Below are 144,179 nucleotides of genomic sequence, written 5' to 3'. Positions count from 1 at the left end.
CATACTATAAACATTGAGCTACGACAAACAGGGGCCGAGATATTAAGCAAAATGTTCGTCAACTTTGGTATCGTCTCACTTATTTTATTATGTTACTTATGATTTTTGCACTAATTTTTGGAGGCTCATAACTCTTGTTCTACAAGAGATACTGGGATCTCCTTTGGATATGTTATAGTACTCTTTGCTCCCCATACAAGGATACTTTAAACTTGAGGCTACCTCAATATCGTCGTCAACTTATTTTTTGTCTCACTTATTGTTAGAAGGTTACTTTTGATTTTTGATAAAAAACTTTGCAGGCTCGTAACTCTGTTTCTACTGGAGATAAGGGGATGTCCTTTGAGTATGTTATAGACCAATTTGTCCCCCATCTAGCCATACTAAGAATTAGGGCTACGACAAACAGTAGTCGAGTAATTAAGCTAATCGTAAACAAACAAACCCCTCCATAGGAAATACATTAGACTAAATTCTGGAGGCTCGTAACTCTGGTTCTACCAGAGATACGGGGATGTAAATAATGTGACCTTGACGCAAATGTTCGGATAATTATAAAGGTCTTTGCATGTTCCAAGCAAAAAAAAAAAAAACTTCGCGGTTTTGAACCTGTGGCCTTCCGGGAGTGAGGCGGATGCGATAACCGCTACACTAAAGATTTGTTGTTATTTTTAATCGAAGCAACAGGGTCAAGTAATTAAGCAATACGTGAACAAACAAACCCCTCCATAGAAAATGCATTAGACTATACTTTGCAGGCTCGTAACTCTGTTTCTACTGGAGATACGGGGATGTCCTTCGAGTATGTTATAGACCAATTTGTCCCCCATCTAGCCATATTAAGAATTAGGGCTACGACAAACAGTAGTCGAGTAATGAAGCTAATCGTAAACAAACAAACCCCTCCATAGAAATACATTAGACTAAATTCTGGAGGCTCGTAACTCTGGTTCAACCAGAGATACGGGGATGTAAATAATGTGACCTTGACACAAATGTTCGGATAATTATAAAGGTCTTTGCATGTTCCAAGCAAAAAAAAAAAAACTTCGCGGTTTCGAACCTGTGGCCTTCCGGGAGTGAGGCGGATGCGATAACCGCTACACCAAAGACATGTTATTATTTTTAATCGAAGGAACAGGGTCAAGTAATTAAGCAATACGTGAACAAACAAACCCCTCCATAGAAAATGCATTAGACTATACTTTGCAGGCTAGTAACTCTGTTTCTACTGGAGATACGGGGATGTCCTTTGAGTATGTTATAGACCAATTTGTCCAACATCTAGCCATACTAAGAATTAGGGCTACGACAAACAGTAGTCGAGTAATTAAGCTAATCGTAAACAAACAAACCCCTCCATAGGAAATACATTAGACTAAATTCTGGAGGCTCGTAACTCTGGTTCTACCAGAGATACGGGGATGTAAATAATTTGACCTTGACACAAATGTTCGGATAATTATAAAGGTCTTTGCATGTTCCAAGCAAAAAAAAAAACTTCGCGGTTTCGAACCTGTGGCCTTCCGGGAGTGAGGCGGATGCGATAACCGCTACACTAAAGATATGTTATTATATTTAATCGAAAGAACAGGGTCAAGTAATTAAGCAATACGTGAACAAACAAACCCCTCCATAGAAAATGCATTAGACTATAATTTGCAGGCTCGTAACTCTGTTTCCACTGGAGATACGGGGACGTCCTTTGAGTATGTTATAGTCCAATTTGTCCCCCATCTAACCATACTAAAAACATTGAGCTACGACAAACAGGTGCCGAGTAATTAAGCTAAACGTAAACAAACAACCCGTCCATAGGAAATGCATAAGACTATATTTTGCAGGCCCATAACTCTGTGTCTACTAGAGATACGGGGATGTCCTTAGGATATGGTATTGTCCAATTTGTCCCCCATCTAACCATACTAAAATATTTGGGTTACGACAAACAGGGGCCGAGTACTTAAGCAAAACGTAAAGAAACAAACCCCCTCCATAGGAAATGAGTTAGACTATACTTTGCAGGCTCGTAACTCTGTTTCTACTGGAGATACGAGGATGTCCTTAGGATATGTTATAGTCCAAATTGTCCCCCATCTAACCATAGTAAAAACGTTGGGCTACGACAAACAGGGGCCGAGTAATTAAGTTAAACGTAAAAAAACAACCCCTCCATAGGAAATGCATTAGACTATACTTTGCAGGCTCGTAACTCTGTTTCTACTGGAGATACGGGGATGTCCTTTGAGTATGTTTTAGTCCAATTTGTCTGTCATCTAACCATACTAAAAACATTGAGCTACGACAAACAGGGGCCGAGATATTAAGCAAAATGTTCGTCAACTTTGGTATCGTCTCACTTATTTTTATTATGTTACTTATGATTTTTGCACTAAACTTTGGAGGCTCATAACTCTTGTTCTACAAGAGATACTGGGATCTCCTTTGGATATGTTATAGTACTCTTTGCTCCCCATACAAGGATACTTTAAACTTGAGGCTACCTCAATATCGTCGTCAACTTATTTTTTGTCTCACTTATTGTTAGAAGGTTACTTTTGATTTTTGAAAATAAACTTTGCAGGCTCGTAACTCTGTTTCTACTGGAGATACGGGGATGTCCTTTGAGTATGTTATAGTCCAATTTGTCCCCCATCTAACCATACTAAAAACATTGAGCTACGACAAACAGGGGCCGAGTAATTAAGCTAAACGTAAACAAACAACCCGTCCATAGGAAATGCATTAGACTATACTTTGCAGGCCCATAACTCTGTGTCTACAAGAGATACGGGGATGTCCTTAGGATATGATATAGTCCAAATTGTCCCCCATCTAACCATACTAAAAACATTGAGCTATGACAAACAGGAGCCGAGAGTAGTAGGGACTATACAGATATGCAGACATCCAAGATGGCCGCCACCCCAAGATGGCCGCCCTCTCCTCACCCACCAAACTCAAACCAAAACTTTTCAGACAAGTCTGGACTAGCCCGAGCTGTTACTTTCATCCCCCATGACATCATCTTCTTAACTTAAACTAAAACTAAAACTATAGTCAACCTTGACGTCATCCCTGGCTTGCTAACATTGGGTGTTACCCTTTTTTCTCTGTAAGCCTAAAGTTAATAAAAGCACAGATTTTAAGACATCAAATATTTACTTTTTATAAGATGTACAGATATGGGTGATAAATAAATACAGAATATATATTACAAAATAATCAGCAACCAACAAGGATAAACAAACATGTTTTAAAGAGTTCATTTTTCACGTTGACCCTGTATCGTTATTTGGCTCGGAAGTGCAATCGGCGGAGGGACGTTTGGGTTTATTTTCTAATTGTTTTCTGCTTCGCCGTTCAATTTCGTAAAGAGTTAACAAAACGTTGACTATTAACCCGTAAACAAAAAAGAAAATGAGGCACAACATATTGCGAGGGCTATGATAACAAATGATATTTAAATTGCTAGTACGTGCTATATGTAACATACTAGAGAGTTAAGCGGCAGTTTTAATTGGATCCTATTTGTCACATTAGGCGGAGCGTAAGTAAAGAGATAATATCATTGGATAGGCTAATTAAGGTGGAGTTAGAAAATAAGCCTATAATTATAAGTCTGACAAGAATAACAAATATAGAAATAAAAATTTTTAATAACAAACAATATAATATATACAATAACAAATATTTATATGAAAAAAACCCACCATCATTTAAAAAGATTAAACACCGGTCGACCCAAACCCCCCACTGCCGCGTGCCGTCGGGGTCAAAGTCTAGAAACAACATAAAAACATGTTACAAGTTGAATTCTAAATTAAAAAACTTGAAAATATTTACCGCCGTTTCCACCGGTCTTAGCAATATAACCGGGGTCACTATCAATTGGGCGAAACGATCACCCCGCTTGACAACGTAGGGGGTTTCCCCGACATTTGCGACGACGACTTTTAGGGGTCCCCGATAGTCGGCGTCTATTATTGTTAAGAATTATTATACTTCTACACACTATAAAATAACTAATAAACATACCTATCGTCCCCTCGGCGACAAACAGCCCTTGGGCTGTTAAGCTGCTACGGCCAACAAGGCGGCCGTAGCTGTTCTCGGGCAGCATCACGCCTAACCCAGTCGACACGATTTTGATACCGTGAGGGTCGATTACGGTATCCACTGGACAATATAAGTCCAGCCCGGCCGACTGGGGGGTGGCACGACGGGGAGTAAGCGCTGCCGGATGGATTTTGATCACGGGCAGGCAGGGCAAACGAGGAGCGGTCGAAAAAGACATCTTAAAGTTTTTGGGATAGTGTTTCAGAAACAGAAGTTAAACAACTGATAACTTTCATTTTGAAACACGGGGCTTATATACAAAATTAGCGAGGTCAAATCTAATAGTGTCTAGCCAATACTTTCAAGATTTTTAAAATTCAATAAATAGCCAAAAAGTTAATTAGATATATAGGTATAAAATTACAAAATCTCTCCGAGGTCTAAGTTTTTTTTCGTATGCAAAAAAGTTGTCTAGGTGTGTTTTAAATAATTCAAACGAGATCGTGTTATATAAAAAACCCTTTAGCGAAGGTTAAAAAGAAGTTACTTTGATAAATGCCTAAGGGGACAAATATTATTCGTATGCAAAAGCTTGTTTAGGCGTGTTTCGAATAATTTGAATAATTCTCACGAGATCGCTTTATATAAGAAAAACAATTTATTAGTGAAGGTTAAAACTAATTACTTTGGGAGGGACGGAAATTGTTTTTTTGACATGATTTAAATCTAAATAAATGTATATTAATATTAAACTATAGAGGTATTTTTTATATAGATAGATATCCTAATGTCTTCTATAATCTTTAGTACCAACTCCACAATAAAAAATGTTTTTTAGGTCAAATTAAAAATAGCGTATCAGACATAATTATATTTTTTAAACTCTTAATAAAAAAAACCATGTCTAAGCCTGTATTCTAAAAAAAAATGGCCCTGAGATTTTGGGTATAAAAGCTTGAGCATTGGTATTGGATTCTCACAGTCGATCCAGCCATGAACAAGTACCAAGAGTCTCAATCTATGTTTGAATCTCCACCGTCTTCTCCTAATAATCGACAAGGATCCAGCAACGGTCAACGAACGCTGAGTCAATTTGTAAAACCCGACCCCGTTGAGATCCTCCTCGATTCTGACGACGAGGAGTTTGTCCAGGACGTGTTGCAGAAACACGTTGTCGGCGTCAACGGGGTTGAGGGGTCCTATCGCTTGAGAAGCGACGGGCAATATTTTGAAACTAAAATCCCCCCGCGAAAGGGGGATTTCTACATAGACATCAGTATCTATAAATTTAAAGATATAAAAGACGCCCAGGCGGACAAACTGTGGGAGTGTAGACATAAGCGGCTAAAAAGAGTCGTTGACGCTAAAAACAAAGACGCCATCAAACTCCTTAACGCTTTCCATCGCTTGGTGGACGACGTGAAGAACGACGCAGAAGCCGCTCAGCAGCCGCCTAGCAAAGTACGTATCTATTTAACAATAAATTTACAAACCAAAATGTTTTCTATATTGTTTTTATTTGTGATAGAAATTCAAAAAATGAGCAGTGAGAGCAGCGGCAGCGGTAGCGACTCGGAGGGTAGTGGAGGAGAGGAACACGCACAGGTAAACCGGTACTACACAATTGAGCGGCAGATTGACAAAACGAGTCGCAAGTGGCATTGTAAACAAATCGATTTGCGTATAGCTTTCAAAAATCTGGAAGACATTCCAACGCGAGATTTTTTTCGAATTTTTCGAAAAATTCTCGACGAAGTTATACGTAAATTAGTAACCGAGAATCCCGGGTATAATCGGGTTCGATTTGTTTTAAGCTCCCCCGGATTGACGACCCCTGTTAATATTAAATTTATAAAAATTGACAAATTCACCAGTAAGCGAATTATGCGCACCATCTATAGAGTAACGCAATCTAGTCGGGACTTTGTCTTTAATGGGGAAGATTTTCAGTTTGACATTATTTTTCTAAACCTCGATGCTAATATAGGGACTTATTATAAATCCATAAAAAATAGAACTTTGGTTAATTTGGATTATTTCGTTAAGCAAAATAACCAATTTATTTTTATGGAGAATAATGATAATCTCTGTTTTGCTCGGAGTTTAGTTCTGGGTAAAGAGATGGCCGATCGCAATTTTTATCAACAAAATAAGCAAGGTCCGCCCTTTAACCAGGACAATTTTAACAAACTGAGACGCAATAGCACTCTTCAAGGTAATATTGCAAAAATCTTGCACAGGAAAGCCGGAGTCCCCGAAGGTTTTGTTACTCTAGAAGATATTCAAAAATTTCAAAATTATTTAGTTCCCCATTATCGAATCGTAATCGTTGATGCTGCGAATAATTTTACCATATTTTTCAAAGGCCCCCAAGCTCCTAAATTTATCTATCTATTAAAAATTGGCGACCATATCCACCCCGCAAAAACTTGGCACGGCATGATGGGCGGTTGTGTCTCTTGCGATTTATGCTTAAAATCCTTTTACAAATACGAATTGTTAAAAGAGCATAAATGCCCCGAGGATACAAAACCTTATATATGTTTTCGGTGTCAAGGAGAAGCTTTTCATTTAACTAACGAGGATGCTTTAAAACTTTGCGACGAATGCCACCGCTATTTTTTCCCGGGCCCCTGCTACGAAACTCATTTACTTAATGGCACCTGCGCGAGCCAAAAACGATGTTTAGAATGTGGGCGACTGATGGGTGACGACCACGACTGCAATCCCGAATGCTCTCAGTGTAAAATAGTCCATCCGCCAGGTGAACATTTTGTTATGCCTTTGGAAACCAAAATGAAAGCCTCGCGGTTTATTTATTACGACATTGAGACTATTCTTAGAAATAATATCCACGTCCCCATTTTACTAGTTTGCGACGTAGAGACTGAAGCTGGCTTTGAAACCAAAATTTTTTACGGCGCCAATTGCGTCGAGCAATTTTTAAATTATTTATTTAGCGTAGAGCAGGTAGTTTTGACTGGACAGAAACGTAAAACGTACCAACCGCGCTTTACTAACACTCAAGTCGTAGCTCATTACGCGAAAGCTTTTGATAACTTCTTAATTCTTAACGCTTTAGTCCATAGACACGTCACCCCTGCCGTTATTTTTGACGGCAGTAAAATTCTCATGATTCATCTCGAGGGACCGCAAATTAGATTCCTCGATAGCTTTAATTACATTAGTCAACCTCTGCGTAATTTCACCAGCATGTTTAGCCTCGGCGATGTGGCGAAAGGATTCTTTCCATTTGATTTTCATACCGAAGAAAATCTTAATTACATTGGCGTCATCCCTGAAGCTTCGTACTTTAACGTAGCTCAAATGAAAGCCAATGATTATCGAGATTTTCAAACTTGGTACGCGTCAATGGAAGGATCTATTTACAACATCAAAGAGGAGCTTATTAAATATTGCATTCAAGACGTCAAAGTCCTGAGACAAGGCGTCGAAGCTTTTAGAAAAATTTACGTAGATCTAACCAAATTAGACCCTTTCTGCTTAAAAAATATTACTTTGGCGGGTGCTCTAACCACTATTTATCTTAACAATTACTATAAACCTTACAGCATGGGTATTGTTCCTTCTAACGGCTATAACGCAAAATTTAATCACAGTCAAATTAGCTTAAAATATCTCGCTTGGGTGGAGAAAACTGAAAATATAAAATTGCGCACTGCTTTAAGCTACGGGGGCGAGTACCGCGTGGGTCGCTATTTAGTCGACGGCTATAGCGAAACTCCTCCCAAAATCTACGATTTCCACGGTTGCTACTTTCACGGTTGTCCATGCCAAAAACTTAATGCCTACAATACCCAACTCAAAGCCAGCAACAGATTTCTGTACGAGCGGACCCTAGATAGAGAGCTGTTTATTAAAGAGAAGATGGTCGGGTATGAATATACCTCGATCTTTGAGTGTCAATTTGCTAAGCTTTTAAAAGAAAACGCCGAAGCAAAGGCTTTCTGCAAAAGTTTAACTTTTCGACCTCAAATATCAGCCCGTAGCGCTCTCTATGGGGGACGAACGGAAAATTTTGTTCTTAACTGCCACGTGCAAGGTGAGGAGAAAATTTTCTACAAGGATATTATTTCTTTGTACCCGAAAGTTTGTCGCGATTGTCCGTACCCTAGCGGCCACCCCATAATCTATAGCAGAGATTTTGACAAATCGCCAGGCTGGTATTTTGGCGTTATGAGTTGTCGTCTGCTTCCCCCTCAAGATCTCCACATCCCCTTAATTCCCTTCCGCAGCGGTGGTAAATTAGCCTACGCCCTCTGTCGCACGTGTCTAGAATTGCGAGCGGAAATCTGCGATCACACTGTCAACGAAAGGGCTTTCGAATCAGTCTGGCCAACGGTTGAAGTCTATGCCGCTATGGAGCATGGATATAAACTCCTCGATATATTCGAGGTGTACCATTATCCAAAAACGGAATATTTCTTCGCCCAGTACATGACTGATTTTATCGCCCTAAAAGTGAAGAATTCCGGATTTCCCGCTCACGCGCAAACGCCTCTGCAAAAAGAGGCGTATATCGCTGATATAAACAAGAATGAAAAGCTTTCTCTGACCGTGGCGGATATTCAATCAAATCCTTCACTGCGTAATATCGCTAAAATTAATTTAAATTCTCTTTGGGGTCGCATGGCTCTGAATACGGGAAAGATTCGCAGCATCTTTATCAACAATTATTACGAATTGATACGATACGCGAGCGATTACACTCTGGAATTAGTCGACTTACGGCCAGTTACGGAGTCGATCGCTCTTTTATCGTACAAAGCCAAAAGCGATTACGTTTCGGACTACAAACTGGGGTCGGCCATTGTGGGGAGCTTTGTTTCTTGCTACGGGCGACTCGAATTGAACAAGATGCTGCTTCAATTAGACCGCGCAGCCTTGTATTGTGACACCGACTCGATAATCTACCGCCATCTACCGGGAAAGTTTGACATTCCAACTGGCAATCATATTGGTTGCTGGGCGGATGAACTCGGCGGTGATTATATAACTTCCTTTTGTAGTACCGGTGCCAAAAGTTACTCGTTTCGCACTAGCAAAGGAAAAGAAGTCAAGAAAATTAAAGGGTTGACGTTAAATCGAGAAAATCTTGAAAAACTTGACTTTGAAACCTTTGAAAGTGTAGCGATGAATCCGGAAAAGGAAGTTACAGTCAATGTCCCTTTTAATTTTAAACGGGATAAATACAAGCTGCAGCTAGAGGCCGTTAAAATCACCAAAAGATTTCGCCAAACCTCGAATAAGAGATTGTTGAACGCCGATTTGACAACCAGTCGACCCTACGGTTTCAAAGAGGCAACACCCGCTTCAACATCTCTCTCGCATGAATTACGAGGCTAGGCGAAGACATACTTTTGAGGGCTTGTGGGAATCTTGCGTTCCTATCGAAGCCCTGGCCAAAGACGGTTTCTATCTTGCAGATGTAGAAACACAGACGACGCGCTGCGCCTTTTGCGGCATCGCCTTGTACCAGTGGCGTTGCACGGACCATCCATCGAGGGAACATCGGAAACACAGTCCATCGTGTCCGATGGTTTCCAAAAAACCGTGCAACAACAAACCACTGCGTCAGGGGTTTTCCGAATTCCCGACCAGCGAGGGCGAGGATGTTTGCGAGCCTCTAATCCAAACATGCCCAGCCATCAACAAAGAGCGGTCGGGAAACGAAAAAGTGCGCGTGCGCATAAATCCGTCGTGTTTTCTTCTGTAGTGCGTGTGTACCAACTACCCTCCGAGTCTCGCGTCAACTTTAACCTCCTCAACGTTCAACGCTTCCGCCAGCGTTGTCTGGAATTAGAAGAGAAACTTTTTAAAAAAACAATTACTTCATAGGGGAATTTTTTTTGGGTAAAAGGGTTTCGTTTATATTGTTTAAATATTTTTTAATTTGTGTTTATTAAGGGTCTTTGGGTTTTGGGTTAATTGTATTTTTGATTATATATATATATAAACTGTTAATTAAAATAAAAATGTTTATTAATCAAGATGAATCCAACCGAGTCAGTCTCGCATTCTTTAAAGTTCCAAACACCCGCCCAGTTTCTAATCGTGGGGCCAACGCAAGCGGGGAAAAGTTTTCTTTTAAGTAACTTATTGCAAAATCATCAGCTTATGTTTGACCCACCACATAAAAAGGTTATTTATTGCTACGCCGCCTGGCAGCCAAACTATGAAAAATTGAAACAATTGATTCCGGGAATTCAATTTATTCAAGGCTTGCCAACGGCGGATCCGGACTTTTGGGAAATGAATCGCGACTCCTACTTGATACTAGACGACTTAGCTAGCCAATTATTTAAACAAGCTCATATTGCCGATTTAGTGTGCGTGTCGTCGCATCATTTAGGGTATACGGTTATTATTATTACTCAACAACTGTTTCCCAAGGGTAGCCAATCGCGGATAATTTCTCAAAACTCTTCCTATTTTATAATAATGAAAAATCCTCGAGATGTCGCCTCTATTAGATATTTGGCGCAACAAATAAGTCCAGATAACCCGAAGCGTATTACGGAGGCGTACAGACTAGCCACTAGAGAACCCTATAGCTATTTGTTAATTGATTTAAAACAAGAAACTCCGGAAAATTTACGATTAAGGTCGCGAGTTCTACCTCACGAATCACCTATGTATGTCTATGTCGATTAAATTTAATTGTCATTTGAATAATGGCCCCACGCGTTAAACGTCGATCAGCAAAACGCTCCCGGCTCGTCGTAGCGCGTCCCTCGACCAAGTTTGCCAAATTTGTCCCTTATTTACAGAGTTTGCGTCAAACTAGCTGTAAACAACGGCGAACCCTCTTAAACAATAGTAGCGCGCCTCAATTAAAGAGCATTCAGACAATTTGTAAGAATTTAAAGGGCGGGGGTATTTATTTGAGTAAAGACCGCAAGAAAAAGCTAGCAAAGTACAAGAAAATTATTAGACAACTCGGATCAAGTACCTTGTCGCAGAAAAGCAAAAAAAAGCTGTTGTTGCAGCAATCAGGTGGTTTTCTTACGACGTTGCTTGCCGCAATCTTGCCTTCGATTGTCCAAGCCATAGCTGCTAAACTATGAAACAAATGGTTCTTGTACCGGCGTCTGCAGTAACTTCAACAGCTGCCCAAGAGCACTCTGCTTTGGACCGAGAGATTGAGGATATTTTAAAATCGCCATTGAATGCCTACGATAAATTATATAAATATTTAGACGCTTTTAAGAAATATTTAAGTATTGAGAAACAAATTCCTTTACCTAAATTTGAGGTCGTAACACAGGCAATGTCTAATGTCCCCACGCCACCATTACCGGTCACCCCTAAAATGCCCCCGCGAAAAAAACAATTGTCATGGCCGAGCTATGCCACGTCATCACCGACAACAAGCGCTTCGGGCAGTTCTTTTACTACGCCTAAACGAGCCGAGCCTCGGCAAAAGGTTTTCAAAAGCGAAACGGCTGCGGGGACACCAACACCAGAAGATTTTTACCAACAATTTGGGCCGACCTATGTTGGAGATATGGTGAAACGGCAAGCCGAAGTTCTTGCGAATCATTTGCAAAACACATTTTTCACGCCAAAAAGAGAGCTAGAAGAAGGAGCTGTCGGTTATGCAAATCGTGACGACGATTTACAAGAGGAAATTGTCGATGAACAAGAGAATTTAGCGGAGGAAAACGGGGACAATTTAACGGACTTGGAAAACCTGTTTGAGACGGCCTCCGCTAAACAGAAAAACAAGAAAAAAAAGAAAAAACCTCGGAAAAAGAAAGACGAACTCCAAAACTTAGGACCGCTGGTTCCATCTAACGAGAGGAGAAAGAGGCATAATAAATGGCGCGATATTGATTAATAAAAAAAAAAATGTAATATTTAGACAAATAAAAAATTGTTTTATTGCGAACAATATCTGTGTACATGTTTTTTTAAATGTAAAGATAAATATAATAAAGCGACATAGTCGTTAAGTTTAAGATTCTGGTCATAGATGGCGTCTAATATCGTCTTTCTAGCTACGCCCTTACAGCGGAGTGCTAGGTACAGACTACAATGCAGACCGCACAGTTGAAAGAATGGATGTTGAATTTGTTGTTTATTGTAAACAACTCGTTTCCCGTATCGTTTTAAATTAACTTTATAGTATCGCGGCGAATTTCCGTAAGTGCAAAACATTTCCACCGTGTCATTGTTAGAAAAGCACGCTATCCAATGTTCTCCAGCCTCTCCAGCTGCTTCATTATTGAATATAAAGCAAAATTTGGACCTTTTTGGCCGTTCTGGGAGTCTGTTTACTGGGAAGCATCCTAAATAGTAGGGTCGCGTTCTTTTGTCGCAAGTTAAGAGAGCGTTTATTTGCGAAGTGTTCATAATTTAGTCTCGGGTAACGAGACTTTTTGTAGTTCGGCGCCGTAAAAAACACCCAAAATTTGCTCCCCCTTTAAATCCGCTACGCGATAGACGGGCGGTGACCTGGGTATGACGTCAACAACTCGAAATATTTCGTCAGTAAAGGTGCCTCCCGAGCTGGTTTTTCTAAATACTCTACTAGCTATAGAAAGACGCACGTGATCGCCAACTTTAAGCCTCGGTGCGTATCGATTAATTCCGTTTGATTTCCCGTACAGTTTATTCCAAATGATTGATTCGTTATCTATATTAACATGAACCGGTGCAATTCCAGTAGTTGAATGAACCCGTTCATTATAGGCTTGAGTAATTAAAGGTAAATATTTAACGTAATTTTTATTCCCCGTGGCCGTAATAACCCGGGCAATTTGTTCCTTAATTGTTCTAATAAAGCGTTCCGCTAAACTAGCCTTATGCTGACTCCTGGCAAAATGTATTTGCACATTGTTTCGTTTCAAGAAGGAGGCAAAGTTGCGCGAACTAAATTCCCCACCGTAGTCCGTGTATATTTTTAAAGGGATCCTCTCTCGAAATATTTTTTTAAAAGCTTCGATAACCTCGCCAGATGTTTTGTTTCTAAGAGGTACTGTCCATCCGTAGCGGCTTAAGACGTCAATGACGCACAAAACATAGCGAACATTTTTATTAAAACGTTTTAATTTCGGTAGATCCAACAAATCAGCTTGAAAAACGTCATCGATAGTCGAGGCGTACACTTGGTTGGTTTTGAATCGGAATTTTCGAAATCGATGTTTCGTGTAGGCAGGTTGTTTCTCGAGAAAGGCGATTAATTTTGCTTTTGGCACGTCCGGTAAGGCCTTTTGTAATCTGGCTAGCGACCCATAAGCGGCCGGATTTGCCACGTCGTAATAAATTTTTCTAATTTTAGCATCCATGTCTTGACAAGTATAAATAACGACTAAATGGTTTCCCAATAAACAACTTTATTTAATACACGCAAAGGTATTTTATAAAAACAATATCAGTTAAACAAATACGATATATCAATACATTTATCTTAATAGCCATAAATCAAGGCATTCTTTAAATCGGCAAAACTGTTGACAAAATAAGCGTAAATATCCTCTTGATCCTCGATCCATCCGTGGTCGGTCTCAAATTGATGCAAAATTTTCTCACGATCCAGTTGAGGCAGCGCTTCGTGCAAATTACGCTCGACTCGATCGCTGAAATTTGTGTCAAATTCCGAGCAGCTTTGAGAGTGGCATATTTGTTTTCGACACTCGACGTTGGCGCAAGTGGAAGTGACGTCAAACAAGGTGGTAGTGAGCTCGTTTAAAATTAATTCGCGCATGCGACAGACAGCTATCCCTTTAGCCTTGAGATCCTCGTCAATCAACGGCTTTAAGTCGATCAACGTCTGCCATCCTGTTTTGTTCAGGCTAAATCCTTCGCTGGTGCTAAAGTTGAGGAAATAACGACTGCCGCTACCTCGTTCATAGTATCGAAGATCGATTAGACGTTCATCTTTCGAGTTGACGAAGCATTCCAGCTTGATGCGCTCTTTGACGGGCAACCAAATATGATAGCGAGGTATTTTTCCGTCAAAAAAGGACGTGAGTTCATTTTGAAACCGAAACAAAGCGTACCAGGCGTTAGGTTTTAATATAGTTTTTGTACGCGTATCCGATCTTTGAATTAATATTTTAGGTTCAATAGATTCAATGACGCAAATATCGAGCTTTGGCGTGACGGTGTGTACTTGGTGCATCTTGGCTCGCGACTGATATTGTATTTATAAAGTTTTAGTCTTTTATACGTTGGGGTGATTATAAATAATTTCTCTGTTTTTAGATATTATTAATTGGTTGTTTGGAAATTCGGCCATGACAATGCACGTGACGTTTTCGGTTAGCGGAGAGCTAAATCTTAACGATAATCGCAAGTTACCAGTCTGGGGCATGGAATTTAGACCTAACGAAGCGAGATGCTCTCTACTCAAATCAAAAACAACGACAAAAAAGCCCTTCTTATATAAATCGTAAGAAATAATATTTCCTCGGTCAAGACCTAATATCTCGAGACCCTCGAATAAAGAATTGTAACATCTAACGTACTGGTCGTCGTCAAAATTGGGCGTAAAGGGGATATCGGGATAATTTTGCGAATTTAAAGAGAATTGCATGAAATCGAGTTTGAAGTGTTGGAGATCCAGGGGGTTGGAAGTTGCTTCCCCTACAAATTTTTTATTAGTAACGAAAGCCACGACAGTTCGCGAGGGTAATTGCCCCGTAAACAAGCTGTCCCTAATAAAATCTTGCGTTCCGGTGGTTATTAAGAAATTTTTCATAACAATAGAGTTTACTTCGTAGCGAGCGTTTATTCCCGAGTTTAACATCTGGGCGTGAGCTAGTTGCAGTTCGGGATTAACCTCAATTTCGCGCGTAAACAAAGTGCATTCCGTTAAATCAATCTTATACTTTTTGCCCTGCTCATTGTGAATAATAGCGAAATCCGTGGAGCTTCGATGAAGTCTAATTCGCACCTCGATATTATCTAGTAAGAATTTGGGCGTTTTGAACATATCCAAAAATAATTCGCCAATTACATCGCACGTCTTTGATTGGGCCACGCGTTTAGCGCGACGACCAATACCATTATCTTCTTTGTTAATATTGGCGTTATCTAAAGCCGTCGCCGGTTCGATAATGGTATCCAAATAATATAACATAGAAGTTAACCAAGAATTGGCCGCCGTTTGTCCATAATTTAAAAGTATTTTAAAATAGGCCATATATGGGTACATATTATTAGGTTGCTGGACAGCGATGCCATTGAGAAATAATTCTACTTGACAAAATAGCGAGGCAATTATTAAATTTGTCACCGAGACTTTCTTTTCCGCATCTGGAACGGCCGTGCCGTCCTCGTGCAAAACGCGAAATTTTACTCTCAAAAGAGTTTTAGTCAAATCATGATAATTGTTAGAGGGGGGAATGATAAATTCTACATATTTAGCATTAGTTAGTGGGGCAATGGGATAATGAGCAGTCGTTTTAGTCCCAACAATATTATTATTCACCACTGGCTTTTCAAATACTTCAAAGTCGGAAAGAACACTTTCGTAGGTCGACATGTTTAGTCTAGAAAATCGCGTTTAGTGCGTCGCTTAACACGTTTGCTCCGGCTTGTTTTAGCAGTCCTCTTTCGTTTTCGGCCCGTCCCGCTTTGAGTGTTGACGAACCGGTCCACGCCTTTATGTAGTAGGGAATTTATAGATTGTTTGACATTTCTTTTAATCGATTCTCGAGGTGATATTCCGGGGTTTTGGGCATCGCTAATTACTCTACTCGTTAACCCAACAGCTTCGGACGCTAAAGTACTAATGGCCGGCCTAATAAAGGGTGTAATTTTGCGCAATAAAGAATTAAAGATACCGCCAACACTAAAACGACCTCCGGATTGGAAAACGTTTGCGTGTAAAGCCGGAAGGGAGGATCCTCTTTGGAAATACAGAGTGTATCTATTAGGTACCATTGCTTCTGGGCTATTGACGTCGACGCCTAAAAAACAGTTTAATATATACTTTGCCCAAATTAAACGGAATATTTTCCCCGTAATCGGATTTCAATTCAATTTCAATTTCTTGTATATCGCTGGTTGAAATTGGATAAAAGTCGATATTATTAAATATTTCCTGGTTCTCCTCGTCTAGCAGCGAAAAAGCCGGCATTTTTATGAAACGTAGCAGAGGAGCTTGACCACCACCCACTACTTGTTGACGGATAATATTGGTATAAACAAACATGGCATCGACGCCTCTCATGATATCAGCGGGATACTCCGAAGTCTCGTTATTGATATACCGATCCAACTGATTACTACTAAAACCTAGCAATCGTCCCAGTCCTCGGCCGGGTGTTGTTTTGGGAAACAAAATGGAAACCGTATCGTTCAGTTTTGAAACCGTCACGGTTCCGTCTACATTCTGCGTAAATTTTAGACTTTTCCTATGCGCCGGGGACATGGCTTCGCCCATGGCACTTAAAACATCGCTAATATGATAATAAACCCCGGGAGGAATTTCACATGCAAAATTGTCAACTCGTTTGCCTTGAGGGTTATCCTGTTGATATCCGGGTAGGGACGGCTGGTCAGCCATATTTGGGTCTTCTGGAAATCTATCCACATCGTATTCGCTAGTCCAAAAATTATTATCCGCTGTCAGGGTCATTATTCTTAATCGAGGATTTACCAGAGCCACTCCCGAATGACTGTGTTGAAAAAATTCTCCCTCTTCGGGAATGTTAAATAACTTGGCCATTGGTCCAGCTACCGAGACGCGAACACCTGGCTCTATTTCGATACGAACATAAAATCTATCTTCCAGAGCATTTTTGAGAATGTACATTTTAAAATACTGGCGAGGCATATATTCTTGAACCCCCAATAACTGGTTTATGATTTTTAAATGTAAAGAGAAGGGAATTACGGCCCCGCTTGCCGTAAAATCGCAAATATAATCGCCCGCGGGTATTTTGATTTTTGCGACACTAGTCTTAGTAAATAGATGCATTAGTGAGTCATGAACGCGATAATTTACAAATGTGTCATTAGTTGTTTTGAAATGCGTAAAATTACGCTCTAAAGGTTTAGTGGATAGAAACGTCCCACCAACGTATTCAGCTTCTAAATTTAATATATCACGCAATTCCTTTGGGAAGAGCATTTCAATTTTTGCCGGACAATGGATTCTAAAATAATGCTCCGCTCCTTGCTTAATAACGCTAAATTCGGCCTGATGTAATCTTAAAGGGTCAAAATTGCGCGCAGTTATTTGGAGGTTTTCGGCAATTTCTTCATAAATCTTATAATCATCTGTCGATCTAAACTCGCCTGACACTTTAAAAAAGAAATAAAGCCAGGGTTCTTCCCAGGGGGTATAGCGCTTTATGGTTCTATTGACTCGATATTCTATGTATGCATTGTCTTTGTCTATAGTATATTCTTCTAACGTCATGCTCAAGGGTCCTAGTTGGTGTTTTCCGGAGTAATATCTATCGGGGTCAGCGCCAAGCAATTTAGCTACTTGGGGAGAAAATTTAATTTCCACCCATTCTGGTGTTTTGAAATTATACACGATAGCATACCCCCAATTATCTACTGTGTGGTATGTTACTTGAATTTTTTTAAATACTAATTTTTCTAAAGTGTTGGCTACGGCTCGATAAAGCCCTTCGGCGTTTTTCTCTGGCGTTTTACTGGCTTTAAAAGTTTGAGGTAAGAACAATACTGTGTAATTGTCATAATCTTCAGGGTTAATAGGCTTAGGCTCTTCGGGAATAATTGGTTCAGGCTTTTTTTTCGGCGGATCAACCGGCTGCGGAAACAAGGGTTTTTCATCAACCGGTGGTGGGGAGGGAGTCGGTAATACGGGTAGCTCTGGAGATGAGGGGGGTGTGGGCGAAGGTGTGGGTGTTAATGGTTCAAAGGGGGCGAGGGGTCTTGAGCGTGGGGGCGGTGGTGGAGTGGAGGGTTTTGGGGGTGGTGGCGGAGAAGAGGCTTTCGGGGGCGGTGGTAGGGTTTGTTTCGGGGCTGGTGGTGCTGGTGCCGGTGGAGGAGAGGGAGGTTTTGGGGGTGGTGGCGGCGAAGAGGTTTTCGGGGGCGGTGGTAGGGTTTGTTTCGGGGCTGGTGGTGCTGGTGCCGGTGGAGGAGAGGGAGGTTTTGGGGGTGGTGGCGGAGAAAAGGTTTTCGGGGGCGGTGGTAGGGTTTGTTTCGGGGCTGGTGGTGCTGGTGCCGGTGGAGGAGAGGGAGGTTTTGGGGGTGGTGGCGGAGAAGAGGTTTTCGGGGGCGGTGGTAGGGTTTGTTTCGGGGCTGGTGGTGCTGGTGCCGGTGGAGGAGAGGGAGGTTTTGGGGGTGGTGGCGGCGAAGAGGTTTTCGGGGGCGGTGGTAGGGTTTGTTTCGGGGCTGGTGGTGCTGGTGCCGGTGGAGGAGAGGGAGGTTTCGGGGGTGGTGGAGGAGAGGAGCGTCTCGGGGGTGGTGGAGGAGGGGTTATTTTGGGTGGTGGTGAAGGTTTTCGTTTTGGAGGAGGGGTTATTTTGGGTGGTGGTGAAGGTTTTCGTTTTGGAGGAGGGGTTATTTTGGGTGGTGGTGAAGGTTTTCGTTTTGGAGGAGGGGTTATTTTGGGTGGTGGTGAAGGTTTTCGTTTTGGAAGAGGGGTTATTTTGGGTGGCTGTGGTTGTACAGGTACTACGGGCTTAGCTGCAGTAATAGGAATTGGAAGAAAGGGAGTAGTTCGCGGTAAAATAGGCATAGATGGGGCTACAGGCTTATATTCCGGTTGAGGTTTTTTTCTTATCGACGGAACTTCGTGGCTTGTTTTACGTTTAATGGCGGCTTTGGGAATGTACTTGTAATCAAATTTTTTTTTTAAACTATCTCCAACATTATCAATTTCGATTTCCACGTAATTATTAGTGTAATTTAAACTTATATTTTTAGCATGCTTTGATACAGGATATTTTGATATATATGGAACATCCTCGTAATTATTCTCTTTAAATTCAAATAGCGTGGTCAAGGGGGAATCAGCTGGTATTTTGAACCGTATGTTTTCCTCTCCTAAAACTTGCAGGTAAACGGGAAAGTTTGTATCTAACTGTTTTCCCAGGGCCCCGTCTTTATATTTATTCACTAATTTAAAAGATAATTTGCCTTTTAAATACGGATGACTGTTTACATCATCATTTAACAGCTCGACAAAATTTTGGGGCAGTTCGTACTCTTTGGTCTTGGTATAACGATTGACAGGTATCTCTATTTTTTGATATTCAACAGGCTCTCGAACAGCTGCATAGTTGCCATGGTTTGGGTCACTTACAACCTGAATTTCAAACTTGTTAAACTCTTCGCTTATATTCACCCAATGATTTGGAAATATGATTTCTGCCAGCCCAACTTCATAATCGCTACTCAAGTTAAGAGGTTGATGCAAATAATTTTTAAAACTTGATTGGGTATTGTTTGGGTATATATCTAAACACGTATTAGACGCTAAAGTTAAAAAAAAGTCGTCATTCATGACTAACGCCTGTTTATCAACTAACCCCAACTTCTTAAACAAACCTTATTTTATACATAAAAAGATCGGGCATAGCTCGGTAGACTGGCCGGGATTTGAACTCGCCACCTTTTTAGGTATTACACTAGTAGACCCTGCCTTTAACCACTGAGCTATGGACGATCTTAAAATACACGCCGTTTATCTTCATCAAAAAAAACTTTAAAAAATTCTTAAACTTTTAAAGTCGTTACCCTTGAAAAATCTACGTAGCTAGGTAATTGACCTTACCCGATTCCGATAAAAAAGACAACGCCCTGACTAGTTCGAGCCGGTTTTCAACTTGTTTGATGCAGTTATTATATAAGACGTTGGGCTTTAATAGTACGTTTCAGGGTGTGGTCGACAGGGTGTGGTCCTTAAAAAATAAATTTTTTTATCTAGAGAACTTGTTTAATATTAAATCTGCTCTCGGTCATTTAGTATATAAGCTCTGTGTTTCGCGGAGAAAGTTATCAGTTGCTCAGTTATGCTCTTAAAAGTCCAACTAAAGATGTCTTGCTTTAACTCGTGCCGCTTTTGTTGGGTGAGTAAAGACCAAACTCAATTTTCCAACGGAAAAGGGACCAATTTCGATTATGCCAACTGTCTCTTCTCGGGCATTGCCTGAAAAGGGACCAATTTCGATTCATGGGATAGATTTACGTAGCTTTTCCGTACAATCTCGGCTTTGCTACATGTGGCTGCACAAAAAGTTGCGTAAATTTGTCAGAAGTCGCAATTTCTATCGCGACTTCTCCTGACAGAGTGACCAAGCCATCAGTAAGCTATTTTCGTGCATCCTGATGGCTAATGTCGAGGAGGTTCATGAATCGACCTTCATTGCAGTGTGATATGCGTCCATACAACGGACTATTGCAATGAAGGAAAATCGAGTTTAAGTTAAGTCCTGCTACTTCTTCCGCGGCAAGACTTAATTTGACGTGTTTTCCATTGGTCTCTTGAAAGTTGCGTAAAATTTGTGTGAAGTCGGCTCAGCCATAAGAATGCACGAGCAAAGCCTTTTGGTTGTGGTTCGATTTCATTCGCAAGGTCGGGCTGACGCTGCAATGAAGGAGAAGTTCTGGCTCAAACAACCAGACCAGAACAAGAAGACCAAGCCTCGCAGTGGCTCGGATGTAACTTCCTTCGGGAGGTAAAGGGTCAACGCAGAATTTTATCGGCCCGTACAACCCGACAAGCCGTGCCAGCGCATAAGGTTCTGCGTACCCTGCACCAAATGGAACACGTTCTCTTCAGTGAGGCCTTGACTTCGATGTCCTTCTCAAACTTAACAGCTGTTCGCTCGATCAACGTGGATAAGATTCGGAGCCGAAATGCCCAAGATCTTCCTGAATCAATAGAGGCATGTACCACCAGAGTGCCTGAACAAAGCTAGTGGCCGACGCCCCGCTAGAGTGAATGCCACGTTGATGTCGTGAAATTGTTAATAAAACGCGGCGCTAATTACGATTTAAAGAGCGGCTTTCAGTTAAGATTTCGACTAAAATATCAAGTTTTGAAAATCAAAATGTCACTTTGAGCAAGATGCTTTTTACGCCAAAGATAAAAACAACTACCTTCAAAATTTCGATTTAAAGACATTAGCGGTAAAAGTAGCGGTAAATATTTCTGGTTTTAATTTAATTTTTGTTTATATTTATATTCTTGTTATTCTCTATTTATATTCTTGTTATTCTCTATTTTATTGTATATATTATTTGGTATTTGTTATTAAAAAATCTTTATTTATATGTTTATCTTTGTTTCTCAGACATACTTTAAAGGTTTTATGGCGGGAAATTCAAACAAGAATCTTACAAAATAACTAGACTGGTTTATTAAAAGAACTACAGCTTGTTTTGGGGGAAAAATGGGTAAAACCCCTCTAAAGAGTCATAGCATGCTGGAAGGTAGGGTTGGTCAGGTAGGAGTTTAGCTTAATCTTTGTTTGCAAGTTTGGTGGATGAGGAGAGGGCGGCCATCTTGGGGTGGCGGCCATCTTGGATCTCTGCGCAACTAGGTAGTCCCTACTACTGCCGAGATATTAAGCAAAATGTTCGTCAACTTTGGTATCGTCTCACTTATTTTTATTATGTTACTTATGATTTTTGCACTAAACTTTGGAGGCTCATAATTAACTCTTGTTCTACAAGAGATACTGGGATCTCCTTTGGATATGTTATAGTACTCTTTGCTCCCCATACAAGGATACTTTAAACTTGAGGCTACCTCAATATCGTCGTCAACTTACTTTTTGTCTCACTTATTGTTAGAAGGTTACTTTTGATTTTTGAAAATATACTTTGCAGGCTCGTAACTCTGTTTCTACTGGAGATACGGGGATGTCCTTTGAGTATGTTATAGACCAATTTGTCCTTCATCTAGCCATACTAAGAATTAGGGCTACGACAAACAGTAGTCGAGTAATTAAGCTAATCGTATACAAACAAACCCCTCCATAGGAAATACATTAGACTAAATTCTGGAGGCTCGTAACTCTGGTTCTACCAGAGATACGGGGATGTAAATAATGTGACCTTGACGCAAATGTTCGGATAATTATAAAGGTCTTTGCATGTTCCAAGCAAAAAAAAAAAACTTCGCGGTTTTGAACCTGTGGCCTTCCGGGAGTGAGGCGGATGCGATAACCGCTACACTAAAGATTTGTTGTTATTTTTAATCGAAGCAACAGGGTCAAGTAATTAAGCAATACGTGAACAAACAAACCCCTCCATAGAAAATGCATTAGACTATACTTTGCAGGCTCGTAACTCTGTTTCTACTGGAGATACGGGGATGTCCTTCGAGTATGTTATAGACCAATTTGTCCCCCATCTAGCCATATTAAGAATTAGGGCTACGACAAACAGTAGTCGAGTAATGAAGCTAATCGTAAACAAACAAACCCCTCCATAGAAATACATTAGACTAAATTCTGGAGGCTCGTAACTCTGGTTCAACCAGAGATACGGGGATGTAAATAATGTGACCTTGACACAAATGTTCGGATAATTATAAAGGTCTTTGCATGTTCCAAGTAAAAAAAAAAAAACTTCGCGGTTTCGAACCTGTGGCCTTCCGGGAGTGAGGCGGATGCGATAACCGCTACACCAAAGACATGTTATTATTTTTAATCGAAGGAACAGGGTCAAGTAATTAAGCAATACGTGAACAAACAAACCCCTCCATAGAAAATGCATTAGACTATACTTTGCAGGCTCGTAACTCTGTTTCTACTGGAGATACGGGGATGTCCTTTGAGTACGTTATAGACCAATTTGTCCAACATCTAGCCATACTAAGAATTAGGGCTACGACAAACAGTAGTCGAGTAATTAAGCTAATCGTAAACAAACAAACCCCTCCATAGGAAATACATTAGACTAAATTCTGGAGGCTCGTAACTCTGGTTCTACCAGAGATACGGGGATGTAAATAATGTGACCTTGACACAAATGTTCGGATAATTATAAAGGTCTTTGCATGTTCCAAGCAAAAAAAAAAACTTCGCGGTTTCGAACCTGTGGCCTTCCGGGAGTGAGGCGGATGCGATAACCGCTACACTAAAGATATGTTATTATATTTAATCGAAAGAACAGGGTCAAGTAATTAAGCAATACGTGAACAAACAAACCCCTCCATAGAAAATGCATTAGACTATAATTTGCAGGCTCGTAACTCTGTTTCCACTGGAGATACGGGGACGTCCTTTGAGTATGTTATAGTCCAATTTGTCCCCCATCTAACCATACTAAAAACATTGAGCTACGACAAACAGGTGCCGAGTAATTAAGCTAAACGTAAACAAACAACCCGTCCATAGGAAATGCATAAGACTATACTTTGCAGGCCCATAACTCTGTGTCTACTAGAGATACGGGGATGTCCTTAGGATATGGTATTGTCCAATTTGTCCCCCATCTAACCATACTAAAATATTTGGGTTACGACAAACAGGGGCCGAGTACTTAAGCAAAACGTAAAGAAACAAACCCCCTCCATAGGAAATGAGTTAGACTATACTTTGCAGGCTCGTAACTCTGTTTCTACTGGAGATACGAGGATGTCCTTAGGATATGTTATAGTCCAAATTGTCCCCCATCTAACCATAGTAAAAACGTTGGGCTACGACAAACAGGGGCCGAGTAATTAAGTTAAACGTAAAAAAACAACCCCTCCATAGGAAATGCATTAGACTATACTTTGCAGGCTCGTAACTCTGTTTCTACTGGAGATACGGGGATGTCCTTTGAGTATGTTTTAGTCCAATTTGTCTGTCATCTAACCATACTAAAAACATTGAGCTACGACAAACAGGGGCCGAGATATTAAGCAAAATGTTCGTCAACTTTGGTATCGTCTCACTTATTTTTATTATGTTACTTATGATTTTTGCACTAAACTTTGGAGGCTCATAACTCTTGTTCTACAAGAGTTACTGGGATCTCCTTTGGATATGTTATAGTACTCTTTGCTCCCCATACAAGGATACTTTAAACTTGAGGCTACCTCAATATCGTCGTCAACTTATTTTTTGTCTCACTTATTGTTAGAAGGTTACTTTTGATTTTTGAAAATAAACTTTGCAGGCTCGTAACTCTGTTTCTACTGGAGATACGGGGATGTCCTTTGAGTATGTTATAGTCCAATTTGTCCCCCATCTAACCATACTAAAAACATTGAGCTACGACAAACAGGGGCCGAGTAATTAAGCTAAACGTAAACAAACAACCCGTCCATAGGAAATGCATTAGACTATACTTTGCAGGCCCATAACTCTGTGTCTACAAGAGATACGGGGATGTCCTTAGGATATGATATAGTCCAAATTGTCCCCCATCTAACCATACTAAAAACATTGAGCTATGACAAACAGGAGCCGAGATATTAAGCAAAATGTTCGTCAACTTTGGTATCGTCTCACTTATTTTTATTATGTTACTTATGATTTTTGCACTAAACTTTGGAGGCTCATAATTAACTCTTGTTCTACAAGAGATACTGGGATCTCCTTTGGATATGTTATAGTACTCTTTGCTCCCCATACAAGGATACTTTAAACTTGAGGCTACCTCAATATCGTCGTCAACTTACTTTTTGTCTCACTTATTGTTAGAAGGTTACTTTTGATTTTTGAAAATATACTTTGCAGGCTCGTAACTCTGTTTCTACTGGAGATACGGGGATGTCCTTTGAGTATGTTATAGACCAATTTGTCCTTCATCTAGCCATACTAAGAATTAGGGCTACGACAAACAGTAGTCGAGTAATTAAGCTAATCGTATACAAACAAACCCCTCCATAGGAAATACATTAGACTAAATTCTGGAGGCTCGTAACTCTGGTTCTACCAGAGATACGGGGATGTAAATAATGTGACCTTGACACAAATGTTCGGATAATTATAAAGGTCTTTGCATGTTCCAAGAAAAAAAAACTTCGTGGTTTCGAACCTGTGGCCTTCCGAGAGTGAGGCGGATGCGATAACCGCTACACTAAAGATATGTTATTATATTTAATCGAAAGAACAGGGTCAAGTAATTAAGCAATACGTGAACAAACAAACCCCTCCATAGAAAATGCATTAGACTATACTTTGCAGGCTCGTAACTCTGTTTCTACTGGAGATACGGGGATGTCCTTTGAGTATGTTATAGTCCAATTTGTCCCCCATCTAACCATACTAAAAACATTGAGCTACGACAAACAGTAGTCGAGTAATTAAGCTAATCGTAAACAAACAAACCCCTCCATAGGAAATGCATTAGACTATATTTTGCAGGCCCATAACTCTGTGTCTACTAGAGATACGGAGATGTCCTTAGGATATGTTATAGTCCAATTTGTCCTTCATCTAACCATACTAAAAACATTGAGCTACGACAAACAGGGGCCGAGATATTAAGCAAAATGTTCGTCAACTTTGGTATCATCTCACTTATTTTTATTATGTTACTTATGATTTTTGCACTAAACTTTGGAGGCTCATAACTCTTGTTCTACAAGAGGTACTGGGATCTCCTTTGGATATGTTATAGTACTCTTTGCTCCCCATACTAGGATACTTTAAACTTGAGGCTACCTCAATATCGTCGTCAACTTACTTTTTGTCTCACTTATTGTTAGAAGGTTACTTTTGATTTTTGAAAATATACTTTGCAGGCTCGTAACTCTGTTTCTACTGGAGATACGGGGATGTCCTTTGAGTATGTTATAGACCAATTTGTCCCCCATCTAGCCATACTAAGAATTAGGGCTTCGACAAACAGTAGTCGAGTAATTAAGCTAATCGTAAACAAACAAACCCCTCCATAGGAAATACATTAGACTAAATTCTGGAGGCTGGTAACTCTGGTTCTACCAGAGATACGGGGATGTAAATAATGTGACCTTGACACAAATGTTCGGATAATTATAAAAAAAACTTCGCGGTTTCGAACCTGTGGCCTTCCGGGAGTGAGGCGGATGCGATAACTGCTACACTAAAGATATGTTATTATTTTTAATCGAAAGAACAGGGTCAAGTAATTAAGCAATACGTGAACAAACAAACCCCTCCATAGAAAATGCATTAGACTATACTTTGCAGGCTCGTAACTCTGTTTCTACTGTAGATACGGGGATGTCATTTGAGTATGTTACAGTCCAATTTGTCCCCCATCTAACCATACTAAAAACTTTGGGCTACGACAAACAGGGGCCGAGTAATTAAGCTAAACGTAAACAAACAACCCCTCCATAGGAAATGCATTAGACTATACTTTGCAGGCTCGTAACTCTGTTTCTACTGGAGATACGGGGATGTCCTTTGAATATGTTTTAGTCCAATTTGTCCCCCATCTAACCATACTAAAAACATTGAGCTACGACAAGAGTTATGAGCCGCCAAAGTTTAGTGCAAAAATCATAAGTAACATAATAACAATAAGTGAGACGATACCAAAGTTGACGAACATTTTGCTTAATATCTCGGCCAATGTTTGTCGTAGCTCAATGTTTTGGTATGGTTAGATGGGGGACAAATTGGACTAAAACATACTCAAAGGACATACCCGTATCTCCAGTAGAAACAGAGTTACGAGCCTGCAAAGTATAGTCTAATGCATTTCCTATGGAGGGGTTGTTTGTTTGCGTTTAGCTTAATTACTCGGCCCCTGTTTGTCGTAGCCCAAAGTTTTTAGTATGGTTAGATGGGGGACAATTTGGACTATATCATATCCTAAGGACATCCCCGTATCTCTAGTAGACACAGAGTTATGGGCCTGCAAAGTATAGTCTAATGCATTTCCTAAGGACGGGTTGTTTGTTTACGTTTGGCTTAATTACTCGGCCCCTGTTTGTCGTAGCTCAATGTTTTTAGTATGGTTAGATGGGGGACAAATTGGACTATAACATACTCAAAGGACATCCCCGTATCTCCAGTGGAAACAGAGTTACGAGCCTGCAAAATATAGTCTAACTCATTTCCTATGGAGGGGGTTTGTTTCTTTACGTTTTGCTTAAGTACTCGGCCCCTGTTTGTCGTAGCCCAAAGTTTTTAGTATGGTTAGATGAAGGACAAATTGGACCATAACATATCCTAAGGACATCCCCGTATCTCCAGTAGAAACAGAGTTACGAGCCTGCAAAGTATAGTCTAATGCATTTTCTATGGAGGGGTTTGTTTGTTCACGTATTGCTTAATTACTTGACCCTGTTCTTTCGATTAAAAATAATAACATATCTTTAGTGTAGCGGTTATCGCATCCGCCTCACTCCCGGAAGGCCACAGGTTCGAAACCGCGAAGTTTTTTTTATAATTATCCGAACATTTGTGTCAAGGTCACATTATTTACATCCCCGTATCTCTGGTAGAACCAGAGTTACCAGCCTCCAGAATTTAGTCTAATGTATTTCCTATGGAGGGGTTTGTATGTTTACGATTAGCTTAATTACTCGACTACTGTTTGTCGAAGCCCTAATTCTTAGTATGGCTAGATGGGGGACAAATTGGTCTATAACATACTCAAAGGACATCCCCGTATCTCCAGTAGAAACAGAGTTACGAGCCTGCAAAATTTATTTTCATAAATCAAAAGTAACCTTCTAACAATAAGTGAGACAAAAAATAAGTTGACGACGATATTGAGGTAGCCTCAAGTTTAAAGTATCCTTGTATGGGGAGCAAAGAGTACTATAACATATCCAAAGGAGATCCCAGTATCTCTTGTAGAACAAGAGTTATGAGCCTCCAAAGTTTAGTGCAAAAATCATAAGTAACATAATAAAAATAAGTGAGACGATACCAAAGTTGACGAACATTTTGCTTAATATCTCGGACCCTGTTTGTTCTAGCTCAATGTTTTTAGTATGGTTAGATGGGGGACAATTTGGACTATAACATATCCTAAGGACATCGCCGTATCTCTAGTAGACACAGAGTTATGGGCCTGCAAAGTATAGTCTAATGCATTTCCTATGGACGGGTTGTTTGTTTACGTTTAGCTTAATTACTCGGCCCCTGTTTGTCGTAGTTCAATGTTTTTAGTATGGTTAGATGGGGGACAAATTGGACTATAACATACTCAAAGGACATCCCCGTATCTCCAGTAGAAACAGAGTTACGAGCCTGCAAAGTATAGTCTAATGCATTTTCTATGGAGGGGTTTGTTTGTTCACATATTGCTTAATTACTTGACCCTGTTCTTTCGATTAAAACTAATAACATATATTTAGTGTAGCGCTTATCGCATCCGCCTCACTCCCGGAAGGCCACAGGTTCGAAACCGCGAAGTTTTTTTTTTGCTTGGAACATGCAAAGACCTTTATAATTATCCGAACATTTGTGTCAAGGTCACATTATTTACATCCCCGTATCTCTGGTAGAACCAGAGTTACGATCCTCCAGAATTTAGTCTAATGTATTTCCTATGGAGGGGGTTTGTTTGTTTACGATTAGCTTAATTACTCGACTACTGTTTGTCGTAGCCCTAATTCTTAGTATGGTTAGATGGGGGACAATTTGGACTATAACATATCCTAAGGACATCCCCGTATCTCTAGTAGACACAGAGTTATGGGCCTGCAAAGTATAGTCTAATGCATTTCCTATGGAGGGGTTTGTTTGTTTACGATTAGCTTAATTACTCGACTACTGTTTGTCGTAGCTCAATGTTTTTAGTATGGTTAGATGGGGGACAAATTGGACTATAACATACTCAAAGGACATCCCCGTATCTCCAGTAGAAACAGAGTTACAAGCCTGCAAAGTATAGTCTAATGCATTTTCTATGGAGGGGTTTGTTTGTTCACGTATTGCTTAATTACTTGACCCTGTTCTTTCGATTAAAAATAATAACATATCTTTAGTGTAGCGGTTATCGCATCCGCCTCACTCTCGGAAGGCCACAGGTTCGAAACCGCGAAGTTTTTTTTTTGCTTGGAACATGCAAAGACCTTTATAATTATCCGAACATTTGTGTCAAGGTCACATTATTTACATCCCCGTATCTCTGGTAGAACCAGAGTTACGAGCCTCCAGAATTTAGTCTAATGTATTTCCTATGGAGGGGGTTTGTTTGTTTACGATTAGCTTAATTACTCGACTACTGTTTGTCGTAGCCCTAATTCTTAGTATGGTTAGATGGGGGACAATTTGGACTATAACATATCCTAAGGACATCCCCGTATCTCTAGTAGACACAGAGTTATGGGCCTGCAAAGTATAGTCTAATGCATTTCCTATGGAGGGGTTTGTTTGTTTACGATTAGCTTAATTACTCGACTACTGTTTGTCGTAGCTCAATGTTTTTAGTATGGTTAGATGGGGGACAAATTGGACTATAACATACTCAAAGGACATCCCCGTATCTCCAGTAGAAACAGAGTTAGGAGCCTGCAAAGTATAGTCTAATGCATTTTCTATGGAGGGGTTTGTTTTTTCACGTATTGCTTAATTACTTGACCCTGTTCTTTCGATTAAAAATAATAACATATCTTTAGTGTAGCGGTTATCGCATCCGCCTCACTCCCGGAAGGCCACAGGTTCGAAACCGCGAAGTTTTTTTTTATAATTATCCGAACATTTGTGTCAAGGTCACATTATTTAAATCCCCGTATCTCTGGTAGAACCAGAGTTACCAGCCTCCAGAATTTAGTCTAATGTATTTCCTATGGAGGGGTTTGTTTGTTTACGATTAGCTTAATTACTCGACTACTGTTTGTCGAAGCCCTAATTCTTAGTATGGCTAGATGGGGGACAAATTGGTCTATAACATACTCAAAGGACATCCCCGTATCTCTGGTAGAACCAGAGTTACGAGCCTGCAAAGTTTATTTTCAAAAATCAAAAGTAACCTTCTAACAATAAGTGAGACAAAAAATAAGTTGACGACGATATTGAGGTAGCCTCAAGTTTAAAGTATCCTTGTATGGGGAGCAAAGAGTACTATAACATATCCAAAGGAGATCCCAGTATCTCTTGTAGAACAAGAGTTATGAGCCTCCAAAGTTTAGTGCAAAAATCATAAGTAACATAATAAAAATAAGTGAGACGATACCAAAGTTGACGAACATTTTGCTTAATATCTCGGCCCCTGTTAATCGTAGCTCAATGTTTTTAGTATGGTTAGATGGGGGACAATTTGGACTATAACTTATCCTAAGGACATCCCCGTATCTCTAGTAGACACAGAGTTATGGGCCTGCAAAATATAGTCTAATGCATTTCCTATGGACGGGTTGTTTGTTTACGTTTAGCTTAATTACTCGGTCCTTGTTTGTCGTAGCTCATTATTTGTAGTATGGTTAGATGGGGGACAAATTGGACTATAACATACTCAAAGGACATCCCCGTATCTCCAGTAGAAACAGATTTACGAGCCTGCAAAGTATAGTCTAATGCATTTCCTATGGAGGGGGTTTGTTTCGTTACGTTTTGCTTAAGTACTCGGCCCCTGTTTGTCGTAGCCCAAAGTTTTTAGTATGGATAGATGGACAACAATTTGGACTATAACATATCCTAAGGACATCCCGGATCTCTAGTAGACACAGAGTTATGGGCCTGCAAAGTATAGTCTAATGCATTTCCTATGGAGGGGTTTGTTTGTTTACGATTAGCTTAATTACTCGACTGCTGTTTGTCGTAGCTCAATGTTTTTAGTATGGTTAGATGGGGGACAAATTGGACTATAACATACTCAAAGGACATCCCCGTATCTCCAGTAGAAACAGAGTTACGAGCCTGCAAAGTATAGTCTAATGCATTTTCTATGGAGGGGTTTGTTTGTTCACGTATTGCTTAATTACTTGACCCTGTTCTTTCGATTAAAAATAATAAAATATCTTTAGTGTAGCGGTTATCGCATCCGCCTCACTCTCGTAAGGCCACAGGTTCGAAACCGCGAAGTTTTTTTTTTTTGCTTGGAACATGCAAAGACCTTTATAATTATCCGAACATTTGTGTCAAGGTCACATTATTTACATCCCAGTATCTCTGGTAGAACCAGAGTTACGAGCCTGCAAAGTTTATTTTCAAAAATCAAAAGTAACCTTCTAACAATAAGTGAGACAAAAAATAAGTTGACGACGATATTGAGGTAGCCTCAAGTTTAAAGTATCCTTGTATGGGGAGCAAAGAGTACTATAACATATCCAAAGGAGATCCCAGTATCTCTTGTAGAACAAGAGTTATGAGCCTCCAAAGTTTAGTGCAAAAATCATAAGTAACATAATAAAAATAAGTGAGACGATACCAAAGTTGACGAACATTTTGCTTAATATCTCGGCCAATGTTTGTCGCAGCTCAATTTTTTTAGTATGGTTAGATGGGGGACATATTGGACTATAACATACTCAAAGGACATCCCCGTATCTCCAGTAGAAACAGAGTTAGGAGCCTGCAAAGTATAGTCTAATGCATTTTCTATGGAGGGGTTTGTTTTTTCACGTATTGCTTAATTACTTGACCCTGTTCTTTCGATTAAAAATAATAACATATCTTTAGTGTAGCGGTTATCGCATCCGCCTCACTCCCGGAAGGCCACAGGTTCGAAACCGCGAAGTTTTTTTTTATAATTATCCGAACATTTGTGTCAAGGTCACATTATTTACATCCCCGTATCTCTGGTAGAACCAGAGTTACGAGCCTCCAGAATTTAGTCTAATGTATTTCCTATGGAGGGGGTTTGTTTGTTTACGATTAGCTTAATTACTCGACTACTGTTTGTCGTAGCCCTAATTCTTGGTATGGCTAGATGAAGGACAAATTGGTCTATAACATACTCAAAGGACATCCCCGTATCTCCAGTAGAAACAGAGTTACGAGCCTGCAAAATTTATTTTCAAAAATCAAAAGTAACCTTCTAACAATAAGTGAGACAAAAAATAAGTTGACGACGATATTGCGGTAGCCTCAAGTTTAAAGTATCCTTGTATGGGGAGCAAAGAGTACTATAACATATCCAAAGGAGATCCCAGTATCTCTTGTAGAACAAGAGTTATAATTATAAAGGTCTTTGCATGTTCCAAGCAAAAAAAAAAAAACTTCGTGGTTTCGAATCTGTGGCCTTCCGAGAGTGAGGCGGATGCAATAACCGCTACACTAAAGATATGTTATTATTTTTAATCGAAAGAACAGGGTCAAGTAATTAAGCAATACGTGAACAAACAAACCCCTCCATAGAAAATGCATTAGACTATACTTTGCAGGCTCGTAACTCTGTTTCTACTGGAGATACGGGGATGTCCCTAGGATATGTTATAGTCCAAATTGTCCCCCATCTAACCATAGTAAAAACGTTGGGCTACGACAAACAGGGGCCGAGTAATTAAGTTAAACGTAAAAAAACAACCCCTCCATAGGAAATGCATTAGACTATACTTTGCAGGCTCGTAACTCTGTTTCTACTGGAGATACGGGGATGTCCTTTGAGTATGTTTTAGTCCAATTTGTCTGTCATCTAACCATACTAAAAACATTGAGCTACGACAAACAGGGGCCGAGATATTAAGCAAAATGTTCGTCAACTTTGGTATCGTCTCACTTATTTTTATTATGTTACTTATGATTTTTGCACTAAACTTTGGAGGCTCATAACTCTTGTTCTACAAGAGATACTGGGATCTCCTTTGGATATGTTATAGTACTCTTTGCTCCCCATACAAGGATACTTTAAACTTGAGGCTACCTCAATATCGTCGTCAACTTATTTTTGGTCTCACTTATTGTTAGAAGGTTACTTTTGATTTTTGAAAATAAACTTTGCTGGCTCGTAACTCTGTTTCTACTGGAGATACGGGGATGTCCTTTGAGTATGTTATAGACCAATTTGTCCCCCATCTAGCCATTTTAAGAATTAGGGCTACGACAAACAGTAGTCGAGTAATTAAGCTAATCGTAAACAAACAAACCCCTTCATAGGAAATACATTAGACTAAATTTTGGAGGCTCGTAACTCTGGTTCTACTAGAGATACGGGGATGTAAATAATGTGACCTTGACACAAATGTTCGGATAATTATAAAGAAATTTGCATGTTCCAATAAAAAAAAACTTCGCGGTTTCGAACCTGTGGCCTTCCGGGAGTGAGGCGGATGCGATAACCGCTACACCAAAGATATGTTATTATTTTTAATCGAAAGAACAGGGTCAAGTAATTAAGCAATACGTGAACAAACAAACCCCTCCATAGAAAATGCATTAGACTATACTTTGCAGGCTCGTAACTCTGTTTCTACTGGAGATACGGGGATGTCCCTAGGATATGTTATAGTCCAAATTGTCCCCCATCTAACCATAGTAAAAACGTTGGGCTACGACAAACAGGGGCCGAGTAATTAAGTTAAACGTAAAAAAACAACCCCTCCATAGGAAATGCATTAGACTATACTTTGCAGGCTCGTAACTCTGTTTCTACTGGAGATACGGGGATGTCCTTTGAGTATGTTTTAGTCCAATTTGTCTGTCATCTAACCATACTAAAAACATTGAGCTACGACAAACAGGGGCCGAGATATTAAGCAAAATGTTCGTCAACTTTGGTATCGTCTCACTTATTTTTATTATGTTACTTATGATTTTTGCACTAAACTTTGGAGGCTCATAACTCTTGTTCTACAAGAGATACTGGGATCTCCTTTGGATATGTTATAGTACTCTTTGCTCCCCATACAAGGATACTTTAAACTTGAGGCTACCTCAATATCGTCGTCAACTTATTTTTGGTCTCACTTATTGTTAGAAGGTTACTTTTGATTTTTGAAAATAAACTTTGCTGGCTCGTAACTCTGTTTCTACTGGAGATACGGGGATGTCCTTTGAGTATGTTATAGACCAATTTGTCCCCCATCTAGCCATTTTAAGAATTAGGGCTACGACAAACAGTAGTCGAGTAATTAAGCTAATCGTAAACAAACAAACCCCTTCATAGGAAATACATTAGACTAAATTTTGGAGGCTCGTAACTCTGGTTCTACTAGAGATACGGGGATGTAAATAATGTGACCTTGACACAAATGTTCGGATAATTATAAAGAAATTTGCATGTTCCAATAAAAAAAAAAACTTCGCGGTTTCGAACCTGTGGCCTTCCGGGAGTGAGGCGGATGCGATAACCGCTACACCAAAGATATGTTATTATTTTTAATCGAAAGAACAGGGTCAAGTAATTAAGCAATACGTGAACAAACAAACCCCTCCATAGGAAATGCATTAGACTATGCTTTGCAGGCCCATAACTCTGTGTCTACTAAAGATACCAAGATGTCGTTAGGATATGTTATAGTCCAATTTGTCCTTCATCTAACCATACTAAAAACATTGAGCTACGACAAACAGGGGCCGAGATATTAAGCAAAATGTTCGTCAACTTTAGTATCGTCTCACTTATTTTTATTATGTTACTTATGATTTTTGCACTAAACTTTGGCGGCTCATAACTCTTGTTCTACAAGAGATACTGGGATCTCCTTTGCATATGTTATAGTACTCTTTGCTCCCCATACAAGGATACTTTAAACTTGAGGCTACCTCAATATCGTCGTCAACTTACTTTTTGTCTCACTTATTGTTAGAAGGTTACTTTTGATTTTTGAAAATAAACTTTGCAGGCTCGTAACTCTGTTTCTACTGGAGATACGGGGATGTCCTTTGAGTATGTTATAGACCAATTTGTCCCCCATCTAGCCATACTAAAAACATTGAGCTACGACAAACAGTAGTCGAGTAATTAAGCTAATCGTAAACAAACAAACCCCTCCATAGGAAATCCATTAGACTAAATTCTGGAGGCTCGTAACTCTGGTTCTACCAGAGATACGGGGATGTAAATAATGTGACCTTGACACAAATGTTCGGATAATTATAAAAAAAAATTTCGCGGTTTCGAACCTGTGGCCTTCCGGGAGTGAGGCGGATGCGATAACCGCTACGCTAAATATATGTTATTATTTTTAATCGAAAGAACAGGGTCAAGTAATTAAGCAATACATGAACAAACAAACCCTTCCATAGAAAATGCATTAGACTATACTTTGCAGGCTCGTAACTCTGTTTCTACTGTAGATACGGCGATGTCCTTTGAGTATATTATATTCCAATTTGTCCCCCATCTAACCATACTAAAAACATTGAGCTACGACAAACAGTAGTCGAGTAATTAAGCTAATCGTAAACAAACAAACCCCTCCATAGGAAATCCATTAGACTAAATTCTGGAGGCTCGTAACTCTGGTTCTACCAGAGATACGGGGATGTAAATAATGTGACCTTGACACAAATGTTCGGATAATTATAAAAAAAAATTTCGCGGTTTCGAACCTGTGGCCTTCCGGGAGTGAGGCGGATGCGATAACCGCTACGCTAAATATATGTTATTATTTTTAATCGAAAGAACAGGGGCCGAGTACTTAAGCAAAACGTAACGAAACAAACCACCTCCATAGGAAATGCATTAGACTATACTTTGCAGGCTCGTAACTCTGTTTCTACTGGAGATACGGGGATGTCCTTTGAATATGTTTTAGTCCAATTTGTCCCCCATCTAACCATACGAAAAACATTGAGCTACGACAAGAGTTTTGAGCCGCCAAAGTTTAGTGCAAAAATCATAAGTAACATAATAAAAATAAGTGAGACGATACCAAAGTTGACGAACATTTTGCTTAATATCTCGGCCCCTGTTTGTCGTAGCTCAATGTTTTTGTATGGTTAGATGGGGGACAAATTGGACTAAAACATACTCAAAGGACATACCCGTATCTCCAGTAGAAACAGAGTTACGAGCCTGCAAAGTATAGTCTAATGCATTTCCTATGGAGGGGTTGTTTGTTTACGTTTAGCTTAATTACTCGGCCCCTGTTTGTCGTAGCCCAAAGTTTTTAGTATGGTTAGATGGGGGTCAATTTGGACTATATCATAACCTAAGGACATCCCCGTATCTCTAGTAGACACAGAGTTATGGGCCTGCAAAGTATAGTCTAATGCATTTCCTATGGAGGGGGTTTGTTTCTTTACGTTTTGCTTAAGTACTCGGCCCCTGTTTGTCGTAGCCCAAAGTTTTTAGTATGGTTAGATGAAGGACAAATTGGACCATAACATATCCTAAGGACATCCCGGTATCTCTAGTAGACACAGAGTTATGGGCCTTGCAATGTATAGTCTAATGCATTTCCTATGGAGGCGTTTGTTTGTTCACGTATTGCTTAATTACTTGACCCTGTTCTTTCGATTAAAAATAATAACATATCTTTAGTGTAGCGGTTATCGCATCCGCCTCACTCCCGGAAGGCCACAGGTTCGAAACCGCGAAGTTTTTTTTTGCTTGGAACATGCAAAGACCTTTATAATTATCCGAACATTTGTGTCAAGGTCACATTATTTACATCCCCGTATCTCTGGTAGAACCAGAGTTACGAGCCTGCAAAGTTTATTTTCAAAAATCAAAAGTAACCTTCTAACAATAAGTGAGACAAAAAATAAGTTGACGACGATATTGAGGTAGCCTCAAGTTTAAAGTATCCTTGTATGGGGAGCAAAGAGTACTATAACATATCCAAAGGAGATCCCAGTATCTCTTGTAGAACAAGAGTTATGAGCCTCCAAAGTTTAGTGCAAAAATCATAAGTAACATAATAAAAATAAGTGAGACGATACCAAAGTTGACGAACATTTTGCTTAATATCTCGGCCAATGTTTGTCGTAGCTCAATGTTTTTAGTATGGTTATATGGGGGACAATTTGGACTATAACATATCCTAAGGACATCCCCGTATCTCTAGTAGACACAGAGTTATGGGCCTGCAAAATATAGTCTACTGCATTTCCTATGGACGGGTTGTTTGTTTACGTTTAGCTTAATTACTCGGCCCCTGTTGGTCGTAGCTCAATATTTTTAGTATGGTTAGAAGGGGGACAAATTGGACTATAACATACTCAAAGGACATCCCCGTATGTCCAGTAGAAACAGAGTTAGGAGCCTGCAAAGTATAGTCTAATGCATTTTCTATGGAGGGGTTTGTTTTTTCACGTATTGCTTAATTACTTGACCCTGTTCTTTCGATTAAAAATAATAACATATCTTTAGTGTAGCGGTTATCGCATCCGCCTCACTCCCGGAAGGCCACAGGTTCGAAACCGCGAAGTTTTTTTTTATAATTATCCGAACATTTGTGTCAAGGTCACATTATTTACATCCCCGTATCTCTGGTAGAACCAGAGTTACGAGCCTCCAGAATTTAGTCTAATGTATTTCCTATGGAGGGGGTTTGTTTGTTTACGATTAGCTTAATTACTCGACTACTGTTTGTCGTAGCCCTAATTCTTGGTATGGCTAGATGAAGGACAAATTGGTCTATAACATACTCAAAGGACATCCCCGTATCTCCAGTAGAAACAGAGTTACGAGCCTGCAAAATTTATTTTCAAAAATCAAAAGTAACCTTCTAACAATAAGTGAGACAAAAAATAAGTTGACGACGATATTGCGGTAGCCTCAAGTTTAAAGTATCCTTGTATGGGGAGCAAAGAGTACTATAACATATCCAAAGGAGATCCCAGTATCTCTTGTAGAACAAGAGTTATGAGCCTCCAAAGTTTAGTGCAAAAATCATAAGTAACATAATAAAAATAAGTGAGACGATACAAAAGTTGACGAACATTTTGCTTAATATCTCGGACCATGTTTGTCCTAGCTCAATGTTTTTAGTATGGTTAGATGGGGGACAATTTGGACTATAACATATCCTAAGGACATCCCCGTATCTCTAGTAGACACAGAGTTATGGGCCTGCAAAGTATAGTCTAATGCATTTGCTATGGACGGGTTGTTTGTTTATTTTTAGCTTAATTACTCGGCCCCTGTTTGTCGTAGCTCAATGTTTTTAGTATGGTTAGATGGGGGACAAATTGGACTATAACATACTCAAAGGACATCCCCGTATCTCCAATAGAAACAGAGTTACGAGCCTGCAAACTATAGTCTAATGCATTTCCTATGGAGGGGGTTTGTTTCGTTACGTTTTGCTTAAGTACTCGGCCCCTGTTTGTCGTAGCCCAAAGTTTTTAGTATGGTTAGATGGGGGACAATTTGGACTATAACATATCCTAAGGACATCCCCGTATCTCTAGTAGACACAGAGTTATGGGCCTGCAAAATATAGTCTAATGCATTTCCTATGGACGGGTTGTTTGTTTACGTTTAGCTTAATTACTCGGCCCTTGTTTGTCGTAGCTCATTATTTGTAGTATGGTTAGATGGGGGACAAATTGGACTATAACATACTTAAAGGACATCCCCGTATCTCCAGTAGAAACAGATTTACGAGCCTGCAAAGTATAGTCTAATGCATTTCCTATGGAGGGGGTTTGTTTCGTTATGTTTTGCTTAAGTACTCGGCCCCTGTTTGTCGTAGCCCAAAGTTTTTAGTATGGTTAGATGGGGGACAATTTGGACTATAACAAATCCTAAGGACATCCCCGTATCTCTAGTAGACACAGAGTTATGGGCCTGCAAAATATAGTCTACGGCATTTCCTATGGACGGGTTGTTTGTTTACGTTTAGCTTAATTACTCGGCCCCTGTTGGTCGAAGCTCAATATTTTTAGTATGGTTAGATGGGGGACAAATTGGACTATAACATACCAAAAGGACATCCCCGTATCTTCAGTGGAAACAGAGTTAGGAGCCTGCAAAGTATAGTCTAATGCATTTTCTATGGAGGGGTTTGTTTTTTCACGTATTGCTTAATTACTTGACCCTGTTCTTTCGATTAAAAATAATAACATATCTTTAGTGTAGCGGTTATCGCATCCGCCTCACTCCCGGAAGGCCACAGGTTCGAAACCGCGAAGTTTTTTTTATAATTATCCGAACATTTGTGTCAAGGTCACATTATTTACATCCCCGTATCTCTGGTTGAACCACAGTTACGAGCCTCCAGAATTTAGTCTAATGTATTTCCTATGGAGGGGGTTTGTTTGTTTAGGATTAGCTTAATTACTCGACTACTGTTTGTCGTAGCCCTAATTCTTGGTATGGCTAGATGAAGGACAAATTGGTCTATAACATACTCAAAGGACATCCCCGTATCTCCAGTAGAAACAGAGTTACGAGCCTGCAAAATTTATTTTCAAAAATCAAAAGTAACCTTCTAACAATAAGTGAGACAAAAAATAAGTTGACGACGATATTGCGGTAGCCTCAAGTTTAAAGTATCCTTGTATGGGGAGCAAAGAGTACTATAACATATCCAAAGGAGATCCCAGTATCTCTTGTAGAACAAGAGTTATGAGCCTCCAAAGATTAGTGCAAAAATCATAAGTAACATAATAAAAATAAGTGAGACGATACAAAAGTTGACGAACATTTTGCTTAATATCTCGGACCCTGTTTGTCCTAGCTAAATGTTTTTAGTATGGTTAGATGGGGGACAATTTGGACTATAACATATCCTAAGGACATCCCCGTATCTCTAGTAGACACAGAGTTATGGGCCTGCAAAGTATAGTCTAATGCATTTCCTATGGAGGGGGTTTGTTTCGTTACGTTTTGCTTAAGTACTCGGCCCCTGTTTGTCGTAGCCCAAAGTTTTTAGTATGGTTAGATGGGGGACAATTTGGACTATAACATATCCTAAGGACATCCCCGTATCTCTAGTAGACACAGAGTTATGGGCCTGCAAAATATAGTCTACTGCATTTCCTATGGACGGGTTGTTTGTTTACGTTTAGCTTAATTACTCGGCCCCTGTTGGTCGTAGCTCAATATTTTTAGTATGGTTAGATGGGGGACAAATTGGACTATAACATACTCAAAGGACATCCCCGTATCTCCAGTAGAAACAGAGTTACGAGCCTGCAAAGTATAGTCTAATGCATTTTCTATGGAGGGGTTTGTTTGTTCACGTATTGCTTAATTACTTGACCCTGTTCTTTCGATTATAAATGATAACATATCTTTAGTGTAGCGGTTATCGCATCCGCCGCACTCTCGGAAGGCCACAGGTTCGAAACCACGAAGTTTTTTTTTTGTTTGGAACAAAGACCTTTATAATTATCCGAACATTTGTGTCAAGGTCACATTATTTACATCCCCGTATCTCTGGTAGAACCAGAGTTACGAGCCTCCAGAATTTAGTCTAATGTATTTCCTATGGAGGGGTTTGTTTGTATACGATTAGCTTAATTACTCGACTACTGTTTGTCGTAGCCCTAATTCTTAGTATGGCTAGATGGGGGACAAATTGGTCTATAACATACTCAAAGAACATCCCCGTATCTCCAGTAGAAACAGAGTTACGAGCCTGCAAAGTATATTTTCAAAAATCAAAAGTAACCTTCTAACAATAAGTGAGACAAAAAGTAAGTTGACGACGATATTGAGGTAGCCTCAAGTTTAAAGTATCCTTGTATGGGGAGCAAAGAGTACTATAACATATCCAAAGGAGATCCCAGTATCTCTTGTAGAACAAGAGTTATGAGCCTCCAAAGTTTAGTGCAAAAATCATAAGTAACATAATAAAAATAAGTGAGACGATACCAAAGTTGACGAACATTTTGCTTAATATCTCGGCTCTACGACAAACAGGGGCCGAACCACCAACCTATTGGTTAACAGCCGAACGCGCTAACCATTGCGCCACGGAAGCCCAAAAATTAAATGCTCGTCAGGTATTGTGTAAAAACCTTGACTTTTTACGTCACATCTGAGACCTCACAACACCGTTCCCGGATGGGCTCGAACCACTAACCTATTGGTTAACAGCCGAACGCGCTAACCATTGAGCCACGGAAGCTCAGAAATTAAATGGTTGTCACGTATTGTGGAAAAGTTATGACCTTTTACGCTACATCTGAGACCCCACAACACCTCTCCCGGGTGGGCTCGTACCACCAACCTTTCGATTAACAGCTGATCGCGCTAACCATTGCGCCACGGAAGCCCAAAAATTCAATGTTCGACAGGTATTGTGGAAAAACTCTGACATTTTATGTTACATTTGAGACGTCACAACACCGCTCCCGGGAGGGCTCAAACCACCAGTCTTTTGAATAGCAGCTGAACGCGCTAACCATTGCGCCACGGAAGCCCAAAAATTAAATGTTCGTCAGGTATTGTGGAAAAACTCTGACATTTTACGTTACATCTGAGACCTCACAACACCGCTCCCGGATGGGCTCGAACCACCAACCTATTGGTTAACAGCCGAACGCGCTAACCATTGAGCCACGGAAGCCCAAAGTTAAATGCTCGTCAGGTATTGTGTAAAAACCTTGACTTTTTACGTCACATCTGAGACCTCACAACACCGCTCCCGGATGGGCTCGAACCACCAACCTATTGGTTAACAGCCGAACGCGCTAACCATTGAGCCACGGAAGCTCAGAAATTAAATGGTTGTCACGTATTGTGGAAAAGTTTTGACTTTTTACGCTACATCTGAGACCCCACAACACCTCTCCCGGGTGGGCTCGAACCTTCAACCTTTCGATTAACAGCTGAACGCGCTAATCATTGCGCCACGGAAGCCCAAAAATTAAATGCTCGTCAGGTATTGTGTAAAAACCTTGACTTTTTACGTCACATCTGAGACCTCACAACACCGTTCCCGGATGGGCTCGAACCACTAACCTATTGGTTAACAGCCGAACGCGCTAACCATTGAGCCACGGAAGCTCAGAAATTAAATGGTTGTCACGTATTGTGGAAAAGTTATGACCTTTTACGCTACATCTGAGACCCCACAACACCTCTCCCGGGTGGGCTCGTACCACCAACCTTTCGATTAACAGCTGATCGCGCTAACCATTGCGCCACGGAAGCCCAAAAATTCAATGTTCGACAGGTATTGTGGAAAAACTCTGACATTTTATGTTACATTTGAGACGTCACAACACCGCTCCCGGGAGGGCTCAAACCACCAGTCTTTTGAATAGCAGCTGAACGCGCTAACCATTGCGCCACGGAAGCCCAAAAATTAAATGTTCGTCAGGTATTGTGGAAAAACTCTGACATTTTACGTTACATCTGAGACCTCACAACACCGCTCCCGGGTGGGCTCGAACCACCAACCTATTGGTTAACAGCCGAACGCGCTAACCATTGAGCCACGGAAGCCCAAAGTTAAATGCTCGTCAGGTATTGTGTAAAAACCTTGACTTTTTACGTCACATCTGAGACCTCACAACACCGCTCCCGGATGGGCTCGAACCACCAACCTATTGGTTAACAGCCGAACGCGCTAACCATTGAGCCACGGAAGCTCAGAAATTAAATGGTTGTCACGTATTGTGGAAAAGTTTTGACTTTTTACGCTACATCTGAGACCCCACAACACCTCTCCCGGGTGGGCTCGAACCTTCAACCTTTCGATTAACAGCTGAACGCGCTAATCATTGCGCCACGGAAGCCCAAAAATAAAATGTTCGTCAGGTATTGTGGAAAAACTCTGACATTTTACGTTACATCTGAGACCTCACAACACCGCTCCCGGATGGGCTCGAACCACCAACCTTTCGGTTAACAGCCGAACGCGCTAACCATTCGCCACGGACGCCCAAAAATTAAATGGTCGTCAGGTATTGTGGAAAAACTTTGGCTATTTACGTTACATTTGAGATCCAAAAACACCGCTCCCGGGTGGGCATGAACCACCAACCTATTGGTTAACAGCCGAACGCGCTAACCATTGAGCCAAGGAAGATCAGAAATTAAATGGTTGTCACGTATTGTGGAAAAGTTTTGACTTTTAACGCAACATCTGAGACCCCACAACACCTCTTCCGGGTGGGCTCGAACCACCAACCTTTCGATTAAGAGCTGGACGCGCTAATTACTGCGCCACGGAAGCCCAAAAATTAAATGTTCGTCAGGTATTGTGGAAAAGTTACGACTTTTCTCGCTACATCTGAGACCCCACAAATCCTCTCTCGTTTGGGCTCGAACCACCAACCTTTCGGTTAACAGCTGATTGCACTAACCATTGCGCCACGGAAGCCCAAAAATTAAATGCTCGTCAGGTATTGTGGAAAAACTCTGACATTTTACGTTACATCTGAGACGACACAACACCGCTCCCGGGAGGGCTCGAACCACCAACCTTTCGGTTAACAGCTGAACGCGCTGACCATTGCGCCACTGAAGCCCAAAAATTAAATTTTCGTCAGGTATTGAGGTAAAACTTTGACTTTTTACTTCACATCCGAGACCTCACAACAGCGCTCCCGGATGGGCTCGAACCACCAACCTTTCAAATAACAGCCGAACGCGCTAACCATTGAGCCACGGAAGCTCAGAAATTAAATGGTTGTCACGTATTCTGGAAAAGTTTTGACTTTTTACGCTACATCTGAGACCCCACAACACCTCTTCCGGGTGGGCTCGAACCACCAACCTTTCGATTAAAAGCTGAACGCGCTAACCATTGCGCCACGGAAGCCCAAAAATTAAATGCTCGTCAGGTATTTTGGAAAAACTCTGACATTTTACGTTACATCTGAGACGTCACAACACCGCTCCCGGGAGGGCTCGAACCACCAACCTTTCGGTTAACAGCTGAACGCGCTGACCATTGCGCCACTGAAGCCCAAAAATTAAATTTTCGTCAGGTATTGAGGTAAAACTTTGACTTTTTACTTCACATCTGAGGCCTCACAACACCGCTCCCGGATGGGCTCGAACCACCAACCTTTCGGTTAACAGCCGAACGCGCTAACCATTGCGCCACGGAAGCCCAAATATTAAATGCTCGTCAGGTATTGTGGAAAAACTCTGACATTTTACGTTACATCTGAGACGTCACAACACCGCTCCCGGGAGGGCTCGAACCACCAACCTTTCGGTTAACAGCCGAACGCGCTAACCATTCGCCACGGACGCCCAAAACTTAAATGTTCGTCAGGTATTGTGGAAAAACTCTGACATTTTACGTTATATCTGAGACGACACAACACCGCTCCCGGGAGGGCTCGAACCACCAACCTTTCGGTTAACAGCTGAACGCGCTGACCATTGGGCCACTGAAGCCCAAAAATTAAATTTTCGTCAGGTATTGTGTAAAAACCTTGACTTTTTACGTCACATCTGAGACCTCACAACACCGCTCCCGGATGGGCTCGAACCACCAACCTAATGGTTAACAGCCGAACGCGCTAACCATTGAGCCACGGAAGCTCAGAAATTAAATGGTTGTCACGTATTGTGGAAAAGTTTTGAATTTTTACGCTACATCTGAGACCCCACAACACCTCTCCCGGGTGGGCTCGAACCTTCAACTTTTCGATTAACAGCTGAACGCGCTAATCATTGCGCCACAGAAGCCCAAAAATTAAATGGTCGTCAGGTGTTGTGGAAAAAACCTTGACTTTTTACGTCACATCTGAGACCTCACAACACCGCTCCCGGATGGGGTCGAACCACCAACCTATTGGTTAACAGCCGAACGCGCTAACCATTGAGCCACGGAAGCTCAGAAATTAAATTGTTGTCAGGTATTGTGGAAAAACTTTGGCTTTCTACGTTACATTTGAGACCCCACAACACCTCTCCCGGGTGGGCTCGAACCACCAACCTTTCGATTAACAGCTGAACGCGCTAACCATTGTGCCACGGAAGCCCAAAAGTTAAATGCTCGTTAGGTATTGTGTAAAAACCTTGACTTTTTACGTCACATCTGAGACCTCACAACACCGCTCCCGGATGGGCTCGAACCACCAACCTATTGGTTAACAGCCGAACGCGCTAACCATTGCGACACGGAAGCCCAAAAGTTAAATGCTCGTCAGGTATTATGTAAAAACCTTGACTTTTTACGTCACATCTGAGACCTCACAACACCGCTCCCGGATGGGGTCGAACCACCAACCTATTGGTTAACAGCCGAACGCGCTAACCATTGAGCCACAGAAGCTCAGAAATTAAATTGTTGTCAGGTATTGTGGAAAAACTTTGGCTTTCTACGTTACATTTGAGACCCCACAACACCTCTCCCGGGTGGGCTCGAACCACCAACCTTTCGATTAACAGCTGAACGCGCTAACCATTGTGCCACGGAAGCCCAAAAATTAAATGCTCGTCAGGTATTGTGTAAAAACCTTGACTTTTTACGTCACATCTGAGACCTCACAACACCGCTCCCGGATGGGATCGAACCACCAACCTATTGGTTAACAGCCGAACGCGCTAACCATTGCGCCACGGAAGCCCAAAAATTAAATGGTCGTCATTTATTGTGCAAAAACTTTGGCTTTCTACGTAACATTTCAGATCCCACAACACCGCTCCCGAGTGGGCTCGAACCACCAACCTATTGGTTAACAGCCGAACGCGCTAACCATTGAGCCACGGAAACTCAGAAATTAAATGGTTGTCAGGTATTGTGGAAAACCTTGACTTTTTACGTCACATCTGAGACCTCACAACACCGCTCCCGGATGGGCTCGAACCACCAACCTATTGGTTAACAGCCGAACGCGCTAACCATTGCGCCACGGAAGCCCAAAAGTTAAATGCTCGTCAGGTATTGTGTAAAAACCTTGACTTTTTACGTCACATCTGAGACCTCACGACACCACTCGCGGATGGGCTCGAACCACCAACCTATTGGTTAACAGCCGAACGCGCTAACCATTGAGCCACGGAAGCTCAGAAATTAAATTGTTGTCAGGTATTGTGGAAAAACTTTGGCTTTCTACGTTACATTTGAGACCCCACAACACCTCTCCCGGGTGGGCTCGAACCACCAACCTTTCGATTAACAGCTGAACGCGCTAACCATTGCGCCACGGAAGCCCAAAAATTAAATGGTCGTCAGGTATTGTGGAAAAACTTTGGCTTTCTACGTTACATTTGAGATCACACAACACCGCTCCCGGGTGGGCTCGAACCACCAACCTATTGGTTAACAGCTGAACGCGCTAACCATTGAGCCACGGAAGCTCAGAAATTAAACGGTTGTCAGGTATTGTGGAAAAACTTTGGCTTTCTACGTTACATTTGAGACCCCACAACACCTCTCCCGGGTGGGCTCGAACCACCAACCTTTCGATTAACAGCTGAACGCGCTAACCATTGCGCCACGGAAGCCCAAAAATTAGATGCTCGTCAGATATTGTGTAAAAACCTTGACTTTTTACGTCACATCTGAGACCTCACAACACCGCTCCCGGATGGGCTCGAACCACCAACCTATTGGTTAACAGCCGAACGCGCTAACCATTGCGCCACGGAAGCCCAAAAGTTAAATGCTTGTTAGGTATTGTGTAAAAACCTTAACTTTTTACGTCACATCTGAGACCTCACAACACCGCTCCCGGATGGGCTCGAACCACCAACCTATTGGTTAACAGCCGAACGCGCTAACCATTGCGCCACGGAAGCCCAAAAGTTAAATGCTTGTTAGGTATTGTGTAAAAACCTTAACTTTTTACGTCACATCCGAGACCTCACAACACCGCTCCCGGATGGGCTCGAACCACCAACCTATTGGTTAACAGCCGAACGCGCTAACCATTGCGCCACGGAAGCCCAAAAGTTAAATGCTCGTCAGGTATTATGCAAAAACCTTGACTTTTTACGTCACATCTGAGACCTCACAACACCTCTCCCGGATGGGGTCGAACCACCAACCTATTGGTTAACAGCCGAACGCGCTAACCATTGCGCCACGGAAGCCCAAAAATTAAATGGTCGTCATTTATGGTGCAAAAACTTTGGCTTTCTACGTTACATTTCAGATCCCACAACACCGCTCCCGAGTGGGCTCGAACCACCAACCTATTGGTTAACAGCCGAACGCGCTAACCATTGAGCCACGGAAACTCAGAAATTAAATGGTTGTCAGGTATTGTGGAAAACCTTGACTTTTTACGTCACATCTGAGACCTCACAACACCGCTCCCGGATGGGCTCGAACCACCAACCTATTGGTTAACAGCCGAACGCGCTAACCATTGCGCCACGGAAGCCCAAAAGTTAAATGCTCGTCAGGTATTGTGTAAAAACCTTGACTTTTTACGTCACATCTGAGACCTCACGACACCGCTCCCGGATGGGCTCGAACCACCAACCTATTGGTTAACAGCCGAACGCGCTAACCATTGAGCCACGGAAGCTCAGAAATTAAATTGTTGTCAGGTATTGTGGAAAAACTTTGGCTTTCTACGTTACATTTGAGACCCCACAACACCTCTCCCGGGTGGGCTCGAACCACCAACCTTTCGATTAACAGCTGAACGCGCTAACCATTGCGCCACGGAAGCCCAAAAATTAAATGGTCGTCAGGTATTGTGGAAAAACTTTGGCTTTCTACGTTACATTTGAGATCACACAACACCGCTCCCGGGTGGGCTCGAACCACCAACCTATTGGTTAACAGCTGAACGCGCTAACCATTGAGCCACGGAAGCTCAGAAGTTAAACGGTTGTCAGGTATTGTGGAAAAACTTTGGCTTTCTACGTTACATTTGAGACCCCACAACACCTCTCCCGGGTGGGCTCGAACCACCAACCTTTCGATTAACAGCTGAACGCGCTAACCATTGCGCCACGGAAGCCCAAAAATTAGATGCTCGTCAGGTGTTGTGGAAAAACTCTGACATTTTACGTTACATCTGAGACGTCACAACACCGCTCCCGGGAGGGCTCGAACCAACACCCTTTCGGTTAACAGCTGAACGCGCCGACCATTGCGCCACTGAAGCCCAAAAATTAAATTTTCGTCAGGTATTGAGGTAAAACCTTGACTTTTTACTTCACATCTGAGACCTCACAACACCGCTCCCGGATGGGCTCGAACCACCAACCTTTCGGTTAACAGCCGAACGCGCTAACCATTCGCCACGGACGCCCAAAAATTAAATGGTCGTCAGGTATTGTGGAAAAACTTTGGCTATTTACGTTACATTTGAGATCCAAAAACACCGCTCCCGGGTGGGCACGAACCACCAACCTATTGGTTAACAGCCGAACGCGCTAACCATTGAGCCAAGGAAGATCAGAAATTAAATAATTGTCACGTATTGTGGAAAAGTTTTGACTTTTAACGCAACATCTGAGACCCCACAACACCTCTTCCGGGTGGGCTCGAACCACCAACCTTTCGATTAAGAGCTGGACGCGCTAATTACTTCGCCACGGAAGCCCAAAAATTAAATGTTCGTCAGGTATTGTGGAAAAGTTACGACTTTTCTCGCTACATCTGAGACCCCACAAATCCTCTCTCGTTTGGGCTCGAACCACCAACCTTTCGATTAACAGCTGAACGCACTAACCATTGCGCCACGGAAGCCCAAATATTAAATGCTCGTCAGGTATTGTAGAAAAACTCTGACATTTTACGTTACATCTGAGACGTCACAACACCGCTCCCGGGTGGGCTCGAACCACCAAGCTATTGGTTAACAGCCGAAGGCGCTAACCATTGAGCCACGAAAGATTAGAAAATAAATGGTTATCACGTATTATGGAAAAAGTTTGACTTTTCACGCTACATCTGAGACCTCACAACACCTCTCCCGGGTGGGCTCGAACCACCAACCTTTCGATTAACAGCTGAACGCGCTAACCATTGCGCCACGGAAGCCCAAAAATTAAATGCTCGTCAGGTATTGTGGAAAAACTCTGACAATTTACGTTACATCTGAGACGACACAACACCGTTCCCGGGAGGGCTCGAACCACCAACCTTTCGGTTAACAGCTGAACGCGCTGACCATTGCGCCACTGAAGCCCAAAAACTAAATTTTCGTCAGGTATTGAGGTAAAACTTTGACTTTTTACTTCACATCCGAGACCTCACAACAGCGCTCCCGGATGGGCTCGAACCACCAACCTTTCGATTAACAGCCGAACGCGCTAACCATTGAGCCACGGAAGCTCAGAAATTAAATGGTTGTCACGTATTCTGGAAAAGTTTTGACTTTTTACGCTACATCTGAGACCCCACAACACCTCTTCCGGGTGGGCTCGAACCACCAACCTTTCGATTAAAAGCTGAACGCGCTAACCATTGCGCCACGGAAGCCCAAAAATTAAATGCTCGTCAGGTATTTTGGAAAAACTCTGACATTTTACGTTACATCTGAGACGTCACAACACCGCTCCCGGGAGGGCTCGAACCACCAACCTTTCGGTTAACAGCTGAACGCGCTGACCATTGCGCCACTGAAGCCCAAAAATTAAATTTTCGTCAGGTATTGAGGTAAAACTTTGACTTTTTACTTCACATCTGAGGCCTCACAACACCGCTCCCGGATGGGCTCGAACCACCAACCTTTCGGTTAACAGCCGAACGCGCTAACCATTGCGCCACGGACGCCCAAAAGAAATGGTCGTCAGGTATTGCGGAAAAACTTTGGCTATTTACGTTACATTTGAGATCCAACAAGTCGGGAAAACCAAAATATTACCTCTCCGTGTCGAGAAGATTATATAACCTTAAGTATCCAATGAAAACGTCGACCTTTTGCCCTCATCCTTTCCCGCGCTTTGCGCTTCCGCATTTCATCCTTACTCTCAACATTATCTTCCTCCATTTTACATATAAAAATCAAATACTCACAAAAAGAAGTGGCAAAAACCTGCTGGCTCTTTACAACCACTTAATTTGACTTAATATCCAATTTCCAACAACAATAATATACTGGTAGTTTAATTGACAGCCTACTAGCATCGAAATTCTCATAAGGAATGGCTCCGGCGGATAAAAAACGGCAATTTTCAACTAGGTGGGCGTTATCTCATAAGATTTGAAAAATATCATTTGTCTTTTTTACCAATGCCTAACCGTTTGAATTTTTTAAAGCAGTCTTAGCACCAAAAAATATTTTTGAATGAGGATAAAAAAGGTCTGTCCTCTCGTAATTTTTTAAGCTTTTATCATGATTACTCTATACAACAGTAACAAGGAGTATAAACGCATTAGTGGAAGCAGTATTTTTTTCCCAAAACAATCTCGCTTATGTTTATGCAATGAATGAAATATATCACAATGCACGGGCCTTGATAGATATAGGAGGCAATGAAGGAAATATATCGCATGCACGGGCCTTGGTAGATATAGGAGGCAATGATAATCTCTCTCTTTGCACGAGAGGTTTATCTTTAATATTTAAATAAATATAATTATTTTTAATTATTTTAATCTTCAATAATTAACATTAATAATAGTTAAATCGTTTAAAATAAAGTTATACTTATTATCTTCTCAAACTTTGCTAATATTGACGTTTAAAGTGAAGGGTACCCCTCTTCCCGCTTTCTTCAAATTTTGGGGTATATATACGATTCGTCTCCATTATAATAGTAAGGAAAAACCGCAAATGCGAAAACCTTTGGTAGCGATCCTACCTTAGGGAGGCTAGACGTTTCTCGTAACCCTAGCTGATCGCCGCGTATATCCTAAAACCAAACGATGATAATGGAGTAGAAGCCAATGATACAGATTGGTGTCTATGTGGAATAGACGGAAGACCAGTGGATGCTGGTGTTAGAAGGCAGTGTAAGTGCAGACGGGTGTCAATGTGGGATTGACAAAGAACAGAAGATGGTGGTGATTAGAAGCCAGTATGTACAGACTGGTGTCCACGTGGAATGGACGAAGACCAGAAGATGGTGGTGATTAGCAGCCAGTAAGAACAGACTAGTGTCCGTGTGGTATGGACAAAGACCAGAAGATTGGTGGTGTGAGAACTCAAGTAGAGGAGCCATTTCCGTGACTGTGAAAGCAGTTCGGAAATGGCGAACACGTTTGCTCCGATACGCAAACTGCGAACGCGGTCACGTGGGTGTAACAACGGACAGACAGACACACACACAGACAGACAGACACACAGACAGACAGACACACAGACAGACACGGCCGTTACAGAACCTCTCCTGGACTACGTCACACGGAGAGGTAAAAACACCGCTCCCGGGTGGGCTCGAAACACCAAGCTATTGGTTAACAGCCGAACGCGCTAACCATTGAGCCACGAAAGATCAGAAAATAAATGGTTATCACGTATTATGGAAAAAGTTTGACTTTTCACGCTATATCTGAGACCTCACAACACCTCTCCCGGGTGGGCTCGAACCACCAACCTTTCGATTAACAGCTGAACGCGCTAACCATTGCGCCATGGAAGCCCAAATATTAAATGCTCGTCAGGTATTGTGGAAAAACTCTGACATTTTACGTTACATCTGAGACGTCACAACACCGCTCCCGCGAGGGCTCGAACCACCAACCTTTCGGTTAACAGCCGAACGCGCTAACCATTGCGCCAAGGAAGCCCAAAAATTAAATGGTAGTCAGGTATTGCGGAAAAACTTTGGTTTTCTACGTTACATTTGAGATCGCACAACACCGCTCCCGGGTGGGCTCGAACCACCAACCTTTCGATTAACAGCTGGACGCGCTAATTATTGCGCCACGGAAGCCCAAAAATTAAATGTTCGTCAGGTATTGTGGAAAAATTCTGACATTTTACGTAACATCTGAAACGTCACAACACCGCTCCCGGATGGGCTCGAACCACCAACCTTTCGGTTAACAGCCGAACGCGCTAACCATTGCGCAACGGAGGCCAAATATTAAATGGTCGTCAGGTATTGAGGTAAAACTTTGACTTTTTACTTCACATCTGAGACCTCACAACACCGCTCCCGGATGGGCTCGAACCACCAACCTATTGGTTAACAGCCGAACGCGCTAACCATTGAGCCACGGAAGCTCAGAAATTAAATGGTTGTCACGTATTGTGGAAAAGTTTTGACTTTTTACGCTACATCTGAGATCCCACAACACCTCTCCCGAGTGGGCTCGAACCTTCAAAATTTCGATTAACAGCTGAACGCGCTAATCATTGCGCCACGGAAGCCCAAAAATTAAATGTTCGTCAGGTATTGTGGAAAAACTCTGACATTTTACGTTACATCTGAGACCTCACAACACCGCTCCCGGATGGGCTCGAACCACCAACCTATTGGTTAACAGCCGAACGCGCTAACCATTGCGCCACGGAAGCCCAAAAATTAAATGGTCGTCAGGTGTTGTGGAAAAAACCTTGACTTTTTACGTCACATCTGAGACCTCACAACACCGCTCCCGGATGGGCTCGAACCACCAACCTATTTGTTATCAGCCGAACGCGCTAACCTTTGAGCCACGGAAGCTCAGAAATCAAATGGTTGTCAGGTATTGTGGATAAGTTATGACTTATTACGTTACATCTGATACCCTACAACACCTCTTCCGGTTGGGCTCGAACCACCAACCTTTCGGTTAACAGCCGAACGCGCTAACCATTGCGCCAAGGAAGCCCAAAAATTTAATGGTCGTCAGGTATTGTAGCAAAACTTAGGCTTTCTACGTTACACTTGAGATCCCACACCACCGCTCCCGGGTGGGCTCGAACCACCAACCTATTGGTTAACAGCCGAACGCGCTAACCATTGAGCCACGGAAGCTCAGAAATTAAATGGTTGTCACGTATTGTGGAAAAGTTTTGACTTTTTACGCTACATCTGAGACCCCACAACACCTCTTCCGGGTGGGCTCGAACCACCAACCTTTCGATTAACAGCTGAACGCGCTAACCATTGCGCCACGGAAGCCCAGATATTAAATGCTCGTCAGGTATTGTGGAAAAACTCTGACATTTTACGTTACATCTGAGACGTCACAACACCGCTCCCGGGAGGGCTCGAACCACCAACCTTTCGGTTAACAGCCGAACGCGCAAACCATTGCGCCAAGGAAGCCCAAAAATTAAATGGTAGTCAGGTATTGTGGAAAAACTTTGGTTTTCTACGTTACATTTGAGATCGCACAACACCGCTCCCGGGTGGGCTCGAACCACCAACCTTTCGATTAACAGCTGGACGCGCTAATTATTGCGCCACGGAAGCCCAAAAATTAAATGTTCGTCAGGTATTGTGGAAAAATTCTGACATTTTACGTAACATCTGAAACGTCACAACACCGCTCCCGGATGGGCTCGAACCACCAACCTTTCGGTTAACAGCCGAACGCGCTAACCATTGCGCAACGGAGGCCAAATATTAAATGGTCGTCAGGTATTGAGGTAAAACTTTGACTTTTTACTTCACATCTGAAACCTCACAACACCGCTCCCGGATGGGCTCGAACCACCAACCTATTGGTTAACAGCCGAACGCGCTAACCATTGAGCCACGGAAGCTCAGAAATTAAATGGTTGTCACGTATTGTGGAAAAGTTTTGACTTTTTACGCTACATCTGAGACCCCACAACACCTCTCCCGAGTGGGCTCGAACCTTCAAAATTTCGATTAACAGCTGAACGCGCTAATCATTGCGCCACGGAAGCCCAAAAATTAAATGTTCGTCAGGTATTGTGGAAAAACTCTGACATTTTACGTTACATCTGAGACCTCACAACACCGCTCCCGGATGGGCTCGAACCACCAACCTATTGGTTAACAGCCGAACGCGCTAACCATTGCGCCACGGAAGCCCAAAAATTAAGTGGTCGTCAGGTGTTGTGGAAAAAACCTTGACTTTTTACGTCACATCTGAGACCTCACAACACCGCTCCCGGATGGGCTCGAACCACCAACCTATTTGTTATCAGCCGAACGCGCTAACCTTTGAGCCACGGAAGCTCAGAAATCAAATGGTTGTCAGGTATTGTGGATAAGTTATGACTTATTACGTTACATCTGATACCCTACAACACCTCTTCCGGTTGGGCTCGAACCACCAACCTTTCGGTTAACAGCCGAACGCGCTAACCATTGCGCCAAGGAAGCCCAAAAATTTAATGGTCGTCAGGTATTGTGGCAAAACTTTGGCTTTCTACGTTACACTTGAGATCCCACACCACCGCTCCCGGGTGGGCTCGAACCACCAACCTATTGGTTAACAGCCGAACGCGCTAACCATTGAGCCACGGAAGCTCAGAAATTAAATGGTTGCCACGTATTGTGGATAAGTTTTGACTTTTTACGCTACATCTGAGACCCCACAACACCTCTTCCGGCTGCGCTTGAACCACCAGCCTTTCGATTAACAGTTGAACGCGCTAATAATTGCGCCACGGAAGCCCAAAAATTAAATGTTCGTCAGGTATTGTGGAAAAACTCTGACATTTTACGTTACATCTGAGACGTCACAACACCGCTCCCGGATGGGCTCTAACCACCAACCTATTGGTTAACAGCCGAACGCGCTAACCATTGAGCCACGGAAGCTCAGAAATTAAATGGTTGTCACGTATTGTGGAAAAGTTTTGACTTTTTACGCTACATCTGAGACCCCACAACACCTCTTCCGGGTGGGCTCGAACCACCAACCTTTCGATTAACAGCTGAACGCGCTAACCATTGCGCCACGGAAGCCCAGATATTAAATGCTCGTCAGGTATTGTGGAAAAACTCTGACATTTTACGTTACATCTGAGACGTCACAACACCGCTCCCGGGAGGGCTCGAACCACCAACCTTTCGGTTAACAGCCGAACGCGCAAACCATTGCGCCAAGGAAGCCCAAAAATTAAATGGTAGTCAGGTATTGTGGAAAAACTTTGGTTTTCTACGTTACATTTGAGATCGCACAACACCGCTCCCGGGTGGGCTCGAACCACCAACCTTTCGATTAACAGCTGGACGCGCTAATTATTGCGCCACGGAAGCCCAAAAATTAAATGTTCGTCAGGTATTGTGGAAAAATTCTGACATTTTACGTAACATCTGAAACGTCACAACACCGCTCCCGGATGGGCTCGAAACACCAACCTTTCGGTTAACAGCCGAACGCGCTAACCATTGCGCAACGGAGGCCAAATATTAAATGGTCGTCAGGTATTGAGGTAAAACTTTGACTTTTTACTTCACATCTGAGACCTCACAACACCGCTCCCGGATGGGCTCGAACCACCAACCTATTGGTTAACAGCCGAACGCGCTAACCATTGCGCCACGGAAGCCCAAAAATTAAGTGGTCGTCAGGTGTTGTGGAAAAAACCTTGACTTTTTACGTCACATCTGAGACCTCACAACACCGCTCCCGGATGGGCTCGAACCACCAACCTATTTGTTATCAGCCGAACGCGCTAACCTTTGAGCCACGGAAGCTCAGAAATCAAACGGTTGTCAGGTATTGTGGATAAGTTATGACTTATTACGTTACATCTGATACCCTACAACACCTCTTCCGGTTGGGCTCGAACCACCAACCTTTCGGTTAACAGCCGAACGCGCTAACCATTGCGCCAAGGAAGCCCAAAAATTTAATGGTCGTCAGGTATTGTGGCAAAACTTTGGCTTTCTACGTTACACTTGAGATCCCACACCACCGCTCCCGGGTGGGCTCGAACCACCAACCTATTGGTTAACAGCCGAACGCGCTAACCATTGAGCCACGGAAGCTCAGAAATTAAATGGTTGCCACGTATTGTGGATAGGTTTTGACTTTTTACGCTACATCTGAGACCCCACAACACCTCTTCCGGCTGCGCTTGAACCACCAGCCTTTCGATTAACAGTTGAACGCGCTAATAATTGCGCCACGGAAGCCCAAAAATTAAATGTTCGTCAGGTATTGTGGAAAAACTCTGACATTTTACGTTACATCTGAGACGTCACAACACAGCTCCCGGATGGGCTCTAACCACCAACCTATTGGTTAACAGCCGAACGCGCTAACCATTGAGCCACGAAAGCTCAGAAATTAAATGGTCGTCACGTATTGTGGAAAAACTTTGGCTTTCTACGTTACATTTGAGATCCCACAACACCACTCCCGGGTGGGCTCGAACCACCAACCTATTGGTTAACAGCCGAACGCGTTAACCATTGCTCCACGGAAGCCCAAAAATTAAATGGTCGTCAGGTATTGTGGAAAAACTTTGGCTTTCTACGTTACGTTTGAGATCCCACAACGCCGCTCCCGGGTGGGCTCGAACCACTAAATTATTTGTTAACTGCTGAACGCGCTAACCATTGCGCCACGGAAGCTCAGAAATTAAATGGTTGTCACGTATTGTGGAAAAGTTTTGACTTTTTACGCTACATCTGAGACCCCACAACACCTCTCCCGGGTGGGCTCGAACCTTCAACCTTTCGATTAACAGCTGAACGCGCTAATCATTGCGCCACGTAAGCCCAAAAATTAAATGGTCGTCAGGTATTGTGGAAAAACTTTGGCTTTCCACGTTACGTTTGAGATCCCACAACACCGCGCCCGGGTGGGCTCGAACCACCAACCTATTGGTTAACAGCCGAACGCCCTAACCATTGCGCCACGGAAGCCCGAAAATTAAATGATCGTCAGGTATTGTGGAAAAACTTTGGCTTTCTACGTTACATTTGAGATCCCACAACGCCGCTCCCGGGTGGGCTCGAACCACTAACCTATTATATAAAAAGACTTGGTTTGCCCAAGCCTTAAAAACAAAACGATAAGAGTTTTTCCAGTTGTCTGAAGCGCGGATATTATTTTTTTCTATTGAATTTTAAAGACAATCCGTATTTTACTACTCTTTAGAATTTAATTCAATCACCTGATTTTACTGCTAATGGATTAGTTTCCTACAAATTAATTGAAATTAAAAATTACTTATCTCAGATTTTTCAACAACAATTCCATTTTCCTGAAACATTTTATCATGAATTTTTTTCTTTTCAATGAAGAACGTACTTTAATTTTCAAATAATACTCTCATTAATAATGTATTATATGCGGTCTTTTCGAATACAAAGGGGGCTGTTATCACCTTTCTTATATTTGATAAAGGGGTTCGTTTCCTCTTTAAGCACAGTCACAATTATTGAACTGTGTATATCAGTACTTGTGGGGAAGATTTTAGAAGTGTTGGTTGAGTTGCTATTTAGTTGACAACATTATGAAAACTTGATGTGTTTAAAACCTTTTGAAAGTAAAATTCTCGGAAATTAAAAAAGAAAGAGTCAATTTGATCCCTCAAAATAATAAATGCATGATAAAATGTTTCAGGAAAATGGAATTGTTGTTGAAAAATCTGAGATAAGTAATTTTTAATTTCAATTAATTTGTAGGAAACTAATCCATTAGCAGTAAAATCAGGTGATTGAATTAAATTCTAAAGAGTAGTAAAATACGGATTGTCTTTAAAATTCAATAGAAAAAAATAATATCCGCGCTTCAGACAACTGGAAAAACTCTTATCGTTTTGTTTTTAAGGCTTGGGCAAACCAAGTCTTTTTATATAATATCTGTTCCTTCAGCCTTAATTTGTATTAATCTATTATAAAAATAATAATATGCTTGTCAAACGTCATTAATTCGATGTTCCAGTAAGATGTTCGTGAGCATATTGGCTCACTCCAAGTGCCTCTCATTATTTTATGGGAAAGATTAAAATTTTAAATCATTTCGCAGGGGAGTGGTAAATTAATTCACAATTGATAGGCGGGTGGTAACTTATTTCATATAAAAAAGCGGGTGGTGACTCAATTAAGTTCAGTTGACCTTTTTGTGTAGATTTAAAAAAAAAGTTATTTCTAAACCACGCGCCAGCACGCGCACATTCATTGAAAGTTTGTTATTTAAGAATTGTCCCTTATATATACTAGGATTCTTCATCAAAAATAGACAACGAGCTTTCCAAGACTCGAACCTGCAATGTTTTGCTTTGAATGCAAACGCGTTATCCATTACGCCACAAGCCCGTACTTCGTAACAAAAAAATTATCCAAGCATAGTATTTATAGGATTATTTTATTTATGTTCAATAAAAGATCTGTAAAAATAAACACCGATCTTGCCAGGACGCGAACCTGCAACCTTTTGCTCCATAGGCAGACGCGTTATCCTATGCGCCACAAACCCGATAAAGGCTGAACAAAATTCTATGCAAACAGTGTAATATATGTAACGGTTTTACCATGATTTATAAATTAATTAAAATAAAATACTTAGACTTAATTGTTCTTAATCAAACTTCAGAAGTTCAACATTCCATAGTTGCTTGACAATTCAAAAGTGTTCCGAACCTTAACTTCGCAGTAGTTTCTGAGTTATTCGATGGAGTGGACCACCAAAAATCCCATGCTTTTTCTAAGGGACGCTAAGCCTAAAATCTGTGAATTATTTCTTTAACATTACGGGAGGGTGTGGGTTCTTATCTAGAAGGGCCTACCGGCCCTCTAGAATTAGTTAACAGCCGAACGCGCTAACCATTGAGCCACGGAAGCTCAGAAATTAAATGGTTGTCACGTATTGTGGAAAAGTTTTGACTTTTTACGCTACATCTGAGACCCCACAACACCTCTCCCGAGTGGGCTCGAACCTTCAAAATTTCGATTAACAGCTGAACGCGCTAATCATTGCGCCACGGAAGCCCAAAAATTAAATGTTCGTCAGGTATTGTGGAAAAACTCTGACATTTTACGTTACATCTGAGACCTCACAACACCGCTCCCGGATGGGCTCGAACCACCAACCTATTGGTTAACAGCCGAACGCGCTAACCATTGCGCCACGGAAGCCCAAAAATTAAGTGGTCGTCAGGTGTTGTGGAAAAAACCTTGACTTTTTACGTCACATCTGAGACCTCACAACACCGCTCCCGGATGGGCTCGAACCACCAACCTATTTGTTATCAGCCGAACGCGCTAACCTTTGAGCCACGGAAGCTCAGAAATCAAATGGTTGTCAGGTATTGTGGATAAGTTATGACTTATTACGTTACATCTGATACCCTACAACACCTCTTCCGGTTGGGTTCGAACCACCAACCTTTCGGTTAACAGCCGAACGCGCTAACCATTGCGCCAAGGAAGCCCAAAAATTTAATGGTCGTCAGGTATTGTGGCAAAACTTTGGCTTTCTACGTTACACTTGAGATCCCACACCACCGCTCCCGGGTGGGCTCGAACCACCAACCTATTGGTTAACAGCCGAACGCGCTAACCATTGAGCCACGGAAGCTCAGAAATTAAATGGTTGCCACGTATTGTGGATAAGTTTTGACTTTTTACGCTACATCTGAGACCCCACAACACCTCTTCCGGCTGCGCTTGAACCACCAGCCTTTCGATTAACAGTTGAACGCGCTAATAATTGCGCCACGGAAGCCCAAAAATTAAATGTTCGTCAGGTATTGTGGAAAAACTCTGACATTTTACGTTACATCTGAGACGTCACAACACCGCTCCCGGATGGGCTCTAACCACCAACCTATTGGTTAACAGCCGAACGCGCTAACCATTGAGCCACGGAAGCTCAGAAATTAAATGGTTGTCACGTATTGTGGAAAAGTTTTGACTTTTTACGCTACATCTGAGACCCCACAACACCTCTTCCGGGTGGGCTCGAACCACCAACCTTTCGATTAACAGCTGAACGCGCTAACCATTGCGCCACGGAAGCCCAGATATTAAATGCTCGTCAGGTATTGTGGAAAAACTCTGACATTTTACGTTACATCTGAGACGTCACAACACCGCTCCCGGGAGGGCTCGAACCACCAACCTTTCGGTTAACAGCCGAACGCGCAAACCATTGCGCCAAGGAAGCCCAAAAATTAAATGGTAGTCAGGTATTGTGGAAAAACTTTGGTTTTCTACGTTACATTTGAGATCGCACAACACCGCTCCCGGGTGGGCTCGAACCACCAACCTTTCGATTAACAGCTGGACGCGCTAATTATTGCGCCACGGAAGCCCAAAAATTAAATGTTCGTCAGGTATTGTGGAAAAATTCTGACATTTTACGTAACATCTGAAACGTCACAACACCGCTCCCGGATGGGCTCGAAACACCAACCTATTGGTTAACAGCCGAACGCGCTAACCATTGAGCCACGGAAGCTCAGAAATTAAATGGTTGTCACGTATTGTGGAAAAGTTTTGACTTTTTACGCTACATCTGAGACCCCACAACACCTCTTCCGGGTGGGCTCGAACCACCAACCTTTCGATTAACAGCTGAACGCGCTAACCATTGCGCCACGGAAGCCCAGATATTAAATGCTCGTCAGGTATTGTGGAAAAACTCTGACATTTTACGTTACATCTGAGACGTCACAACACCGCTCCCGGGAGGGCTCGAACCACCAACCTTTCGGTTAACAGCCGAACGCGCAAACCATTGCGCCAAGGAAGCCCAAAAATTAAATGGTAGTCAGGTATTGTGGAAAAACTTTGGTTTTCTACGTTACATTTGAGATCGCACAACACCGCTCCCGGGTGGGCTCGAACCACCAACCTTTCGATTAACAGCTGGACGCGCTAATTATTGCGCCACGGAAGCCCAAAAATTAAATGTTCGTCAGGTATTGTGGAAAAATTCTGACATTTTACGTAACATCTGAAACGTCACAACACCGCTCCCGGATGGGCTCGAAACACCAACCTTTCGGTTAACAGCCGAACGCGCTAACCATTGCGCAACGGAGGCCAAATATTAAATGGTCGTCAGGTATTGAGGTAAAACTTTGACTTTTTACTTCACATCTGAGACCTCACAACACCGCTCCCGGATGGGCTCGAACCACCAACCTATTGGTTAACAGCCGAACGCGCTAACCATTGCGCCACGGAAGCCCAAAAATTAAGTGGTCGTCAGGTGTTGTGGAAAAAACCTTGACTTTTTACGTCACATCTGAGACCTCACAACACCGCTCCCGGATGGGCTCGAACCACCAACCTATTTGTTATCAGCCGAACGCGCTAACCTTTGAGCCACGGAAGCTCAGAAATCAAACGGTTGTCAGGTATTGTGGATAAGTTATGACTTATTACGTTACATCTGATACCCTACAACACCTCTTTCGGTTGGGCTCGAACCACCAACCTTTCGGTTAACAGCCGAACGCGCTAACCATTGCGCCAAGGAAGCCCAAAAATTTAATGGTCGTCAGGTATTGTGGCAAAACTTTGGCTTTCTACGTTACACTTGAGATCCCACACCACCGCTCCCGGGTGGGCTCGAACCACCAACCTATTGGTTAACAGCCGAACGCGCTAACCATTGAGCCACGGAAGCTCAGAAATTAAATGGTTGCCACGTATTGTGGATAGGTTTTGACTTTTTACGCTACATCTGAGACCCCACAACACCTCTTCCGGCTGCGCTTGAACCACCAGCCTTTCGATTAACAGTTGAACGCGCTAATAATTGCGCCACGGAAGCCCAAAAATTAAATGTTCGTCAGGTATTGTGGAAAAACTCTGACATTTTACGTTACATCTGAGACGTCACAACACCGCTCCCGGATGGGCTCTAACCACCAACCTATTGGTTAACAGCCGAACGCGCTAACCATTGAGCCACGAAAGCTCAGAAATTAAATGGTCGTCACGTATTGTGGAAAAACTTTGGCTTTCTACGTTACATTTGAGATCCCACAACACCACTCCCGGGTGGGCTCGAACCACCAACCTATTGGTTAACAGCCGAACGCGTTAACCATTGCGCCACGGAAGCCCAAAAATTAAATGGTCGTCAGGTATTGTGGAAAAACTTTGGCTTTCTACGTTACGTTTGAGATCCCACAACGCCGCTCCCGGGTGGGCTCGAACCACTAAATTATTTGTTAACTGCTGAACGCGCTAACCATTGCGCCACGGAAGCTCAGAAATTAAATGGTTGTCACGTATTGTGGAAAAGTTTTGACTTTTTACGCTACATCTGAGACCCCACAACACCTCTCCCGGGTGGGCTCGAACCTTCAACCTTTCGATTAACAGCTGAACGCGCTAATCATTGCGCCACGTAAGCCCAAAAATTAAATGGTCGTCAGGTATTGTGGAAAAACTTTGGCTTTCCACGTTACGTTTGAGATCCCACAACACCGCGCCCGGGTGGGCTCGAACCACCAACCTATTGGTTAACAGCCGAACGCCCTAACCATTGCGCCACGGAAGCCCGAAAATTAAATGATCGTCAGGTATTGTGGAAAAACTTTGGCTTTCTACGTTACATTTGAGATCCCACAACGCCGCTCCCGGGTGGGCTCGAACCACTAACCTATTAGTTAACAGCCGAACGCGCTAACCATTGAGCCACGGAAGCTCAGAAATTAAATGGTTGTCACGTATTGTGGAAAAGTTTTGACTTTTTACGCTACATCTGAGACCCCACAACACCTCTCCCGGGTGGGCTCGAACCACCAACCTTTCGATTAACAGCTGAACGCGCTAACCATTGCGCCACGGAAGCCCAAAATTTCAATGTTCGTCAGGTATTGTGGAAAAACTCTGACATTTTATGTTACATCTGAGACGTCACAACACCGCTCCCGGGAGGGCTCAAACCACCAGGCTTTTGAATAGCAGCTGAACGCGCTAACCATTGCGCCACGGAAGCCCAAAAATTAAATGGTCGTCCGGTATTGTGGAAAAACTTTGACTTTTTACGTAACATCTGAGACCTCATAGCACCGCTCCCGGGTGTGCTCGAACCACCAACCTTTCTGTTAACAGCCGAACGCGCTAACGATTGCGCCACGGAAGCCCAAAATTTAAATGGTCGTCCGGTATTGTGGAAAAACCTTGACTTTTTACGTCACATCTGAGACGTCACAACACCGCTCCCGGATGGGCTCGAACCACCAACCTATTGGTTAACAGCCGAACGCGCTAACCATTGAGCCACGGAAGCTCTGAAATTAAATGGTTGTCACGTATTGTGGAAAAGTTTTGACTTTTTACGCTACATCTGAGACCCCACAACACCTCTCCCGGGTGGGCTCAAACCTTCAACCTTTCGATTAACAGCTGAACGCGCTAGTCATTGCGGCACGGAAGCCCAAAAATTAAATGTTCGTCAGGTATTGTGGAAAAACTCTGACATTTTACGTTACATCTGAGACCTCACTACACCGCTCCCGGATGGGCTCGAACCACCAACCTATTGGTTTAAAGCCGAACGCGCTAACCATTGCGCCACGGAAGCCCAAAAAATAAATGGTCGTCAGGTGTTGTGGAAAAAACCTTGGCTTTTTACGTCACATCTGAGACGTCACAACACCTATTCCGGTTGGGCTCGAACCACCAACCTTTCGGTTAACAGCCGAACGCGCTAACCATTGCGCCAAGGAAGCCCAAAAATTTAATGGTCGTCAGGTATTGTGGCAAAACTTTGGCTTTCTACGTTACATTTGAGATCCCACACCATCGCTCCCGGGTGGGCTCGAACCACCAACCTATTGGTTAACAGCCGAACGCGCTAACCATTCAGCCACGGAAGCTCAGAAATTAAATGGTTGTCACGTATTGTGGATAAGTTATGACTTATAACTTTACATCTGAGACCCTACAACACCTCTCTCGGTTGGGCTCGAACCACCAACCTTTCGGTTAACAGCCGAACGCGCTAACCATTGCGCCAAGGAAGCCCAAAAAATAAATGGTCGTCAGGTATTGTGGAAAAACTTTGGCTTTCTACGTTACATTTGAGATCCCACAACACCGCTCCCGGGTGGGCTCGAACCACCAACGTATTGGCTAACAGCCGAACGCGCTAAGCATTGAGCCACGGAAGCTCAGAAATTAAATGGTTGTTACGTATTGTGGAAAAGTTTTGACATTTTACGCTACATCTGAGACCCCACAAAACCTCTCCCGGGTGGGCTCGAACCACCAACCTTTCGATTAACAGCTGAACGCGCTAATTATTGCGCCACGGAAGCCCAAAAATTAAATGTTCGTCAGGTATTGTGGAAAAACTCTGACATTTTACGTTACATTCGAGACGTCACAACACCGCTCCCGGGAGGGCTCAAACCACCAGTCTTTTGAATAGCAGCTGAACGCGCTAACCATTGCGCCACGGAAGCCTAAATATTAAATGGTCGTCATGTATTGTGGAAAAACTCTGACTTTTTACGTTACATCTGAGACCTCACAAAACGCTCCCGGATGGGCTCGAAAAACCAAAATTTCGGTTAAAAGCCGAAAGCGCTAGCCATTGAGCCACGGAAGCTCTGAAATTAAATGGTCGTCCGGTATTGTGGAAAAACTTTGACTTTTTACGTAACATCTGAGACCTCATAGCACCGCTCCCGGGTGTGCTCGAACCACCAACCTTTCTGTTAACAGCCAATCGCGCTAACCATTGCGCCAAGAAAGCCCAAATATTAAATATTCGTCAGGTATTGTGGAAAAACTCTGACATTTTACGTCACATCTGAGAACTCACAACACCGCTCCCGGGTGGGCCCGAACCACCAACCTATTGGGTAACAGCCGAACACGCTAAACATTGAGCCACGGAAGCTCAGAAATTAAATCGTTGTCACGTATTGTGGAAAAGTTTTGACTTTTTACGCTACATCTGAGACCCCACAACACCTCTCCCGGGTGGGCTCGAACCACCAACCTTTCGATTAACAGAAGAACGCGCTAACCATTGCGCCACGGAAGCTCAAAAATTAAATGGTCGTCAGGTATTGTGGAAAAACCTTGACTTTTTACGTCACATCTGAGACCTCACAACACCGCTCCCGGATGGGCTCGAACTACCAAACTATTGGTTAACAGCCGAACGCGCTAACCATTGAGCCACGGAAGCTCAGAAATTAAATGGTCATCAGGTATTGTGGAAAAACTTTGGCTTTCTACGTTACATTTGAGATCCCACAACACCGCTCCCGGGTTTGCTCGAACCACCAACCTATTGGCTAACAGCCGAACGCGCTAAACATTGAGCCACGGAAGCTCAGAAATTAAATCGTTGTCACGTATTGTGGAAAAGTTTTGACTTTTTACGCTACATCTGAGACCCCACAACACCTCTCCCGGGTGGGCTCGAACCACCAACCTTTCGATTAACAGAAGAACGCGCTAACCATTGCGCCACGGAAGCCCAAAAATTAAATGGTCGGCAGGTATTGTGGAAAAACCTTGACTTTTTACGTCACATCTGAGACCTCACAACACCGCTCCCGAAAGGGCTCAAACCACCAGTCTTTTGAATAACAGCTGAACGCACTAACCATTGCGCCCCGGAAGCCCAAAAATTAAATGGTCGGCAGGTATTGTGGAAAAACTTTGTCTTTCTACGTTACATTTGAGATCCCACAACACCGCTCCCGGGTGGGCTCGAACCACCAACCTATTGGCTAACAGCCGAACGCGCTAACCTTTGAGCCACGAAAGCTCAGAAATTAAATGGTTGTCACGTATTGTGGAAAAGTTTTGACTTTTTACGCTACATCTGAGACCCCACAACACCTCTCTCGGGTGGGCTCGAACCACCAACCTTTCGATTAACAGCTGAATGCGCTAATTATTGCGCCACGGAAGCCCAAAAATTAAATGGTCGTCAGGTATTCTGGAAAAACTTTGGCTTTCTACGTTACATTCGTGATCCCACAACACCGCTCCCGGGTGGGCTTGAACCACCAACCTTTCGGTTACCAGCCGAACGCGCTAACCATTGCGCCACGGAAGCCCAAAAATTAAATGGTCGTCAGGTATTGTGGAAAAACTTTGGCCTTCTACGTTACATGTGAGATCCCACAACACCGCTCCCGGGTGGCCTCGAACCACCAACCTATTGGTTAACAGCCGAACGCGCTAACCATTGAGCCACGGAAGCCCAAAAATTAAATGGTCGTCAGGTATTGTGGAAAAACCTTGACTTTTTACGTAACATCTGAGACGTCACAACACCGCTCCCGGGTATGCTTGAAGCACCAACCTATTGGCTAACAGCCGAACGCGCTAACCATTGAGCCACGGAAGCTCAGAAATTAAATGGTTGTCAGGTATTGTGGAAAAACTTTGGCTTTCTACGTTACATTTGAGACCCCACAACCACCAACCTTTCGATTAACAGCTGAACGCGCTAACCATTGAGCCACGGAAGCTCAGAAATTAAATGGTCGTCAGGTATTGTGGAAAAACTTTGGCTTTCTACGTTACATTCGAGATCCCACAACACCGCTCCCGGGTATGCTTGAAGCACCAACCTATTGGCTAACAGCCGAACGCGCTAACCATTGAGCCACGGAAGCTCAGAAATTAAATGGTTGTCAGGTATTGTGGAAAAACTTTGGCTTTCTACGTTACATTTGAGACCCCACAACCACCAACCTTTCGATTAACAGCTGAACGCGCTAACCATTGAGCCACGGAAGCTCAGAAATTAAATGGTCGTCAGGTATTGTGGAAAAACTTTGGCTTTCTACGTTACATTTGAGATCCCACAACACCGCTCCCGGGTGGGCTCGAACCACCAACCTATTGGCTAACAGCCGAACGCGCTAACCTTTGAGCCACGAAAGCTCAGAAATTAAATGGTTGTCACGTATTGTGGAAAAGTTTTGACTTTTTACGCTACATCTGAGACCCCACAACACCTCTCTCGGGTGGGCTCGAACCACCAACCTTTCGATTAACAGCTGAATGCGCTAATTATTGCGCCACGGAAGCCCAAAAATTAAATGGTCGTCAGGTATTCTGGAAAAACTTTGGCTTTCTACGTTACATTCGTGATCCCACAACACCGCTTCCGGGTGGGCTTGAACCACCAACCTTTCGGTTACCAGCCGAACGCGCTAACCATTGCGCCACGGAAGCCCAAAAATTAAATGGTCGTCAGGTATTGTGGAAAAACTTTGGCCTTCTACGTTACATGTGAGATCCCACAACACCGCTCCCGGGTGGCCTCGAACCACCAACCTATTGGTTAACAGCCGAACGCGCTAACCATTGAGCCACGGAAGCCCAAAAATTAAATGGTCGTCAGGTATTGTGGAAAAACCTTGACTTTTTACGTAACATCTGAGACGTCACAACACCGCTCCCGGGTATGCTTGAAGCACCAACCTATTGGCTAACAGCCGAACGCGCTAACCATTGAGCCACGGAAGCTCAGAAATTAAATGGTTGTCAGGTATTGTGGAAAAACTTTGGCTTTCTACGTTACATTTGAGACCCCACAACCACCAACCTTTCGATTAACAGCTGAACGCGCTAACCATTGAGCCACGGAAGCTCAGAAATTAAATGGTCGTCAGGTATTGTGGAAAAACTTTGGCTTTCTACGTTACATTCGAGATCCCACAACACCGCTCCCGGGTATGCTTGAAGCACCAACCTATTGGCTAACCGCCGAACGCGCTAACCATTGAGCCACGGAAGCTCAGAAATTAAATGGTTGTCAGGTATTGTGGAAAAACTTTGGCTTTCTACGTTACATTTGAGACCCCACAACCACCAACCTTTCGATTAACAGCTGAACGCGCTAACCATTGAGCCACGGAAGCTCAGAAATTAAATGGTCGTCAGGTATTGTGGAAAAACTTTGGCTTTCTACGTTACATTTGAGATCCCACAACACCGCTCCCGGGTGGGCTCGAACCACCAACCTATTGGCTAACAGCCGAACGCGCTAACCTTTGAGCCACGAAAGCTCAGAAATTAAATGGTTGTCACGTATTGTGGAAAAGTTTTGACTTTTTACGCTACATCTGAGACCCCACAACACCTCTCTCGGGTGGGCTCGAACCACCAACCTTTCGATTAACAGCTGAATGCGCTAATTATTGCGCCACGGAAGCCCAAAAATTAAATGGTCGTCAGGTATTCTGGAAAAACTTTGGCTTTCTACGTTACATTCGTGATCCCACAACACCGCTTCCGGGTGGGCTTGAACCACCAACCTTTCGGTTACCAGCCGAACGCGCTAACCATTGCGCCACGGAAGCCCAAAAATTAAATGGTCGTCAGGTATTGTGGAAAAACTTTGGCCTTCTACGTTACATGTGAGATCCCACAACACCGCTCCCGGGTGGCCTCGAACCACCAACCTATTGGTTAACAGCCGAACGCGCTAACCATTGAGCCACGGAAGCCCAAAAATTAAATGGTCGTCAGGTATTGTGGAAAAACCTTGACTTTTTACGTAACATCTGAGACGTCACAACACCGCTCCCGGGTATGCTTGAAGCACCAACCTATTGGCTAACAGCCGAACGCGCTAACCATTGAGCCACGGAAGCTCAGAAATTAAATGGTTGTCAGGTATTGTGGAAAAACTTTGGCTTTCTACGTTACATTTGAGACCCCACAACCACCAACCTTTCGATTAACAGCTGAACGCGCTAACCATTGAGCCACGGAAGCTCAGAAATTTAATGGTCGTCAGGTATTGTGGAAAAACTTTGGCTTTCTACGTTACATTCGAGATCCCACAACACCGCTCCCGGGTATGCTTGAAGCACCAACCTATTGGCTAACAGCCGAACGCGCTAACCATTGAGCCACGGAAGCTCAGAAATTAAATGGTTGTCAGGTATTGTGGAAAAACTTTGGCTTTCTACGTTACATTTGAGACCCCACAACCACCAACCTTTCGATTAACAGCTGAACGCGCTAACCATTGAGCCACGGAAGCTCAGAAATTAAATGGTCGTCAGGTATTGTGGAAAAACTTTGGCTTTCTACGTTACATTTGAGATCCCACAACACCGCTCCCGGGTGGGCTCGAACCACCAACCTATGGGTCAACAGCAGAACGCGCTAACCATTGCGCCACGGAAGCCCAAAAATTAAATGCTCGTCAGGTTTTGCGTAAAAACCTAGACTTTTTACGTCACATCTGAGACCTCACAACACCGCTCCCGGATGAGCTCGAACCACCAACCAATTGGTTAACAGCCGAACGCGCTAACCATTGAGCCACGGAAGCTCAGAAATTAAATGGTCGTCAGGTATTGTGGAAACACCTTGACTTTTTACGTCACATCTGAGACCTCACAACACCGCTCCCGAAAGGGCTCAAACCACCAGTCTTTTGAATAACAGCTGAACGCGCTAACCATTGCGCCCCGGAAGCCCAAAAATTAAATGGTCGTCAGGTATTGTGGAAAAACTTTGGCTTTCTACGTTACATTTGAAATCCCACAACACCGCTCCCGGGTGGGCTCGAACCACCAACCTATTGGCTAACAGCCGAACGCGCTAACCATTGAGCCACGAAAGCTCAGAAATTAAATGGTTGTCACGTATTGTGGAAAAGTTTTGACTTTTTACGCTACATCTGAGACCCCACAACACCTCTCTCGGGTGGGCTCAAACCACCAACCTTTCGATTAACAGCTGAACGCGCTAATTATTGCGCCACGGAAGCCCAAAAATTAAATGGTCGTCAGGTATTCTGGAAAAACTTTGGCTTTCTACGTTACATTCGTGATCCCACAACACCGCTTCCGGGTGGGCTTGAACCACCAACCTTTCGGTTACCAGCCGAACGCGCTAACCATTGCGCCACGGAAGCCCAAAAATTAAATGGTCGTCAGGTATTGTGGAAAAACTTTGGCCTTCTACGTTACATGTGAGATCCCACAACACCGCTCCCGGGTGGCCTCGAACCACCAACCTATTGGTTAACAGCCGAACGCGCTAACCATTGAGCCACGGAAGCCCAAAAATTAAATGGTCGTCAGGTATTGTGGAAAAACCTTGACTTTTTACGTAACATCTGAGACGTCACAACACCGCTCCCGGGTATGCTTGAAGCACCAACCTATTGGCTAACAGCCGAACGCGCTAACCATTGAGCCACGGAAGCTCAGAAATTAAATGGTTGTCAGGTATTGTGGAAAAACTTTGGCTTTCTACGTTACATTTGAGACCCCACAACCACCAACCTTTCGATTAACAGCTGAACGCGCTAACCATTGAGCCACGGAAGCTCAGAAATTTAATGGTCGTCAGGTATTGTGGAAAAACTTTGGCTTTCTACGTTACATTCGAGATCCCACAACACCGCTCCCGGGTATGCTTGAAGCACCAACCTATTGGCTAACAGCCGAACGCGCTAACCATTGAGCCACGGAAGCTCAGAAATTAAATGGTTGTCAGGTATTGTGGAAAAACTTTGGCTTTCTACGTTACATTTGAGACCCCACAACCACCAACCTTTCGATTAACAGCTGAACGCGCTAACCATTGAGCCACGGAAGCTCAGAAATTAAATGGTCGTCAGGTATTGTGGAAAAACTTTGGCTTTCTACGTTACATTTGAGATCCCACAACACCGCTCCCGGGTGGGCTCGAACCACCAACCTATGGGTCAACAGCAGAACGCGCTAACCATTGCGCCACGGAAGCCCAAAAATTAAATGCTCGTCAGGTTTTGCGTAAAAACCTAGACTTTTTACGTCACATCTGAGACCTCACAACACCGCTCCCGGATGAGCTCGAACCACCAACCAATTGGTTAACAGCCGAACGCGCTAACCATTGAGCCACGGAAGCTCAGAAATTAAATGGTCGTCAGGTATTGTGGAAACACCTTGACTTTTTACGTCACATCTGAGACCTCACAACACCGCTCCCGAAAGGGCTCAAACCACCAGTCTTTTGAATAACAGCTGAACGCGCTAACCATTGCGCCCCGGAAGCCCAAAAATTAAATGGTCGTCAGGTATTGTGGAAAAACTTTGGCTTTCTACGTTACATTTGAAATCCCACAACACCGCTCCCGGGTGGGCTCGAACCACCAACCTATTGGCTAACAGCCGAACGCGCTAACCATTGAGCCACGAAAGCTCAGAAATTAAATGGTTGTCACGTATTGTGGAAAAGTTTTGACTTTTTACGCTACATCTGAGACCCCACAACACCTCTCTCGGGTGGGCTCAAACCACCAACCTTTCGATTAACAGCTGAACGCGCTAATTATTGCGCCACGGAAGCCCAAAAATTAAATGGTCGTCAGGTATTCTGGAAAAACTTTGGCTTTCTACGTTACATTCGTGATCCCACAACACCGCTTCCGGGTGGGCTTGAACCACCAACCTTTCGGTTACCAGCCGAACGCGCTAACCATTGCGCCACGGAAGCCCAAAAATTAAATGGTCGTCAGGTATTGTGGAAAAACTTTGGCCTTCTACGTTACATGTGAGATCCCACAACACCGCTCCCGGGTGGCCTCGAACCACCAACCTATTGGTTAACAGCCGAACGCGCTAACCATTGAGCCACGGAAGCCCAAAAATTAAATGGTCGTCAGGTATTGTGGAAAAACCTTGACTTTTTACGTAACATCTGAGACGTCACAACACCGCTCCCGGGTATGCTTGAAGCACCAACCTATTGGCTAACAGCCGAACGCGCTAACCATTGAGCCACGGAAGCTCAGAAATTAAATGGTTGTCAGGTATTGTGGAAAAACTTTGGCTTTCTACGTTACATTTGAGACCCCACAACCACCAACCTTTCGATTAACAGCTGAACGCGCTAACCATTGAGCCACGGAAGCTCAGAAATTTAATGGTCGTCAGGTATTGTGGAAAAACTTTGGCTTTCTACGTTACATTCGAGATCCCACAACACCGCTCCCGGGTATGCTTGAAGCACCAACCTATTGGCTAACAGCCGAACGCGCTAACCATTGAGCCACGGAAGCTCAGAAATTAAATGGTTGTCAGGTATTGTGGAAAAACTTTGGCTTTCTACGTTACATTTGAGACCCCACAACCACCAACCTTTCGATTAACAGCTGAACGCGCTAACCATTGAGCCACGGAAGCTCAGAAATTAAATGGTCGTCAGGTATTGTGGAAAAACTTTGGCTTTCTACGTTACATTTGAGATCCCACAACACCGCTCCCGGGTGGGCTCGAACCACCAACCTATGGGTCAACAGCAGAACGCGCTAACCATTGCGCCACGGAAGCCCAAAAATTAAATGCTCGTCAGGTTTTGCGTAAAAACCTAGACTTTTTACGTCACATCTGAGACCTCACAACACCGCTCCCGGATGAGCTCGAACCACCAACCAATTGGTTAACAGCCGAACGCGCTAACCATTGAGCCACGGAAGCTCAGAAATTAAATGGTCGTCAGGTATTGTGGAAACACCTTGACTTTTTACGTCACATCTGAGACCTCACAACACCGCTCCCGAAAGGGCTCAAACCACCAGTCTTTTGAATAACAGCTGAACGCGCTAACCATTGCGCCCCGGAAGCCCAAAAATTAAATGGTCGTCAGGTATTGTGGAAAAACTTTGGCTTTCTACGTTACATTTGAAATCCCACAACACCGCTCCCGGGTGGGCTCGAACCACCAACCTATTGGCTAACAGCCGAACGCGCTAACCATTGAGCCACGAAAGCTCAGAAATTAAATGGTTGTCACGTATTGTGGAAAAGTTTTGACTTTTTACGCTACATCTGAGACCCCACAACACCTCTCTCGGGTGGGCTCAAACCACCAACCTTTCGATTAACAGCTGAACGCGCTAATTATTGCGCCACGGAAGCCCAAAAATTAAATGGTCGTCAGGTATTCTGGAAAAACTTTGGCTTTCAACGTTACATTCGTGATCCCACAACACCGCTCCCGGGTGGGCTTGAACCACCAACCTTTCGGTTAACAGCCGAACGCGCTAACCAATTGCGCCACGGAAGCCCAAAAATTAAATGGTCGTCAGGTATTGTGGAAAAACTTTGGCTTTCTACGTTACATGTGAGATCCCACAACACCGCTCCCGGGTGGCATCGAACCACCAACGAATTGGTTAACAGCCGAACGCGCTAACCATTGAGCCACGGAAGCCCAAAAATTAAATGGTCGTCAGGTATTGTGGAAAAACCTTGACTTTTTACGTAACATCTGAGACGTCACAACACCGCTCCCGGATGGGCTTGAACCACCAACCTTTCGGTTAACAGCCGAACGCGCTAACCATTGCGCCACGGAAGCCCAAAAATTAAATGGTCGTCAGGTATTGTGGAAAAACTTTGGCTTTCTACGTTACATTCGAGATCCCACAACACCGCTCCCGGGTATGCTTGAAGCACCAACCTATTGGCTAACAGCCGAACGTGCTAACCATTGAGCCACGGAAGCTCAGAAATTAAATGGTTGTCAGGTATTGTGGAAAAACTTTGGCTTTCTACGTTACATTTGAGACCCCACAACCACCAACCTTTCGATTAACAGCTGAACGCGCTAACCATTGAGCCACGGAAGCTCAGAAATTAAATGGTCGTCAGGTATTGTGGAAAAACTTTGGCTTTCTACGTTACATTTGAGATCCCACAACACCGCTCCCGGGTGGGCTCGAACCACCAACCTATGGGTCAACAGCAGAACGCGCTAACCATTGCGCCACGGAAGCCCAAAAATTAAATGATTGTCACGCATTGTGGATAAGTTTTGACTTTTTACGCTACATATGAGACCCCACAACACCTCTCCCGGGTGGGCTCGAACCTTCAACCTTTCGATTAACAGCTGAACGCGCTAATCATTGCGCCACGGAAGCCCAAAAATTAAATGTTCGTCAGGTATTGTGAAAAACTCTGACATTTTACGTTACATCTGAGACCTCACAACACCGCATCCCGGATGGGCTCGAACCACAAACCTATTGGTTAACAGCCGAACGCGATAACCATTGAGCCACGGAAGCTCGGAAATTAAATGGTTGTCAGGTATTGTGGATAAGTTATGACTTATTACGTTACATCTGATACCCTACAACACCTCTCCCGGTTGGGATCGAACCACCAACCTTTCGGTTAACAGCCGAACGCGCTAACCATTGCCCCAAGGAAGCCCAAAAATTAAATGTTCGTCAGGTATTGTGGAAAAACCTTGAATTTTTACGTTACATTTGAGATCCCACAACACCGCTCCCGGGTGGGCTCGAACCACCAACCTATTGGTTAACAGCCGAACGCGCTAATCATTGAGCCACGGAAGCCCAGAAATTAAATGGTTGTCACGTATTGTGGAAAAGTTTTGACTTTTTACGCTACATCTGAGACCCCACAACACCTCTCCTGGGTGGGCTCGTACCACCAACCTTTCGATTAACAGCTGAACGCGCTAACCATTGCGCCACGGAAGCTCAAAAATTCAATGTTCGACAGGTATTGTGGAAAAACTCTGACATTTTATGTTACATTTGAGACGTCACAACACCGCTCCCGGGAGAGCTCAAACCACCAGTCTTTTGAATAGCAGCTGAACGCGCTAACCATTGCGCCACGGAAGCCCAAAAATTAAATGGTCGTCAGGTATTTTGGAAAAACCTTGACTTTTAACGTCACATCTGAGACGTCACAATACCGCTCCCGGATGGGCTCGAACAACCAACCTATTGGTTAACAGCCGAACGCGCTAACCATTGAGCCACGGAAGCCCAAATTTAAATGCTCGTCAGGTATTGTGTAAAAACCTTGACTTTTTACGTCACATCTGAGACCTCACAACACCGCTCCCGAATGGGCTCGAACCACCAACCTATTGGTTAACAGCCGAACGCGCTAACCATTGAGCCACGGAAGCCCAAAGTTAAATGCTCGTCAGGTATTGTGTAAAAACCTTGACTTTTTACGTCACATCTGAGACCTCACAACACCGCTCCCGGATGGGCTCGAACCACCAACCTATTGGTTAACAGCCAAACAAGCTAACCATTGAGCCACGGAAGCTCAGAAATTAAATGGTTGTCACGTATTGTGGAAATGTTTTGACTTTTTACGCTACATCTGAGACTCCACAACACCTCTCCCGGGTGGGCTCGAACCTTCAACCTTTCGATTAACAGCTGAACGCGCTAATCATTGCGCCACGGAAGCCCAAAAATTAAATGTTCGTCAGGTATTGTGGAAAAACTCTGACATTTTACGTTACATCTGAGACGTCACAACACCGCTCCCGGATGGGCTCGAACCACTAAATTATTTGTTAACTGCTGAACGCGCTAACCATTGCGCCACGGAAGCTCAGAAATTAAATGGTTGTCACGTATTGTGGAAAAGTTTTGACTTTTTACGCTACATCTGAGACCCCACAACACCTCTCCCGGGTGGGCTCGAACCTTCAACCTTTCGATTAACAGCTGAACGCGCTAATCATTGCGCCACGTAAGCCCAAAAATTAAATGGTCGTCAGGTATTGTGGAAAAACTTTGGCTTTCCACGTTACGTTTGAGATCCCACAACACCGCGCCCGGGTGGGCTCGAACCACCAACCTATTGGTTAACAGCCGAACGCCCTAACCATTGCGCCACGGAAGCCCGAAAATTAAATGATCGTCAGGTATTGTGGAAAAACTTTGGCTTTCTACGTTACATTTGAGATCCCACAACGCCGCTCCCGGGTGGGCTCGAACCACTAACCTATTAGTTAACAGCCGAACGCGCTAACCATTGAGCCACGGAAGCTCAGAAATTAAATGGTTGTCACGTATTGTGGAAAAGTTTTGACTTTTTACGCTACATCTGAGACCCCACAACACCTCTCCCGAGTGGGCTCGAACCTTCAAAATTTCGATTAACAGCTGAACGCGCTAATCATTGCGCCACGGAAGCCCAAAAATTAAATGTTCGTCAGGTATTGTGGAAAAACTCTGACATTTTACGTTACATCTGAGACCTCACAACACCGCTCCCGGATGGGCTCGAACCACCAACCTATTGGTTAACAGCCGAACGCGCTAACCATTGCGCCACGGAAGCCCAAAAATTAAGTGGTCGTCAGGTGTTGTGGATAAGTTATGACTTATTACGTTACATCTGATACCCTACAACACCTCTTCCGGTTGGGCTCGAACCACCAACCTTTCGGTTAACAGCCGAACGCGCTAACCATTGCGCCAAGGAAGCCCAAAAATTTAATGGTCGTCAGGTATTGTGGCAAAACTTTGGCTTTCTACGTTACACTTGAGATCCCACACCACCGCTCCCGGGTGGGCTCGAACCACCAACCTATTGGTTAACAGCCGAACGCGCTAACCATTGAGCCACGGAAGCTCAGAAATTAAATGGTTGCCACGTATTGTGGATAAGTTTTGACTTTTTACGCTACATCTGAGACCCCACAACACCTCTTCCGGCTGCGCTTGAACCACCAGCCTTTCGATTAACAGTTGAACGCGCTAATAATTGCGCCACGGAAGCCCAAAAATTAAATGTTCGTCAGGTATTGTGGAAAAACTCTGACATTTTACGTTACATCTGAGACGTCACAACACCGCTCCCGGATGGGCTCTAACCACCAACCTATTGGTTAACAGCCGAACGCGCTAACCATTGAGCCACGGAAGCTCAGAAATTAAATGGTTGTCACGTATTGTGGAAAAGTTTTGACTTTTTACGCTACATCTGAGACCCCACAACACCTCTTCCGGGTGGGCTCGAACCACCAACCTTTCGATTAACAGCTGAACGCGCTAACCATTGCGCCACGGAAGCCCAGATATTAAATGCTCGTCAGGTATTGTGGAAAAACTCTGACATTTTACGTTACATCTGAGACGTCACAACACCGCTCCCGGGAGGGCTCGAACCACCAACCTTTCGGTTAACAGCCGAACGCGCAAACCATTGCGCCAAGGAAGCCCAAAAATTAAATGGTAGTCAGGTATTGTGGAAAAACTTTGGTTTTCTACGTTACATTTGAGATCGCACAACACCGCTCCCGGGTGGGCTCGAACCACCAACCTTTCGATTAACAGCTGGACGCGCTAATTATTGCGCCGCGGAAGCCCAAAAATTAAATGTTCGTCAGGTATTGTGGAAAAATTCTGACATTTTACGTAACATCTGAAACGTCACAACACCGCTCCCGGATGGGCTCGAAACACCAACCTATTGGTTAACAGCCGAACGCGCTAACCATTGAGCCACGGAAGCTCAGAAATTAAATGGTTGTCACGTATTGTGGAAAAGTTTTGACTTTTTACGCTACATCTGAGACCCCACAACACCTCTTCCGGGTGGGCTCGAACCACCAACCTTTCGATTAACAGCTGAACGCGCTAACCATTGCGCCACGGAAGCCCAGATATTAAATGCTCGTCAGGTATTGTGGAAAAACTCTGACATTTTACGTTACATCTGAGACGTCACAACACCGCTCCCGGGAGGGCTCGAACCACCAACCTTTCGGTTAACAGCCGAACGCGCAAACCATTGCGCCAAGGAAGCCCAAAAATTAAATGGTAGTCAGGTATTGTGGAAAAACTTTGGTTTTCTACGTTACATTTGAGATCGCACAACACCGCTCCCGGGTGGGCTCGAACCACCAACCTTTCGATTAACAGCTGGACGCGCTAATTATTGCGCCATGGAAGCCCAAAAATTAAATGTTCGTCAGGTATTGTGGAAAAATTCTGACATTTTACGTAACATCTGAAACGTCACAACACCGCTCCCGGATGGGCTCGAAACACCAACCTTTCGGTTAACAGCCGAACGCGCTAACCATTGCGCAACGGAGGCCAAATATTAAATGGTCGTCAGGTATTGAGGTAAAACTTTGACTTTTTACTTCACATCTGAGACCTCACAACACCGCTCCCGGATGGGCTCGAACCACCAACCTATTGGTTAACAGCCGAACGCGCTAACCATTGCGCCACGGAAGCCCAAAAATTAAGTGGTCGTCAGGTGTTGTGGAAAAAACCTTGACTTTTTACGTCACATCTGAGACCTCACAACACCGCTCCCGGATGGGCTCGAACCACCAACCTATTTGTTATCAGCCGAACGCGCTAACCTTTGAGCCACGGAAGCTCAGAAATCAAACGGTTGTCAGGTATTGTGGATAAGTTATGACTTATTACGTTACATCTGATACCCTACAACACCTCTTTCGGTTGGGCTCGAACCACCAACCTTTCGGTTAACAGCCGAACGCGCTAACCATTGCGCCAAGGAAGCCCAAAAATTTAATGGTCGTCAGGTATTGTGGCAAAACTTTGGCTTTCTACGTTACACTTGAGATCCCACACCACCGCTCCCGGGTGGGCTCGAACCACCAACCTATTGGTTAACAGCCGAACGCGCTAACCATTGAGCCACGGAAGCTCAGAAATTAAATGGTTGCCACGTATTGTGGATAGGTTTTGACTTTTTACGCTACATCTGAGACCCCACAACACCTCTTCCGGCTGCGCTTGAACCACCAGCCTTTCGATTAACAGTTGAACGCGCTAATAATTGCGCCACGGAAGCCCAAAAATTAAATGTTCGTCAGGTATTGTGGAAAAACTCTGACATTTTACGTTACATCTGAGACGTCACAACACCGCTCCCGGATGGGCTCTAACCACCAACCTATTGGTTAACAGCCGAACGCGCTAACCATTGAGCCACGAAAGCTCAGAAATTAAATGGTCGTCACGTATTGTGGAAAAACTTTGGCTTTCTACGTTACATTTGAGATCCCACAACACCACTCCCGGGTGGGCTCGAACCACCAACCTATTGGTTAACAGCCGAACGCGTTAACCATTGCGCCACGGAAGCCCAAAAATTAAATGGTCGTCAGGTATTGTGGAAAAACTTTGGCTTTCTACGTTACGTTTGAGATCCCACAACGCCGCTCCCGGGTGGGCTCGAACCACTAAATTATTTGTTAACTGCTGAACGCGCTAACCATTGCGCCACGGAAGCTCAGAAATTAAATGGTTGTCACGTATTGTGGAAAAGTTTTGACTTTTTACGCTACATCTGAGACCCCACAACACCTCTCCCGGGTGGGCTCGAACCCTCAACCTTTCGATTAACAGCTGAACGCGCTAATCATTGCGCCACGTAAGCCCAAAAATTAAATGGTCGTCAGGTATTGTGGAAAAACTTTGGCTTTCCACGTTACGTTTGAGATCCCACAACACCGCGCCCGGGTGGGCTCGAACCACCAACCTATTGGTTAACAGCCGAACGCCCTAGCCATTGCGCCACGGAAGCCCGAAAATTAAATGATAGTCAGGTATTGTGGAAAAACTTTGGCTTTCTACGTTACATTTGAGATCCCACAACGCCGCTCCCGGGTGGGCTCGAACCACTAACCTATTAGTTAACAGCCGAACGCGCTAACCATTGAGCCACGGAAGCTCAGAAATTAAATGGTTGTCACGTATTGTGGAAAAGTTTTGACTTTTTACGCTACATCTGAGACCCCACAACACCTCTCCCGGGTGGGCTCGAACCACCAACCTTTCGATTAACAGCTGAACGCGCTAACCATTGCGCCACGGAAGCCCAAAATTTCAATGTTCGTCAGGTATTGTGGAAAAACTCTGACATTTTATGTTACATCTGAGACGTCACAACACCGCTCCCGGGAGGGCTCAAACCACCAGGCTTTTGAATAGCAGCTGAACGCGCTAACCATTGCGCCACGGAAGCCCAAAAATTAAATGGTCGTCCGGTATTGTGGAAAAACTTTGACTTTTTACGTAACATCTGAGACCTCATAGCACCGCTCCCGGGTGTGCTCGAACCACCAACCTTTCTGTTAACAGCCGAACGCGCTAACGATTGCGCCACGGAAGCCCAAAATTTAAATGGTCGTCCGGTATTGTGGAAAAACCTTGACTTTTTACGTCACATCTGAGACGTCACAACACCGCTCCCGGATGGGCTCGAACCACCAACCTATTGGTTAACAGCCGAACGCGCTAACCATTGAGCCACGGAAGCTCTGAAATTAAATGGTTGTCACGTATTGTGGAAAAGTTTTGACTTTTTACGCTACATCTGAGACCCCACAACACCTCTCCCGGGTGGGCTCAAACCTTCAACCTTTCGATTAACAGCTGAACGCGCTAGTCATTGCGGCACGGAAGCCCAAAAATTAAATGTTCGTCAGGTATTGTGGAAAAACTCTGACATTTTACGTTACATCTGAGACCTCACTACACCGCTCCCGGATGGGCTCGAACCACCAACCTATTGGTTAAAAGCCGAACGCGCTAACCATTGCGCCACGGAAGCCCAAAAAATAAATGGTCGTCAGGTGTTGTGGAAAAAACCTTGGCTTTTTACGTCACATCTGAGACGTCACAACACCTATTCCGGTTGGGCTCGAACCACCAACCTTTCGGTTAACAGCCGAACGCGCTAACCATTGCGCCAAGGAAGCCCAAAAATTTAATGGTCGTCAGGTATTGTGGCAAAACTTTGGCTTTCTACGTTACATTTGAGATCCCACACCATCGCTCCCGGGTGGGCTCGAACCACCAACCTATTGGTTAACAGCCGAACGCGCTAACCATTCAGCCACGGAAGCTCAGAAATTAAATGGTTGTCACGTATTGTGGATAAGTTATGACTTATAACTTTACATCTGAGACCCTACAACACCTCTCTCGGTTGGGCTCGAACCACCAACCTTTCGGTTAACAGCCGAACGCGCTAACCATTGCGCCAAGGAAGCCCAAAAAATAAATGGTCGTCAGGTATTGTGGAAAAACTTTGGCTTTCTACGTTACATTTGAGATCCCACAACACCGCTCCCGGGTGGGCTCGAACCACCAACGTATTGGCTAACAGCCGAACGCGCTAAGCATTGAGCCACGGAAGCTCAGAAATTAAATGGTTGTTACGTATTGTGGAAAAGTTTTGACATTTTACGCTACATCTGAGACCCCACAAAACCTCTCCCGGGTGGGCTCGAACCACCAACCTTTCGATTAACAGCTGAACGCGCTAATTATTGCGCCACGGAAGCCCAAAAATTAAATGTTCGTCAGGTATTGTGGAAAAACTCTGACATTTTACGTTACATTCGAGACGTCACAACACCGCTCCCGGGAGGGCTCAAACCACCAGTCTTTTGAATAGCAGCTGAACGCGCTAACCATTGCGCCACGGAAGCCTAAATATTAAATGGTCGTCATGTATTGTGGAAAAACTCTGACTTTTTACGTTACATCTGAGACCTCACAAAACGCTCCCGGATGGGCTCGAAAAACCAAAATTTCGGTTAAAAGCCGAAAGCGCTAGCCATTGAGCCACGGAAGCTCTGAAATTAAATGGTCGTCCGGTATTGTGGAAAAACTTTGACTTTTTACGTAACATCTGAGACCTCATAGCACCGCTCCCGGGTGTGCTCGAACCACCAACCTTTCTGTTAACAGCCAATCGCGCTAACCATTGCGCCAAGAAAGCCCAAATATTAAATATTCGTCAGGTATTGTGGAAAAACTCTGACATTTTACGTCACATCTGAGAACTCACAACACCGCTCCCGGGTGGGCCCGAACCACCAACCTATTGGGTAACAGCCGAACACGCTAAAAATTGAGCCACGGAAGCTCAGAAATTAAATCGTTGTCACGTATTGTGGAAAAGTTTTGACTTTTTACGCTACATCTGAGACCCCACAACACCTCTCCCGGGTGGGCTCGAACCACCAACCTTTCGATTAACAGAAGAACGCGCTAACCATTGCGCCACGGAAGCTCAAAAATTAAATGGTCGTCAGGTATTGTGGAAAAACCTTGACTTTTTACGTCACATCTGAGACCTCACAACACCGCTCCCGGATGGGCTCGAACTACCAAACTATTGGTTAACAGCCGAACGCGCTAACCATTGAGCCACGGAAGCTCAGAAATTAAATGGTCATCAGGTATTGTGGAAAAACTTTGGCTTTCTACGTTACATTTGAGATCCCACCACACCGCTCCCGGGTTTGCTCGAACCACCAACCTATTGGCTAACAGCCGAACGCGCTAAACATTGAGCCACGGAAGCTCAGAAATTAAATCGTTGTCACGTATTGTGGAAAAGTTTTGACTTTTTACGCTACATCTGAGACCCCACAACACCTCTCCCGGGTGGGCTCGAACCACCAACCTTTCGATTAACAGAAGAACGCGCTAACCATTGCGCCACGGAAGCCCAAAAATTAAATGGTCGGCAGGTATTGTGGAAAAACCTTGACTTTTTACGTCACATCTGAGACCTCACAACACCGCTCCCGAAAGGGCTCAAACCACCAGTCTTTTGAATAACAGCTGAACGCACTAACCATTGAGCCACGGAAGCCCAAAAATTAAATGGTCGGCAGGTATTGTGGAAAAACTTTGTCTTTCTACGTTACATTTGAGATCCCACAACACCGCTCCCGGGTGGGCTCGAACCACCAACCTATTGGCTAACAGCCGAACGCGCTAACCTTTGAGCCACGAAAGCTCAGAAATTAAATGGTTGTCACGTATTGTGGAAAAGTTTTGACTTTTTACGCTACATCTGAGACCCCACAACACCTCTCTCGGGTGGGCTCGAACCACCAACCTTTCGATTAACAGCTGAATGCGCTAATTATTGCGCCACGGAAGCCCAAAAATTAAATGGTCGTCAGGTATTCTGGAAAAACTTTGGCTTTCTACGTTACATTCGTGATCCCACAACACCGCTCCCGGGTGGGCTTGAACCACCAACCTTTCGGTTACCAGCCGAACGCGCTAACCATTGCGCCACGGAAGCCCAAAAATTAAATGGTCGTCAGGTATTGTGGAAAAACTTTGGCCTTCTACGTTACATGTGAGATCCCACAACACCGCTCCCGGGTGGCCTCGAACCACCAACCTATTGGTTAACAGCCGAACGCGCTAACCATTGAGCCACGGAAGCCCAAAAATTAAATGGTCGTCAGGTATTGTGGAAAAACCTTGACTTTTTACGTAACATCTGAGACGTCACAACACCGCTCCCGGGTATGCTTGAAGCACCAACCTATTGGCTAACAGCCGAACGCGCTAACCATTGAGCCACGGAAGCTCAGAAATTAAATGGTTGTCAGGTATTGTGGAAAAACTTTGGCTTTCTACGTTACATTTGAGACCCCACAACCACCAACCTTTCGATTAACAGCTGAACGCGCTAACCATTGAGCCACGGAAGCTCAGAAATTAAATGGTCGTCAGGTATTGTGGAAAAACTTTGGCTTTCTACGTTACATTCGAGATCCCACAACACCGCTCCCGGGTATGCTTGAAGCACCAACCTATTGGCTAACAGCCGAACGCGCTAACCATTGAGCCACGGAAGCTCAGAAATTAAATGGTTGTCAGGTATTGTGGAAAAACTTTGGCTTTCTACGTTACATTTGAGACCCCACAACCACCAACCTTTCGATTAACAGCTGAACGCGCTAACCATTGAGCCACGGAAGCTCAGAAATTAAATGGTCGTCAGGTATTGTGGAAAAACTTTGGCTTTCTACGTTACATTTGAGATCCCACAACACCGCTCCCGGGTGGGCTCGAACCACCAACCTATTGGCTAACAGCCGAACGCGCTAACCTTTGAGCCACGAAAGCTCAGAAATTAAATGGTTGTCACGTATTGTGGAAAAGTTTTGACTTTTTACGCTACATCTGAGACCCCACAACACCTCTCTCGGGTGGGCTCGAACCACCAACCTTTCGATTAACAGCTGAATGCGCTAATTATTGCGCCACGGAAGCCCAAAAATTAAATGGTCGTCAGGTATTCTGGAAAAACTTTGGCTTTCTACGTTACATTCGTGATCCCACAACACCGCTTCCGGGTGGGCTTGAACCACCAACCTTTCGGTTACCAGCCGAACGCGCTAACCATTGCGCCACGGAAGCCCAAAAATTAAATGGTCGTCAGGTATTGTGGAAAAACTTTGGCCTTCTACGTTACATGTGAGATCCCACAACACCGCTCCCGGGTGGCCTCGAACCACCAACCTATTGGTTAACAGCCGAACGCGCTAACCATTGAGCCACGGAAGCCCAAAAATTAAATGGTCGTCAGGTATTGTGGAAAAACCTTGACTTTTTACGTAACATCTGAGACGTCACAACACCGCTCCCGGGTATGCTTGAAGCACCAACCTATTGGCTAACAGCCGAACGCGCTAACCATTGAGCCACGGAAGCTCAGAAATTAAATGGTTGTCAGGTATTGTGGAAAAACTTTGGCTTTCTACGTTACATTTGAGACCCCACAACCACCAACCTTTCGATTAACAGCTGAACGCGCTAACCATTGAGCCACGGAAGCTCAGAAATTAAATGGTCGTCAGGTATTGTGGAAAAACTTTGGCTTTCTACGTTACATTCGAGATCCCACAACACCGCTCCCGGGTATGCTTGAAGCACCAACCTATTGGCTAACCGCCGAACGCGCTAACCATTGAGCCACGGAAGCTCAGAAATTAAATGGTTGTCAGGTATTGTGGAAAAACTTTGGCTTTCTACGTTACATTTGAGACCCCACAACCACCAACCTTTCGATTAACAGCTGAACGCGCTAACCATTGAGCCACGGAAGCTCAGAAATTAAATGGTCGTCAGGTATTGTGGAAAAACTTTGGCTTTCTACGTTACATTTGAGATCCCACAACACCGCTCCCGGGTGGGCTCGAACCACCAACCTATTGGCTAACAGCCGAACGCGCTAACCTTTGAGCCACGAAAGCTCAGAAATTAAATGGTTGTCACGTATTGTGGAAAAGTTTTGACTTTTTACGCTACATCTGAGACCCCACAACACCTCTCTCGGGTGGGCTCGAACCACCAACCTTTCGATTAACAGCTGAATGCGCTAATTATTGCGCCACGGAAGCCCAAAAATTAAATGGTCGTCAGGTATTCTGGAAAAACTTTGGCTTTCTACGTTACATTCGTGATCCCACAACACCGCTTCCGGGTGGGCTTGAACCACCAACCTTTCGGTTACCAGCCGAACGCGCTAACCATTGCGCCACGGAAGCCCAAAAATTAAATGGTCGTCAGGTATTGTGGAAAAACTTTGGCCTTCTACGTTACATGTGAGATCCCACAACACCGCTCCCGGGTGGCCTCGAACCACCAACCTATTGGTTAACAGCCGAACGCGCTAACCATTGAGCCACGGAAGCCCAAAAATTAAATGGTCGTCAGGTATTGTGGAAAAACCTTGACTTTTTACGTAACATCTGAGACGTCACAACACCGCTCCCGGGTATGCTTGAAGCACCAACCTATTGGCTAACAGCCGAACGCGCTAACCATTGAGCCACGGAAGCTCAGAAATTAAATGGTTGTCAGGTATTGTGGAAAAACTTTGGCTTTCTACGTTACATTTGAGACCCCACAACCACCAACCTTTCGATTAACAGCTGAACGCGCTAACCATTGAGCCACGGAAGCTCAGAAATTTAATGGTCGTCAGGTATTGTGGAAAAACTTTGGCTTTCTACGTTACATTCGAGATCCCACAACACCGCTCCCGGGTATGCTTGAAGCACCAACCTATTGGCTAACAGCCGAACGCGCTAACCATTGAGCCACGGAAGCTCAGAAATTAAATGGTTGTCAGGTATTGTGGAAAAACTTTGGCTTTCTACGTTACATTTGAGACCCCACAACCACCAACCTTTCGATTAACAGCTGAACGCGCTAACCATTGAGCCACGGAAGCTCAGAAATTAAATGGTCGTCAGGTATTGTGGAAAAACTTTGGCTTTCTACGTTACATTTGAGATCCCACAACACCGCTCCCGGGTGGGCTCGAACCACCAACCTATGGGTCAACAGCAGAACGCGCTAACCATTGCGCCACGGAAGCCCAAAAATTAAATGCTCGTCAGGTTTTGCGTAAAAACCTAGACTTTTTACGTCACATCTGAGACCTCACAACACCGCTCCCGGATGAGCTCGAACCACCAACCAATTGGTTAACAGCCGAACGCGCTAACCATTGAGCCACGGAAGCTCAGAAATTAAATGGTCGTCAGGTATTGTGGAAACACCTTGACTTTTTACGTCACATCTGAGACCTCACAACACCGCTCCCGAAAGGGCTCAAACCACCAGTCTTTTGAATAACAGCTGAACGCGCTAACCATTGCGCCCCGGAAGCCCAAAAATTAAATGGTCGTCAGGTATTGTGGAAAAACTTTGGCTTTCTACGTTACATTCGAGATCCCACAACACCGCTCCCGGGTATGCTTGAAGCACCAACCTATTGGCTAACAGCCGAACGTGCTAACCATTGAGCCACGGAAGCTCAGAAATTAAATGGTTGTCAGGTATTGTGGAAAAACTTTGGCTTTCTACGTTACATTTGAGACCCCACAACCACCAACCTTTCGATTAACAGCTGAACGCGCTAACCATTGAGCCACGGAAGCTCAGAAATTAAATGGTCGTCAGGTATTGTGGAAAAACTTTGGCTTTCTACGTTACATTTGAGATCCCACAACACCGCTCCCGGGTGGGCTCGAACCACCAACCTATGGGTCAACAGCAGAACGCGCTAACCATTGCGCCACGGAAGCCCAAAAATTAAATGATTGTCACGCATTGTGGATAAGTTTTGACTTTTTACGCTACATATGAGACCCCACAACACCTCTCCCGGGTGGGCTCGAACCTTCAACCTTTCGATTAACAGCTGAACGCGCTAATCATTGCGCCACGGAAGCCCAAAAATTAAATGTTCGTCAGGTATTGTGAAAAACTCTGACATTTTACGTTACATCTGAGACCTCACAACACCGCATCCCGGATGGGCTCGAACCACAAACCTATTGGTTAACAGCCGAACGCGATAACCATTGAGCCACGGAAGCTCGGAAATTAAATGGTTGTCAGGTATTGTGGATAAGTTATGACTTATTACGTTACATCTGATACCCTACAACACCTCTCCCGGTTGGGATCGAACCACCAACCTTTCGGTTAACAGCCGAACGCGCTAACCATTGCCCCAAGGAAGCCCAAAAATTAAATGTTCGTCAGGTATTGTGGAAAAACCTTGAATTTTTACGTTACATTTGAGATCCCACAACACCGCTCCCGGGTGGGCTCGAACCACCAACCTATTGGTTAACAGCCGAACGCGCTAATCATTGAGCCACGGAAGCCCAGAAATTAAATGGTTGTCACGTATTGTGGAAAAGTTTTGACTTTTTACGCTACATCTGAGACCCCACAACACCTCTCCTGGGTGGGCTCGTACCACCAACCTTTCGATTAACAGCTGAACGCGCTAACCATTGCGCCACGGAAGCCCAAAAATTCAATGTTCGACAGGTATTGTGGAAAAACTCTGACATTTTATGTTACATTTGAGACGTCACAACACCGCTCCCGGGAGAGCTCAAACCACCAGTCTTTTGAATAGCAGCTGAACGCGCTAACCATTGCGCCACGGAAGCCCAAAAATTAAATGGTCGTCAGGTATTTTGGAAAAACCTTGACTTTTAACGTCACATCTGAGACGTCACAATACCGCTCCCGGATGGGCTCGAACAACCAACCTATTGGTTAACAGCCGAACGCGCTAACCATTGAGCCACGGAAGCCCAAATTTAAATGCTCGTCAGGTATTGTGTAAAAACCTTGACTTTTTACGTCACATCTGAGACCTCACAACACCGCTCCCGAATGGGCTCGAACCACCAACCTATTGGTTAACAGCCGAACGCGCTAACCATTGAGCCACGGAAGCCCAAAGTTAAATGCTCGTCAGGTATTGTGTAAAAACCTTGACTTTTTACGTCACATCTGAGACCTCACAACACCGCTCCCGGATGGGCTCGAACCACCAACCTATTGGTTAACAGCCAAACAAGCTAACCATTGAGCCACGGAAGCTCAGAAATTAAATGGTTGTCACGTATTGTGGAAATGTTTTGACTTTTTACGCTACATCTGAGACCCCACAACACCTCTCCCGGGTGGGCTCGAACCTTCAACCTTTCGATTAACAGCTGAACGCGCTAATCATTGCGCCACGGAAGCCCAAAAATTAAATGTTCGTCAGGTATTGTGGAAAAACTCTGACATTTTACGTTACATCTGAGACGTCACAACACCGCTCCCGGATGGGCTCGAACCACACACCTATTGGTTAACAGCCGAACGCGCTAACCATTGAGCCACGGAAGCTCAGAAATTAAATGATTGTCACGTATTGTGGATAAGTTTTGACTTTTTACGCTACATATGAGACCCCACAACACCTCTCCCGGGTGGGCTCGAACCTTCAACCTTTCTATTAACAGCTGAACGCGCTAATCATTGCGCCACGGAAGCCCAAAAATTAAATGTTCGTCAGGTATTGTGAAAAACTCTGACATTTTACGTTACATCTGAGACCTCACAACACCGCATCCCGGATGGGCTCGAACCACAAACCTATTGGTTAACAGCCGAACGCGATAACCATTGAGCCACGGAAGCTCGAAATTAAATGGTTGTCAGGTATTGTGGATAAGTTATGACTTATTACGTTACATCTGATACCCTACAACACCTCTCCCGGTTGGGATCGAACCACCAACCTTTCGGTTAACAGACGAACGCGCTAACCATTGCCCCAAGGAAGCCCAAAAATTAAATGTTCGTCAGGTATTGTGGAAAAACCTTGAATTTTTACGTTACATTTGAGACGTCACAACACCGCTCCCGGGAGAGCTCAAACCACCAGTCTTTTGAATAGCAGCTGAACGCGCTAACCATTGCGCCACGGAAGCCCAAAAATTAAATGGTCGTCAGGTATTTTGGAAAAACCTTGATTTTAACGTCACATCTGAGACGTCACAATACCGCTCCCGGATGGGCTCGAACCACCAACCTATTGGTTAACAGCCGAACGCGCTAACCATTGAGCCACGGAAGCCCAAAGTTAAATGCTCGTCAGGTATTGTGTAAAAACCTTGACTTTTTACGTCACATCTGAGACCTCACAACACCGCTCCCGGATGGGCTCGAACCACCAACCTATTGGTTAACAGCCGAACGCGCTAACCATTGAGCCACGGAAGCCCAAAAATTCAATGCTCGTCAGGTATTGTGGAAAAACTCTGACATTTTACGTTACATCTGAGACGTCACAACACCGCTCCCGGGAGGGCTCGAACCACCAACCTTTCGGTTAACAGCTGAACGCGCTGACCATTGCGCCACTGAAGCCCAAAAATTAAATTTTCGTCAGGTATTGAGGTAAAACTTTGACTTTTTACTTCACATCCTAGACCTCACAACACCGCTCCCGGATGGGCTCCAACCACCAACCTTTCGATTGACAGCCGAACGCGCTAACCATTGAGCCACGGAAGCTCAGAAATAAAATGGTTGTCACGTATTGTGGAAAAGTTTTGACTTTTTACGCTACATCTGAGACCCCACAACACCTCTTCCGGGTGGGCTCGAACCACCAACCTTTCGATTAACAGCTGAACGCGCTAACCATTGCGCCACGGAAGCTCAAAAATTAAATTTTCGTCAGATATTGTGGAAAAACTCTGACATTTTACGTTACATCGGAGACATCACAACACCGCTCCCGGATGGGCTAGAACCTCCAACCTATTGGTTAACAGCCGAACGCGCTAACCATTGAGCCACGGAAGCTCAGAAATTAAATGGTTGTCAGGTATTGTTGAAAAGTTACGACTTTTCAAGCTACATCTGTGTGCGTGATCAATAAAGACATTAAGTTAACTGGTTCAATGTAACGGTTAAAACAATTTATTTCTAGTTTAAACAAACGTGTCATGAATTAAAGAGATAACATTTGGATTACAATAGAACTGCCTTTTGATATGGAAATGCTGCATATATATATTGACATTTAAAAAATATACAAGATAAGAAATCTAATAAAAAGCCGTTAAAAAATAGCCCTAATTACGTGATACATAGCAAATTGATATTACAATAAAAAGCTTTAAACAGCAATAGTTTTTTAAGACTAAACATTCCGCCCGACTTGAAATATTGGTTTCAATTCTACTTATTCTAATGGTAGCTGACACAACTTAACAATAGATCGCTTAACTTGTTTGTCAGCTGTCTGCACGGTGGCTACTCGGACAATTTTATCGGCGCCGGGATGAACTTCTTTGACACGAGCCATCTTCCATTTTGTAGGAGGTAGATTTTCGTCCTTCAGTAACACAAGATCGCCAATCTGGAGGTTCGGTTTTGGTTTTGTCCACTTAGGTCGTTGTTGTAATCTGGACAAGTACTCGTTACTCCAACGTTTCCAGAAATGTTGTACGAGTTTCTGACTAAGTTGCCAACGTGATAAGTGTTTCAATCTTTCAGTTGTTAAGTCCGGTTCTGGGATGGCGGTAATCGGGCCTCCTATGAGAAAATGCCCTGGTGTTAATACGGACATATCGGAGGGATCAGCGCTCATCGATGTCAATGGTCTTGAGTTAAGGCACGCCTCGACTTGACATAGGACGGTCTGCATCTCTTCGTATGTTAGTGTAGTTAATCCAATAACTCGTTTCAAGTGGAACTTCACCGATCTGACACCAGCTTCCCATAAGCCACCCATATGTGGAGAGCCTGGAGGATTAAAGTGCCAATTGATTCCTTCCTCGGATACCCAGTTGACGACGGATGCGCTTTTTGATGTGGCAATTACTATTTTGATCATTTTCTTCAACTCATGATTAGCCCCAATGAAGTTTGAACCGCAGTCGCTGTAGATGTTTAGACATTTCCCACGACGAGACACGAATCGTTTAAGGGCAGCCAGGAACGCTTCGGTGGACATATCGCTTACCAATTCCAGGTGTATTGCTCGAGTGGAAAAGCAGGCGAACAGAGCGACATATGCCTTAAATGTCTTTTGACCACGACCTTTTAAGACTCTAAGAATGAAAGGCCCAGCGTAATCAATTCCACAGTTTAGGAATGGCCGTGCTGGAGTGACTCGAGGCGTCGGTAATTGACCCATTAGCTGTGATCCAGTAGTGGCTTGAAGACGGACACATCGTACGCACCGTCGAATGTGAAAGCGTATTGCGTCACGGAGGCCAATAATCCAGAATCGTCTTTGGATAACAGCACTTAGAAGTTGAGGTCCTCCATGCAAATGTTTAATATGTTCGTGATTGATTAGTAAATCAGTTAGGGGGTGTCTGCGAGGCAACAACATCGGATGGATTCTATCGACTGGTAGGCCAGAATGTTGAATACGCCCTCCTACTCTGATTATCCCCGTTTCATCCAGGAAGGGGTGCAATGATAAGAGTCTGCTCTTTGATGGAAGATCTCTTTGTTGTAATAATCGCTCGTACTCTTCAGAAAAACATTCCTGCTGTACTCGTTTTATCCAATGCTTGAGAGCGGCTTCACGTTCATCCGGGCACAGGACTCCAATTTTTCTTGACTCTTTCAGATTAGCGTCAACTCTGCTGTTAGAAATAAACCGGAACATATAGGCCGTAACATTTATCAAAGTTCTAAAGGAAGAATAGCTGGTTAGCATGGAATTGTTCGTGTGTACGTGAGCCGCTGCTAGTTTTATGGTTCTTTGTTCGACACCGCATTCCGCTGATTCTTGTAAGGGAGGCAATTGTTCCAGTGGTTGAGATGAATGTAACCAAGGCGGTCCGTGCCACCATAGTGGATGTTGATGCATCTCGGTTGCGTACACTCCCCGGGAGGCGCAGTCTGCTGGGTTGCTTTCTCCAGGGACATGGTGCCATTGAGCGGTTGGTACGATAGCTTGAATTTCAGACACCCGATTGGCCACGAAGGTCTTCCAGCGTTGAGGTGGGGAGGTGACCCAGGACAGCACGATCGTGGAATCGGTCCAACAGTGGATCTCGTTCACTTGTTCCTTTATTGAGGTTTGGAAAAGCTTTATTAATTTGGCTAGTAAAACCGCTCCACATAATTCGAGTCTGGGAAGTGTTGCTTTCTTCAGTGGAGCGACTCTTGTTTTCGCGGCAACTAATTGAACGTTCACTTGTCCCTCTGCAGTTACTGATCGCATATAAATTGATGCAGCATACGCCTTCTCTGAGGAGTCACAAAATCCATGTAGGGTTGCTTCCTGGACACCAGGCTGGTAAACGTAGCGTGCAACTGTTAACGTCTCAATCTGGGGGAGATGCTTTCGAAATTCTTGCCATTTTTTAACCAAATTAGCTGGTAGTGGTTCATCCCAGTCCACTTTGAGTTGCCATGTATCTTGAAGTAGTATTTTTCCCAAGATGGTGACCGGCGCGAGAAAACCAAGTGGGTCAAAAATCTTTGCTGTATCGGAGAGTATAGTTCGCTTCGTGATGATATCTCCTTTGTTCAGCGATGCCACAGAAAAGGTGAAATGATCTGCCGTTGGTGTCCAATAGAGCCCAAGGGTTTTTATTGCTTCGTCGATGTCGATTCTCAGCGAGTCAGGACTGGCACGTAATTCGGCTGGTAGTTTCTTGAGTAGAGTTGTATCATTTGACGCCCACTTCCGGAGTTCAAATCCAGCTGCAGTAGTTGCCGTAATCAATTGTTCTTGAAGTTTGAGTCCTTCTGCTGTAGTCCTTACTCCTGTCATCAAGTCATCCATGTAAAAGTCGCTTTTTAGGGCTTGAGACGCCCAGGGCAACGTCTCCTCCACGTGTTTAGATAGTTGTTGTAGTGTTTTTACAGCCAAGTACGGTGCAGTTGCCGTGCCATAAGTGACGGTCCGTAATCGATATTCTTCCCATGCCTTCGAAGGATCAGATCTCCATATGATTCTTTGCCAATCACGATCCTCTGGATGAATCAAGATTTGTCGATACATCTTGGTTATATCCGCTGTCATGACAATTGGGAAGGAACGAAAACGGATTAAAAGAGTGATTAGGTCGTCTTGAAGTTTCGGTCCTGTAAGTAGAATATCATTGAGCGATATCCCTGCTGAAGTCTTGGCCGATGCATCGAAGACCACCCTCAACTTTGTTGTTGTGCTAGTTTCCTTAATGACAGGATGATGTGGCAAGTAATAGGCATTCTTCATTTTCTGATTTTTAGGCACGCGCTCCATATGTCCAAGATTGAGATACTCGTCCATGAAATTGCAATATGGTTCCTTTAAGGTTGGGTCCGCTTGGAGGCGTTTTTCCATATAAGAAAATCTTCGGATAGCTGCTTTCTTTGAGTCGCCAAGGTTGATCGGATCAGATTTAAATGGTAGACGAACCATGAATCTTCCGGAGCTTTGTCTGGTATAGGATTCTTCATACATTTGTTCGCAGAGTGTTTCATCAGGCGTTAGGTAACTAATTTGTCCAATATTTTCCAACTCCCAAAATTTGGATACTTGATCATCGAGAGTGCAGGAATGAACTCGAATTTCGGGCTTGATAGAAGATCCTGGGTGTCCTATTGGTCCACCAATAACCCAGCCGAATTTCGAATTAATAGCCATAGGTAGCCACGGTTTTCCCTTGCGTTTTTCTTCTCCGATGATTTCAAAATAAATGTCCGCACCCAGCAGCACGTCTACTGGACTTGAAGTATAGAAATTTGGGTCGGCAAGTTTCAGTCCTTGAACATGTGGCCATTGAGCTGGATTGAACGAAAAACTCGGCAGATTCTCGGTTATGTTCTTGAGTATCAAGGCTTTAATCGTTAGTTTACTTGCCGCTTCTACTTGAATTTCCAACTGTACCGTACCCCGTGACGTTCCTATACCAGTGGCTCCTATACCACCAATGGTGATACTATAGCGTGTTCTCCTCAACTGGAGCTTGCGAATGCCTTCTTCCGTAATAAATGTGGCTTGTGACGCTGAATCTAACAAGGCCCGTAGCGGTTTGAACTGTCCAGTACCGTCTTCAACGTGTATGATCGCCGTTGGTAGGATCACTTGGTAACCCTTGGAGTTCTTCGAACATGTTAGGGATAGCTCTCGAGAGACGTGCGTAGTAACGTTTCTTGATTCAGGTTCTTCTCGATGAAGCATTGTATAATGTTTTGAATGGCATAATTTGCAGGTTCCCCATTTGCAATCGCTGCTCTGGTGATCAGAACGGAGACAATTAAAACAGAGAGAATGTTTTTTAACCATACCCCATCTTTCATCGCTTGAGGCCTTCACGAAGATCGGACATTTGAAGATTGCGTGATCTTCTGTACAGAAGATACAGTTCCTTTTGATCGCTCCATGATGTGCGTGTATGCTCCTCTTCTGATGAAAAGCCTCCTTTGACTTTAATGTACTTGAGACCGGTTGGGCCGCTGCTAGCGCTCTGGCTCGCTGTTCCAGAAAATTTGTGAGTTCATCATATGTTGGCCGCCTTGTCCCAGATAAAGATAATTCCCAATGACGTCGTGATTCATTGTCGAGTTTTTCTTTAATAATGTAGATTAAAACTGCGTCCCAATGCTGAACAGGTTCGTTGAGGACCTTCAATGACCTAATACATTCCGAAGTAGTATCCACCAATCGCCTTAGGGCTGATGCTGATTCATCTTTGATTGAAGGCTGGTTGAAGAGGCGTTTTATGTGCGCATCGATTATTTCTCTTGCATTGTGATACCGATTTTTTAAGATGTCCCATGCTTCAATGTAATTTCCGTCTGTTAACTGGATTGAATGGATTAAGAGAGCTGCTTCGCCAAAGGTGGCATTCTTGAGATAATGTAACTTCTGAGCGCCTGACAGCTGTGCGTTGGAGTGAACGGTAGCAACGAACAGGTCATGAAACGGATACCACTCTATGTAACTTCCCCCAAATTTTGGTAGATCAATAGGTGGTAGTCGAATGTCAGCCGTGGTTTTTGTCGCCGAAAGATTGGACATTGCTAGCTTGTTCTTTTCATTCCGCAGCAGAATATCCATGTTCTCTAGCCTGGTGATGAGTGCGTTATATTCTATTTCGATTGCATCGAACTCTTCTACCGTGCATTTCATCTGCATGATCTCTTGGAGTGAATCAAGGTCCGACGAAAGTTTTTGAACTTTGTCAGTGTATAATGTTACCGCCGCATCCGTCAGAGGTTGTAGTTCTTGCCTAGTGCCAGGTTGCATGATGTTGTTTTCAATACGTGTAATTTGACCCTTGAGTGCCTTGCGTCTTGAAAGTAGAGAGTCCATGGTGCTGCTGTCCTTGTTGACTGAGTAGACGTCTCTTGACTTGACGCTTAACTTGATGCCTTTGAAGATTTTCACGAAATTATTATGCCGGGCTAGCTGCGATTGAGTTGTAAGTTCAATGCATGTGCGTATATCCGGCTCGACGGACCAAAATGTGCGTGATCAATAAAGACATTAAGTTAACTGGTTCAATGTAACGGTTAAAACAATTTATTTCTAGTTTAAACAAACGTGTCATGAATTAAAGAGATAACATTTGGATTACAATAGAACTGCCTTTTGATATGGAAATGCTGCATATATATATTGACATTTAAAAAATATACAAGATAAGAAATCTAATAAAAAGCCGTTAAAAAATAGCCCTAATTACGTGATACATAGCAAATTGATATTACAATAAAAAGCTTTAAACAGCAATAGTTTTTTAAGACTAAACAATCTGAGACCCCACAAAACCTCTCTCGTTTGGGCTCGAACCACCAACCTTTCGGTTAACAGCTGAACATGCTGACCATTGCGCCACTGAAGCCCAAAAATTAAATGTTCGTCAGGTATTGTGGAAAAACTCCGACATTTTACGTTACATCTGAGACGTCACAACACTTCTCCCGGATGGGCTCGAACCACCAACCTATTGGTTAATAGCCGAACGCGCTAACCATTGCGCCACTGAAGCCCAAAAATTAAATTTTCGTCAGGTATTGAGGTAAAACTTTGACTTTTTACTTCACATCTGAGGCCTCACAACACCGCTCCCGGATGGGCTCGAACCACCAACCTTTCGGTTAACAGCCGAACGCGCTAACCATTCGCCACGGACGCCCAAAAATTAAATGGTCGTCAGGTATTGTGGAAAAACTTTGGCTATTTACGTTACATTTGAGATCCAAAAACACCGCTCCCGGGTGGGCTCGAACCACCAAGCTATTGGTTAACAGCCGAACGCGCTAACCATTGAGCCACGAAAGATCAGAAAATAAATGGTTATCACGTATTATGGAAAAAGTTTGACTTTTCACGCTTCATCTGAGACCTCACAACACCTCTCCCGGGTGGGCTCGAATACCAACCTTTCGATTAACAGCTGAACGCGCTAACCATTGCGCCACGGAAGCCCAAAAATTAAATGCTCGTCAGGTATTGTGGAAAAACTCTGACATTTTACGTTACATCTGAGACGTCACAACACCGCTCCCGGGAGGGCTCGAACCACCAACCTTTCGGTTAACAGCTGAACGCGCTGACCATTGCGCCACTGAAGCCCAAAAATTAAATTTTCGTCAGGTATTGAGGTAAAACCTTGTCTTTTTACTTCACATCTGAGACCTCACAACACCGCTCCCAGATGGGCTCGAACCACCAACCTTTCGGTTAACAGCCGAACGCGCTAACCATTCGCCACGGACGCCCGAAAATTAAATGGTCGTCAGGTATTGTGGAAAAACTTTGGCTATTTACGTTACATTTGAGATCCAAAAACACCGCTCCCGGGTGGGCTCGAACCACCAACCTATTGGTTAACAGCCGAACGCGCTAACCATTGAGCCACGGAAGATCACAAATTAAATGGTTGTCACGTATTGTGGAAAAGTTTTGACTTTTAACGCTACATCTGAGACCCCACAACACCTCTTCCGGTGGGCTCGAACCACCAACCTTTCGATTAAGTGCTCGACGCGCTAATTATTGCGCCACGGAAGGAAAAAATTAAATGGTCGTCAGGTATTGTGGAAAAACTCTGACATTTTACGTAACATCTGAGACGTCACAACACCGCTCCCGGATGGGCTCGAACCACCAACCTTTCGGTTAACAGCCGAACGCGCTAGCCATTGCGCCACGGACGCCCAAAAATTAAATGGTTGTCAGGTTTTGTTGAAAAGTTACGACTTTTCACGCTACATCTGAGACCCCACAAAACCTCTCTTTTGGGCTCGAACCACCAACCTTTCGGTTAACAGCTGAACGCGCTAACCATTGCGCCACGGAAGCCCAAAAATTAAATGGTCGTCAGGTATTGTGGAAAAACTTTGGCTATTTACGTTACATTTGAGATCCAAAAACACCGTTCCCGGGTGGGCTCGAACCACCAAGCTAATGGTTAACAGCCGAACGCGCTAACCATTGAGCCACGAAAGATCAGAAAATAAATGGTTATCACGTATTATGGAAAAAGTTTGACTTTTCACGCTACATCTGAGACCTCACAACACCTCTCCCGGGTGGGCTCGAACCACCAACCTTTCGATTAACAGCTGAACGCGCTAACCATTGCGCCACGGAAGCCCAAAAAATAAATGCTCGTCAGGTATTGAGGTAAAACTTTGACTTTTTACTTCACATCCGAGACCTCACAACACCGCTCCCGGATGGGCTCGAACCACCAACCTTTCGATTAACAGCCGAACGCGCTAACCATTGAGCCACGGAATCTCAGAAATTAAATGGTTGTCAGGTATTGTTGAAAAGTTACGACTTTTCACGCTACATCTGAGACCCCACAAAACCTCTCTCGTTTGGGCTCGAACCACCAACCTTTCGGTTAACAGCTGAACGCGCTGACCATTGCGCCACTGAAGCCCAAAAATTAAATGTTCGTCAGGTATTGTGGAAAAATTCTGACATTTTACGTTACATCTGAGACGTCACAACACTTCTCCCGGATGGGCTCGAACCACCAACCTATTGGTTAATAGCCGAACGCGCTAACCATTGCGCCACTGAAGCCCAAAAATTAAATTTTCGTCAGGTATTGAGATAAAACTTTGACTTTTTACTTCACATCTGAGTTCTCACAAAACCGCTCCCGGATGGGCTCGAACCACCAACCTTTCGGTTAACAGCCGAATGCGCTAACCATTCGCCACGGACGCCCAAAAATTAAATGGTCGTCAGGTATTGTGGAAAAACTTTGGCTATTTACGTTACATTTGAGATCCAAAAACACCGCTCCCGGGTGGGCTCGAACCACCAACCTATTGGTTAACAGCCGAACGCGCTAACCATTGAGCCACGAAAGCTCAGAAAATAAATGGTTGTCACGTATTGTGGAAAGGTTTTGACTTTTTACGCTACATATGAGACCCAACAACACCTCTCCCGGGTGGGCTCGAACCACCAACCTTTCGATTAACAGCTGAACGCGCTAACCATTGCGCCACGCAAGCCCAAAAATTAAATGTTCGTCAGGTATTGTGGAAAAACTCTGACATTTTACGTTACATCTGAGACGTCACAACACTTCTCCCGGATAGGCTCGAACCACCAACCAATTGGTTAACAGCCGAACGCGCTAACCATTGAGCCACAGAAGCTCAGAAATTAAATGGTTGTTAGGTTTTGTGGATAAGTTATGACTTTTTACGTTACATCTGAGACCCTACAACACCTCTCCCAGGTGGGCTCGAACCACCATCCTTTCGGTTAACAGCTGAACGCGCTAACCATTGCGCCACGGAAGCCCAAAAAATAAATGCTCGTCAGGTATTGAGGTAAAACTTTGACTTTTTACTTCACATCCGAGACCTCACAACACCGCTCCCGGATGGGCTCGAACCACCAACCTTTCGATTAACAGCCGAACGCGCTAACCATTGAGCCACGGAAGCTCAGAAATTAAATGGTTGTCACGTATTGTGGAAAAGTTTTGACTTTTTACGCTACATCTGAGACCCCACATCACCTCTTCCGGGTGGGCTCGAACCACCAACCTTTCGATTAACAGCTGAACGCGCTAACCATTGCGCCACGGAAGCCCAAAAATTAAATGTTCGTCAGGTATTGTGGAAAAACTCTGACATTTTACGTTACATCTGAGACATCAGAACACCGCTCCCGGATGGGCTAGAACCACCAACCTATTGGTTAACAACCGAACGCGCTAACCATTGAGCCACGGAATCTCAGAAATTAAATGGTTGTCAGGTATTGTTGAAAAGTTACGACTTTTCACGCTACATCTGAGACCCCACAAAACCTCTCTCGTTTGGGCTCGAACCACCAACCTTTCGGTTAACAGCTGAACGCGCTGACCATTGCGCCACTGAAGCCCAAAAATTAAATGTTCGTCAGGTATTGTGGAAAAATTCTGACATTTTACGTTACATCTGAGACGTCACAACACTTCTCCCGGATAGGCTCGAACCACCAACCAATTGGTTAACAGCCGAACGCGCTAACCATTGAGCCACAGAAGCTCAGAAATTAAATGGTTGTTAGGTTTTGTGGATAAGTTATGACTTTTTACGTTACATCTGAGACCCTACAACACCTCTCCCAGGTGGGCTCGAACCACCATCCTTTCGGTTAACAGCCGAACGCGCTAACCATTGCGCCAAGGAAGCCCAAAAATTAAATGGTTGTCACGTATTGTGGAAAAATTTTGACTTTTAACGCTACATCTGAGACCCCACAACACCTCTTCCGGGTGGGCTCGAACCACCAACCTTTCGATTAACAGCTGAACGCGCTAACCATTGCGCCACGGAAGCCCAAAAATTAAATGTTCGTCAGGTATTGTGGAAAAACTCTCACATTTTACGTTACATCTGAGACGTCACAACACCGCTCCCGGGAGGGCTCGAACAACCAACCTTTCGGTTAACAGCTGAACGCGCTGACCATTGCGCCACTGAAGCCCAAAAATTAAATTTTCGTCAGGTATTGAGGTAAAACTTTGACTTTTTACTTCACATCCGAGACCTCACAACACCGCTCCCGGATGGGATCGAACCACCAACCTTTCGATTGACAGCCGAACGCGCTAACCATTGAGCCACGGAAGCTCAGAAATTAAATGGTTGTCACGTATTGTGGAAAAGTTTTGACTTTTTACGCTACATCTGAGACCCCACAACACCTCTTCCGGGTGGGCTCGAACCACCAACCTTTCGATTAACAGCTGAACGCGCTAACCATTGCGCCACGGAAGCCCAAAAATTAAATGTTCGTCAGGTATTGTGGAAAAACTCTGACATTTTACGTTACATCTGAGACATCACAACACCGCTCCCGGATGGGCTATAACCTCCAACCTATAGGTTAACAGCCGAACGCGCTAACCATTGAGCCACGGAAGCTCAGAAATTAAATGGTTGTCAGGTATTGTTGAAAAGTTACGACTTTTCAAGCTACATCTGAGACCCCACAAAACCTCTCTCGTTTGGGCTCGAACCACCAACCTTTCAGTTAACAGCTGAACGCGCTGACCATTGCGCCACTGAAGCCCAAAAATTAAATGGTCGTCAGGTATTGTAGAAAAACTTTGGCTATTTACGTTACATTTGAGATCCAAAAACACCGCTCCCGGATGAGCTCGAACCACCAAGCTATTGGTTAACAGCCTAACGCGCTAACCATTGAGCCACGAAAGATCAGAAAATAAATGGTTATCACGTATTATGGGATAATTTTAACTTTTCACGCTACATCTGAGACCTCACAACACCTCTCCCGGGTGTGATCGAACCACCAACCTTTCGATTAACAGCTGAACGCGCTAACCATTGCGCCACGGAAGCCCAAAAATTAAATGCTCGTCAGGTATTGTGGAAAAACTCTGACATTTTACGTTACATCTGAGACGTCACAACACCGCTCCCGGGAGGGCTCGAACCACCAACCTTTCGGTTAACAGCTGAACGCGCTGACCATTGCGCCACTGAAGCCCAAAAATTAAATTTTCGTCAGGTATTGAGGTAAAACTTTGACTTTTTACTTCACATCCGAGACCTCACAACACCGCTCCCGGATGGGCTCGAACCACCAATCTTTCGATTGACAGCCGAACGCGCTAACCATTGAGCCACGGAAGCTCAGAAATGAAACGGTTGTCACGTATTGTGGAAAAGTTTTGACTTTTTACGCTACATCTGAGACCCCACAACACCTCTTCCGGGCGGGCTCGAACCACCAACCCTTCGATTAACAGCTGAACGCGCTAACCATTGCGCCACGGAAGCCCAAAAGTTAAATGTTCGTCAGGTGTTGTGGAAAAACTCTGACATTTTACGTTACATCTGAGACGTCACAACACCGCTCCCGGGAGGGCTCGAACCACCAACCTTTCGGTTAACAGCTGAACGCGCTGACCATTGCGCCACTGAAGCCCAAAAATTAAATTTTCGTCAGGTATTGAGGTAAAACCTTGACATTTTACTTCTCATCTGAGACCTCACAACACCGCTCCCGGATGGGCTCGAACCACCAACCCTTCGGTTAACAGCCGAACGCGCTAACCATTCGCCACGGACGCCCAAAAATTAAATGGTCGTCAGGTATTGTGGAAAAACTTTGGCTATTTACGTTACATTTGAGATCCAAAAACACCGCTCCCGGGTGGGCTCGAACCACCAACCTATTGGTTAACAGCCGAACGCGCTAACCATTGAGCCACGGAAGATCAGAAATTAAATGGTTGTCACGTATTGTGGAAAAGTTTTGACTTTTAACGCTACATCTGAGATCCCACAACACCTCTTCCGGGTGGGCTCAAACCACCAACCTTTCGATTAAGAGCTGGACGCGCTAATTACTGCGCCACGGAAGCCCAAAAATTAAATGTTCGTCAGGTATTGTGGAAAAACTCTGACATTTTACGTAACATCTGAGACGTCACAACACCGCTCCCGGATGGGCTCGAACCACCAACCTTTCGGTTAACAGCCGAACGCGCTAGCCATTGCGCCACGGACGCCCAAAAATTAAATGGTTGTCAGGTATTGTTGAAAAGTTACGACTTTTCACGCTACATCTGAGACCCCACAAATCCTCTCTCGTTTGGGCTCGAACCACCAACCTTTCGGTTAACAGCTGAACGCACTAACCATTGCGCCACGGAAGCCCAAAAATTAAATGGTCGTCAGGTATTGTAGAAAAACTTTGGCTATTTACGTTACATTTGAGATCCAAAAACACCGCTCCCGGGTGGGCTCGAACCACCAAGCTATTGGTTAACAGCCGAACGCGCTAACCATTGAGCCACGAAAGATCAGAAAATAAATGGTTATCACGTATTATGGAAAAAGTTTGACTTTTCACGCTACATCTGAGACCTCACAGCACCTCTCCCGGGTGGGCTCGAACCACCAACCTTTCGATTAACAGCTGAACGCGCTAACCATTGCGCCACGGAAGCCCAAAAATTAAATGCTCGTCAGGTATTGTGGAAAAACTCTCACATTTTACGTTACATCTGAGACGTCACAACACCGCTCCCGGGAGGGCTCGAACCACCAACCTTTCGGTTAACAGCTGAACGCGCTGACCATTGCGCCACTGAAGCCCAAAAATTAAATTTTCGTCAGGTATTGAGGTAAAACTTTGACTTTTTACTTCACATCCGAGACCTCACAACACCGCTCCCGGATGGGATCGAACCACCAACCTTTCGATTGACAGCCGAACGCGCTAACCATTGAGCCACGGAAGCTCAGAAATTAAATGGTTGTCACGTATTGTGGAAAAGTTTTGACTTTTTACGCTACATCTGAGACCCCACAACACCTCTTCCGGGTGGGCTCGAACCACCAACCTTTCGATTAACAGCTGAACGCGCTAACCATTGCGCCACGGAAGCCCAAAAATTAAATGTTCGTCCGGTATTGTGGAAAAACTCTGACATTTTACGTTACATCTGAGACATCACAACACCGCTCCCGGATGGGCTAGAACCTCCAACCTATAGGTTAACAGCCGAACGCGCTAACCATTGAGCCACGGAAGCTCAGAAATTAAATGGTTGTCAGGTATTGTTGAAAAGTTACGACTTTTCAAGCTACATCTGAGACCCCACAAAACCTCTCTCGTTTGGGCTCGAACCACCAACCTTTCGGTTAACAGCTGAACGCGCTGACCATTGCGCCACTGAAGCCCAAAAATTAAATGTTCGTCAGGTATTGTGGAAAAACTCCGACATTTTACGTTACATCTGAGACGTCACAACACTTCTCCCGGATGGGCTCGAACCACCTACCTATTGGTTAATAGCCGAACGCGCTAACCATTGCGCCACGGAAGCCCAAAATTTAAATGGTCGTCAGGTGCTGTGGAAAAACTATGACATTTTACGTTACATCTGAGACCTCACAACACCGCTCCCGGATGGGCTCGAACCACCAACCTATTGGTTATCAGCCGAACGCGCTAACCATTGAGCCACGGAAGCTCTGTAATTAATTGGTTGTCAGGTATTGTGGAGAAACTCAGACTTTTTACATTATATCTGAGACCCCACAAAACGCTCCCGGGTAGGCTCGTACCACCAACCTTTCGATTAACAGCTGAACGCGCTAACCATTGCGCCACGGAAGCCCAAAAATTCAATGTTCGACAGGTATTGTGGAAAAACTCTGACATTTTATGTTACATTTGAGACGTCACAACACCGCTCCCGGGAGAGCTCAAACCACCAGTCTTTTGAATAGCAGCTGAACGCGCTAACCATTGCGCCACGGAAGCCCAAAAATTAAATGGTCGTCAGGTATTTTGGAAAAACATTGACTTTTAACGTCACATCTGAGACGTCACAATACCGCTCCCGGATGGGCTCGAACCACCAACCTATTGGTTAACAGCCGAACGCGCTAACCATTGAGCCACGGAAGCCCAAAATTAAATGCTCGTCAGGTATTGTGTAAAAACCTTGACTTTTTACGTCACATCTGAGACCTCACAACACCGCTCCCGGATGGGCTCGAACCACCAACCTATTGGTTAACAGCCGAACGCGCTAACCATTGAGCCACGGAAGCCCAAAAATTCAATGTTCGACAGGTATTGTGGAAAAACTCTGACATTTTATGTTACATTTGAGACGTTACAACACCGCTTCCGGGAGAGCTCAAACCACCAGTCTTTTGAATAGCAGCTGAACGCGCTAACCATTGCGCCACGGAAGCCCAAAAATTAAATGGTCGTCAGGTATTTTGGAAAAACCTTGACTTTTAACGTCACATCTGAGACGTCACAATACCGCTCCCGGATGGGCTCGAACCACCAACCTAATGGTTAACAGCCAAACGCGCTAACCATTGAGCCACGGAAGCTCAGAAATTAAATGGTTGTCACGTATTGTGGAAATGTTTTGACTTTTTACGCTATATCTGAGACCCCACAACACCTCTTCCGGGTGGGCTCGAACCTTCAACCTTTCGATTAACAGCTGAACGCGCTAATCATTGCGCCACGGAAGCCCAAAAATTAAATGTTCGTCAGGTATTGTGGAAAAACTCTGACATTTTACGTTACATCTGAGACGTCACAACACCGCTCCCGGATGGGCTCGAACCACACACCTATTGGTTAACAGCCGAACGCGCTAACATTTGAGCCACGGAAGCTCAGAAATTAAATGGTTGTCAGGTATTGTAGATAAGTTAAGACTTTTTACCTCTCCGAGTGACGTATGTCACGGAGAGGTTCTAATTTCGAAGTGTCTGTGTGTCTGTCTGTGTGTCTGTGTGTCTGTCTGTCCGTTGTTACACCCACGTGACCGCGTTCGCAGTTTGCAAATCGGAGCAAACGTGTATTCAATTTCCAGACCGTATTTACAGTCCCGGAAATTGCATTCGACTTACAGGCTATTACTCCATTGCCTGTTTAACAACTCTGTTCATTTTTCCACCCCACATGGACACCAGTCTGAACTTATTGGCTTCTAAACACCACCATCTTCTAGTCTTTCACCCATTCCACATGGACACCAGTCTGAACTTACTGGCTTCTAAACACCACCACCACCTTCTCGTCTTTGTCCATTCCACATGGACACCAGTCTGTACTTGCTGGCTTCTAAACACCACCATCTTCTATCCTTTGTCCATCCCACATGGACACCAGTCTGCACACCTGGCTTCTAACAACACCATCATCCTTAAGGTAAGACATACGCGGCGATCGGCTAGGGTTACGAGAAACGTCTAGCCTTCCATTGACGGGGTCTTCCGCCAAGGTTCACGCAATTGCGATGTTCTTATCCGTAGCTGCGATTCGACACCATTATATACTACCTATTTGAGTAACGCGAAGCAAGCGGCGTATGCTTCATTTCAAACGCCAATATTAGTCAAGTCTCTCAAGAATGTTTAATTGTTCTTTATCAAAACGATGTAACGTTCAATAAGGCGAACAACTAACGAAGAAAATATATTATAATAATTATATTTATTATATTTATTTTAGTATTTAAAGTAATCTTGTCTCTCAAAACAAAATTAATACGGAAAGGGTAAAACAGCAGTCTATGTGTTTGTCTGTGTTTGTCTGTGTGTGTCCGTCCGTTGTTACACTAGTGCTTCGCGTTAGCAATTCGCCTTGTGTTGATGTGGAAAGAAATTCTACAAAACCTTAATATTTGGTTTTCTCATAATGTAAAATTAATATATGGAAATATTTTTCGTAATTTCGATGCCTTTAGTAGTTTTGTAGCTTTAAAGCTCTGTTTCATTTTGATATCACAGGAATATTTTTTATAATTATTATTTGAAATGGATGTTTATATATTACTTAAGCTATACTACATCTGTTTATAGCATAAACCTTTCGTTATTGATAACAAGGAGAACGCTACTGTGTCGGTCAAATGAACTTTTGTTTTTCAATAGGCCTAGTGAACCCAAAAGTAAACGCTTGGGTTTTGTTTTCGTTTCTGTAATGCAGAGACATTAACGGTTCAGAGTGGGCCGAAAGTTAAATACACTGTTAGCAATGTCATACAGAAAGGGATTTGGTTTTAGAATTTTGACGTCACGGTGCTCAGAGCTCAGCGCTGAGCCAGCGCGGTCACCAAAGAAAATAGTCGAGTTTTTGGATAACGTGACGTAAAACGCGTAGTTGTCAGCTTGGCGGTAAAAACATGGAGGTATTATTACAAATAGCTCTTGCTGATTCTGATGGGACTATACCTATTTAATTGGCGTGAAACCAGTTGATCACGCGAGAATTTTAAGAGAGATGTTAGTTTCTAATTTTAATTATAAAAGTTGTTCTTATCTATCTCTATAAATATGTTATCATACAATTTTTGTTAAACCTTGGTACCTTGCACGCTTTATTGCACTAGCGTAATTTTTAAAACACCGATGACCGGAGAAAAGCGTTCAGCAAAGCTATGATGACAGAGCTCACCGGTTAACGTTTTCCAAAATCCGCTGTCTTTTTGGTGAGCTCTGCTGAAGGCAGCGCAGATCAGTGAAAGGTCTGATCGTTATCGGGTTCTAGCTTCGTGTTTTCATGCGTTATATGGTGCGCAATTACTTTCAATGCGTGTAGCCACAAATACGCTTTGGTGTTATGTAACGTTAACAGTCATGTTGACAAATTAAGAAAATCGTCGAGGTGAACCGAGAGGATAGTGTTTACACGGCAACCCTGTTGTGAATCTGGCTTTGAACATAGAGGGTATACAGTTGAGGAGTAGAAAATGGGGCCTTTACAAACACGTAAAGGTAATATCCCTCTAAAGTTTTATCTCTTTATTTCCCGTTTTTTCCCCATCGGATGATTTTAATGTGCACAAGTATATCCTTATTGGATGTAAAAAGTCGTCTGATTTACAGTATATTCGCTATGCTTTGTATACTTCTTTAATATTTCATAAAATTAACTTCAGCATTTGTTCATTAAAAAGAAACATTTCCATATATGGGTAATCTTGTCTCGGAGAGGTAATATTTTGGTTTTCCCAACTTGTTACGTTACATCTGAGACCCTACAACACCTCTCCCGGGTGGGCTCGAACCTTCAACCTTTCGATTAACAGCTGAACGCGCTAATCATTGCGCCACGGAAGCCCAAAAATTAAATGTTCGTCAGGTATTGTGGAAAAACTCTGACATTTTACGTTACATCTGAGACCTCACAACACCGCTCCCGGATGGGCTCGAACCACCAACCTATTGGTTAACAGCCGAACGCGCTAACCATTGCGCCACGGAATCCCAAAATTTAAATGGTCGTCAGGTGTTGTGGAAAAAACCTTGACTTTTTACATCACATCTGAGACGTCACAACACCGCTCCCGGATGGGCTCGAACCACACACAAAACCTGACGAGCATTTAATTTTTGGGCTTCCGTGGCGCAATGGTTAGCGCGTTCTGCTGTTGACCCATAGGTTGGTGGTTCGAGCCCACCCGGGAGCGGTGTTGTGGGATCTCAAATGTAACGTAGAAAGCCAAAGTTTTTCCACAATACCTGACGACCATTTAATTTCTGAGCTTCCGTGGCTCAATGGTTAGCGCGTTCAGCTGTTAATCGAAAGGTTGGTGGTTGTGGGATCTCAAATGTAACGTAGAAAGCCAAAGTTTTTCCACAATACCTGACAACCATTTAATTTCTGAGCTTCCGTGGCTCAATGGTTAGCGCGTTCGGCTGTTAGCCAATAGGTTGGTGCTTCAAGCATACCCGGGAGCGGTGTTGTGGGATCTCGAATGTAACGTAGAAAGCCAAAGTTTTTCCACAATACCTGACGACCATTTAATTTCTGAGCTTCCGTGGCTCAATGGTTAGCGCGTTCAGCTGTTAATCGAAAGGTTGGTGGTTGTGGGGTCTCAAATGTAACGTAGAAAGCCAAAGTTTTTCCACAATACCTGACAACCATTTAATTTCTGAGCTTCCGTGGCTCAATGGTTAGCGCGTTCAGCTGTTAATCGAAAGGTTGGTGGTTGTGGGGTCTCAAATGTAACGTAGAAAGCCAAAGTTTTTCCACAATACCTGACAACCATTTAATTTCTGAGCTTCCGTGGCTCAATGGTTAGCGCGTTCGGCTGTTAGCCAATAGGTTGGTGCTTCAAGCATACCCGGGAGCGGTGTTGTGACGTCTCAGATGTTACGTAAAAAGTCAAGGTTTTTCCACAATACCTGACGACCATTTAATTTTTGGGCTTCCGTGGCTCAATGGTTAGCGCGTTCGGCTGTTAACCAATAGGTTGGTGGTTCGAGGCCACCCGGGAGCGGTGTTGTGGGATCTCACATGTAACGTAGAAGGCCAAAGTTTTTCCACAATACCTGACGACCATTTAATTTTTGGGCTTCCGTGGCGCAATAATTAGCGCATTCAGCTGTTAATCGAAAGGTTGGTGGTTCGAGCCCACCCGAGAGAGGTGTTGTGGGGTCTCAGATGTAGCGTAAAAAGTCAAAACTTTTCCACAATACGTGACAACCATTTAATTTCTGAGCTTTCGTGGCTCAAAGGTTAGCGCGTTCGGCTGTTAGCCAATAGGTTGGTGGTTCGAGCCCACCCGGGAGCGGTGTTGTGGGATCTCAAATGTAACGTAGAAAGCCAAAGTTTTTCCACAATACCTGACGACCATTTAATTTCTGAGCTTCCGTGGCTCAATGGTTAGCGCGTTCAGCTGTTAATCGAAAGGTTGGTGGTTGTGGGGTCTCAAATGTAACGTAGAATTTTGGCCTAGAATAACAGCTGAACGCGCTAACCATTGCGCCCCGGAAGCCCAAAAATTAAATGGTCGTCAGGTATTGTGGAAAAACTTTGGCTTTCTACGTTACATTTGAGATCCCACAACACCGCTCCCGGGTGGGCTCGAACCACCAACCTATTGGCTAACAGCCGAACGCGCTAACCATTGAGCCACGAAAGCTCAGAAATTAAATGGTTGTCACGTATTGTGGAAAAGTTTTGACTTTTTACGCTACATCTGAGACCCCACAACACCTCTCTCGGGTGGGCTCGAACCACCAACCTTTCGATTAACAGCTGAACGCGCTAATTATTGCGCCACGGAAGCCCAAATATTAAATGGTCGTCAGGTATTCTGGAAAAACTTTGGCTTTCAACGTTACATTCGTGATCCCACAACACCGCTCCCGGGTGGGCTTGAACCACCAACCTTTCGGTTAACAGCCGAACGCGCTAACCAATTGCGCCACGGAAGCCCAAAAATTAAATGGTCGTCAGGTATTGTGGAAAAACTTTGGCTTTCTACGTTACATAAGAGATCCCACAACACCGCTCCCGGGTGGCATCGAACCACCAACCAATTGGTTAACAGCCGAACGCGCTAGCCATTGAGCCACGGAAGCCCAAAAATTAAATGGTCGTCAGGTATTGTGGAAAAACCTTGACTTTTTACGTAACATCTGAGACGTCACAACACCGCTCCCGGATGGGCTTGAACCACCAACCTTTCGGTTAACAGCCGAACGCGCTAACCATTGCGCCACGGAAGCCCAAAAATTAAATGGTCGTCAGGTATTGTAGAAAAACTTTGGCTTTCTACGTTACATTCGAGATCCCACAACACCGCTCCCGGGTATGCTTGAAGCACCAACCTATTGGCTAACAGCCGAACGCGCTAACCATTGAGCCACGGAAGCTCAGAAATTAAATGGTTGTCAGGTATTGTGGAAAAACTTTGGCTTTCTACGTTACATTTGAGACCCCACAACCACCAACCTTTCGATTAACAGCTGAACGCGCTAACCATTGAGCCACGGAAGCTCAGAAATTAAATGGTCGTCAGGTATTGTGGAAAAACTTTGGCTTTCTACGTTACATTTGAGATCCCACAACACCGCTCCCGGGTGGGCTCGAACCACCAACCTATGGGTCAACAGCAGAACGCGCTAACCATTGCGCCACGGAAGCCCAAAAATTAAATGCTCGTCAGGTTTTGCGTGAAAACCTTGACTTTTTACGTCACATCTGAGACCTCACAACACCGCTCCCGGATGAGCTCGAACCACCAAACTATTGGTTAACAGCCGAACGCGCTAACCATTGAGCCACGGAAGCTCAGAAATTAAATGATTGTCACGTATTGTGGATAAGTTTTGACTTTTTACGCTACATATGAGACCCCACAACACCTCTCCCGGGTGGGCTCGAACCTTCAACCTTTCGATTAACAGCTGAACGCGCTAATCATTGCGCCACGGAAGCCCAAAAATTAAATGTTCGTCAGGTATTGTGAAAAACTCTGACATTTTACGTTACATCTGAGACCTCACAACACCGCATCCCGGATGGGCTCGAACCACAAACCTATTGGTTAACAGCCGAACGCGATAACCATTGAGCCACGGAAGCTCGGAAATTAAATGGTTGTCAGGTATTGTGGATAAGTTATGACTTATTACGTTACATCTGATACCCTACAACACCTCTCCCGGTTGGGATCGAACCACCAACCTTTCGGTTAACAGCCGAACGCGCTAGCCATTGCCCCAAGGAAGCCCAAAAATTAAATGTTCGTCAGGTATTGTGGAAAAACCTTGAATTTTTACGTTACATTTGAGATCCCACAACACCGCTCCCGGGTGGGCTCGAACCACCAACCTATTGGTTAACAGCCGAACGCGCTAATCATTGAGCCACGGAAGCCCAGAAATTAAATGGTTGTCACGTATTGTGGAAAAGTTTTGACTTTTTACGCTACATCTGAGACCCCACAACACCTCTCCTGGGTGGGCTCGTACCACCAACCTTTCGATTAACAGCTGAACGCGCTAACCATTGCGCCACGGAAGCCCAAAAATTCAATGTTCGACAGGTATTGTGGAAAAACTCTGACATTTTATGTTACATTTGAGACGTCACAACACCGCTCCCGGGAGAGCTCAAACCACCAGTCTTTTGAATAGCAGCTGAACGCGCTAACCATTGCGCCACGGAAGCCCAAAAATTAAATGGTCGTCAGGTATTTTGGAAAAACCTTGACTTTTAACGTCACATCTGAGACGTCACAATACCGCTCCCGGATGGGCTCGAACCACCAACCTATTGGTTAACAGCCGAACGCGCTAACCATTGAGCCACGGAAGCCCAAATTTAAATGCTCGTCAGGTATTGTGTAAAAACCTTGACTTTTTACGTCACATCTGAGACCTCACAACACCGCTCCCGAATGGGCTCGAACCACCAACCTATTGGTTAACAGCCGAACGCGCTAACCTTTGAGCCACGGAAGCTCAGAAATTAAATGGTTGTCACGTATTGTGGATAAGTTTTGACTTTTTACGCTACATCTGAGACCCCACAACACCTCTTCCGGGTGCGCTTGAACCACCAGCCTTTCGATTAACAGTTGAACGCGCTAATAATTGCGCCAAGGAAGCCCAAAAATTAAATGTTCGTCAGGTATTGTGGAAAAACTCTGACATTTTACGTTACATCTGAGACCTCACAACACCGCATCCCGGATGGGCTCGAACCACAAACCTATTGGTTAACAGCCGAACGCGATAACCATTGAGCCACGGAAGCTCGGAAATTAAATGGTTGTCAGGTATTGTGGATAAGTTATGACTTATTACGTTACATCTGATACCCTACAACACCTCTCCCGGTTGGGATCGAACCACCAACCTTTCGGTTAACAGCCGAACGCGCTAACCATTGCCCCAAGGAAGCCCAAAAATTAAATGTTCGTCAGGTATTGTGGAAAAACCTTGAATTTTTACGTTACATTTGAGATCCCACAACACCGCTCCCGGGTGGGCTCGAACCACCAACCTATTGGTTAACAGCCGAACGCGCTAATCATTGAGCCACGGAAGCCCAGAAATTAAATGGTTGTCACGTATTGTGGAAAAGTTTTGACTTTTTACGCTACATCTGAGACCCCACAACACCTCTCCTGGGTGGGCTCGTACCACCAACCTTTCGATTAACAGCTGAACGCGCTAACCATTGCGCCACGGAAGCCCAAAAATTCAATGTTCGACAGGTATTGTGGAAAAACTCTGACATTTTATGTTACATTTGAGACGTCACAACACCGCTCCCGGGAGAGCTCAAACCACCAGTCTTTTGAATAGCAGCTGAACGCGCTAACCATTGCGCCACGGAAGCCCAAAAATTAAATGGTCGTCAGGTATTTTGGAAAAACCTTGACTTTTAACGTCACATCTGAGACGTCACAATACCGCTCCCGGATGGGCTCGAACCACCAACCTATTGGTTAACAGCCGAACGCGCTAACCATTGAGCCACGGAAGCCCAAATTTAAATGCTCGTCAGGTATTGTGTAAAAACCTTGACTTTTTACGTCACATCTGAGACCTCACAACACCGCTCCCGAATGGGCTCGAACCACCAACCTATTGGTTAACAGCCGAACGCGCTAACCTTTGAGCCACGGAAGCTCAGAAATTAAATGGTTGTCACGTATTGTGGATAAGTTTTGACTTTTTACGCTACATCTGAGACCCCACAACACCTCTTCCGGGTGCGCTTGAACCACCAGCCTTTCGATTAACAGTTGAACGCGCTAATAATTGCGCCAAGGAAGCCCAAAAATTAAATGTTCGTCAGGTATTGTGGAAAAACTCTGACATTTTACGTTACATCTGAGACCTCACAACACCGCATCCCGGATGGGCTCGAACCACAAACCTATTGGTTAACAGCCGAACGCGATAACCATTGAGCCACGGAAGCTCGGAAATTAAATGGTTGTCAGGTATTGTGGATAAGTTATGACTTATTACGTTAGATCTGATACCCTACAACACCTCTCCCGGTTGGGATCGAACCACCAACCTTTCGGTTAACAGCCGAACGCGCTAACCATTGCCCCAAGGAAGCCCAAAAATTAAATGTTCGTCAGGTATTGTGGAAAAACCTTGAATTTTTACGTTACATTTGAGATCCCACAACACCGCTCCCGGGTGGGCTCGAACCACCAACCTATTGGTTAACAGCCGAACGCGCTAATCATTGAGCCACGGAAGCCCAGAAATTAAATGGTTGTCACGTATTGTGGAAAAGTTTTGACTTTTTACGCTACATCTGAGACCCCACAACACCTCTCCTGGGTGGGCTCGTACCACCAACCTTTCGATTAACAGCTGAACGCGCTAACCATTGCGCCACGGAAGCCCAAAAATTCAATGTTCGACAGGTATTGTGGAAAAACTCTGACATTTTATGTTACATTTGAGACGTCACAACACCGCTCCCGGGAGAGCTCAAACCACCAGTCTTTTGAATAGCAGCTGAACGCGCTAACCATTGCGCCACGGAAGCCCAAAAATTAAATGGTCGTCAGGTATTTTGGAAAAACCTTGACTTTTAACGTCACATCTGAGACGTCACAATACCGCTCCCGGATGGGCTCGAACCACCAACCTATTGGTTAACAGCCGAACGCGCTAACCATTGAGCCACGGAAGCCCAAATTTAAATGCTCGTCAGGTATTGTGTAAAAACCTTGACTTTTTACGTCACATCTGAGACCTCACAACACCGCTCCCGAATGGGCTCGAACCACCAACCTATTGGTTAACAGCCGAACGCGCTAACCATTGAGCCACGGAAGCCCAAAGTTAAATGCTCGTCAGGTATTGTGTAAAAACCTTGACTTTTTACGTCACATCTGAGACCTCACAACACTGCTCCCGGATGGGCTCGAACCACCAACCTATTGGTTAACAGCCAAACAAGCTAACCATTGAGCCACGGAAGCTCAGAAATTAAATGGTTGTCACGTATTGTGGAAATGTTTTGACTTTTTACGCTACATCTGAGACCCCACAACACCTCTCCCGGGTGGGCTCGAACCTTCAACCTTTCGATTAACAGCTGAACGCGCTAATCATTGCGCCACGGAAGCCCAAAAATTAAATGTTCGTCAGGTATTGTGGAAAAACTCTGACATTTTACGTTACATCTGAGACGTCACAACACCGCTCCCGGATGGGCTCGAACCACACACCTATTGGTTAACAGCCGAACGCGCTAACCATTGAGCCACGGAAGCCCAAAGTTAAATGCTCGTCAGGTATTGTGTAAAAACCTTGACTTTTTACGTCACATCTGAGACCTCACAACACCGCTCCCGGATGGGCTCGAACCACCAACCTATTGGTTAACAGCCGAACGCGCTAACCATTGAGCCACGGAAGCCCAAAAATTCAATGTTCGACAGGTATTGTGGAAAAACTCTGACATTTTATGTTACATTTGAGACGTTACAACACCGCTTCCGGGAGAGCTCAAACCACCAGTCTTTTGAATAGCAGCTGAACGCGCTAACCATTGCGCCACGGAAGCCCAAAAATTAAATGGTCGTCAGGTATTTTGGAAAAACCTTGACTTTTAACGTCACATCTGAGACGTCACAATACCGCTCCCGGATGGGCTCGAACCACCAACCTATTGGTTAACAGCCAAACGCGCTAACCATTGAGCCACAGAAGCTCAGAAATTAAATGGTTGTCACGTATTGTGGAAATGTTTTGACTTTTTACGCTACATCTGAGACCCCACAACACCTCTCCCGGGTGGGCTCGAACCTTCAACCTTTCGATTAACAGCTGAACGCGCTAATCATTGCGCCACGGAAGCCCAAAAATTAAATGTTCGTCAGGTATTGTGGAAAAACTCTGACATTTTACGTTACATCTGAGACGTCACAACACCGCTCCCGGATGGGCTCGAACATTAACCTTTCGGTTAACAGCTGAACGCGCTGACCATTGCGCCACGGAAGCCCAAAAATTAAATGGTCGTCAGGTATTGTGGAAAAATTTTGGCTTTCAACGTTACATTTGAGATCCCAAAACACAGCTCCCGGATGGGCTCGAACCACCAACCTATTTGTTAACAGCCGAATTCGCTAACCATTGAGCCAAGGAAGCTCAGAATTTAAATGGTCGTCAGGTGTTGTGGAAAAAACCTTGACTTGTTACTTCACATTTGATACGTCACAACACCGCTCCCGGATGGGCTCGAACCACACACCTATTGGTTAACAGCCGAACGCGCTAACCTTTGAGCCACGGAAGCTCAGAAATTAAATGGTTGTCAGGTATTGTAGATAAGTTAAGACTTTTTACGTTACATCTGAGACCCTACAACACCTCTCCCGGGTGGGCTCGAACCTTCAACCTTTCGATTAACAGCTGAACGCGCTAATCATTGCGCCACGGAAGCCCAAAAATTAAATGTTCGTCAGGTATTGTGTAAAAACCTTGACTTTTTACGTCACATCTGAGACCTCACAACACCGCTCCCGGAAGGGCTCGAACCACCAACCTATTGGTTAACAGCCGAACGCGCTAACCATTGAGCCACGGAAGCTCAGAGATTAAATTGTTGTCAGGTATTGTGGATAAGTTATGACTTATTACGTTACATCTGAGACCCTACAACACCTCTCACGGTTGGGCTCGAACCACCAACCTTTCGGTTAACAGCCGAACGCGCTAACCATTGCGCCAAGGAAGCCCAAAAAATAAATGGTCGTCAGGTATTGTGGAAAAACTTTGTCTTTCTACGTTACATTTGAGATCCCACAACACCGCTCCCGGGTGGGCTCGAACCACCACCCTATTGGTTAAAAGCTGAACGCGCTAACCATTCAGCCACGGAAGCTCAGAAATTAAATGGTTGTCACGTATTGTGGAAAAGTTTTGACTTTTTACGCTACATCTGAGACCCCACAACACCTCTCCCGGTTGGGCTCGAACCACCAACCTTTCGGTTAACAGCCGAACGCGCTAACCATTGCGCCATGGAAGCCCAAAATTTAAATGTTCGTCAGGTATTGTGGAAAAACCTTGACTTTTTACGTCACTTCTGAGACCTCACAACACCGCTCCCGGATGGGCTCGGACCACCAACCTATTGGTTAACAGCCGAACGCGCTAACCATTGAGCGACGGAAGCTCAGAAATTAAATGGTCGTCACGTATTGTGGAAAAACTTTGGCTTTCTACGTTACATTTGAGATCCCACAACACCGCTCCCGGGTGGGCTCGAACCACCAACCTATTGGTTAACAGCCGAACGCGTTAACCATTGCGCCACGGAAGCCCAAAAATTAAATGGTCGTCAGGTATTGTGGAAAAACTTTGGCTTTCTACGTTACGTTTGAGATCCCACAACGCCCCTCCCGGGTGGGCTCGAACCACTAACCTATTTGTTAACTGCTGAACGCGCTAACCATTGCGCCACGGAAGCTAAAAATTAAATGCTCGTCAGGTATTGTGTAAAAACCTTGACTTTTTACGTCACATCTGAGACCTCACAACACCGCTCCCGGATGGGCTCGAACCACCAACCTATTGGTTAACAGCCGAACGCGCTAACCATTGCGCCACGGAAGCCCAAAAGTTAAATGCTCGTCAGGTATTGTGTAAAAACCTTGACTTTTTACGTCACATCTGAGACCTCACAACACCGCTCCCGGAAGGGCTCGAACCACCAACCTATTGGTTAACAGCCGAACGCGCTAACCATTGAGCCACGGAAGCTCAGAGATTAAATTGTTGTCAGGTATTGTGGATAAGTTATGACTTATTACGTTACATCTGAGACCCTACAACACCTCTCACGGTTGGGCTCGAACCACCAACCTTTCGGTTAACAGCCGAACGCGCTAACCATTGCGCCAAGGAAGCCCAAAAAATAAATGGTCGTCAGGTATTGTGGAAAAACTTTGTCTTTCTACGTTACATTTGAGATCCCACAACACCGCTCCCGGGTGGGCTCGAACCACCACCCTATTGGTTAAAAGCTGAACGCGCTAACCATTCAGCCACGGAAGCTCAGAAATTAAATGGTTGTCACGTATTGTGGAAAAACTTTGGCTTTCTACGTTACATTTGAGATCCCATAACACCGCTCCCGGGTGGGCTCGAACCACCAACCTATTTGTTAACAGCCGAACGCGTTAACCATTGCGCCACGGAAGCCCAAAAATTAAATGGTCGTCAGGTATTGTGGAAAAACTTTGGCTTTCTACGTTACGTTTGAGATCCCACAACGCCGCTCCCGGGTGGGCTCGAACCACTAACCTATTTGTTAACTGCTGAACGCGCTAACCATTGCGCCACGGAAGCCCAAAAATTAAATGCTCGTCAGGTATTGTGTAAAAACCTTGACTTTTTACGTCACTTCTGAGACCTCACAACACCGCTCCCGGATGGGCTCGAACCACCAACCTATTGGTTAACAGCCGAACGCGCTAACCATTGCGCCACGGAAGCCCAAAAGTTCAATATTCGTCAGGTATTGTGGAAAAACTCTGACATTTTATGTTACATCTGAGACGTCACAACACCGCTCCCGGAAGGGCTCAAACCACCAGTCTTTTGAATAGCAGCTGAACGCGCTAACCATTGCGCCACGGAAGCCCAAAAATTAAATGGTCGTCCGGTATTGTGGAAAAACCTGGACTTTTTACGTAACATCTGAGACCTCATAGCACCGCTCCCGGGTGTGCTCGAACCACCAACCTTTCTGTTAACAGCCGAACGCGCTAACGATTGCGCCACGGAAGCCCCAAAATTAAATGGTCGTCCGGTATTGTGGAAAAACCTGGACTTTTTACGTCACATCTGAGACGTCACAACACCGCTCCCGGATGGGCTCGAACCACCAACCTATTGGTTAACAGCCGAACGCGCTAACCATTGAGCCACGGAAGCTCAGAAATTAAATGGTTGTCACGTATTGTGGAAACGTTTTGACTTTTAACGCTACATCTGAGACCCCACAACACCTCTCCCGGGTGGGCTCGAACCACCAACCTTTCGGTTAACAGCCGAACGCGCTAACCATTGCGCCATGGAAGCCCAAAAATTAAATGTTCGTCAGGTATTGTGGAAAAACCTTGACTTTTTACGTCACATCTGAGACCTCACAACACCGCTCCCGGATGGGCTCGAACCACCAACCTATTGGTTAACAGCCGAACGCGCTAACCATTGAGCCACGGAAGCTCAGAAATTAAATGGTCGTCACGTATTGTGGAAAAACTTTGGCTTTCTACGTTACATTTGAGATCCCACAACACCGCTCCCGGGTGGGCTCGAACCACCAACCTATTGGTTAACAGCCGAACGCGTTAACCATTGCGCCACGGAAGCCCAAAAATTAAATGGTCGTCAGGTATTTTGGAAAAACTTTGGCTTTCTACGTTACGTTTGAGATCCCACAACGCCGCTCCCGGGTGGGCTCGAACCACTAACCAATTTGTTAACAGCCGAACGCGCTAACCATTGAGCCACGGAAGCCCAAAAATTAAATGTTCGACAGGTATTGTGGAAAAACTCTGACATTTTATGTTACATTTGAGACGTCACAACACCGCTCCCGGGAGAGCTCAAACCACCAGTCTTTTGAATAGCAGCTGAACGCGCTAACCATTGCGCCACGGAAGCCCAAAAGTTAAATGCTCGTCAGGTATTATGTAAAAACTTTGACTTTTTACGTCACATCTGAGACCTCACAACACTGCTCCCGGATGGGGTCGAACCACCAACCTATTGGTTAACAGCCGAACGCGCTAACCATTGCGCCACGGAAGCCCAAAAATTAAATGGTCGTCATTTATTGTGCAAAAACTTTGGCTTTCTACGTTACATTTCAGATCCCACAACACGGCTCCCGGGTGGGCTTGAACCACCAACCTATTGGTTAACAGCCGAACGCGCTAACCATTGCGCCACGGAAGCCCAAAAGTTCAATATTCGTCAGGTATTGTGGAAAAACTCTGACATTTTATGTTACATCTGAGACGTCACAACACCGCTCCCGGAAGGGCTCAAACCACCAGTCTTTAGAATAGCAGCTGAACGCGCTAACCATTGCGCCACGGAAGCCCAAAAATTAAATGGTCGTCCGGTATTGTGGAAAAACCTGGACTTTTTACGTAACATCTGAGACCTCATAGCACCGCTCCCGGGTGTGCTCGAACCACCAACCTTTCTGTTAACAGCCGAACGCGCTAACGATTGCGCCACGGAAGCCCCAAAATTAAATGGTCGTCCGGTATTGTGGAAAAACCTGGACTTTTTACGTCACATCTGAGACGTCACAACACCGCTCCCGGATGGGCTCGAACCACCAACCTATTGGTTAACAGCCGAACGCGCTAACCATTGAGCCACGGAAGCTCAGAAATTAAATGGTTGTCACGTATTGTGGAAAAACTTTGGCTTTCTACGTTTCATTTGAGATCCCATAACACCGCTCCCGGGTGGGCTCGAACCACCAACCTATTTGTTAACAGCCGAACGCGTTAACCATTGCGCCACGGAAGCCCAAAAATTAAATGGTCGTCAGGTATTGTGGAAAAACTTTGGCTTTCTACGTTACGTTTGAGATCCCACAACGCCGCTCCCGGGTGGGCTCGAACCACTAACCTATTTGTTAACTGCTGAACGCGCTAACCATTGCGCCACGGAAGCCCAAAAATTAAATGCTCGTCAGGTATTGTGTAAAAACCTTGACTTTTTACGTCACTTCTGAGACCTCACAACACCGCTCCCGGATGGGCTCGAACCACCAACCTATTGGTTAACAGCCGAACGCGCTAACCATTGCGCCACGGAAGCCCAAAAGTTCAATATTCGTCAGGTATTGTGGAAAAACTCTGACATTTTATGTTACATCTGAGACGTCACAACACCGCTCCCGGAAGGGCTCAAACCACCAGTCTTTTGAATAGCAGCTGAACGCGCTAACCATTGCGCCACGGAAGCCCAAAAATTAAATGGTCGTCCGGTATTGTGGAAAAACCTGGACTTTTTACGTAACATCTGAGACCTCATAGCACCGCTCCCGGGTGTGCTCGAACCACCAACCTTTCTGTTAACAGCCGAACGCGCTAACGATTGCGCCACGGAAGCCCCAAAATTAAATGGTCGTCCGGTATTGTGGAAAAACCTGGACTTTTTACGTCACATCTGAGACGTCACAACACCGCTCCCGGATGGGCTCGAACCACCAACCTATTGGTTAACAGCCGAACGCGCTAACCATTGAGCCACGGAAGCTCAGAAATTAAATGGTTGTCACGTATTGTGGAAACGTTTTGACTTTTAACGCTACATCTGAGACCCCACAACACCTCTCCCGGGTGGGCTCGAACCACCAACCTTTCGGTTAACAGCCGAACGCGCTAACCATTGCGCCATGGAAGCCCAAAAATTAAATGTTCGTCAGGTATTGTGGAAAAACCTTGACTTTTTACGTCACATCTGAGACCTCACAACACCGCTCCCGGATGGGCTCGAACCACCAACCTATTGGTTAACAGCCGAACGCGCTAACCATTGAGCCACGGAAGCTCAGAAATTAAATGGTCGTCACGTATTGTGGAAAAACTTTGGCTTTCTACGTTACATTTGAGATCCCACAACACCGCTCCCGGGTGGGCTCGAACCACCAACCTATTGGTTAACAGCCGAACGCGTTAACCATTGCGCCACGGAAGCCCAAAAATTAAATGGTCGTCAGGTATTTTGGAAAAACTTTGGCTTTCTACGTTACGTTTGAGATCCCACAACGCCGCTCCCGGGTGGGCTCGAACCACTAACCAATTTGTTAACAGCCGAACGCGCTAACCATTGAGCCACGGAAGCCCAAAAATTAAATGTTCGACAGGTATTGTGGAAAAACTCTGACATTTTATGTTACATTTGAGACGTCACAACACCGCTCCCGGGAGAGCTCAAACCACCAGTCTTTTGAATAGCAGCTGAACGCGCTAACCATTGCGCCACGGAAGCCCAAAAGTTAAATGCTCGTCAGGTATTATGTAAAAACCTTGACTTTTTACGTCACATCTGAGACCTCACAACACTGCTCCCGGATGGGGTCGAACCACCAACCTATTGGTTAACAGCCGAACGCGCTAACCATTGCGCCACGGAAGCCCAAAAATTAAATGGTCGTCATTTATTGTGCAAAAACTTTGGCTTTCTACGTTACATTTCAGATCCCACAACACGGCTCCCGGGTGGGCTCGAACCACCAACCTATTGGTTAACAGCCGAACGCGCTAACCATTGCGCCACGGAAGCCCAAAAGTTCAATATTCGTCAGGTATTGTGGAAAAACTCTGACATTTTATGTTACATCTGAGACGTCACAACACCGCTCCCGGAAGGGCTCAAACCACCAGTCTTTTGAATAGCAGCTGAACGCGCTAACCATTGCGCCACGGAAGCCCAAAAATTAAATGGTCGTCCGGTATTGTGGAAAAACCTGGACTTTTTACGTAACATCTGAGACCTCATAGCACCGCTCCCGGGTGTGCTCGAACCACCAACCTTTCTGTTAACAGCCGAACGCGCTAACGATTGCGCCACGGAAGCCCCAAAATTAAATGGTCGTCCGGTATTGTGGAAAAACCTGGACTTTTTACGTCACATCTGAGACGTCACAACACCGCTCCCGGATGGGCTCGAACCACCAACCTATTGGTTAACAGCCGAACGCGCTAACCATTGAGCCACGGAAGCTCAGAAATTAAATGGTCGTCACGTATTGTGGAAACGTTTTGACTTTTAACGCTACATCTGAGACCCCACAACACCTCTCCCGGGTGGGCTCGAACCACCAACCTTTCGGTTAACAGCCGAACGCGTAAAACCATTGCGCCATGGAAGCCCAAAAATTAAATGTTCGTCAGGTATTGTGGAAAAACCTTGACTTTTTACGTCACATCTGAGACCTCACAACACCGCTCCCGGATGGGCTCGAACCACCAACCTATTGGTTAACAGCCGAACGCGCTAACCATTGCGCCACGGAAGCCCAAAAATTAAATGGTCGTCATTTATTGTGCAAAAACTTTGGCTTTCTACGTTACATTTCAGATCCCACAACACGGCTCCCGGGTGGGCTCGAACCACCAACCTATTGGTTAACAGCCGAACGCGCTAACCATTGCGCCACGGAAGCCCAAAAATTAAATGATCGTCAGGTATTGTGGAAAAACTTTGGCTTGCTACGTTACATTTGAGATCCCACAACGCCGCTCCCGGGTGGGCTCGAACCACTAACCTATTGGTTAACAGCCGAACGCGCTAACCATTGAGCCACGGAGGCTCAGAATTTAAATGGTCGTCAGGTGTTGTGGAAAAAACCTTGACTTGTTACTTCACATTTGATACGTCACAACACCGCTCCCGGATGGGCTCGAACCACACACCTATTGGTTAACAGCCGAACGCGCTAACCTTTGAGCCACGGAAGCTCAGAAATTAAATGGTTGTCAGGTATTGTAGATAAGTTAAGACTTTTTACGTTACATCTGAGACCCTACAACACCTCTCCCGGGTGGGCTCGAACCTTCAACCTTTCGATTAACAGCTGAACGCGCTAATCATTGCGCCACGGAAGCCCAAAAATTAAATGTTCGTCAGGTATTGTGTAAAAACCTTGACTTTTTACGTCACATCTGAGACCTCACAACACCGCTCCCGGAAGGGCTCGAACCACCAACCTATTGGTTAACAGCCGAACGCGCTAACCATTGAGCCACGGAAGCTCAGAGATTAAATTGTTGTCAGGTATTGTGGATAAGTTATGACTTATTACGTTACATCTGAGACCCTACAACACCTCTCACGGTTGGGCTCGAACCACCAACCTTTCGGTTAACAGCCGAACGCGCTAACCATTGCGCCAAGGAAGCCCAAAAAATAAATGGTCGTCAGGTATTGTGGAAAAACTTTGTCTTTCTACGTTACATTTGAGATCCCACAACACCGCTCCCGGGTGGGCTCGAACCACCACCCTATTGGTTAAAAGCTGAACGCGCTAACCATTCAGCCACGGAAGCTCAGAAATTAAATGGTTGTCACGTATTGTGGAAAAGTTTTGACTTTTTACGCTACATCTGAGACCCCACAACACCTCTCCCGGTTGGGCTCGAACCACCAACCTTTCGGTTAACAGCCGAACGCGCTAACCATTGCGCCATGGAAGCCCAAAATTTAAATGTTCGTCAGGTATTGTGGAAAAACCTTGACTTTTTACGTCACTTCTGAGACCTCACAACACCGCTCCCGGATGGGCTCGGACCACCAACCTATTGGTTAACAGCCGAACGCGCTAACCATTGAGCGACGGAAGCTCAGAAATTAAATGGTCGTCACGTATTGTGGAAAAACTTTGGCTTTCTACGTTACATTTGAGATCCCACAACACCGCTCCCGGGTGGGCTCGAACCACCAACCTATTGGTTAACAGCCGAACGCGTTAACCATTGCGCCACGGAAGCCCAAAAATTAAATGGTCGTCAGGTATTGTGGAAAAACTTTGGCTTTCTACGTTACGTTTGAGATCCCACAACGCCCCTCCCGGGTGGGCTCGAACCACTAACCTATTTGTTAACTGCTGAACGCGCTAACCATTGCGCCACGGAAGCTAAAAATTAAATGCTCGTCAGGTATTGTGTAAAAACCTTGACTTTTTACGTCACATCTGAGACCTCACAACACCGCTCCCGGATGGGCTCGAACCACCAACCTATTGGTTAACAGCCGAACGCGCTAACCATTGCGCCACGGAAGCCCAAAAGTTAAATGCTCGTCAGGTATTGTGTAAAAACCTTGACTTTTTACGTCACATCTGAGACCTCACAACACCGCTCCCGGAAGGGCTCGAACCACCAACCTATTGGTTAACAGCCGAACGCGCTAACCATTGAGCCACGGAAGCTCAGAGATTAAATTGTTGTCAGGTATTGTGGATAAGTTATGACTTATTACGTTACATCTGAGACCCTACAACACCTCTCACGGTTGGGCTCGAACCACCAACCTTTCGGTTAACAGCCGAACGCGCTAACCATTGCGCCAAGGAAGCCCAAAAAATAAATGGTCGTCAGGTATTGTGGAAAAACTTTGTCTTTCTACGTTACATTTGAGATCCCACAACACCGCTCCCGGGTGGGCTCGAACCACCACCCTATTGGTTAAAAGCTGAACGCGCTAACCATTCAGCCACGGAAGCTCAGAAATTAAATGGTTGTCACGTATTGTGGAAAAACTTTGGCTTTCTACGTTACATTTGAGATCCCATAACACCGCTCCCGGGTGGGCTCGAACCACCAACCTATTTGTTAACAGCCGAACGCGTTAACCATTGCGCCACGGAAGCCCAAAAATTAAATGGTCGTCAGGTATTGTGGAAAAACTTTGGCTTTCTACGTTACGTTTGAGATCCCACAACGCCGCTCCCGGGTGGGCTCGAACCACTAACCTATTTGTTAACTGCTGAACGCGCTAACCATTGCGCCACGGAAGCCCAAAAATTAAATGCTCGTCAGGTATTGTGTAAAAACCTTGACTTTTTACGTCACTTCTGAGACCTCACAACACCGCTCCCGGATGGGCTCGAACCACCAACCTATTGGTTAACAGCCGAACGCGCTAACCATTGCGCCACGGAAGCCCAAAAGTTCAATATTCGTCAGGTATTGTGGAAAAACTCTGACATTTTATGTTACATCTGAGACGTCACAACACCGCTCCCGGAAGGGCTCAAACCACCAGTCTTTTGAATAGCAGCTGAACGCGCTAACCATTGCGCCACGGAAGCCCAAAAATTAAATGGTCGTCCGGTATTGTGGAAAAACCTGGACTTTTTACGTAACATCTGAGACCTCATAGCACCGCTCCCGGGTGTGCTCGAACCACCAACCTTTCTGTTAACAGCCGAACGCGCTAACGATTGCGCCACGGAAGCCCCAAAATTAAATGGTCGTCCGGTATTGTGGAAAAACCTGGACTTTTTACGTCACATCTGAGACGTCACAACACCGCTCCCGGATGGGCTCGAACCACCAACCTATTGGTTAACAGCCGAACGCGCTAACCATTGAGCCACGGAAGCTCAGAAATTAAATGGTTGTCACGTATTGTGGAAACGTTTTGACTTTTAACGCTACATCTGAGACCCCACAACACCTCTCCCGGGTGGGCTCGAACCACCAACCTTTCGGTTAACAGCCGAACGCGCTAACCATTGCGCCATGGAAGCCCAAAAATTAAATGTTCGTCAGGTATTGTGGAAAAACCTTGACTTTTTACGTCACATCTGAGACCTCACAACACCGCTCCCGGATGGGCTCGAACCACCAACCTATTGGTTAACAGCCGAACGCGCTAACCATTGAGCCACGGAAGCTCAGAAATTAAATGGTCGTCACGTATTGTGGAAAAACTTTGGCTTTCTACGTTACATTTGAGATCCCACAACACCGCTCCCGGGTGGGCTCGAACCACCAACCTATTGGTTAACAGCCGAACGCGTTAACCATTGCGCCACGGAAGCCCAAAAATTAAATGGTCGTCAGGTATTTTGGAAAAACTTTGGCTTTCTACGTTACGTTTGAGATCCCACAACGCCGCTCCCGGGTGGGCTCGAACCACTAACCAATTTGTTAACAGCCGAACGCGCTAACCATTGAGCCACGGAAGCCCAAAAATTAAATGTTCGACAGGTATTGTGGAAAAACTCTGACATTTTATGTTACATTTGAGACGTCACAACACCGCTCCCGGGAGAGCTCAAACCACCAGTCTTTTGAATAGCAGCTGAACGCGCTAACCATTGCGCCACGGAAGCCCAAAAGTTAAATGCTCGTCAGGTATTATGTAAAAACTTTGACTTTTTACGTCACATCTGAGACCTCACAACACTGCTCCCGGATGGGGTCGAACCACCAACCTATTGGTTAACAGCCGAACGCGCTAACCATTGCGCCACGGAAGCCCAAAAATTAAATGGTCGTCATTTATTGTGCAAAAACTTTGGCTTTCTACGTTACATTTCAGATCCCACAACACGGCTCCCGGGTGGGCTTGAACCACCAACCTATTGGTTAACAGCCGAACGCGCTAACCATTGCGCCACGGAAGCCCAAAAGTTCAATATTCGTCAGGTATTGTGGAAAAACTCTGACATTTTATGTTACATCTGAGACGTCACAACACCGCTCCCGGAAGGGCTCAAACCACCAGTCTTTTGAATAGCAGCTGAACGCGCTAACCATTGCGCCACGGAAGCCCAAAAATTAAATGGTCGTCCGGTATTGTGGAAAAACCTGGACTTTTTACGTAACATCTGAGACCTCATAGCACCGCTCCCGGGTGTGCTCGAACCACCAACCTTTCTGTTAACAGCCGAACGCGCTAAAGATTGCGCCACGGAAGCCCCAAAATTAAATGGTCGTCCGGTATTGTGGAAAAACCTGGACTTTTTACGTCACATCTGAGACGTCACAACACCGCTCCCGGATGGGCTCGAACCACCAACCTATTGGTTAACAGCCGAACGCGCTAACCATTGAGCCACGGAAGCTCAGAAATTAAATGGTCGTCACGTATTGTGGAAACGTTTTGACTTTTAACGCTACATCTGAGACCCCACAACACCTCTCCCGGGTGGGCTCGAACCACCAACCTTTCGGTTAACAGCCGAACGCGTAAAACCATTGCGCCATGGAAGCCCAAAAATTAAATGTTCGTCAGGTATTGTGGAAAAACCTTGACTTTTTACGTCACATCTGAGACCTCACAACACCGCTCCCGGATGGGCTCGAACCACCAACCTATTGGTTAACAGCCGAACGCGCTAACCATTGCGCCACGGAAGCCCAAAAATTAAATGGTCGTCATTTATTGTGCAAAAACTTTGGCTTTCTACGTTACATTTCAGATCCCACAACACGGCTCCCGGGTGGGCTCGAACCACCAACCTATTGGTTAACAGCCGAACGCGCTAACCATTGCGCCACGGAAGCCCAAAAATTAAATGATCGTCAGGTATTGTGGAAAAACTTTGGCTTGCTACGTTACATTTGAGATCCCACAACGCCGCTCCCGGGTGGGCTCGAACCACTAACCTATTGGTTAACAGCCGAACGCGCTAACCATTGAGCCACGGAGGCTCAGAAATTAAATGGTTGTCACGTATTGTGGAAACGTTTTGACTTTTAACGCTACATCTGAGACCCCACAACACCTCTCCCGGTTGGGCTCGAACCACCAAAGGTTGGTGGTTCGAGCCCATCCGGGAGCGGTGTTGTGAGGTCTCAGATGTGACGTAAAAAGTCAAGGTTTTTACACAATACCTGACGAGCATTTAATTTTTGGGATTCCGTGGCGCAATGGTTAGCGCGTTCAGCTGTTAATCGAAAGGTTGGTGGTTCGAGCCCACCCGGGAGAGGTGTTGTGGGGTCTCAAATGTAACGTAGAAAGCCAAAGTTTTTCCACAACACCTGACAACCATTTAATTTCTGAGCTTCCGTGGCTCAATGGTTAGCGCGTTCGGCTGTTAACCAATAGGTTGGTGGTTCGAGCCCATCCGGGAGCGGTGTTGTGAGGTCTCAGATGTGACGTAAGAAGTCAAGGTTTTTACACAATACCTGACGAGCATTTAACTTTTGGGCTTCCGTGGCGCAATGGTTAGCGCGTTCGGCTGTTAACCAATAGGTTGGTGGTTCGAGCCCATCCGGGAGCGGTGTTGTGAGGTCTCAGATGTGACGTAAAAAGTCAAGTTTTTTGCACAATACCTGACGAGCATTTAGGTTTTGGGCTTCCGTGGCGCAATGGTTAGCGCGTTCGGCTGTTAAGCAATAAGTTGGTGGTTCGAGCCCATCCGGGAGCGGTGTTGTGAGGTCTCAGATGTGACGTAAAAAGTCAAGGTTTTTACACAATACCTGACGAGCATTTAAATTTTGGGCTTCCTTGGCGCAATGGTTAGCGCGTTCGGCTGTTAACCAATAGGTTGGTGGTTCGAGCCCACCCGGGAGCGGTGTTGTGTGATCTCAAATGTAACGTAGAAAGCCAAAATTTTTCCACAATACCTGACGACCATTTAATTTTTGGGCTACCGTGGCGCAATGGTTAGCACGTTCGGCTGTTAACCAATAGGTTGGTGGTTCGAGCCCATCCGGGAGCGGTGTTGTGAGGTCTCAGATGTGACGTAAAAAGTCAAGGTTTTCCACAATACCTGACAACCATTTAATTTCTGAGCTTCCGTGGCTCAATGGTTAGCGCGTTCGGCTGTTAACCAATAGGTTGGTGGTTCGAGCCCATCCGGGAGCGGTGTTGTGAGGTCTCAGATGTGACGTAAAAAGTCAAGGTTTTTACACAATACCTGTCGAGCATTTAACTTTTGGGCTTCCGTGGCGCAATGGTTAGCGCGTTCGGCTGTTAACCAATAGGTTGGTGGTTCGAGCCCATCCGGGAGCGGTGTTGTGAGGTCTCAGATGTGACGTAAAAAGTCAAGTTTTTTGCACAATACCTGACGAGCATTTAGGTTTTGGGCTTCCGTGGCGCAATGGTTAGCGCGTTCGGCTGTTATGCAATAGGTTGGTGGTTCGAGCCCATCCGGGAGCGGTGTTGTGAGGTCTCAGGTGTGACGTAAAAAGTCAAGGTTTTTACACAATACCTGACGAGCATTTAAATTTTGGGCTTCCTTGGCGCAATGGTTAGCGCGTTCGGCTGTTAACCAATAGGTTGGTGGTTCGAGCCCACCCGGGAGCGGTGTTGTGTGATCTCAAATGTAACGTAGAAAGCCAAAATTTTTCCACAATACCTGACGACCATTTAATTTTTGAGCTTCCGTGGCGCAATGGTTAGCACGTTCGGCTGTTAACCAATAGGTTGGTGGTTCGAGCCCATCCGGGAGCGGTGTTGTGAGGTCTCAGATGTGACGTAAAAAGTAAAGGTTTTCCACAATACCTGACAACCATTTAATTTCTGAGCTTCCGTGGCTCAATGGTTAGCGCGTTCGGCTGTTAACCAATAGGTTGGTGGTTCGAGCCCACCCGGGAGCGGTGTTGTGGGATCTGAAATGTAACGTAGAAAGCCAAAGTTTTTGCACAATAAATGACGACCATTTAATTTTTGGGCTTCCGTGGCGCAATGGTTAGCGCGTTCGGCTGTTAACCAATAGGTTGGTGGTTCGACCCCATCCGGGAGCGGTGTTGTGAGGTCTCAGATGTGACGTAAAAAGTCAAGGTTTTTACATAATACCTGACGAGCATTTAACTTTTGGGCTTCCGTGGCGCAATGGTTAGCGCGTTCAGCTGCTATTCAAAAGACTGGTGGTTTGAGCTCTCCCGGGAGCGGTGTTGTGACGTCTCAAATGTAACATAAAATGTCAGAGTTTTTCCACAATACCTGTCGAACATTGAATTTTTGGGCTTCCGTGGCGCAATGGTTAGCTCGTTCAGCTGTTAATCGAGAGGTTGGTGGTACGAGCCCACCCGGGAGAGGTGTTGTGGGGTCTCAGATGTAGCGTAAAAAGTCAAAACTTTTCCACAATACGTGACAACCATTTAATTTCTGGGCTTCCGTGGCTCAATGATTAGCGCGTTCGGCTGTTAACCAATAGGTTTGTGGTTCGAGCCCATCCGGGATGCGGTGTTGTGAGGTCTCAGATGTAACGTAAAATGTCAGAGTTTTTTACAATACCTGACGAACATTTAATTTTTGGGCTTCCGTGGCGCAATGATTAGCGCGTTCAGCTGTTAATCGAAAGGTTGAAGGTTCGAGCCCACCCGGGAGAGGTGTTGTGGGGTCTCATATGTAGCGTAAAAAGTCAAAACTTATCCACAATACGTGACAATCATTTAATTTCTGAGCTTCCGTGGCTCAATGGTTAGCGCGTTCGGCTGTTAACCAATAGGTTGGTGGTTCGAGCTCATCCGGGAGCGGTGTTGTGAAGTCTCAGATGTGACGTAGAAAGCCAAAGCTTTTCCAAAATACCTGACGACCATTTAATTTTTGGGCTTCCGTGGCTCAATGGTTAGCGCGTTCGGCTGTTAACAAATTGGTTAGTGGTTCGAGCCCACCCGGGAGCGGCGTTGTGGGATCTCAAACGTAACGTAGAAAGCCAAAGTTTTTCCAAAATACCTGACGACCATTTAATTTTTGGGCTTCCGTGGCGCAATGGTTAACGCGTTCGGCTGTTAACCAATAGGTTGGTGGTTCGAGCCCACCCGGGAGCGGTGTTGTGGGATCTCAAATGTAACGTAGAAAGCCAAAGTTTTTCCACAATACGTGACGACCATTTAATTTCTGAGCTTCCGTGGCTCAATGGTTAGCGCGTTCGGCTGTTAACCAATAGGATGGTGGTTCGAGCCCATCCGGGAGCGGTGTTGTGAGGTCTCAGATGTGACGTAAAAAGTCAAGGTTTTTCCACAATACCTGACGACCATTGAATTTTTGGGCTTCCGTGGCGCAATGGTTAGCACGTTCGGCTGTTAACCAATAGGTGGGTGGTTCGAGCCCATCCGGGAGCGGTGTTGTGAGGTCTCAGATGTGACGTAAAAAGTCAAGGTTTTCCACAATACCTGACAACCATTTAATTTCTGAGCTTCCGTGGCTCAATGGTTAGCGCGTTCGGCTGTTAACCAATAGGTTGGTGGTTCGAGCCCATCCGGGAGCGGTGTTGTGAGGTCTCAGATGTGACGTAAAAAGTCAAGTTTTTTGCACAATACCTGACGAGCATTTAGGTTTTGGGCTTCCGTGGCGCAATGGTTAGCGAGTTCGGCTGTTATGCAATAGGTTGGTGGTTCGAGCCCATCCGGGAGCGGTGTTGTCAGGTCTCAGATGTGACGTAAAAAGTCAAGGTTTTTACACAATACCTGACGAGCATTTAAATTTTGGGCTTCCTTGGCGCAATGGTTAGCGCGTTCGGCTGTTAACCAATAGGTTGGTGGTTCGAGCCCACCCGGGAGCGGTGTTGTGTGATCTCAAATGTAACGTAGAAAGCCAAAATTTTTCCACAATACCTGACGACCATTTAATTTTTGGGCTTCCGTGGCGCAATGGTTAACGCGTTCGGCTGTTAACCAATAGGTTGGTGGTTCGAGCCCACCCGGGAGCGGTGTTGTGGGATCTCAAATGTAACGTAGAAAGCCAAAGTTTTTCCACAATACGTGACGACCATTTAATTTCTGAGCTTCCGTGGCTCAATGGTTAGCGCGTTCGGCTGTTAACCAATAGGTTGGTGGTTCGAGCCCATCCGGGAGCGGTGTTGTGAGGTCTCAGATGTGACGTAAAAAGTCAAGGTTTTTCCACAATACCTGACGACCATTGAATTTTTGGGCTTCCGTGGCGCAATGGTTAGCACTTTCGGCTGTTAACCAATAGGTTGGTGGTTCGAGCCCATCCGGGAGCGGTGTTGTGAGGTCTCAGATGTGACGTAAAAAGTCAAGGTTTTCCACAATACCTGACAACCATTTAATTTCTGAGCTTCCGTGGCTCAATGGTTAGCGCGTTCGGCTGTTAACCAATAGGTTGGTGGTTCGAGCCCATCCGGGAGCGGTGTTGTGAGGTCTCAGATGTGACGTAAAAAGTCAAGTTTTTTGCACAATACCTGACGAGCATTTAGGTTTTGGGCTTCCGTGGCGCAATGGTTAGCGAGTTCGGCTGTTATGCAATAGGTTGGTGGTTCGAGCCCATCCGGGAGCGGTGTTGTGAGGTCTCAGATGTGACGTAAAAAGTCAAGGTTTTTACACAATACCTGACGAGCATTTACATTTTGGGCTTCCTTGGCGCAATGGTTAGCGCGTTCGGCTGTTAACCAATAGGTTGGTGGTTCGAGCCCACCCGGGAGCGGTGTTGTGTGATCTCAAATGTAACGTAGAAAGCCAAAATTTTTCCACAATACCTGACGACCATTTAATTTTTGGGCTTCCGTGGCGCAATGGTTAGCACGTTCGGCTGTTAACCAATAGGTTGGTGGTTCGAGCCCATCCGGGAGCGGTGTTGTGAGGTCTCAGATGTGACGTAAAAAGTCAAGGTTTTCCACAATACCTGACAACCATTTAATTTCTGAGCTTCCGTGGCTCAATGGTTAGCGCGTTCGGCTGTTAACCAATAGGTTGGTGGTTCGAGCCCACCCGGGAGCGGTGTTGTGGGATCTGAAATGTAACGTAGAAAGCCAAAGTTTTTGCACAATAAATGACGACCATTTAATTTTTGGGCTTCCGTGGCGCAATGGTTAGCGCGTTCGGCTGTTAACCAATAGGTTGGTGGTTCGACCCCATCCGGGAGCGGTGTTGTGAGGTCTCAGATGTGACGTAAAAAGTCAAGGTTTTTACATAATACCTGACGAGCATTTAACTTTTGGGCTTCCGTGGCGCAATGGTTAGCGCGTTCAGCTGCTATTCAAAAGACTGGTGGTTTGAGCTCTCCCGGGAGCGGTGTTGTGACGTCTCAAATGTAACATAAAATGTCAGAGTTTTTCCACAATACCTGTCGAACATTGAATTTTTGGGCTTCCGTGGCGCAATGGTTAGCTCGTTCAGCTATTAATCGAGAGGTTGGTGGTACGAGCCCACCCGGGAGAGGTGTTGTGGGGTCTCATATGTAGCGTAAAAAGTCAAAACTTTTCCACAATACGTGACAACCATTTAATTTCTGGGCTTCCGTGGCTCAATGATTAGCGCGTTCGGCTGTTAACCAATAGGTTTGTGGTTCGAGCCCATCCGGGATGCGGTGTTGTGAGGTCTCAGATGTAACGTAAAATGTCAGAGTTTTTTACAATACCTGACGAACATTTAATTTTTGGGCTTCCGTGGCGCAATGATTAGCGCGTTCAGCTGTTAATCGAAAGGTTGAAGGTTCGAGCCCACCCGGGAGGGGTGTTGTGGGGTCTCATATGTAGCGTAAAAAGTCAAAACTTATCCACAATACGTGACAATCATTTAATTTCTGAGCTTCCGTGGCTCAATGGTTAGCGCGTTCGGCTGTTAACCAATAGGTTGGTGGTTCGAGCTCATCCGGGAGCGGTGTTGTGAGGTCTCAGATGTGACGTAGAAAGCCAAAGTTTTTCCAAAATACCTGACGACCATTTAATTTTTGGGCTTCCGTGGCTCAATGGTTAGCGCGTTCGGCTGTTAACAAATTGGTTAGTGGTTCGAGCCCACCCGGGAGCGGCGTTGTGGGATCTCAAACGTAACGTAGAAATCCAAAGTTTTTCCAAAATACCTGACGACCATTTAATTTTTGGGCTTCCGTGGCGCAATGGTTAACGCGTTCGGCTGTTAACCAATAGGTTGGTGGTTCGAGCCCGCCCGGGAACGGTGTTGTGGGATCTCAAATGTAACGTAGAAAGCCAAAGTTTTTCCACAATACGTGACGACCATTTAATTTCTGAGCTTCCGTGGCTCAATGGTTAGCGCGTTCGGCTGTTAACCAATAGGTTGGTGGTTCGAGCCCATCCGGGAGCGGTGTTGTGAGGTCTCAGATGTGACGTAAAAAGTCAAGGTTTTTACACAATACCTGACGAACATTTAATTTTTGGGCTTCCATGGCGCAATGGTTAGCGCGTTCGGCTGTTAACCGAAAGGTTGGTGGTTCGAGCCCACCCGGGAGAGGTGTTGTGGGGTCTCAGATGTAGCGTTAAAAGTCAAAACGTTTCCACAATACGTGACAACCATTTAATTTCTGAGCTTCCGTGGCTCAATGGTTAGCGCGTTCGGCTGTTAACCAATAGGTTGGTGGTTCGAGCCCATCCGGGAGCGGCGTTGTGACGTCTCAGATGTGACGTAAAAAGTCCAGGTTTTTCCACAATACCGGACGACCATTTAATTTTGGCGCTTCCGTGGCGCAATCGTTAGCGCGTTCGGCTGTTAACAGAAAGGTTGGTGGTTCGAGCACACCCGGGAGCGGTGCTATGAGGTCTCAGATGTTACGTAAAAAGTCCAGGTTTTTCCACAATACCGGACGACCATTTAATTTTTGGGCTTCCGTGGCGCAATGGTTAGCGCGTTCAGCTGCTATTCAAAAGACTGGTGGTTTGGGCCCTTCCGGGAGCGGTGTTGTGACGTCTCAGAAGTGACGTAAAAAGTCAAGGTTTTTACACAATACCTGACGAGCATTTAATTTTTGGGCTTCCGTGGCGCAATGGTTAGCGCGTTCAGCAGTTAACAAATAGGTTAGTGGTTCGAGCCCACCCGGGAGCGGCGTTGTGGGATCTCAAACGTAACGTAGAAAGCCAAAGTTTTTCCACAATACCTGACGACCATTTAATTTTTGGGCTTCCATGGCTCAATGATTAGCGCGTTCGGCTGTTAACCAATAGGTTTGTGGTTCGAGCCCATCCGGGATGCGGTGTTGTGAGGTCTCAGATGTAACGTAAAATGTCAGAGTTTTTTACAATACCTGACGAACATTTAATTTTTGGGCTTCCGTGGCGCAATGATTAGAGCGTTCAGCTGTTAATCGAAAGGTTGAAGGTTCGAGCCCACCCGGGAGAGGTGTTGTGGGGTCTCATATGTAGCGTAAAAAGTCAAAACTTATCCAAAATACCTGACGACCATTTAATTTTTGGGCTTCCGTGGCTCAATGGTTAGCGCGTTCGGCTGTTAACAAATTGGTTAGTGGTTCGAGCCCACCCGGGAGCGGCGTTGTGGGATCTCAAACGTAACGTAGAAAGCCAAAGTTTTTCCAAAATACCTGACGACCATTTAATATTTGGGCTTCCGTGGCGCAATGGTTAACGCGTTCGGCTGTTAACCAATAGGTTGGTGGTTCGAGCCCACCCGGGAGCGGTGTTGTGGGATCTCAAATGTAACGTAGAAAGCCAAAGTTTTTCCACAATACGTGACGACCATTTAATTTCTGAGCTTCCGTGGCTCAATGGTTAGCGCGTTCGGCTGTTAACCAATAGGTTGGTGGTTCGAGCCCATCCGGGAGCGGTGTTGTGAGGTCTCAGATGTGACGTAAAAAGTCAAGGTTTTTCCACAATACCTGACGAACATTTAATTTTTGGGCTTCCATGGCGCAATGGTTAGCGCGTTCGGCTGTTAACCGAAAGGTTGGTGGTTCGAGCCCACCCGGGAGAGGTGTTGTGGGGTCTCAGATGTAGCGTTAAAAGTCAAAACGTTTCCACAATACGTGACAACCATTTAATTTCTGAGCTTCCGTGGCTCAATGGTTAGCGCGTTCGGCTGTTAACCAATAGGTTGGTGGTTCGAGCCCATCCGGGAGCGGTGTTGTGACGTCTCAGATGTGACGTAAAAAGTCCAGGTTTTTCCACAATACCGGACGACCATTTAATTTTGGCGCTTCCGTGGCGCAATCGTTAGCGCGTTCGGCTGTTAACAGAAAGGTTGGTGGTTCGAGCACACCCGGGAGCGGTGCTATGAGGTCTCAGATGTTACGTAAAAAGTCCAGGTTTTTCCACAATACCGGACGACCATTTAATTTTTGGGCTTCCGTGGCGCAATGGTTAGCGCGTTCAGCTGCTATTCAAAAGACTGGTGGTTTGGGCCCTTCCGGGAGCGGTGTTGTGACGTCTCAGATGTAACATAAAATGTCAGAGTTTTTCCACAATACCTGACGAATATTGAACTTTTGGGCTTCCGTGGCGCAATGGTTAGCGCGTTCGGCTGTTAACCAATAGGTTGGTGGTTCGAGCCCATCCGGGAGCGGTGTTGTGAGGTCTCAGAAGTGACGTAAAAAGTCAAGGTTTTTACACAATACCTGACGAGCATTTAATTTTTGGGCTTCCGTGGCGCAATGGTTAGCGCGTTCAGCAGTTAACAAATAGGTTAGTGGTTCGAGCCCAACCGGGAGCGGCGTTGTGGGATCTCAAACGTAACGTAGAAAGCCAAAGTTTTTCCACAACACCTGACGACCATTTAATTTTTGGGCTTCCGTGGCGCAATGGTTAACGCGTTCGGCTGTTAACAAATAGGTTGGTGGTTCGAGCCCACCCGGGAGCGGTGTTATGGGATCTCAAATGTAACGTAGAAAGCCAAAGTTTTTCCACAATACGTGACAACCATTTAATTTCTGAGCTTCCGTGGCTGAATGGTTAGCGCGTTCAGCTTTTAACCATTAGGGTGGTGGTTCGAGCCCACCCGGGAGCGGTGTAGTGGGATCTCAAATGTAACGTAGAAAGACAAAGTTTTTCCACAATACCTGACGACCATTTATTTTTTGGGCTTCCTTGGCGCAATGGTTAGCGCGTTCGGCTGTTAACCGAAAGGTTGGTGGTTCGAGCCCAACCGAGAGAGGTGTTGTAGGGTCTCAGATGTAACGTAATAAGTCATAACTTATCCACAACACCTGACAACCATTTAATCTCTGAGCTTCCGTGGCTCAATGGTTAGCGCATTCGGCTGTTAACCAATAGGTTGATGGTTCGAGCCCATCCGGGAGCGGTGTTGTGAGGTCTCAGATGTAACGTAAAATGTCAGAGTTTTTCCACAATACCTGACGAACATTTAATTTTTGGGCTTCCGTGGCGCAATGGTTAGCGCGTTCGGCTGTTAACCAATAGGTTGGTGGTTCGAGCCCATCCGGGAGCGGTGTTGTGAGGTCTCAGATGTGACGTAAAAAGTCAAGGTTTTTACACAATACCTGACGAGCATTTAATTTTTAGCTTCCGTGGCGCAATGGTTAGCGCGTTCAGCAGTTAACAAATAGGTTAGTGGTTCGAGCCCACCCGGGAGGGGCGTTGTGGGATCTCAAACGTAACGTAGAAAGCCAAAGTTTTTCCACAATACCTGACGACCATTTAATTTTTGGGCTTCCGTGGCGCAATGGTTAACGCGTTCGGCTGTTAACCAATAGGTTGGTGGTTCGAGCCCACCCGGGAGCGGTGTTGTGGGATCTCAAATGTAACGTAGAAAGCCAAAGTTTTTCCACAATACGTGACGACCATTTAATTTCTGAGCTTCCGTCGCTCAATGGTTAGCGCGTTCGGCTGTTAACCAATAGGTTGGTGGTCCGAGCCCATCCGGGAGCGGTGTTGTGAGGTCTCAGAAGTGACGTAAAAAGTCAAGGTTTTTCCACAATACCTGACGAACATTTAAATTTTGGGCTTCCATGGCGCAATGGTTAGCGCGTTCGGCTGTTAACCGAAAGGTTGGTGGTTCGAGCCCAACCGGGAGAGGTGTTGTGGGGTCTCAGATGTAGCGTAAAAAGTCAAAACTTTTCCACAATACGTGACAACCATTTAATTTCTGAGCTTCCGTGGCTGAATGGTTAGCGCGTTCAGCTTTTAACCAATAGGGTGGTGGTTCGAGCCCACCCGGGAGCGGTGTTGTGGGATCTCAAATGTAACGTAGAAAGACAAAGTTTTTCCACAATACCTGACGACCATTTATTTATTGGGCTTCCTTGGCGCAATGGTTAGCGCGTTCGGCTGTTAACCGAAAGGTTGGTGGTTCGAGCCCAACCGTGAGAGGTGTTGTAGGGTCTCAGATGTAACGTAATAAGTCATAACTTATCCACAATACCTGACAACAATTTAATCTCTGAGCTTCCGTGGCTCAATGGTTAGCGCGTTCGGCTGTTAACCAATAGGTTGGTGGTTCGAGCCCTTCCGGGAGCGGTGTTGTGAGGTCTCAGATGTGACGTAAAAAGTCAAGGTTTTTACACAATACCTGACGAGCATTTAACTTTTGGGCTTCCGTGGCGCAATGGTTAGCGCGTTCGGCTGTTAACCAATAGGTTGGTGGTTCGAGCCCATCCGGGAGCGGTGTTGTGAGGTCTCAGATGTGACGTAAAAAGTCAAGGTTTTTACACAATACCTGACGAGCATTTAATTTTTAGCTTCCGTGGCGCAATGGTTAGCGCGTTCAGCAGTTAACAAATAGGTTAGTGGTTCGAGCCCACCCGGGAGGGGCGTTGTGGGATCTCAAACGTAACGTAGAAAGCCAAAGTTTTTCCACAATACCTGACGACCATTTAATTTTTGGGCTTCCGTGGCGCAATGGTTAACGCGTTCGGCTGTTAACCAATAGGTTGGTGGTTCGAGCCCACCCGGGAGCGGTGTTGTGGGATCTCAAATGTAACGTAGAAAGCCAAAGTTTTTCCACAATACGTGACGACCATTTAATTTCTGAGCTTCCGTCGCTCAATGGTTAGCGCGTTCGGCTGTTAACCAATAGGTTGGTGGTCCGAGCCCATCCGGGAGCGGTGTTGTGAGGTCTCAGAAGTGACGTAAAAAGTCAAGGTTTTTACACAATACCTGACGAGCATTTATTTTTTGGGCTTCCTTGGCGCAATGGTTAGCGCGTTCGGCTGTTAACCGAAAGGTTGGTGGTTCGAGCCCAACCGAGAGAGGTGTTGTAGGGTCTCAGATGTAACGTAATAAGTCATAACTTATCCACAACACCTGACAACCATTTAATCTCTGAGCTTCCGTGGCTCAATGGTTAGCGCATTCGGCTGTTAACCAATAGGTTGATGGTTCGAGCCCATCCGGGAGCGGTGTTGTGAGGTCTCAGATGTAACGTAAAATGTCAGAGTTTTTCCACAATACCTGACGAACATTTAATTTTTGGGCTTCCGTGGCGCAATGGTTAGCGCGTTCGGCTGTTAACCAATAGGTTGGTGGTTCGAGCCCATCCGGGAGCGGTGTTGTGAGGTCTCAGATGTGACGTAAAAAGTCAAGGTTTTTACACAATACCTGACGAGCATTTAATTTTTAGCTTCCGTGGCGCAATGGTTAGCGCGTTCAGCAGTTAACAAATAGGTTAGTGGTTCGAGCCCACCCGGGAGGGGCGTTGTGGGATCTCAAACGTAACGTAGAAAGCCAAAGTTTTTCCACAATACCTGACGACCATTTAATTTTTGGGCTTCCGTGGCGCAATGGTTAACGCGTTCGGCTGTTAACCAATAGGTTGGTGGTTCGAGCCCACCCGGGAGCGGTGTTGTGGGATCTCAAATGTAACGTAGAAAGCCAAAGTTTTTCCACAATACGTGACGACCATTTAATTTCTGAGCTTCCGTCGCTCAATGGTTAGCGCGTTCGGCTGTTAACCAATAGGTTGGTGGTCCGAGCCCATCCGGGAGCGGTGTTGTGAGGTCTCAGAAGTGACGTAAAAAGTCAAGGTTTTTCCACAATACCTGACGAACATTTAAATTTTGGGCTTCCATGGCGCAATGGTTAGCGCGTTCGGCTGTTAACCGAAAGGTTGGTGGTTCGAGCCCAACCGGGAGAGGTGTTGTGGGGTCTCAGATGTAGCGTAAAAAGTCAAAACTTTTCCACAATACGTGACAACCATTTAATTTCTGAGCTTCCGTGGCTGAATGGTTAGCGCGTTCAGCTTTTAACCAATAGGGTGGTGGTTCGAGCCCACCCGGGAGCGGTGTTGTGGGATCTCAAATGTAACGTAGAAAGACAAAGTTTTTCCACAATACCTGACGACCATTTATTTTTTGGGCTTCCTTGGCGCAATGGTTAGCGCGTTCGGCTGTTAACCGAAAGGTTGGTGGTTCGAGCCCAACCGTGAGGGGTGTTGTAGGGTCTCAGATGTAACGTAATAAGTCATAACTTATCCACAATACCTGACAACAATTTAATCTCTGAGCTTCCGTGGCTCAATGGTTAGCGCGTTCGGCTGTTAACCAATAGGTTGGTGGTTCGAGCCCTTCCGGGAGCGGTGTTGTGAGGTCTCAGATGTGACGTAAAAAGTCAAGGTTTTTACACAATACCTGACGAGCATTTAACTTTTGGGCTTCCGTGGCGCAATGGTTAGCGCGTTCGGCTGTTAACCAATAGGTTGGTGGTTCGAGCCCATCCGGGAGCGGTGTTGTGAGGTCTCAGATGTGACGTAAAAAGTCAAGGTTTTTACACAATACCTGACGAGCATTTAATTTTTAGCTTCCGTGGCGCAATGGTTAGCGCGTTCAGCAGTTAACAAATAGGTTAGTGGTTCGAGCCCACCCGGGAGGGGCGTTGTGGGATCTCAAACGTAACGTAGAAAGCCAAAGTTTTTCCACAATACCTGACGACCATTTAATTTTTGGGCTTCCGTGGCGCAATGGTTAACGCGTTCGGCTGTTAACCAATAGGTTGGTGGTTCGAGCCCACCCGGGAGCGGTGTTGTGGGATCTCAAATGTAACGTAGAAAGCCAAAGTTTTTCCACAATACGTGACGACCATTTAATTTCTGAGCTTCCGTCGCTCAATGGTTAGCGCGTTCGGCTGTTAACCAATAGGTTGGTGGTCCGAGCCCATCCGGGAGCGGTGTTGTGAGGTCTCAGAAGTGACGTAAAAAGTCAAGGTTTTTCCACAATACCTGACGAACATTTAAATTTTGGGCTTCCATGGCGCAATGGTTAGCGCGTTCGGCTGTTAACCGAGAGGTTGGTGGTTCGAGCCCAACCGGGAGAGGTGTTGTGGGGTCTCAGATGTAGCGTAAAAAGTCAAAACTTTTCCACAATACGTGACAACCATTTAATTTCTGAGCTTCCGTAGCTGAATGGTTAGCGCGTTCAGCTTTTAACCAATAGGGTGGTGGTTCGAGCCCACCCGGGAGCGGTGTTGTGGGATCTCAAATGTAACGTAGAAAGACAAAGTTTTTCCACAATACCTGACGACCATTTATTTTTTGGGCTTCCTTGGCGCAATGGTTAGCGCGTTCGGCTGTTAACCGAAAGGTTGGTGGTTCGAGCCCAACCGTGAGAGGTGTTGTAGGGTCTCAGATGTAACGTAATAAGTCATAACTTATCCACAATACCTGACAACAATTTAATCTCTGAGCTTCCGTGGCTCAATGGTTAGCGCGTTCGGCTGTTAACCAATAGGTTGGTGGTTCGAGCCCTTCCGGGAGCGGTGTTGTGAGGTCTCAGATGTGACGTAAAAAGTCAAGGTTTTTACACAATACCTGACGAGCATTTAACTTTTGGGCTTCCGTGGCGCAATGGTTAGCGCGTTCGGCTGTTAACCAATAGGTTGGTTGTTCGAGCCCATCCGGGAGCGGTGTTGTGAGGTCTCAGATGTGGCGCAAAAAGTCAAGGTTTTTACACAATACCTGACGAGCATTTAACTTTTGGGCTTCCGTGGCTCAATGGTTAGCGCGTTCGGCTCTTAACCTAAAGGTTGGTGGTTCGTGCCCATCCGGGAGCGGTGTTGTGGCGTCTCAGATGTAACGTAAAATGTCAGAGTTTTTCCACAATACCTGACGAACATTTAATTTTTGGGCTTCCTTGGCGCAATTATTAGCGCGTTCAACTGTTAATCGAAAGGCTGGTGGTTCAAGCCCACCCGGAAGAGGTGTTGTGGGGTCTCAGATGTAGCGTAAAAAGTCAAAACTTATCCACAATACGTGACAACCATTTAATTTCTGAGATTCCGTGGCTCAATGGTTAGCGCGTTCGGCTGTTAACCAACAGGTTGGTGGTTCGAGCCCACCCGGGAGCGGTGGTGTGGGATCTCAAATGTAACGTAGAAAGCCAAAGTTTTGCCACAATACCTGACGACCATTAAATTTTTGGGCTTCCTTGGCGCAATTGTTAGTGCGTTCGGCTGTTAACCGAAAGGTTGGTGGTTCGTGCCCAACCGGAAGAGGTGTTGTAGGGTCTCAGATGTAACGTAAAAAGTCATAACTTATCTACAATACCTGACAACCATTTAATTTGTGAGCTTCCGTGGCTCAAAGGTTAGCGCGTTCGGCTGTTAACTAATAGGTGTGTGGTTCGAGCCCATCCGGGAGCGGTGTTGTGACGTCTCAGATGTGATGTAAAAAGTCATGGTTTTTTCCACAACACCTGACGACCATTTAAATTTTGGGATTCCGTGGCGCAATGGTTAGCGCGTTCGGCTGTTAACCAATAGGTTGGTGGTTCGAGCCCATCCGGGAGCGGTGTTGTGAGGTCTCAGATGTAACGTAAAATGTCAGAGTTTTTCCGCAATACCTGACGAACATTTAATTTTTGGGCTTCCGTGGCGCAATGATTAGCGCGTTCAGCTGTTAATCGAAAGGTTGAAGGTTCGAGCCCACCCGGGAGAGGTGTTGTAGGGTCTCAGATGTAACGTAAAAAGTCTTAACTTATCTACAATACCTGACAACCATTTAATTTCTGAGCTTCCGTGGCTCAAAGGTTAGCGCGTTCGGCTGTTAACCAATAGGTGTGTGGTTCGAGCCCATCCGGGAGCGGTGTTGTGACGTATCAAATGTGAAGTAACAAGTCAAGGTTTTTTCCACAACACCTGACGACCATTTAAATTCTGAGCTTCCTTGGCTCAATGGTTAGCGAATTCGGCTGTTAACAAATAGGTTGGTGGTTCGAGCCCATCCGGGAGCTGTGTTTTGGGATCTCAAATGTAACGTTGAAAGCCAAAATTTTTCCACAATACCTGACGACCATTTAATTTTTGGGCTTCCGTGGCGCAATAGTCAGCGCGTTCAGCTGTTAACCGAAAGGTTAATGTTCGAGCCCATCCGGGAGCGGTGTTGTGACGTCTCAGATGTAACGTAAAATGTCAGAGTTTTTCCACAATACCTGACGAACATTTAATTTTTGGGCTTCCGTGGCGCAATGATTAGCGCGTTCAGCTGTTAATCGAAAGGTTGAAGGTTCGAGCCCACCCGGGAGAGGTGTTGTGGGGTCTCAGATGTAGCGTAAAAAGTCAAAACATTTCCACAATACGTGACAACCATTTAATTTCTGAGCTTCCGTGGCTCAATGGTTAGCGCGTTTGGCTGTTAACCAATAGGTTGGTGGTTCGAGCCCATCCGGGAGCGGTATTGTGACGTCTCAGATGTGACGTTAAAAGTCAAGGTTTTTCCAAAATACCTGACGACCATTTAATTTTTGGGCTTCCGTGGCGCAATGGTTAGCGCGTTCAGCTGCTATTCAAAAGACTGGTGGTTTGAGCTCTCCCGGAAGCGGTGTTGTAACGTTTCAAATGTAACATAAAATGTCAGAGTTTTTCCACAATACCTGTCGAACATTGAATTTTTGGGCTTCCGTGGCTCAATGGTTAGCGCGTTCGGCTGTTAACCAATAGGTTGGTGGTTCGAGCCCACCCGGGAGCGGTGTTGTGGGATCTCAAATGTAACGTAGAAAGCCAAAGTTTTTCCACAATACGTGACGACCATTTAATTTCTGAGCTTCCGTCGCTCAATGGTTAGCGCGTTCGGCTGTTAACCAATAGGTTGGTGGTCCGAGCCCATCCGGGAGCGGTGTTGTGAGGTCTCAGAAGTGACGTAAAAAGTCAAGGTTTTTCCACAATACCTGACGAACATTTAAATTTTGGGCTTCCATGGCGCAATGGTTAGCGCGTTCGGCTGTTAACCGAGAGGTTGGTGGTTCGAGCCCAACCGGGAGAGGTGTTGTGGGGTCTCAGATGTAGCGTAAAAAGTCAAAACTTTTCCACAATACGTGACAACCATTTAATTTCTGAGCTTCCGTAGCTGAATGGTTAGCGCGTTCAGCTTTTAACCAATAGGGTGGTGGTTCGAGCCCACCCGGGAGCGGTGTTGTGGGATCTCAAATGTAACGTAGAAAGACAAAGTTTTTCCACAATACCTGACGACCATTTATTTTTTGGGCTTCCTTGGCGCAATGGTTAGCGCGTTCGGCTGTTAACCGAAAGGTTGGTGGTTCGAGCCCAACCGTGAGAGGTGTTGTAGGGTCTCAGATGTAACGTAATAAGTCATAACTTATCCACAATACCTGACAACAATTTAATCTCTGAGCTTCCGTGGCTCAATGGTTAGCGCGTTCGGCTGTTAACCAATAGGTTGGTGGTTCGAGCCCTTCCGGGAGCGGTGTTGTGAGGTCTCAGATGTGACGTAAAAAGTCAAGGTTTTTACACAATACCTGACGAGCATTTAACTTTTGGGCTTCCGTGGCGCAATGGTTAGCGCGTTCGGCTGTTAACCAATAGGTTGGTTGTTCGAGCCCATCCGGGAGCGGTGTTGTGAGGTCTCAGATGTGGCGCAAAAAGTCAAGGTTTTTACACAATACCTGACGAGCATTTAACTTTTGGGCTTCCGTGGCTCAATGGTTAGCGCGTTCGGCTCTTAACCTAAAGGTTGGTGGTTCGTGCCCATCCGGGAGCGGTGTTGTGGCGTCTCAGATGTAACGTAAAATGTCAGAGTTTTTCCACAATACCTGACGAACATTTAATTTTTGGGCTTCCTTGGCGCAATTATTAGCGCGTTCAACTGTTAATCGAAAGGCTGGTGGTTCAAGCCCACCCGGAAGAGGTGTTGTGGGGTCTCAGATGTAGCGTAAAAAGTCAAAACTTATCCACAATACGTGACAACCATTTAATTTCTGAGATTCCGTGGCTCAATGGTTAGCGCGTTCGGCTGTTAACCAATAGGTTGGTGGTTCGAGCCCACCCGGGAGCGGTGTTGTGGGATCTCAAATGTAACGTAGAAAGCCAAAGTTTTTCCACAATACGTGACGACCATTTAATTTCTGAGCTTCCGTCGCTCAATGGTTAGCGCGTTCGGCTGTTAACCAATAGGTTGGTGGTCCGAGCCCATCCGGGAGCGGTGTTGTGAGGTCTCAGAAGTGACGTAAAAAGTCAAGGTTTTTCCACAATACCTGACGAACATTTAAATTTTGGGCTTCCATGGCGCAATGGTTAGCGCGTTCGGCTGTTAACCGAGAGGTTGGTGGTTCGAGCCCAACCGGGAGAGGTGTTGTGGGGTCTCAGATGTAGCGTAAAAAGTCAAAACTTTTCCACAATACGTGACAACCATTTAATTTCTGAGCTTCCGTAGCTGAATGGTTAGCGCGTTCAGCTTTTAACCAATAGGGTGGTGGTTCGAGCCCACCCGGGAGCGGTGTTGTGGGATCTCAAATGTAACGTAGAAAGACAAAGTTTTTCCACAATACCTGACGACCATTTATTTTTTGGGCTTCCTTGGCGCAATGGTTAGCGCGTTCGGCTGTTAACCGAAAGGTTGGTGGTTCGAGCCCAACCGTGAGAGGTGTTGTAGGGTCTCAGATGTAACGTAATAAGTCATAACTTATCCACAATACCTGACAACAATTTAATCTCTGAGCTTCCGTGGCTCAATGGTTAGCGCGTTCGGCTGTTAACCAATAGGTTGGTGGTTCGAGCCCTTCCGGGAGCGGTGTTGTGAGGTCTCAGATGTGACGTAAAAAGTCAAGGTTTTTACAC

At 44.9% G+C, this 144,179-nt stretch overlaps 2 protein-coding genes, 1 long non-coding RNA gene and 13 other non-coding genes across 16 annotated transcripts; 2 read left to right on the top strand and 14 right to left on the bottom strand.

Moving 5' to 3' along the window:
• The first annotated feature begins 5,052 nt into the window (after positions 1 to 5,052).
• Positions 5,053 to 9,906, top strand: LOC149596507 (uncharacterized). Its single transcript, XM_089861483.1, has 3 exons — positions 5,053 to 5,520; positions 5,588 to 5,664; positions 9,507 to 9,906. The coding sequence occupies exons 1-2, from the start codon at positions 5,053 to 5,055 to the stop codon at positions 5,600 to 5,602; spliced, it is 483 nt and encodes a 160-aa protein (XP_089717609.1). The 3' UTR covers positions 5,603 to 5,664; positions 9,507 to 9,906.
• A 9,683-nt stretch (positions 9,907 to 19,589) lies between these two features.
• LOC149596506 (uncharacterized) lies at positions 19,590 to 21,290 on the top strand. Its single transcript, XR_016379387.1, has 2 exons — positions 19,590 to 20,081; positions 20,588 to 21,290. It is a non-coding gene; the product is annotated as an uncharacterized LOC149596506 (long non-coding RNA).
• A 44,047-nt stretch (positions 21,291 to 65,337) lies between these two features.
• TRNAT-GGU (transfer RNA threonine (anticodon GGU)) lies at positions 65,338 to 65,410 on the bottom strand. Its single transcript has one exon. It is a non-coding gene; the product is annotated as a tRNA-Thr (tRNA).
• Positions 65,411 to 66,467: 1,057 nt separating this feature from the next.
• Positions 66,468 to 66,540, bottom strand: TRNAT-GGU (transfer RNA threonine (anticodon GGU)). Its single transcript has one exon. It is a non-coding gene; the product is annotated as a tRNA-Thr (tRNA).
• Positions 66,541 to 67,597: 1,057 nt separating this feature from the next.
• TRNAT-GGU (transfer RNA threonine (anticodon GGU)) lies at positions 67,598 to 67,670 on the bottom strand. Its single transcript has one exon. It is a non-coding gene; the product is annotated as a tRNA-Thr (tRNA).
• A 1,498-nt stretch (positions 67,671 to 69,168) lies between these two features.
• Positions 69,169 to 69,241, bottom strand: TRNAT-GGU (transfer RNA threonine (anticodon GGU)). The gene has a single exon. It is a non-coding gene; the product is annotated as a tRNA-Thr (tRNA).
• A 1,498-nt stretch (positions 69,242 to 70,739) lies between these two features.
• On the bottom strand, positions 70,740 to 70,812 carry TRNAT-GGU (transfer RNA threonine (anticodon GGU)). Its single transcript has one exon. It is a non-coding gene; the product is annotated as a tRNA-Thr (tRNA).
• An 11,323-nt stretch (positions 70,813 to 82,135) lies between these two features.
• On the bottom strand, positions 82,136 to 82,208 carry TRNAT-GGU (transfer RNA threonine (anticodon GGU)). Its single transcript has one exon. It is a non-coding gene; the product is annotated as a tRNA-Thr (tRNA).
• A 1,057-nt stretch (positions 82,209 to 83,265) lies between these two features.
• TRNAT-GGU (transfer RNA threonine (anticodon GGU)) lies at positions 83,266 to 83,338 on the bottom strand. Its single transcript has one exon. It is a non-coding gene; the product is annotated as a tRNA-Thr (tRNA).
• Positions 83,339 to 84,395: 1,057 nt separating this feature from the next.
• Positions 84,396 to 84,468, bottom strand: TRNAT-GGU (transfer RNA threonine (anticodon GGU)). The gene has a single exon. It is a non-coding gene; the product is annotated as a tRNA-Thr (tRNA).
• A 4,263-nt stretch (positions 84,469 to 88,731) lies between these two features.
• Positions 88,732 to 88,804, bottom strand: TRNAD-GUC (transfer RNA aspartic acid (anticodon GUC)). The gene has a single exon. It is a non-coding gene; the product is annotated as a tRNA-Asp (tRNA).
• Positions 88,805 to 89,480: 676 nt separating this feature from the next.
• On the bottom strand, positions 89,481 to 94,740 carry LOC149596496 (uncharacterized). The gene is made up of 2 exons (XM_089861433.1): positions 94,714 to 94,740; positions 89,481 to 94,661 (listed from the first exon to the last, which is right to left on the bottom strand). Exons 1-2 carry the CDS (start codon positions 94,738 to 94,740, stop codon positions 89,481 to 89,483), a joined length of 5,208 nt encoding a protein of 1,735 aa, XP_089717559.1.
• A 4,539-nt stretch (positions 94,741 to 99,279) lies between these two features.
• TRNAD-GUC (transfer RNA aspartic acid (anticodon GUC)) lies at positions 99,280 to 99,352 on the bottom strand. The gene has a single exon. It is a non-coding gene; the product is annotated as a tRNA-Asp (tRNA).
• Positions 99,353 to 100,308: 956 nt separating this feature from the next.
• Positions 100,309 to 100,381, bottom strand: TRNAD-GUC (transfer RNA aspartic acid (anticodon GUC)). The gene has a single exon. It is a non-coding gene; the product is annotated as a tRNA-Asp (tRNA).
• A 1,543-nt stretch (positions 100,382 to 101,924) lies between these two features.
• TRNAD-GUC (transfer RNA aspartic acid (anticodon GUC)) lies at positions 101,925 to 101,997 on the bottom strand. Its single transcript has one exon. It is a non-coding gene; the product is annotated as a tRNA-Asp (tRNA).
• Positions 101,998 to 102,659: 662 nt separating this feature from the next.
• On the bottom strand, positions 102,660 to 102,732 carry TRNAI-GAU (transfer RNA isoleucine (anticodon GAU)). Its single transcript has one exon. It is a non-coding gene; the product is annotated as a tRNA-Ile (tRNA).
• Positions 102,733 to 144,179: the final 41,447 nt, after the last annotated feature.

Source organism: Phalangium opilio, unplaced genomic scaffold, assembly GCF_054372755.1.
Source record: "Phalangium opilio isolate 3A_F unplaced genomic scaffold, DU_Popi_V2 ptg000390l_1, whole genome shotgun sequence".
In the NCBI taxonomy this organism is placed as follows: Eukaryota; Metazoa; Arthropoda; class Arachnida; order Opiliones; family Phalangiidae; genus Phalangium; species Phalangium opilio.
This window is presented reverse-complemented; position numbering and strand designations above follow the sequence as displayed.

Excerpts from the sequence above, each read along its gene's own strand:
- LOC149596507 (XM_089861483.1), top strand. The coding sequence starts at position 5,053 with ATGAACAAGTACCAAGAGTCTCAATCTATGTTTGAATCTCCACCGTCT.
- LOC149596496 (XM_089861433.1), bottom strand. The coding sequence starts at position 94,740 with ATGTCTTTATTGATCACGCACATTTTG. Across the intron at positions 94,662-94,713 it reads TATTGATCACGCACATTTTG|CTAGCCCGGCATAATAATTT; the intron begins GTCCGTCGAGCC and ends ACTCAATCGCAG.